At 43.0% G+C, this 121,896-nt stretch overlaps 8 protein-coding genes and 1 long non-coding RNA gene across 10 annotated transcripts in view; 7 read left to right on the forward strand and 2 right to left on the reverse strand.

Moving 5' to 3' along the window:
- Positions 1-879, reverse strand: part of panx2 (pannexin 2) — a 13,759-nt gene extending 12,880 nt beyond the window's left edge. Inside the window, exon 1 of the mRNA XM_036520439.1 lies at positions 231-879. The gene's annotated coding sequence lies outside the window, so the exon portion shown is untranslated. The remainder of the gene's footprint in view (positions 1-230) is intronic.
- Positions 880-33,791: 32,912 nt separating this feature from the next.
- On the forward strand, positions 33,792-34,888 carry LOC118771692 (tetraspanin-7-like). The gene has a single exon (XM_036519700.1). It carries the CDS (start codon positions 33,836-33,838, stop codon positions 34,886-34,888), a length of 1,053 nt encoding a protein of 350 aa, XP_036375593.1. The 5' UTR covers positions 33,792-33,835.
- Positions 34,889-36,920: 2,032 nt separating this feature from the next.
- trabd (TraB domain containing) lies at positions 36,921-46,688 on the forward strand. Its single transcript, XM_036520264.1, has 10 exons — positions 36,921-36,937; positions 38,889-38,957; positions 39,378-39,435; positions 40,645-40,811; positions 42,080-42,220; positions 42,689-42,799; positions 43,080-43,219; positions 43,772-43,944; positions 44,561-44,657; positions 45,223-46,688. The coding sequence occupies exons 2-10, from the start codon at positions 38,934-38,936 to the stop codon at positions 45,395-45,397; spliced, it is 1,086 nt and encodes a 361-aa protein (XP_036376157.1). The 5' UTR covers positions 36,921-36,937; positions 38,889-38,933; the 3' UTR covers positions 45,398-46,688.
- A 17,231-nt stretch (positions 46,689-63,919) lies between these two features.
- On the reverse strand, positions 63,920-67,775 carry LOC118771998. The gene is made up of 3 exons (XR_005004633.1): positions 67,710-67,775; positions 64,717-64,764; positions 63,920-64,018 (listed from the first exon to the last, which is right to left on the reverse strand). It is a non-coding gene; the product is annotated as an uncharacterized LOC118771998 (long non-coding RNA).
- Positions 67,461-76,993, forward strand: LOC118771997 (protein adenylyltransferase SelO-1, mitochondrial-like). Of its 2 annotated transcripts, none has more exons than XM_036520214.1 (9): positions 67,461-68,145; positions 68,964-69,167; positions 70,161-70,338; positions 71,933-72,063; positions 72,309-72,586; positions 73,203-73,365; positions 73,786-73,971; positions 74,284-74,440; positions 74,915-76,993. In XM_036520214.1, the coding sequence occupies exons 1-9, from the start codon at positions 67,592-67,594 to the stop codon at positions 75,137-75,139; spliced, it is 2,076 nt and encodes a 691-aa protein (XP_036376107.1). In that variant the 5' UTR covers positions 67,461-67,591; the 3' UTR covers positions 75,140-76,993. The 2 variants fall into 2 exon arrangements, with proteins under 2 accessions (XP_036376107.1, XP_036376108.1); XM_036520215.1 differs by having other exon boundaries at positions 74,915-75,130.
- A 1,560-nt stretch (positions 76,994-78,553) lies between these two features.
- LOC118772216 (angiopoietin-4-like) lies at positions 78,554-84,520 on the forward strand. Its single transcript, XM_036520520.1, has 7 exons — positions 78,554-78,820; positions 79,632-79,703; positions 80,202-80,226; positions 80,596-80,687; positions 81,034-81,151; positions 82,013-82,198; positions 82,418-84,520. Exons 2-7 carry the CDS (start codon positions 79,635-79,637, stop codon positions 82,717-82,719), a joined length of 792 nt encoding a protein of 263 aa, XP_036376413.1. The 5' UTR covers positions 78,554-78,820; positions 79,632-79,634; the 3' UTR covers positions 82,720-84,520.
- A 554-nt stretch (positions 84,521-85,074) lies between these two features.
- On the forward strand, positions 85,075-98,844 carry mapk11 (mitogen-activated protein kinase 11). Its single transcript, XM_036520519.1, has 12 exons — positions 85,075-85,303; positions 90,754-90,883; positions 91,224-91,282; positions 91,554-91,665; positions 92,120-92,149; positions 92,527-92,574; positions 92,706-92,820; positions 93,266-93,337; positions 94,610-94,689; positions 94,987-95,065; positions 95,490-95,663; positions 97,568-98,844. Exons 1-12 carry the CDS (start codon positions 85,191-85,193, stop codon positions 97,639-97,641), a joined length of 1,086 nt encoding a protein of 361 aa, XP_036376412.1. The 5' UTR covers positions 85,075-85,190; the 3' UTR covers positions 97,642-98,844.
- Positions 98,845-99,550: 706 nt separating this feature from the next.
- mapk12b (mitogen-activated protein kinase 12b) lies at positions 99,551-109,847 on the forward strand. The gene is made up of 12 exons (XM_036519968.1): positions 99,551-99,835; positions 102,069-102,198; positions 102,877-102,935; positions 103,277-103,388; positions 103,654-103,683; positions 103,825-103,872; positions 105,767-105,881; positions 106,082-106,153; positions 106,769-106,848; positions 107,876-107,954; positions 109,262-109,435; positions 109,662-109,847. Exons 1-12 carry the CDS (start codon positions 99,717-99,719, stop codon positions 109,727-109,729), a joined length of 1,086 nt encoding a protein of 361 aa, XP_036375861.1. The 5' UTR covers positions 99,551-99,716; the 3' UTR covers positions 109,730-109,847.
- A 3,127-nt stretch (positions 109,848-112,974) lies between these two features.
- On the forward strand, positions 112,975-115,168 carry LOC118772141 (hemagglutinin/amebocyte aggregation factor-like). The gene is made up of 5 exons (XM_036520412.1): positions 112,975-113,075; positions 113,263-113,335; positions 113,455-113,643; positions 114,346-114,498; positions 114,686-115,168. The coding sequence occupies exons 1-5, from the start codon at positions 113,018-113,020 to the stop codon at positions 114,729-114,731; spliced, it is 519 nt and encodes a 172-aa protein (XP_036376305.1). The 5' UTR covers positions 112,975-113,017; the 3' UTR covers positions 114,732-115,168.
- Positions 115,169-121,896: the final 6,728 nt, after the last annotated feature.

Here is a 121,896-nt window from a genome sequence, read left to right on the forward strand (position 1 = left end):
ACATTGAAACTGTGAAATGTTCGGAAGGAGGGCAGAGTGTCCCGGCTGCCTCTCACCTCTCCGGTGTTTCATACCTGCGTTCGCTGCCATTGCACCTGCCGATGTTGGTTATGACAGGCTTAACTTTCACTGCAGGCATTCAGAAACTAAGCCTGGCCGTCTCACTGTGCAAACACTCACATTAATATACACCAGTGGATGGACAGACAGAGGAAATTTTATGAACTCACCCGCTAGCCTGGATCCTCGGCGCCTCAAGAGTTAATCTGCAGTGCGGGCGAGCAGCTACAGCGTGTATCCGGCACCGGTTTGTTCCGCCTTTACCCCACCTCCTCCTCCCCCAGCCTCCTTGTCTCGGCTGCTTTCTCCTCAGAATCGGCGATGAGATGATGGATACGGGTATCCTTTTGAGCTTGACGTTGTGCGCCCTGTTACATAAAGTGAAACAGTCCCCCCCACATTCCCTGTTTTACCACTTCATTTATGCAGACGATCGGCGATTATAGCGATTGTTTCATTAAATAGCAGGAATGACGAGGAGACTGTACAACCCTAAGAAGCTGGGTTGTTTGTAAGCGAACGGTCGCATCCCTTTTCGTCTTTGTCATGCCTTAGGCCACGACACACTCGCAGGCAAACCCCGGTGCAGAATTTCGTTTGCATCCGTGACGGAAGCTGTCCAGCATTTCAGCAGGTGTGGGGCTGCGAACCCACGCGCGCACAAAGGGCATCGAGTCTTTGTTTCCGATTCATTATGCCTTCCGCCCCAAAGTCACTTAGTTAAGGGGTTGGCGCTGGTTGAGCAGGCTCACGTCAGGAGGTCCCAGCGGGGGATAGAGCAGGAACACGAGCACACCTGCAAATATTCTCCATCTTTCACTGAACGCTCTGCCTCCCGGCGTCTCCAAATACCCTGTTGCTACTCCGATCTCCCTCTGCGCGCCAGCGTCCGTGTGCGTCTGGGGGCGCAGTGGGCATGGTTTCCTGCTGTATGTCTGTTCATGTTATAACAAACACTTATTTTTTGGAGAGCCGCTGCCGATGCGTGGAACAGACGGTTCCTGCTTGCCCGTCCCGCAGGCATAATGGTTGTTACGAGACAGGCAATGCTCACGACTTAAAATATCCTCCTGAGCACAGAGCAGCTATTCGATTGTGTTGTCTTAGGAGCGGTGATTGTAGAGAAACATAGTTAAGCAGGGGGCCAGAGCATAAATGGTTTATATTAGGTGGGGATTAGGAAATGCATTTAATAATATTTCATCCACTGATGAAACTGTTGGTATCGGGTTCTGTATATGTTACTGGTAATGCATGTCCCATGCCAGCACCTTCACTGAAATATATTGAACGCTTTAAAGTTGAGAAAACTTTCGCTATCACTCGTAGATGTCCGTTTATTTCCCTCTATCCTACCGTGACAAAAGCTCTTATCGTATCGCTCCAACCGAGAGGAGCACCATCTCGCAACCACGATGAGACGCCCCTCATCCCGGACTGAGAAAAGACAGCTCCCCACAACCGGTTCGCACCGGTTTGGGGGCCGCTCCTCGCGTCTGCTACCAAATATGGGTTATAAATTAATGCACAGCCGCAATGTTGCTCGGGTAGATGGATCTGTTGCTACATAAGTTGCAGCAGGCAGGAGAGATGACAAAATATCTTCCGACTTCAATGAGCACAAATCAAATCATTTGCCCTTGTAGACAGCAGTCCTGTTAACCGATTTTGAGAACAACATTGCGGCTTAAAAGATGCTAGAATACTGTGTTCTTTATTTTGAAATGTACGTTTTACCTGCTCTGCATTATCTTAAGTTCAGAAATGCGGATCACATCTATGTAGGTTTGAATTGATGCAAATTCCCCATATTCAATATCGTCTTGCAAACAAATAATTACAAGAAATGTCGCATTCGTTTGACACGATCTTAGTGAGTAATATTAAGGGGTTCACTTCTAAGCGCACACTTACGGACTCATACCACGTATAACGTGGCTTATCACCTTTATGAACTAAAAAGTTGACAATCATCCCAAGGACTGGCAACTAATTCTTATTTTCTGAGCTGTAGAAGTTACAGCGCTAGTATATTTCCATGTGACGGTCATCCAGCATTCGAACAGACATTGATCAATAGGGTGACTGCACAAGGACTTCCTCGCGCGACTCAAGGGGAACATATAAATAATTCAACACCTAATCGAACGGTCTACGGGCTCGGCTACTACGTTTCTCTCTGTCCTTGGTCCTGAAACTCCGAGTTACGACATCGGCGGGACAAGCCGCGATCACCCAGCCTCTGCAGCACCGAGCAGTTTGTCGGCACCCCGGCATTTCTTAATTCTCTCTGTTAGACAGTAGGGGGATTTTCTCGCTGTGAAAAGCCTCGAACACAATCAGCCTCAGAATTACATTTTATCTCCCTCCATATCTTTCGTGTTCTCGTTTACCCTTGCACCTGAGACCCACTGATTGATGGAATATCATTCACATCATTCATTTAGCGGATGGTTTACGCAATACATTTCAAACGTGCTACCCCAAGACAAGCCACTGGACTGCGCCCGCACATTGCATTAAAACACATGCAGAAAGAATAACACACTCACAGATCTACAGGCTGTCATACATGTAAGGCCAAACTGCTGTGAGTGTTCCACATTAAAAATAAAAGGGCAAGTACATGTGTCTGTCTTTGATAAGATTTTTTTACTGCATTTTGTGAGATGCGTTGTTTTTAGCACAATATAACACACATGAGTAACGTGATTGTTACACGTTCAGCTGTGAATATATTCGTATTTCTTGTGTGTGTATGTGATGAGAATAGGAAAGTGGTGGCAATGGATATGTATTTCCTTTTCCTAGGTTGTCATTCTAATAGCAATGTATTGTAATCTTCTTTGGGGGCTACTAGATAGCTGAATGCATCAGGGCTGTTCTGATAAGTTTTTATGTAAACATTAATTAGTTTGTTGATAATTGCATTTGTTTATGTGGGTTCTTTGTATAAGTAATATGGGTGAGGAGCTAGTACAAGATAAAAGCTAAAAGGCCACGCCTTTTTCCTATCCAGCTGCTATAATGATGATTATAAGTTTTATAATCTCCATTCATTTGTGACAGGACAGAAATTTACCACCACAAGTCTCTTTTCCCCTTTCCCAACAACTTTTTAAAAATTCCTAATGGAACAAGCTTACAGACTGTGAATAAAATTAATAATCAGGAAAATAATCCATTACGTGTTTTAAAAGCTCTGTGGAAATGTGATTTCAAGATGTCCATGACTTAATGGTGAACTGAGCATGACAAATGTATTGAGGCCTATACACCTGATAACATCTGAACTGCAGCAATTCAAAAACTCAGGAATCTACATTAGCTTGTCCTTTTGGTAACTTTGATACCTCTGCTCTTTATTCAGACTGGTGTGTTATTGTGATCGCCCCAACAGTAAGAATTCCTTCCAACCTAGTTCATCCTGATTGCATATGTTACTCATCATGATCTGAGAGAACAAAGCTTGGAGACCTCATCCGGTTGCCAGATATGGATACTAAAGCCAAAGTGCCATAAAATCAAGACAGTTGTCACATATATTATCTTCCAGTAGTTTTCCCCAATGCTGCATGGAGAAAACTTCATGATGACATATTCTGACTTTATGAAAAATCTCGAGCCAATTGTTGCTATGCAATTACCTTCACTGACTACATTAATAGATGGTCAGAAATAACCTTTACTTCCCAGGTAACTTCAGCCACAGCAATGTAGTGTAGACTGTTATCAGCAAATACTAAATACTAAAATTACTGTCATATAATGGCTCACAATTTATTTCTTCCCAGTTAGAAAAATTCTTGTTTGACTAGAATATTAATGTTGCATGATGCAATACAGATCCACGCAGCCAAAGGGATAAAGTGGATCAAACTTTCCGGATACATCAATGTGTATCCATTGTTGCCAGATTTAGTACAGGTGGATCATGCCACAATGTGTGCATTGTAATGTGATTATAATTTGTCACCTCACAAAACATACACACAATGGTGCTTGTCCTGAGCACAGGCTGAGCCCTATGAACACGTACGTTTATCAAATTAACCTGAATACCACTTTAAGCAAGTAAATTATGTCTTTAATGGTGCCAACAGAAATGTGTCCTTTTTTTCTACTGCTGTGTAAATCAGAGGCTTCCTGTATAATCCTGATTTATCTTTTGGGTTAGGTGTTAAACCATGGTCCTGATTCACTGTGGCTGTTAAAAATCCCTGGGCACGTATTGCAAAGAGGCCAAATACCCAGTCTCAGTCTGGCCATGTAATCATCCTACAGTTTCAGTGGTTTCAATGGCGGGGTGGCAGTGCAGCATAGTAGTCAGGAGCAGGGCTCGTAACTGAAAGGTTGCCGGTTCAAGTCCCTACTGGGGTACTGTTGCTGTACCTTTGATCAAGGTACTTAACCCAGAATTGCCTCAGTAAACATCCAGCTGTATAAATGGATAACATGTATAAATTGTTGCACATTCATTCATTTGTTAGTTTAACCTCCCATCCAAATTGTCAGCCTAGTCTTTATCAATATTTTTAGAAATGGTGAAGCAGTGACTAAAAACCAAGGCATATTCAAGTATGCATAACATGGTCATATGAGCACTCAGCACAGAAGTGTGAAACACTTTGACAGGGATCTCTGTTTCCTGGGATGGATGGAATTACTGCTTTGCATAAAGCCATTGGCCATGGTCCAGGGTACCAGAAAACACAGAGTGATTTGTAACGAGAGAGACCAAAATAAACTGTCACAGGAACGTTGGATTTGTGCTACAGAGACAGTGTGTGTCTGTCAAGTTCATTATTGGTTATCAGTCATATAAGCACCGGACTACTAAATGTCCCTCTGTGATGCAATGCTCATTGTGATTTACATACATTTTTGCATTACATTTTATTCTCAAAAATAGCAGACACATTCATTATAATACTCGTTATTGTAGATAATTCCTTGTAATACAGGCCCCTTGTAAAGGCATACACTGTGCAAATGGTTTTAGTTATTTGCAAGGCACAGCCATTATATGAATCATTATGTGTCTGTTTCAGCTTGATTCTTAGTAGTGCTTGACTATTGCAGCAGGAACATTTTGACTTAGGACTGTACTGGTTCACCCCAGAGGTTTTGACCACCTAAGTAAACAATCATATTATTAGGGATTTTATAGCTGAAATACACTAAAATCATGCTTTCATTCACCCTACAGCTTTAATTTAGTTTCATCAAGTTTAATTTTTCTGAATTTTACAACCTTGTCTTGAATATTGAATGGGATGGGGTGAGGATGGGGCTGTAGTTTATAGGCCAAGGGACTTTTAAAGCAGAACTGATGTAATCTAGCAATTGGCACTTTATGAGAGAGTGTCCATGCGCCAGTGTTCCCGTAGAGAGGGGTTAACATGGTTAGCCATATTTCCTGGGCGTGTTCTGTCATCTACGCCCAGGTGGCTGAGAAAAGTAGCTTTATAAGCACAACCTCCACGCCAACACTTATTTCTTTGTCTTTCTGGTTGAGTGGAACAAACCCTGGACAGAAAGAGGAAGATCCTGGCTGGTAAGAATACTTCCTGTTCCCTCACTCATCTTTTAAATAAAACATGATTGTATTCAAGCGCTTGTACCTGACACATTCTTTAAAGGTGCTTGTAGTCATGGTAGCCTGTAACAGAAATAATTGAAAAGGTGGTATTTGCATTCCTGGTATACCTGCTTACAGGTGTTGTTTACAGGGAATGGATCAGAATTACTTTACCATGGTCTTTGTGAGGCAAAGTGAACTCTAGCCTGGGGTCCCGATAAGCTTCAAGTCTTAGTTTTACCACTCTTTAGTTGATAATTTGTTGCACTCATTTCAATTCTTCGTTAATTTAGAGGATTTTAGACAAATCCTGCAAACTTTGTGTTGAAAAGGTCCTGAACTGTATTTGACTGTATAGTCCGTGAGTAACAGCAATCATCATCTCAATTTCTCATCACTGGTATTGTAAAGTTGTGTATCTCACAGCAGCATGTCCCTCAAAGCCCCCTTCACTCAGACTTGAGGGATAAAAATACACTTCATTTTTTGTTTCTTTCTCAGTTTGGCACCCTATAGTCAAACAGTCACTCATTGTTAACTTCTATCAGCAAAGATGTTATATTGCTCACTGTAATGCCATAACTTGAATCGCTGGTTTTTGTATTCATGGTCAGGTAAGTACATTGTGTGAAAGTGTTCAGCACCTACCTTTACAGTTTGGAAATGGAAGTTTCAATGTTGGTCTGTAATGTTTCCAAAGTTTAGATTTTTTTCACTCCATGATATTTTTATCCATGATCCACTCTTTGGAAGACTAAGGTGCAAAATATGTTTTGACAGAGGAAGATTGATGATGCTGAGAAGTGTTTAAGATATAAAGTTGCCACAGAACAGGAAGTGGCACAAAAGCCTTGTTAGAATAGGATCCAAACACATGGATGATGTTACACGTATTGTGAGATCAGACTGGTCAATGAAAGAAAATGATTTTGGTCATGACCTGGCCCAGACAGTGCAGTTCTTAGTGCTCTGCCTAATACCTTAATTTTTCAAGTAATAATTTTACAAAATGACTGGTTGCGGAGTGTAAGGAATGTACAATGAGATATTTTTTGTTCCGTTTGGTGAATGTGGCAGACAAATTTAAGATTGCCTTTACTGGATGCAATGAGGTCAGAAAAAAAAGGTTAACCTTGTTGTTGAGAGAAATGACTCATTTTCTGTCCATCCTCACAATCCATAGAAATACTGAAGTTAAGTAAGTTTTCATTTGCTTTTAATGGCATGCCTTGTTCAATTTTTGTGTTTACATTGTATCATAGAGTATACTTCATATGGGCAGACTTTTTTTACTTTCAAGGGTGCTGCAGAATCAAGAATATTTTTCAGTTCAATTATTCACCAGTAAATGTAATGATCATCCAAGTGTCTATGATCAGTGCCTACCCAGCTAAACAAGGAGGAAATGAAATGTTTCCTACCTGAGTTTTTCTGAGTTGAGGTATAAATTATTCTGTTTAGACACTGGTCAATGACTAATTTAGTATGGCTAGATGAAGGCAAATCAAATGTAATCAGAGGGGTCCGGATTCTAAATTTGGATGAAATATTTTGAATATCTAGGACATGCAAAATAACCAAGTCGAGAGTATGGTTATGGATGTGCATAGCCTTGGTTATGTTTTGGACAAAACCTATTCGCTGAAGTAGGAGAAACACGTCTTACACACATCAGTTCTTCAATCAGCAATGATTCTCAAATTTCAACAAACATTATCAATCAACAGTAAATTGGTCTAAAAACTAGTCAAGTGACAGATTTCATTATTTTGGATAATTATGCCTACAGTTTTATACTGTTGAAATCCATCTCATGTATAAATGAATATACAATACATATATTGAACAATATAATCACATATTATTTTACATTATTGTCTTGATAATACATTTATTTAGAAGGAATTCTTATATACAGTGTGTCCAAGCAACACTGAACAAAAAAGCATTGTGACCATAGAGAATAACAATGACAGTGATGTGCCAGCTCATCTTGGGATACCAGTTTTACAGAATGTTGTAACTAAAATGGAAAAGCAAATTACTTTTGTCATTTCTTCATGTGATGAATGTCTGCTCTCCTAAACAAATGTTAACTTATGTCCTCTGCAACTGTAGAAAGTGGTGAAATTCATACCAGGCAACAGAGTCAGAGAAACTACAGTGTTTTGATACAGTGAAGTTAGTACAATTGATTGGAATGTACAAGAAAAGTCAGTGGATGCAATGTCTGGGCATTACAGGATATAGCAAGAAGAAATAAGGCAAATATCTGAAAGATATTTTCATGCATATTTCATAACATTTCATAAATGTCCAAAAATACTTAAACCAAAGTTACCAACTTAAAATTTCCCCTAGCGTGCTGTTGTCCATGGAGACTCTAGCTTTGAAAAATGTCTATGAGGTGTTTTGTTTTGCATGTCTGCCGCAGTACACAGAAGCTAATTATAGCATGCATATAGCTTGCATGGAAATTTTGACACCTGTCCATCGCACAAACAAATGATGTCTGAAAATGGCTCTTTACAGACTTGGTCCAGTGTACTCATTACAAAAGAAGGTACATATATTTGTATGTACTTTTTGTTCATACAACACATTTTCATAAGTACTTTCGTTTGTATGATATTTTCATAATATTGTTTTCATATTTTCATGTGAAATCCAATCCTCCTCTGGCATGGACTACTATGACAACAGTTCCTGTAGTCTTTTATGATGTTCTCTTAATTCTGAGAAGGGATTTTTGACCACTGATCCCAGAAAAATTGTTAAAGTTTCGATAAATCTTTTTTTCTTTTGACCTGCTTTCTTCAGTTCAAACCATAATTTTTCGATCTGGATGAATGCTTTGGATCATTTCAGTTTATGACCCCCTCTATCTTAACCTGGTCACCAGTATCTATAGACCCCCAAACATATTTTACAGTGGGCATAGTTTATTTTTCTCAAGTGTCATGTCTTTTTTATGCTAGACACTAATGAGCATGTCCAAAAAGCTCAAGTTTCATTTTATCTGAAGATAAGACAGGTTTCTAACTGCTGTTCAGAATTTCCACTCAGTAATTTGTCAAATTCAAGGTGCGTTTTTTGAAGTTTTCCTTCAGCCTCTTTCCCACAGCCCAGTCATGAATGCCACATTCACACAGACAGCTTTCATAGGGATTTTTTGACACTTTGTTTGTTTTGGAAACCTTCATCTGTTGCTGTTTATAATTTCATGGTATCCTCTTCCTGGTTGCGCTGCTACTGTGACCATCATTACATTTCTTAATAATGGACACCATTCTTCAACCCCCAGGGTTCAGTCCAATGTTTACAAAGATTTGAATAGACAGTAGCATTTGCATATCGTGATACACACCACACACTTCCTGGTCCTCTCTTTTTTCATTGTGTAATTTGTGTGGAGATTAGGAGAAAAGACAATATATATTTGTGCACATGTTGGATATTTTGTAAATGTGGCATGAGAAGGCAAATCAAGCAGAAGTCAGGCTTGTTCTCAAAAATTATGAGTAGGTACCTGATTATGCACCTGAACCTAAAAATGACCTAATGATAATCACATGCTGTGTTGTCCTCCGGGTCACCAGTGTATGCTGCACTGACTACTCTTTTCTTTATTTTGCAGTGGCCATGTGGCATTGGGTGCTGCTTGCTCTGGTCATAGGTAAGAAGGTTCAGTGGCCGAGGCCATTCTTTAATAGCTTAAGTCCCTTAGGTTTCCAAAACCCAAAGCAGGAATTTGATCTATTTGAAAACAGGGTATTCCACATTATCACCAATCAATGACTCTAGTGAGGAGATTCAGACCTGAGGTGGAATGAGAGCAAGAAACCCCCTTTTTTATTTTTTTGCCATCACAGCTCCTTTCTTTTCATTTTCTGAAACTTTGAATACAGCTGCAAATTCAAATTAAAGTTCAAATTCAGCATTACATCATGTAACTGCCTGAATGCCACTGCATCTCTCTGATACATTTTATTGTCATTTGAAATGCTATTCTATCCTGTGATTTTGGATTCCAGAAATTTCCTCATTTTAACAGACACCCTCTCAGCCAAGTGGTATACTCTGGTGAAGAACAAGATGAACTGGACAGAGGCACAAACGTACTGTAGAAAACACCGCGCAGATCTTGCCACTATCAACACCACAGAAGATTGGGAGGCGGCATTAAGTGCCGTCCAGAATTTTTCATGTAGTGTGTGGATTGGACTTTACAGAAACAACTCAAATGAAAAGTGGCAGTGGTCCAGTGGTGGTGACTTCATGTACTTCAACTGGGAACAGCGCTATGAGAATGACAACACATCTCACCACTGTGTAATATCAAACTCATCCAAATGGCAAAAGGTGGATTGCGAATCTCGTCTTTCTTACATGTGTGAAAAGGGTAAGACCTTCGAATCCCTTCAGCTCTCTTAGGCCACTCTGTTCCCAGCTGTGTTAACACTTCTTTTGTCAGAAGTTCTGCCTCCGTGCAGGACTTTCAAACCATCATCAAAGGTCACCTGCTATGTCGTCTGAAATCTTTCCATTCATATACTCTGTAAATGTAATTTACTCACACATCTGTAATCTTCTCTACACAGTGCCTCTGCTGAACAGCACAAGGAGGAAGATAAAGACATATGAATGGCATGGGCCCATGAAGTGGGATGATGCCCAGAGCACCTGCAAAAAGCAGGGAGGAGATCTTGCCAGTATCCACAACCCCAAGGAACAGAAGACCTTTGATGAAATGAATGGAGCTGGTCATGCTACCTGGATTGGACTGAGATTGAACAAAACTGTGGGAAAGTGGCGCTGGTCTAGTGGAGACATATTTGAGAGTATGAGGAATACTTCACATCGAAAAAAACACTGTGGAAAGCTGTATAATGACCTCTTTTGGGGACAAGGAAGCTGCAACAAAAAAAAATATTTTCTTTGTTATAATGGTAAGTGCACAAAGAAGAGATTATTGTTCATTTTTGTTTTAGTACTGGAGTACTCATAAAAAGTTTATTTGAACATTTATGCAAGGTTAAAACTTTATTTCCTCTGGTGCGTAACTAAAAACTGAGTACCTGTCTTGAGAAAACAATAAATTGTCTGTATCAACTGCAAAAAAAATATCAAAGATTTTTCAAAATATTGTAAAAGTATTTATGTTCTACCTTGACAGGATTCTTAGGCTAAGAGTCAAAGGTAATGAGTAAAAGTCTGGACAATGCTGGAGTATGTTAGTGAATAACTTAGTTTGCATTTGCGTTTTAAGTTACATTTTGGACAAGGCCAACAGTGTCAAGAAGAGTGATGACGGCTGTTTTAAGAGTCATTAGTGCTATCTACATAGACGTTAAAATCCCCTGCAATGCAACTTTTATCTGCCAAAGCTGCTAACTTGGAAAAGCCAATGTACTTGAAATTCTAGCATTCGAGCCAAATGGTTTTCAGATAGTAACAAGCAGGGTATATTGTGGTCTTGCAGAACAGTACATCTTGTTTATATATTTCTGATAATGATTTATTAATTAATTAATTTAACAGGAACATTGTACAAATTCCTGTCTAACCACAATTAGCTAAAATAAAAAACAAAAATTTCAGCTTTGGTCCCTGGGAAGGGATCACAAAAACATGTTTACATCACACAAACTGGAAGCACATTAGACTATGCACATAACTCACAGTACACATTTAAATAATGCTCTGAGTTAGAGTAAAGATAAATGATGTGCTGTGTTTTAAGATAAAGTCGGTCACCTATTTAACTGGTCATTTAGCCATGCTACCGTCTAATTTAAAAGAAATGTCCATAAAGAGCTTCAGAGGAGGACAACGTGTGTGTGGGTATTGGTGCAAGGGAGAGGGGTGCAGAGATTTCAGCATGTCTGACTACAGGTTCAGGCTGCACTTTAGTTACTGTCATGTGAACTAATTAGTTGTGATATAGTATCAATATGAGCTGTCGGGTGTGCAGTTCTTCTCGAATTCAAGTGTGTGTAGTGTAAGGGTACAGATTTACTAAATGAATTAAGATGAAGAGACTTTATCCAGGACAGAACAGCTGGACCTGACACCCTACTGGAATAGTTCCAGTTTTGTAGCCATTGCGCCTCACTGATACTCTTCGCACGTGTAATTTGAAACGTACCCAATAATTTTGGATTCTATAAATGTTGTCATTTTAACAGACACCCTCTCAGCCAAGTGGTATACTCTGGTGAAGAACAAGATGAGCTGGACAGAGGCACAAACGTACTGTAGAAAACACCGCGCAGATCTTGCCACTATCAACACCACAGAAGATTGGGAGGCAGCATTAAGTGCCGTCCAGAATTTTTCATGTAGTGTGTGGATTGGACTTTACAGAAACAACTCAAATGAAAAGTGGCAGTGGTCCAGTGGTGGTGACTTCATGTACTTCAACTGGGAACAGCGCTATGAGAATGACAACACATCTCACCACTGTGTAATATCAAACTCATCCAAATGGCAAAAGGTGGATTGCGAATCTCGTCTTTCTTACATGTGTGAAAAGGGTAAGACCTTCGAATCCCTTCAGCTCTCTTAGGCCACTCTGTTCCCAGCTGTGTTACCACTTCTTTTGTCAGAAGTTCTGCCTCCGTGCAGGACTTTCAAACCATCATCAAAGGTCACCTGCTATGTCGTCTGAAATCTTTCCATTCATATACTCTGTAAATGTAATTTACTCACACATCTGTAATCTTCTCTACACAGTGCCTCTGCTGAACAGCACAAGGAGGAAGATAAAGACATATGAATGGCATGGGCCCATGAAGTGGGATGATGCCCAGAGCACCTGCAAAAAGCAGGGAGGAGATCTCGCCAGTATCCACAACCCCAAGGAACAGGAGACCTTTGATGAAATGAATGGAGCTGGTCATATTACCTGGATTGGACTGAGATTGAACAAAACTGTGGGAAAGTGGTTCTGGTCCAGTGGGGATATATTTGAGAGCATGGTGAATGACACTTCTCCAAATACACATGACAACTGTGTAGAGCTGTATGGAAGATACTTTTGGGGACAAGGAAACTGCTCCCGAGAAAAAGCTTTTCTTTGCTACACTGGTAAGTCTGCATGAATTTAATGACATTCATATCCCTCATTTTTACCTTAGCACTGGAGAATTCATAAAAATATTATTTGAACATTTCAACAAAAAACTCAAACATTGTTAAAAGCAAGAAACAGCATGTAGGCTTATATATGCTTGTGCGTCCTCTAGTAAACTCTGGAAGACAAATGTAAAATCTACATGCATACTGCCGTCTGTGAAAGGAACATTGATTTCAGATAACAAAGTTAAAAGTTTCACATTTTATGTGTGTGCATCCTGTAGCACCCTCTAGTGACGATCGGGTTCCTCTGTTAGATCTGCAACACATTCAATAAATCTATCACTGGGCCACTGAATTCTCAGTTTTCTGCCAGGCAGTGGACACATGTCATTCTGTTTTAAAACTGCAGAATCACAGACTTGCCATTCAGGAAGTAAAACCTACATTTCTTCTCCCAACTCAAAAAGACTTTCCAGCAAATCTTGATCCTGCTGCAACTACTATAATTTCTACCACAACACCAACTGATCCCATATCATCAACATCTTCTGCCTGGAGCTCTTCTTTGGAAAGTGGAAACCCCTCCACAACAGTCTCTGACAGAACAACAACTACTACTGCCCAACAAGGTGAGTCCTGTTCAAGTAAGCTTCAGCATTTCTCCCAGAGTAGTCAGTCTTATAATAGGAGACAATACAATAATAACCTCAAGAACCTCAACCACTGACAGAGACATTGGCACAAAATTACTTCCCTCGCCATCCTTGCAGCGCACTCTGGCACCACGTAGACACACATCAAGATCTACTCGAACAAGATCTACTCAAACATTGGAGAAGTGAATGACAATCAATTTCATTACAATGCATTTCATGGGTTAGCAGTGAATAGTTGTCATGTGACCTGTTTTCTGTGCATCTGTTGGTTGATCTGATGTGCCACGTTATGTTTTAACCTCTTTGTTGCCTGATGCTGAGAATGTAATGTGGCTTTAAGATGAAAATGCATTGGTTGAACAACAAAGCTTTCATTTTTACTCCTCCACTTCCGTTTTTATCTTTACCTTATCTTTAGCCATATGCCTAAACACAGGCAATCATTCTGAGACAGAAAACACCAACACTATTGTTGCAAATGAGACTTCCACAGAACATGCAGCCACAAGCATATTAAATAAAAACTAATATAACAAAGCCCATAATTCCAAATTATGGTGCTCTGGTTAAAATTATACAGATACACCTACAAATACAGCTTTATCAACAAATATAATAAAGAAAACCACTATTGAAGCAAATCTAAATGAAGAATAGAAAACTGAAACATTCATAATTCGCAATGGTGACAGGTGTAAATATGCAAACGCAATGGCCGCTAAACCCATTACAGCTTCTACTGCCACATTAGAGAAAATTAGCATAAGCAATTGATATAGGTAAAATTAATTATAGGACAAGCACCTAAAAATTACCAAGGAAAAGGTTAACTTCTTCAGAAATAACAAACTGTAATTTAAATTCACCTATCAGTTCGACCTCTAACACAGGGCCAGTGAGGTCAGATATCACAAAACTATGACCGCTGACGCAACCACCCCGGGTGGAAAACACCACAACCTCCGCTGCTGATTCAATCAACCAAAAAGAGACACGGTAGACCACATCCACTGTCTCCACTGTGGAATTTTGAAGTATGACTACGGACACTCACCTGTACTCAGTTGAAGCAAGAGAGAAAGTTGAGATGTTGGTCAACTGGATGGAAGCTATGTCAACAGTAGTAGCAGATATTTTGGCAGTGGATACAGCAGAAGATTGTTTTGAAGTGATGTCAGTTTAAAGAACAGCTGTAGAATGAATGGGAGGTGCCACCCAAATTTCCATCAAGACAGTTGGGTCAGTGGTCAAAATTGAAATCTCACCGGTGGTGATAGCAGAAGTGTGATTTGAAATGATCAGTGATGATTCACTTGGAAAAACAATTGAGGTAATGACGTATGAATTCATGCAGACTTCTCTTTCAGGTGAAAGTTTGACCAAAACCCCAACTCTCTGCTGTTTCAACAGTTAACCAATTTGAGACACCGCTGCCCACTTCAAAGCAACCTCCAGCTGTGACGATGGACATGACCACATTTCTGACAACATATAAGCAAACAATTGATTTCACAACTGGTGAAGGTTCAACTGTGACCCCTCAGATGACTTCCAGTCAAGGTGGAAATTCTGCATACAGAGCAACTCCCACTCATGTTTCAGCTGATGTTCTAATGGAGGTGTCTCCTGTATCAGCAACGGAAACACCTGCTCTATCCACTGCCAAAACTTCTACTGATAATTTGGAGAAACCGCCCCAAACAGGTGAAAATTTTACCAGCACCTCAATTCTCTATAGTGCTTCAACAGTTAATAGGACTGACATGTCGATGACCACCTCAAAACACAATTCTACTGTCCCCCCTGGTGCGAATTCAATTATGACCATAAACACAACTGCCAATACAGGTCAAAATTTGACTGAGTCCTTGACTGCAATTCATACTTCAGCTGCTTTTCAATCTGGAACATCGCTGACGACATCAAACCATACTTTTATTGTTACCTCTGGTGAAGGTTCAAATATGACTACGGACACAGCTTCAAATCGAGGTGGAAATGATGCCATCACGTCCACTCCTTCTGCTGCTTCAATTGTTAATCAAGATGAAACCACATCCAAGTCCACTTCTGAGGTTAGCAATGGTGAAGGTTCAACAATGACCACTCAGAAGACTTCCACTACAAGTGAAATTTTAACTTACACTTCGACTACAATTCATACTTCTGCTGCGTTTCAATCAGAAACAGTGCTGACAACATCAAACCACACTTCCACTGTCACCTCTGCTGAAGGTGCAATCATGACAACTGACACAGCTTTGGGTCCCAGTCTAAATTTTGCCAACACCCCAACTCCTTCTCCTGTTTCAACTGCTAATAAAGATGAAACATCCCTGACCACATCTAAGCATACTCTGGATGTTACAACTGGTGCAGGTTCAACTATGACCACTCAGATGACTTCCAGTCAAGGTGGAAATTCTGCATACACCTCAACTCCCATTCATACTTCAGTTGATGTTGTAACGGAGATGTCATCTGTATCAGCAACAGAAACACCTGCTCTCTCCACTGCCAAAACCTCTACTGATAATTCGGAGAAACCATCCCAACCAGTTGAAAATTTTACCAGCACCTCAATTCTGTATACTGCTTCAACATCTAATAGCACTGATATGTCGCTGACCACCTCAAAACACAATTCTACTGGCACCCCTGCCGCGAATTCAAATATGAGCATTCACACAACTGCCAATAGAGGTCAAAATTTGACAGACACCTTGGCTGCAATTCATACTTCTGCTGCTTTTCAATCTGAAACATCACTGACAACATTAAACCACACTTCTATTGTCACCTCTGGACAAGGTTCGAGTTTGACCACTGACACAGCTTCAAATCAAGGTGTAAATGTTACCAGCACCTCAACCCCCTCTACTACTTCAACTGGTAATCAAGGTGAAACATCACTGACCCCATCCAAGTACGCTTCTGATGTGTCCAGTGGTGAAGGTTCAACTATGACCACCCAGAAGACTTCCAGTCAAGGTGGAAATTCTGCATACACCTCAATTCCCACTCATGTTTCAGCTGATGCTCTAACGGAGACATCATTGATTACATCAAAGGAAACTCCTGCTGTCTCTGTTGGGAAAATGTCTACTGATAATTTGGAGAAACCGTCACAACCAGGAGAAAATTTTACCAGCACCTCAATTCTCTATACTGCTTCAACAATTAATAGGACTGACATGTCGCTGACCACCTCAAAACACAATTCTACTTTCACCCCTGCTGCGAGTTCAAATATGAGCATTCATACAACTGCCAATACAGGTCAAAATTTGACTGAGTCCTTGACTGCAATTCATACTTCATCTGCTTTTCAGTCCGAAACATCGCTGACAACATCAAACCATACATCTATTGTTACCTCTGGTGAAGGTTCAAATATGACTACGGACACAGCTTCAAATCAAGGTGGAAATGATGCCATCACGTCCACTCCTTCTGCTGCTTCAATTGTTAATCAAGACAAAACATCACTGACCCCATCCAAGTACACTTCTGATGTCAGCAGTGGTGAACGTTCAACTATGACCACTCAGAAGACTTCCACTACAAGTGAAATTTTGACTGACATCTTGACTACAACTCATACTTCTGCTGCGTTTCAAAAAGAAACAGTGCTGACAACATCAAACCACACTTCTACTGTCACCTCTGCTGAAGGTGCAATCATGACAACTGATACAGCTTTGAGTCCCAATCTAAATTTTGCCAACACCCCAACTCCTTCTCCTGTTTCAACTGCTAATAAAGATGAAACATCCCTGACCACATCTAAGCATACTCTGGATGTTACAACTGGTGCAGGTTCAACTATGACCACTCAGATGACTTCCAGTCAAGGTGGAAATTCTGCATACACCTCAACTCCCATTCATACTTCAGCTGATGTTCTAACGGAGATGTCGTCTGTATCAGCAACAGAAACACCTGCTCTCTCCACTGCCAAAACCTCTACTGATAATTCGGAGAAACCGTCCCAACCAGTTGAAAATTTTACCAGCACTTCAACTCCTTCTCCTGCTTCAACTGGTAATCAAGATGAATCATTTCTGACCACATCAAAGCATACTCTTAATCTCACAACTGGTGCAGGTTCAACTATGACCACTCAGATGACTTCCAGTCGGGGTGGAGATTCTGCATACACCTCAATTCCCACTCATGTTTCAGCTGATGTTGTAAAGGAGGTGTCTTCTGTATCAGCAACAGAAACACTTGCTCTCTCCAATGCCAAACCCTCTACTGATAATTTGGAGAAACTGTTCCAACCAGTTGAAAATTTTACCAGCACCTCAACTCCTACTGCTTCCACAGATAATAGGACTGAGATGTCGCTGACCACGTCAAATCACAATTCTACTGTCACCCCTGGTGCCAGTTCAAATATGAGCATTCGCACAACTGCCAATACAGGTCAAAATTTGACTGAGTCCTTGACTGCAATTCATACTTCAGCTGCTTTTCAATCCGAAACATCGCTGACAACATCAAACCATACATCTATTGTTACCTCTGGTGAAGGTTCAAATATGACTACGGACACAGCTTCAAATCAAGGTGGAAATGATGCCATCACGTCCACTCCTTCTGCTGCTTCAATTGTTAATCAAGACAAAACATCACTGACCCCATCCAAGTACACTTCTGATGTCAGCAGTGGTGAACGTTCAACTATGACCACTCAGAAGACTTCCACTACAAGTGAAATTTTGACTGACATCTTGACTACAACTCATACTTCTGCTGCGTTTCAATCAGAAACAGTGCTGACAACATCAAACCACACTTCCACTGTCACCTCTGCTGAAGGTGCAATCATGACAACTGATACAGCTTTGAGTCCCAATCTAAATTTTGCCAACACCCCAACTCCTTCTCCTGTTTCAACTGCTAATAAAGATGAAACATCCCTGACCACATCTAAGCATACTCTGGATGTTACAACTGGTGCAGGTTCAACTATGACCACTCAGATGACTTCCAGTCAAGGTGGAAATTCTGCATACACCTCAACTCCCATTCATACTTCAGCTGATGTTCTAACGGAGATGTCGTCTGTATCAGCAACAGAAACACCTGCTCTCTCCACTGCCAAAACCTCTACTGATAATTCGGAGAAACCGTCCCAACCAGTTGAAAATTTTACCAGCACTTCAACTCCTTCTCCTGCTTCAACTGGTAATCAAGATGAATCATTTCTGACCACATCAAAGCATACTCTTAATCTCACAACTGGTGCAGGTTCAACTATGACCACTCAGATGACTTCCAGTCGGGGTGGAGATTCTGCATACACCTCAATTCCCACTCATGTTTCAGCTGATGTTGTAAAGGAGGTGTCTTCTGTATCAGCAACAGAAACACTTGCTCTCTCCAATGCCAAACCCTCTACTGATAATTTGGAGAAACTGTTCCAACCAGTTGAAAATTTTACCAGCACCTCAACTCCTACTGCTTCCACAGATAATAGGACTGAGATGTCGCTGACCACGTCAAATCACAATTCTACTGTCACCCCTGGTGCCAGTTCAAATATGAGCATTCGCACAACTGCCAATACAGGTCAAAATTTGACTGAGTCCTTGACTGCAATTCATACTTCAGCTGCTTTTCAATCCGAAACATCGCTGACAACATCAAACCATACATCTATTGTTACCTCTGGTGAAGGTTCAAATATGACTACGGACACAGCTTCAAATCAAGGTGGAAATGATGCCATCACGTCCACTCCTTCTGCTGCTTCAATTGTTAATCAAGACAAAACATCACTGACCCCATCCAAGTACACTTCTGATGTCAGCAGTGGTGAACGTTCAACTATGACCACTCAGAAGACTTCCACTACAAGTGAAATTTTGACTGACATCTTGACTACAACTCATACTTCTGCTGCGTTTCAATCAGAAACAGTGCTGACAACATCAAACCACACTTCCACTGTCACCTCTGCTGAAGGTGCAATCATGACTACTCACACAGCTTTGAGTCCCAATCTAAATTTTGCCAGCACCCCAACTCCTTCTCCTGTTTCAACTGCTAATAAAGATGAAACATCCCTGACCACATCTAAGCATACTCTGGATGTTACAACTGGTGCAGGTTCAACTATGACCACTCAGATGACTTCCAGTCGGGGTGGAAATTCTGCATACACCTCAATTCCCACTCATGTTTCAGCTGATGTTGTAAAGGAGGTGTCTTCTGTATCAGCAACAGAAACACTTGCTCTCTCCAATGCCAAACCCTCTACTGATAATTTGGAGAAACTGTTCCAACCAGTTGAAAATTTTACCAGCACCTCAACTCCTACTGCTTCCACAGATAATAGGACTGACATGTCGCTGACCACGTCAAATCACAATTCTACTGTCACCCCTGGTGCCAGTTCAAATATGAGCATTCGCACAACTGCCAATACAGGTCAAAATTTGACTGAGTCCTTGACTGCAATTCATACTTCAGCTGCTTTTCGATCCGAAACATCGCTGACAACATCAAACCATACATCTATTGTTACCTCTGGTGAAGGTTCAAATATGACTACGGACACAGCTTCAAATCAAGGTGGAAATGATGCCATCACGTCCACTCCTTCTGCTGCTTCAATTGTTAATCAAGACAAAACATCACTGACCCCATCCAAGTACACTTCTGATGTCAGCAGTGGTGAACGTTCAACTATGACCACTCAGAAGACTTCCACTACAAGTGAAATTTTGACTGACATCTTGACTACAACTCATACTTCTGCTGCGTTTCAATCAGAAACAGTGCTGACAACATCAAACCACACTTCCACTGTCACCTCTGCTGAAGGTGCAATCATGACTACTCACACAGCTTTGAGTCCCAATCTAAATTTTGCCAGCACCCCAACTCCTTCTCCTGTTTCAACTGCTAATAAAGATGAAACATCCCTGACCACATCTAAGCATACTCTGGATGTTACAACTGGTGCAGGTTCAACTATGACCACTCAGATGACTTCCAGTCGGGGTGGAAATTCTGCATACACCTCAATTCCCACTCATGTTTCAGCTGATGTTGTAAAGGAAGTGTCTTCTGTATCAGCAACAGAAACACCTGCTCTCTCCACTGCCAGAACCTCTACTGATAACTCGGAGAAACCGTTCCAACCAGGTGAAAATTTTACCAGCACCTCAACTCCTACTGCTTCAATAGATAATAGGACTGAGATGTCGCTGACAACATCAAACCACACTTGTATTGTCACCTCTGGAGAAGGTTCGAATTTGACCACAGACTTAATTTCGAATGAAGGTGTAAATGTTTCCAGCACCTCAACCCCTTCTACTGCTTCAACTGGTAATCAAGGCGAAACATCACTGACCCCATTCAAGTATGCTTCTGATGTGTACAGTGGTGAAGGTTCAACTATGACCACCCAAAAGACTTCCAGTCAAGGTGGAAATTCTGCATACACCTCAATTCCCACTCATGTTTCAGCTGATGTTGTAAAGGAGGTGTCTTCTGTATCAGCAACAGAAACACCTGCTCTCTCCACTGCCAAAACCTCTACTGATAATTCGGAGAAACCGTTCCAACCAGTTGAAAATTTTACCAGCACTTCAACTCTTTCTCCTGTTTCAACTGGTAATCAAGATGAATCATTTCTGACCATATCAAAGCATACTCTTAATCTCACAACTGGTGCAGGTTCAACTATGACCACTCAGATGACTTCCAGACGGGGTGGAAATTCTGCATACACCTCAATTCCCACTCATGTTTCAGCTGATGTTGTAAAGGAGGTGTCTTCTGTATCAGCAACAGAAACACCTGCTCTATCCACTGCCAAAACCTCCACTGATAACTCGGAGAAACCGTTCCAACCAGGTGAAAATTTTACCAGCACCTCAACTCCTACTGCTTCAATAGATAATAGGACTGAGATGTCGCTGACAACATCAAACCACACTTGTATTGTCACCTCTGGAGAAGGTTCGAATTTGACCACAGACTCATCTTCGAATGAAGGTGTAAATGTTTCCAGCACCTCAACTCCTTCTCCTGTTTCAACTGCTAATAAAGATGAAACATCCCTGACCACATCTAAGCATACTCTGGATGTTACAACTGGTGCAGGTTCAACTATGACCACTCAGATGACTTCCAGTCGGGGTGGAAATTCTGCATACACCTCAATTCCCACTCATGTTTCAGCTGATGTTGTAAAGGAGGTGTCTTCTGTATCAGCAACAGAAACACTTGCTCTCTCCAATGCCAAAACCTCTACTGATAATTTGGAGAAACCGTTCCAACCAGTTGAAAATTTTACCAGCACCTCAACTCCTACTGCTTCCACAGATAATAGGACTGACATGTCGCTGACCACGTCAAATCACAATTCTACTGTCACCCCTGGTGCGAGTTCAACTATGAGCATTCCCACAACTGCCAATACAGGTCAAAATTTGACTGAGTCCTTGACTGCACTTCATACTTCATCTGCTTTTCAATCTGAAACATCGCTGACAACATCAAACCATACATCTATTGTTACCTCTGGTGAAGGTTCAAATATGACTACGGACACAGCTTCAAATCAAGGTGGCAATGATGCCATCATGTCCACTCCTTCTGCTGCTTCAATTGTTAATCAAGACAAAACATCACTGACCCCATCCAAGTACACTTCTGATGTCAGCAGTGGTGAACGTTCAACTATGACCACTCAGAAGACTTCCACTACAAGTGAAATTTTGACTGACATCTTGACTACAACTCATACTTCTGCTGCGTTTCAATCAGAAACAGTGCTGACAACATCAAACCACACTTCCACTGTCACCTCTGCTGAAGGTGCAATCATGACTACTCACACAGCTTTGAGTCCCAATCTAAATTTTGCCAGCACCCCAACTCCTTCTCCTGTTTCAACTGCTAATAAAGATGAAACATCCCTGACCACATCTAAGCATACTCTGGATGTTACAACTGGTGCAGGTTCAACTATGACCACTCAGATGACTTCCAGTCGGGGTGGAAATTCTGCATACACCTCAATTCCCACTCATGTTTCAGCTGATGTTGTAAAGGAGGTGTCTTCTGTATCAGCAACAGAAACACTTGCTCTCTCCAATGCCAAACCCTCTACTGATAATTTGGAGAAACTGTTCCAACCAGTTGAAAATTTTACCAGCACCTCAACTCCTACTGCTTCCACAGATAATAGGACTGAGATGTCGCTGACCACGTCAAATCACAATTCTACTGTCACCCCTGGTGCCAGTTCAAATATGAGCATTCGCACAACTGCCAATACAGGTCAAAATTTGACTGAGTCCTTGACTGCAATTCATACTTCAGCTGCTTTTCAATCCGAAACATCGCTGACAACATCAAACCATACATCTATTGTTACCTCTGGTGAAGGTTCAAATATGACTACGGACACAGCTTCAAATCAAGGTGGAAATGATGCCATCACGTCCACTCCTTCTGCTGCTTCAATTGTTAATCAAGACAAAACATCACTGACCCCATCCAAGTACACTTCTGATGTCAGCAGTGGTGAACGTTCAACTATGACCACTCAGAAGACTTCCACTACAAGTGAAATTTTGACTGACATCTTGACTACAACTCATACTTCTGCTGCGTTTCAATCAGAAACAGTGCTGACAACATCAAACCACACTTCCACTGTCACCTCTGCTGAAGGTGCAATCATGACTACTCACACAGCTTTGAGTCCCAATCTAAATTTTGCCAGCACCCCAACTCCTTCTCCTGTTTCAACTGCTAATAAAGATGAAACATCCCTGACCACATCTAAGCATACTCTGGATGTTACAACTGGTGCAGGTTCAACTATGACCACTCAGATGACTTCCAGTCGGGGTGGAAATTCTGCATACACCTCAATTCCCACTCATGTTTCAGCTGATGTTGTAAAGGAGGTGTCTTCTGTATCAGCAACAGAAACACTTGCTCTCTCCAATGCCAAACCCTCTACTGATAATTTGGAGAAACTGTTCCAACCAGTTGAAAATTTTACCAGCACCTCAACTCCTACTGCTTCCACAGATAATAGGACTGACATGTCGCTGACCACGTCAAATCACAATTCTACTGTCACCCCTGGTGCCAGTTCAAATATGAGCATTCGCACAACTGCCAATACAGGTCAAAATTTGACTGAGTCCTTGACTGCAATTCATACTTCAGCTGCTTTTCGATCCGAAACATCGCTGACAACATCAAACCATACATCTATTGTTACCTCTGGTGAAGGTTCAAATATGACTACGGACACAGCTTCAAATCAAGGTGGAAATGATGCCATCACGTCCACTCCTTCTGCTGCTTCAATTGTTAATCAAGACAAAACATCACTGACCCCATCCAAGTACACTTCTGATGTCAGCAGTGGTGAACGTTCAACTATGACCACTCAGAAGACTTCCACTACAAGTGAAATTTTGACTGACATCTTGACTACAACTCATACTTCTGCTGCGTTTCAATCAGAAACAGTGCTGACAACATCAAACCACACTTCCACTGTCACCTCTGCTGAAGGTGCAATCATGACTACTCACACAGCTTTGAGTCCCAATCTAAATTTTGCCAGCACCCCAACTCCTTCTCCTGTTTCAACTGCTAATAAAGATGAAACATCCCTGACCACATCTAAGCATACTCTGGATGTTACAACTGGTGCAGGTTCAACTATGACCACTCAGATGACTTCCAGTCGGGGTGGAAATTCTGCATACACCTCAATTCCCACTCATGTTTCAGCTGATGTTGTAAAGGAAGTGTCTTCTGTATCAGCAACAGAAACACCTGCTCTCTCCACTGCCAGAACCTCTACTGATAACTCGGAGAAACCGTTCCAACCAGGTGAAAATTTTACCAGCACCTCAACTCCTACTGCTTCAATAGATAATAGGACTGAGATGTCGCTGACAACATCAAACCACACTTGTATTGTCACCTCTGGAGAAGGTTCGAATTTGACCACAGACTTAATTTCGAATGAAGGTGTAAATGTTTCCAGCACCTCAACCCCTTCTACTGCTTCAACTGGTAATCAAGGCGAAACATCACTGACCCCATTCAAGTATGCTTCTGATGTGTACAGTGGTGAAGGTTCAACTATGACCACCCAAAAGACTTCCAGTCAAGGTGGAAATTCTGCATACACCTCAATTCCCACTCATGTTTCAGCTGATGTTGTAAAGGAGGTGTCTTCTGTATCAGCAACAGAAACACCTGCTCTCTCCACTGCCAAAACCTCTACTGATAATTCGGAGAAACCGTTCCAACCAGTTGAAAATTTTACCAGCACTTCAACTCTTTCTCCTGTTTCAACTGGTAATCAAGATGAATCATTTCTGACCATATCAAAGCATACTCTTAATCTCACAACTGGTGCAGGTTCAACTATGACCACTCAGATGACTTCCAGACGGGGTGGAAATTCTGCATACACCTCAATTCCCACTCATGTTTCAGCTGATGTTGTAAAGGAGGTGTCTTCTGTATCAGCAACAGAAACACCTGCTCTATCCACTGCCAAAACCTCCACTGATAACTCGGAGAAACCGTTCCAACCAGGTGAAAATTTTACCAGCACCTCAACTCCTACTGCTTCAATAGATAATAGGACTGAGATGTCGCTGACAACATCAAACCACACTTGTATTGTCACCTCTGGAGAAGGTTCGAATTTGACCACAGACTCATCTTCGAATGAAGGTGTAAATGTTTCCAGCACCTCAACTCCTTCTCCTGTTTCAACTGCTAATAAAGATGAAACATCCCTGACCACATCTAAGCATACTCTGGATGTTACAACTGGTGCAGGTTCAACTATGACCACTCAGATGACTTCCAGTCGGGGTGGAAATTCTGCATACACCTCAATTCCCACTCATGTTTCAGCTGATGTTGTAAAGGAGGTGTCTTCTGTATCAGCAACAGAAACACTTGCTCTCTCCAATGCCAAAACCTCTACTGATAATTTGGAGAAACCGTTCCAACCAGTTGAAAATTTTACCAGCACCTCAACTCCTACTGCTTCCACAGATAATAGGACTGACATGTCGCTGACCACGTCAAATCACAATTCTACTGTCACCCCTGGTGCGAGTTCAACTATGAGCATTCCCACAACTGCCAATACAGGTCAAAATTTGACTGAGTCCTTGACTGCACTTCATACTTCATCTGCTTTTCAATCTGAAACATCGCTGACAACATCAAACCATACATCTATTGTTACCTCTGGTGAAGGTTCAAATATGACTACGGACACAGCTTCAAATCAAGGTGGAAATGATGCCATCACGTCCACTCCTTCTGCTGCTTCAATTGTTAATCAAGACAAAACATCACTGACCCCATCCAAGTACACTTCTGATGTCAGCAGTGGTGAACGTTCAACTATGACCACTCAGAAGACTTCCACTACAAGTGAAATTTTGACTGACATCTTGACTACAACTCATACTTCTGCTGCGTTTCAATCAGAAACAGTGCTGACAACATCAAACCACACTTCCACTGTCACCTCTGCTGAAGGTGCAATCATGACTACTCACACAGCTTTGAGTCCCAATCTAAATTTTGCCAGCACCCCAACTCCTTCTCCTGTTTCAACTGCTAATAAAGATGAAACATCCCTGACCACATCTAAGCATACTCTGGATGTTACAACTGGTGCAGGTTCAACTATGACCACTCAGATGACTTCCAGTCGGGGTGGAAATTCTGCATACACCTCAATTCCCACTCATGTTTCAGCTGATGTTGTAAAGGAAGTGTCTTCTGTATCAGCAACAGAAACACCTGCTCTCTCCACTGCCAGAACCTCTACTGATAACTCGGAGAAACCGTTCCAACCAGGTGAAAATTTTACCAGCACCTCAACTCCTACTGCTTCAATAGATAATAGGACTGAGATGTCGCTGACAACATCAAACCACACTTGTATTGTCACCTCTGGAGAAGGTTCGAATTTGACCACAGACTTAATTTCGAATGAAGGTGTAAATGTTTCCAGCACCTCAACCCCTTCTACTGCTTCAACTGGTAATCAAGGCGAAACATCACTGACCCCATTCAAGTATGCTTCTGATGTGTACAGTGGTGAAGGTTCAACTATGACCACCCAAAAGACTTCCAGTCAAGGTGGAAATTCTGCATACACCTCAATTCCCACTCATGTTTCAGCTGATGTTGTAAAGGAGGTGTCTTCTGTATCAGCAACAGAAACACCTGCTCTCTCCACTGCCAAAACCTCTACTGATAATTCGGAGAAACCGTTCCAACCAGTTGAAAATTTTACCAGCACTTCAACTCTTTCTCCTGTTTCAACTGGTAATCAAGATGAATCATTTCTGACCATATCAAAGCATACTCTTAATCTCACAACTGGTGCAGGTTCAACTATGACCACTCAGATGACTTCCAGACGGGGTGGAAATTCTGCATACACCTCAATTCCCACTCATGTTTCAGCTGATGTTGTAAAGGAGGTGTCTTCTGTATCAGCAACAGAAACACCTGCTCTATCCACTGCCAAAACCTCCACTGATAACTCGGAGAAACCGTTCCAACCAGGTGAAAATTTTACCAGCACCTCAACTCCTACTGCTTCAATAGATAATAGGACTGAGATGTCGCTGACAACATCAAACCACACTTGTATTGTCACCTCTGGAGAAGGTTCGAATTTGACCACAGACTCATCTTCGAATGAAGGTGTAAATGTTTCCAGCACCTCAACTCCTTCTCCTGTTTCAACTGCTAATAAAGATGAAACATCCCTGACCACATCTAAGCATACTCTGGATGTTACAACTGGTGCAGGTTCAACTATGACCACTCAGATGACTTCCAGTCGGGGTGGAAATTCTGCATACACCTCAATTCCCACTCATGTTTCAGCTGATGTTGTAAAGGAGGTGTCTTCTGTATCAGCAACAGAAACACTTGCTCTCTCCAATGCCAAAACCTCTACTGATAATTTGGAGAAACCGTTCCAACCAGTTGAAAATTTTACCAGCACCTCAACTCCTACTGCTTCCACAGATAATAGGACTGACATGTCGCTGACCACGTCAAATCACAATTCTACTGTCACCCCTGGTGCGAGTTCAACTATGAGCATTCCCACAACTGCCAATACAGGTCAAAATTTGACTGAGTCCTTGACTGCACTTCATACTTCATCTGCTTTTCAATCTGAAACATCGCTGACAACATCAAACCATACATCTATTGTTACCTCTGGTGAAGGTTCAAATATGACTACGGACACAGCTTCAAATCAAGGTGGCAATGATGCCATCATGTCCACTCCTTCTGCTGCTTCAATTGTTAATCAAGACAAAACATCACTGACCCCATCCAAGTACACTTCTGATGTCAGCAGTGGTGAACGTTCAACTATGACCACTCAGAAGACTTCCACTACAAGTGAAATTTTGACTGACATCTTGACTACAACTCATACTTCTGCTGCGTTTCAAAAAGAAACAGTGCTGACAGTGCTGGTGTCTTCTGTATCAGCAACAGAAACACCTGCTCTCGCCACTGCCAAAACCTCTACTGATAACTCGGAGAAACCGTTCCAACCAGGTGAAAATTTTACCAGCACCTCAACTCCTACTGCTTCAATAGATAATAGGACTGAGATGTCGCTGACAACATCAAACCACACTTGTATTGTCACCTCTGGAGAACGTTCGAATTTGACCACAGACTCATCTTTGAATGAAGGTGTAAATGTTTCCAGCACCTCAACCCCTTCTACTGCTTCAACTGGTAATCAAGGTGAAACATCACTGACCCCATTCAAGTACGCTTCTGATGTCACCACTGGTGAAGGTACAACTATGACCACCCAGAAGACTTCCAGTCAAGGTGGAAATTCTGCATACACCTCAACTCCTACTCATGTTTCAGCTGATGTTCCAATGGAGGTGTCTTCTGTATCAGCAACGGAAAGACCTGCTCTCTCCACTGCCAAAACCTCTACTGATAATTCAGAGACACTGTCCCAAGCAGGTGAAAATTTTACCAGCACCTCAACTCCTACTGCTTCAACAGAGAATAGGACTGAGATGTCGCTGACCACATCAAATCACAATTCTACTGTCACCTCTGCTGAAGGTGCAATCATGACTACTCACACAGCTTTGAGTCCCAATCTAAATTTTGCCAACACCCCAACTCCTTCTCCTGTTTCAACTGCTAATAAAGGTGAAACATCCCTGACCACATCTAAGCATACTCTGGATGTTACAGCTGGTGCAGGTTCAACTATGACCACTCAGATGACTTCCAGTCAAGGTGGAAATTCTGCATACACCTCAATTCCCACTCATGTTTCAGCTGATGTTGTAAAGGAGGTGTCGTCTGTATCAGCAACAGAAACACCTGCTCTCTCCACTGCCAAAACCTCTACTGATAATTCGGAGAAACCGTCCCAACCAGGTGAAAATTTTACCAGCACTTCAACTCCTACTGCTTCAATAGATAATAGGACTGAGATGTCGCTGACAACATCAAACCACGCTTGTATTGTCACCTCTGGAGAAGGTTCGAATTTGACCACAGACTCATCTTCGAATGAAGGTGTAAATGTTTCCAGCACCTCAACCCCTTCTACTGCTTCAACTGGTAATCAAGGCGAAACATCACTGACCCCATTCAAGTATGCTTCTGATGTGTCCAGTGGTGAAGGTTCAACTATGACCACCCAGAAGACTTCCAGTCAAGGTGGAAATTCTGCATACACCCCAACTCCCACTCATGTTTCAGTTGCTGTTCCAATGGAGGTGTCTTCTGTATCAGCAACAGAAAGACCTGCTCTCTCCACTGCCAAAACCTCTACTGATAATTCGGAGACACTGTCCCAAGCAGGTGAAAATTTTACCAGCACCTCAACTCCTACTGCTTCAACAGAGAATAGGACTGAGATGTCGCTGACCACATCAAATCACAATTCTACTGTCACCCCTAGTGCGAGTTCAACTATGAGCATTCCCACAACTGCTAACACAGGTCAAAATTTGACTGAGTCCTTGACTGCACTTCATACTTCATCTGCTTTTCAATCTGGAACATCGCTGATGACATCAAACCATACTTCTATTGTCACCTCTGGACAAGGTTCAAATTTGACCACTGACACAGCTTCGCATCAAGGTGGAAATGATATCATCACCCCCACTCCTCCTCCCGCTTCAATTGTTAATCAAGACAAAACATCACTGACCCCATCCATAAAAACCACATCCAAGTACACTTCTGATGTCACCACTGGTGAAGGTTCATCTCTGAATGAAAATTTTAAGAACACCTTGTTTCCTTCTCCTGCTGCAAATGATCTTCAAACTGTGACATCGCTGACCATTTCAAAGCAATCTTCAAGTGTGTCCTTGGATATAACTTCCAATATAGGTGAAACCTCAACTCCTTCTTCTGGTTCATCCTCCGCCCCAACTGCAACATCATTTACCACCTCAAACAAAACTTCTGGTGTTCCCACTGGCAACAATGCAACTCTGACCTTCGATACAACTTCCCTTACAGGTGAAAATTTGTTCAATACCTCAGTTCCCCTATATAAATCACATTTGTTGTTATTAAATCAGATATTGCAGATCACCTCAAATCACTCACTTCTGCTGTCCACACTGATAAAACCTCAACTATCACTCTGGACACAGCTTTCCTTCCATGTGAGGATTTGACCAGAACACCTCAACTTCCTCTTCTGCTTCAGTTAGTTTTAAAAAATTTGAGTTCTGAAATATAATATTGAATTTATATTTGTTTTGAAAGCTGCATTCGTTGGTTTTTATAGCACAGATACCAGTACAGGATCATTCATCAAAATATCTAATGAATCATAGAATCTCCTCGTTAAACATGTTTTGCTATGAGAATATGATCTCTGTAAGCACCACCTAGTAATTCAGTAGTCTTACGTCTGATATTATGAAATCTATGTTTTTATGGCTTATTCAAGGTTTCCTGCGCTACATAGATGAGAAAAAGACCTGGTTTGGTGCTCTGGAGCATTGCAACAACAGCAACTCGCATTTAGTACACATCACCAGCAATGCAATGCAAGGTCACGTCGATCAGTTGCTGTCTGGGAAGGAAATTGAGGGTGTGTGGATGGGGCTGGAGCGCTCTGTCCTGCCCAGCAGTGAATCCTGGTTCTGGACAGGTGGTCCTGTCTTGGAGTCCGGTCACTGGCACTCCTGTTTCCCCATCGCCCCATACAGTCACCACTGTGGCAAGCTGGTTCGCAACACATCCAATGGCATCCAATGGCTGGATGGTTTCTGTTTTGAAGAGCTCCCCTTCATCTGCCAGGCAAGCTTGCCCTTTATCCCCTTATACAAATGTAGTCCTGCTCTCTTGAGTCATTGCCTAGCAACATACAAACACTAAGGTATTAACGTGTTACTTGGTCACTTTTACACTAACTTTTGTATGGTGTAAATATGATGCTCTTAATCATAACTGTCTGTTAGTTTTGTACTGTTTTTCAGTTTGTTGCCCATTAACGGAAATTCTTGCTTTGTTGCTATGGTGTTTTTGTTCATGTTGCCCTGGTGAGCAAGACCTTACAGACCTTACTGGCATTTTTAGAGCATGTAACTAATGACGTTGACTCATATCTGTATTGTTTGTGTCCTTGCAGGATGTATAGTAATGTGATCTGGTGATCCCAATTCTGTGGGAACCCTCTCCAACCTCACCACCAGTCCACCAACCAAAACCGATAGCAGCTGTTGCTCTCTGATCCATTGAATTCTCCGCACTGACAGGCTCTGAAAGCCCAGTCCCGGAAAATAATGTTTTTCAATGAACTGACTGCTTCTTCAGACACACACAATGAAAGTCAGTGGCTGAGTCAGTGATTGATCATTAATTAAAATTCTGTTATACTGTCAGGATTTTAGCTCACATTTTATATCACACCATTAGATAGTTTTAAATGTAAAAAGGAAGATCCCTTTTGTACAAGCACTATATTGTCATTATATTAATAATTATTTCCTTGTATCCTTTTCACTTTCAGCTTTACTTGTGATAATAATAGTATATGCTTTGAACAAATTTATCTAGCTGATAGTACTAGCACATGTACATGTATTTTCATACACAAAGTTAGTCAAATCTGTTTTTGAAAAGTTGTAATCTAAATATGCTTTGTCACTTTTAAGTAAACAATGGCATGAATGTGAACAGAGAGGGATTCAAACCACATTCCTTTACAGCTTTTGACATTTTTGGTACAAAAATGTCATGCACTCATGACCTTTCCAGGCATTTACATAACAATCAATTCCCAATCAGAGATCAAACATCCCAGTCTAGTGTATCCACTGAAAAACTTTCAAATAAAAAAAAATAGATTCAACATTTGTTTTTAGGTACTTTGATTAGTCACACTTCAAGATTGAGATTTTATGAAGTGCCATTGTAACCTTTTTAAGAATGGGGTTTGGTCTGGGTTTAAATGAGGTATCCAGCTCCAGCAGATGAGAGGATTGATAATTTCCACAAGCTGTTCGTCACATCATTTTCAGAGGGACGTTATCCAAGAGAAAGAAATCACTGTGGTGAATCACCATTAAAGTGACGACAGTTATGTGGCGTGAAGATTTGTGAGCTCATCATCATTACATAGTCAGCATTGCGCCAGGGTTCAGTGTTTCTGTGTACTAGGAACTGCCATTGTGGCTTCCACGGTTAGCTACATTGTGATTGACGGCAAATACAGAATTAAGTTTGTTCCACTGCTATTTTTGATTTGTGTTATTTTATTCTCTTCAATAAAGCACTCTGAAAGAACGGAAAGAAACAGGTGTGTGTGTATGTGTGTGTGTTTGTGTGTGTGTAAGTGTGTTTATGTGTGTGTATGTCTGTGTGTGTCTGTGTGTGTATGTTTTTAACTGAAGACTGATGTGATGAATGTTGCCTGAATCAGGGGATGGCTATTTATGGGCTCTTTCTAATTACAGACACCATAAACTCCCCCCTGGATATTCCTCTAGAGGGACAGACCCAGATTCTGATAATCATTTTCTGGCAGAGTGACTTTTACTGCAAACACCACACGCTTATCACCTCACTGCTGTGTGCAAATGTGCCTTGGTTCCACCCTCTTTCAATGGTGACTGTTGGCTCTAACCACTGTCTTCTGTCAAACTTTGCAATTCAACTTCCATCCTCAAAGTTTCAGTCACACAATTTATCTCCAAATCTTGATACTGCAGCATTCGGTCATCTTGTAAAAAAAAAATAAAAAAAAATGCTGAACTAAATCACAGTTGGCAGTCATATTATTTTTCATTTTTATTTGCAACTAAAAGTATAAGGACAGCACATCTACCGTGAGCTTCACAAACCAAAAATGTTAAAAAATCCAAAACTTGACATAGATTTATTAATTATGAATTAGCCATATGCATACTGAAGACCAGCAGAGCACACAATTTTACATCTTTAGGAAGCTATGACCAATCCTTCCCCACCAACACAAGCGCACACACACACACACACACACCTTTTAAATGAAAACTGTGTGACTATATTTAGTAATATTATGGCTCATGGATTCCCTGTCCTCTTTCATATAATGCACCATTAATGGACAGTGGCCCCCAACCCACCATGTATTATTAACTGCTATTGATTCACAAAATCCTTGTCGCTGCTGTATTTGACATTCTGTGTGTGAATGTGTTCATCTTTGTGTATCGCTGGAGGGACCTGTAATGAATTTGTTCCAAAAACTGCAAACATGCAATGTCCATATATAAATTCACGCATCCATTCATTTTAATGAGGTCTGCATAATCTGCAGCTGCATTAAAATACTTAAACACTTAAGGGAACACTTGAAATGATGTGGCAGAGCTGGTAAATTTTGGCTGGTGTGGACATGAGAACCTCTCTCAACATAAAACACAGGAGGCAAAGCAAAGCCATAAAAAACAGAGTGTCTGGATTCCCCTTGCTGTCAAAGGGGCTGTGGGCGGCGTTAATGTCAGGGAACCGTGTCCCCGTTCTTCTGAAAAAGAACGAGTGAAAGAGAGAGAGAGGGAGGGAGAGAGAGAGAGAGCGAGAGCGGACGCAGTAATTATTGTGACGGGGAGAAAGGGAGACCAGGTGGATGGAGGGAATGCTTGAAATGAAGAGATAAACAAGAGGAGAAATGAGAAATAAGGGGGCGGGTGGGGCTGCGGGGCTGTAGATGCAGATAACGGAGCAAACCCTCAATAACGCCTCGGAGATTTATGGGCCGAAAGGAGAGAGAGGGGGATTAACTGCCAGCCATAAAGAACAGGAGAGAGGAGCGAGAGCCGAAAGGGAGGGAGGGGGTGCAGAGAGGAGCGGAATAGAGGGAGCAGGGGAAGATAAAGCCGGAGCTAGTGTCATGAACAGCGCACTGCCGTACGATTCCCTTGCCGGACGGCCCAGCCCAAGGATCGCTGAGTGGGACCGAGAGTGTGCGGTGCGGAGGCTGTCCTCTCCCAGGGGGCTGGGCCTCCTCACCTCTCCCGCGGTGCCTCGCCGCCCCTCGGCCCCCCCCGGCTTGCTGCTGCCCACCTGCCAGCAGCAGCAGCAGCAGCTGCAGCAGCATCAGCGCCTCTCCCTGTCGTTGTGCTCGGAGGCCTCGCTGGCACCCCCGGCGCCCCCCGCCAACGCCTCCTGCTGCCGGGCAGTGGACGCCATGCCCCTCCTGCGGCTGGGGCTGCTGGTCTTCAGCTGTCTCTTCTGGGCAGCAGGCCTGGCCATTTTCACCCTGGGCGTGTGGACACAGGTGTCCCTGGCCGACTACATGCTGCTGTCCGCTAACAGCTACCCGAACGCCCCGCTCACTCTGCTGGCCACAGGGGGCGCCATCACTGCCTGGGGCTTCCTGGGCTGCCTGGGCGTGGCCGCTAAGCTCCCCTGCCTGCTGCGGGCCTATGGCGTCTTCCAACTCGTCGCCCTGGTAGCGGGGCTGGCGGCCGGACTCTCTGGGCTCTTCTACCGCGAGGACATCGCGGAGGGCTTCCGCAGCGGGCTTCAGCAAGCCGTGTCAGCCTACAGCGAGGACGAAGGCAGAGCGAACGCGCTGGACAGCCTGCAGAGGGCGCTGGAGTGCTGTGGGGCTGAGGGCTGGCAGGACTGGCTGGCGTCCGACTGGGCTTTGGACGTGCGCCCGGGGAACAGCTCGTCAGTCTCGGTGCCGGACAGCTGCTGCGTGCGGCGCAAGGGCTGCAGGAACCGGCCCGTTCCTGATGAAGGCGCCGGAGGGGTGGCCGCCGCCGGCATTCACCGCCACGGCTGCTTCCGCAAGGTCTTCAGCATCGTCAACGACAACGTCTTCCACATCGCGGCCACCGTGCTGGGGCTGGCGTTCACACAGGCTGCAGGTATTGCCCTCGCCTGCCTGTTGGCTAACCGCTTGGCACCCCGGCCACAGCATGGAGGGGGACACTGAGGGAGACACTGAGGAGTGGGGTGGGTGGGCATATGGGGGTAACACCATTCAGACTGAACAGTGCCTCAAAAGCATGAATCATGCTCTGAAGGTAATCTACATGCCTAACCAGCAAAGAATGGATTTGGCCAGTTGGATTCTGGTCAACGAAGTCTAGAATACAGAATGAAGAGGACTACGGAGTCAGTCTTAACAATACAGATGTCTTGCAGCTTAAAGTAAAGATTTGGTCATTCAAAATCCAGACAGAGCCAGCAGGGATGATGGAGGGCACGCCTTCATACCTTCCACAGCCTGGTTATCTGTGTGGTCACCTCGGCACTCACCAGAACCAGGACTGTGGTGGGAGATAAAGGATCATGTAGTTCTTATAGCTTTTAACCATGTGTTTGTGTGTAATATGCTCCCACTTTTGCTGTGAGATCAGAGGGCTGTGCTTCCCATCGCTCTGTCTGCTTTGTCTGGATTAACCTGATAAAGAATCTAAATCTGACTGATAGAATGAAAACTGCTTCCAGTTGTGTTGTTTTGACCTATGCAACCATTAAGCTAGTGTGGTGCTGCAAATGAACAACATATGTGATCTTGTATTATAAAGCAGTTCTTGTGTTTGCATCTTTATCTCTGAATTGAAACCATTGATGTAAATAGTATTTCAAGGGAGAGGACATTAATCTTCTATTTATGGCATATTAAGTCTGGGCACACTGCTGATTTCCTGATAATATTGATAATATTTGCATGTACCACTGCTATTCAGCTGGTTGAAGACAATACCTCGGATATTTTATTCAGATTCCTCCTGAAATGCATGTACATTGAAAACACACGAATGCACACCAATGGGTCAAAATAACTCTGTTTTATATTCAGCACTCTTTGCAGGAACACAATTTTTTATACTTCTGTGTAGAACATGGCTTTTAAAGCTTAAAACTCAAAGAGGTGTAGGAGGTATATGGTACATATTTGTGCTTGTTTGGCAGCTGGCATTCTTTTATTACCTTCCTGTGCGCATTTGTGCAGTGGTCAAAGGTGGTTGTGTGGATTTTTTGTATTGATCAAAGTGTTCAAACTGGTTGTGTATTCTGTAAGTACTGTGTGGGTCAGACACAGCGAGGCACTGACACAAGCTACGATGACACAAAAACCTGCCGAATGTTAGAATCCACTAACACTTGACAAGTTACTGTGTGAGAACTACACATTCCATATTTATCTGATGCCTTAGGATGGTTAAGATTACAGCCTGTACAGAATCTGACTGCTGTGTCTGATGTCAGCCATGTTAAGGGATCGAGAGAATACATATTTACCGACCCTGTGCCCTAAAAATAATGTGTATACATGCAATTTTGAAGCAGTGAAGGGTTGGATTGTAATTTGTATATTGGCAAACTTGTTATATATGTTTTTCCAGCTAATGATTGTCCTTTAATAGATAGACACTGAAACACGTATATAAGAAAACAAGACACTACTTGATGGATCACATTAATGTCCCTTAAGAAAAGGGGGAAAGGCAGAGATAACTGAGGTGGATTGTCTTGCCTTACCTTTCCTGACTACTTGTGTGACAAAATAAAGATTGCCTTCATATTACAAAAGGAAGTTGTGTTTAGTTATCCCTGTGCTTTAAAGTAAAATAATTTCATCTGGATATGCTATACATTGTTAATATCAGGTGTGTATATCCGTGTGTGTGTGTGTGTGAGAGAGAGAGAGAGAGAGAGAGAGAGAGAGAGATAGATAGATAGATAGATAGATAGATAGATAGATAGATAGATAGAGATAGAGATAGATACCATCTGGCACTAAACAGACAAAATACCATGGCAGAATTCGTGGACTCGAGATGCAAACACACTCAAAACGATTGCAGTCCTGTTTTTCTTAACGCTTGTGAACAAAACTCCATTACCCATCAGCAAACGGCCCTTATCAGGACTACACTACCCACAAGACCGTTCGGCCGGAGGGGTGTCGTGTCAGACGGGTGGCGAAGTACGAAGTGAAAGCAAGCAAGCAAGCGAGCGAGCGAGCGAGCAGGTAAGCTGGACATATTCGTGAGTTTTCAGCATTCGAACACCTAACACAAATGACGGCCCTATATTTGGGCTTTGAGTTTATTTTGATGAGAAACGTTTTTACAAATTATATCAACTGACTATCGACAAATATCTTGTCCTGTTGGTTACTCGGAAAGCTTTAAAGCTGCTAGTTAACGTTAGCCATCTACTGCAAATCAATGTCTTTTCTATTAATGAACAGAAACACCGTCCTCGTATCTTTTCTGTTCACAGTAGTGAGTGCAGTTCATCTGACACTCTTTGAGAGACAAAATGCCAAGTGCAGCAGCTTTTCCGCAAGTGGTCTATCATTGTGCTGTTGACTCATACTCGGCTGTGTCTGATTAGTTAAATTGCTAATTTAGCTAGCTAGTTACTTAACGTTTGCAAGTTATAATGTGACGATAGCTCATGCTAGCCACAGAAGCCGAGTTCCCACACGGAAAATGTTAGCCCAAATAACGTTGCAGTGTCGTGTCGGGTTTGTCAGAGGTTCTTCGCTAACTTTGAGCTCGCTAGAATGTTAGTTCATTTGCAAGCTAACAAGTTAGCTAGCCAGCATCTGTCATGCTGGCATTCGCTGTCGGTGGCCAGCTGGAGGGCTTGTTGAACAGCCTCCGGATCACGACAGCACATGTGAATGTTGTCAGCGAGCTTACTTATTCAAATGGACTGAAAGTAACAACAGCTAGGATACGTAGCATGATCAGAAGTAAGGAAAAGTAAAAAAATCTACCCGGACTTTGCCGCAGTTTTATTTTAGCAGACTGGAAGTGCCCCCGAGGGAAATAAAATGACTGGCAGCTAGGCCCGTGTCTGAGTAGCTGGCTAGTTAGCTAGCTGGTTAGCAACCTGTGCACTGTTGTACTCCGGTCATCTGGCTTTCTCGCTAGCTAGCCGGCTTGCTACTTTATTATTAATTTGACAGAGGTGTTTTTTTAAACTAAATAACTAAAACAGCTAAAGTCTGTTTTTAAAGAAAAATTCTTGTCTGACTGTTATTTTGAGTGAATGAAGTTATAAGTCCGCTGCATATTATGTTGTTGGCTACTAGCTAGCTGGCTACCTGGCTATCTACCATTTGCTATGTTCCGTAACCGGCTGGCTACCGCATTTTAACATTGCAATAAGCTTAGTTTGAGAGGCGCAGTTACTGTATGGTGGCGGCTGCTTTTCACGGTGACTCAGGACTGGCGCAATTAGTCGTGTTGGTGTTGTAATCGCTTCAGTGGGAGAGCAGTAATGTCAGGAAGTTAGCAAATACTGCTAAATGCATAGGAACAAAAACGGCACAGACGCAAATAATCCAGTTTGGGAATATGATTGAGAAAGTAACCTTAATGTCATCTTAAAGAAACAGCAGAGCTTGTTTATATGTTTAGCATTCATCATGGCAATACAAATCGTATACTTCTGCACCTTTAACTTTGTCTTAGATTATACAGTTGGAGTCTTAAAATAGAAATTGTGGTGGAGTATCTCAGTCAGGCTGTGTCAGATTGGTTTCTTTTTGCATTTGAATAACCACCCCCTCAGGTTCAGAGTCAAGGGCACAAAGTAGCGTTTTGAGTGTTTTATATTACAATATATTTACATTTATTCATTTGGCAGACACTCTTAACAAACACAGCTTACAAGTGAGGCAGAGTACATCACAAGTAAAAGCCATACAAGGAGTCACAATAGTAGAAGTGCTGAATGACCAAGTTTCAATAGTTGGTCAGATAAGGTAAAAGCTTATCTGGTAGAGACACAAGTGCATTAAACCAACTGCTTTGCAGATTTGGTGTGGTTTTGAACACTAACAGTTAAAAAACTTGATGTGGTAAATACTGATGTTGGTTTGAGCATCTGATCAGCTTGTTACACCTGTATGTGGATAAAGGGGAACTTCATGCTGGGTTTGTTTCCCCGGGGGACTCTCTTTACAGTTGCAAAAGAGGGAGCAAAGTTGCAGCTGAACCACACACGGGACCATGGAGCAGAGTAACAATTCAGAGGTAGGAGAAATGGAGGTGGTGACCGTGGGCAGAGTTTGGACAGCTAGTCTTCTTACTCCGTACATGTCAGTCCATTCCATATGTTCTGAAATGGCCACATTCGATCAGATATTCACTTTATTACCAAAAAAGCAATTGTGTGAAGTTTAGGAATGGTGGACCCAAAAATCTGTCGCTTTATAAGACTTCTTTCCAGGTTCCAATTCGTGAAACAGTGCACTAAGGTGAATTGAGAAGAAAACAGTTGGACAATGACAGTACAACAGAGCCTAACTGCCTGAGTATCCGTTGGCCATGCCACTGAGACAGGCAGGCCACATGGCTGAACTCCTGTATGCTGTGTTTCTATTTTCGTTTGCCTCAGTGGATGCCTCTCGATATCCGTATCGCTCTCTCTCTCTCTCTCTCTGTTAAACTCAGGAGGAGGCAGTGGGTCCCTCTGAAGATGATGCACTGCCCAGTCTTCCTCCTGGCCTCTGTGAGTCCTTCATCCACTTGACTGTCTGTCAAGGATTTTGCACTGCAGTTATGATGCCGCTTTCTCTACTCGGTACATCCGATGATCCTGCCTGCTAGGCGATAACTTTCCTGAGCAGCAGTCGCACCATGAGTGCAGGACAGGATGCGCAGGATTGCTAATGTTTTGTTTCTGTGTGAACTTTAGCAATTGTTCCATGCATGGAGATGCCTCATTTGATCAGGTCCCTTATTTTCTGTGGAATTGTTTGAATTGAAAGGTTTCATTATATCACATCACATGCATTTAATAGACGCTCTTATCCAGAATGGCTTCCAGCATAATAGAACATAAGTATATCCATTCAAGTTAAATGAGCAACAGTGTCATTGGTGGCTATCAAGCATTACACCAAGGCTTTTGACAGTGCTATTGGTGATAAGGCTTGTCGAGTCTCGGCTGAGGGAGAGGTCTTGAAATGGGGAGGACTTTGATGGGTTGAAAAGCGTCTCACCTTTAGCCAGGTTCAGATTTAGGTGGTGGTCCACCATCCACTGTGGAATGTCTTTCAGGCAAGCTGAGATGCGTGTAGAAAGGTGGTGGAACCGACAGGAAGAGTTGGGTGTTGTCAGCATAGAAGTGGTACGAAAAACCGCAGGGGGAGATGAGAGAGATTGCATGTAGAGGGAGGCAAGGAGGGAGCCGAGCACAGAGCTTTGAGGGACACCTGTAGACAGCCTGTGGGGTCTAGACAACCCACTGTCCCTGGACACCCTGAAAGAGCGTCCAGAGAGGTAGGATTCATTGGTTTCCCTTCCAGACGTTTCAGCTATGGGCACTTGCTCAGCACAGATAAATCAGCCACTGCTCCGTTTAAAGATTTTACCCTCGTGGAGGTGCTCTCGTATTTTTTACTGCTGAAGTACAGCTGAAAGGCCAGGCTACCTCATGAATGTTTAACTGGTAGCTGTATCAGTTGCTCACTTTTGTACAGAAGGATAAATCTGGTAAAATAAAATAAGGTTTTATGTTGGATTTTTTTTATACTTTAGAAGAAAGTGTACAGTACATCAGAGGTACTGCAGAGTATATCCAGTGCAGTGATTAGCAGGTACAGCAGGCAGTTTTTACTGAAACTTCGGGGAGGGTTAAGGGGGTAGATTGCTGCACTGGTCTCTGGCTGCGTTTGTGAGCTCTCTGTCTCTCCCTGCTGTCCACCCGCGTCTCCAGCGGACTCCCAGGCGGTGGAGCTGCTGTGGCAGGTGCGGGCCCAGCGGCGGCAGCCCTCGCCGACCCTCCCGGACACAGTCACCCGCCTGACGGCGCCCGACGGAAGCCTGGTGTACCTGGTGGGCACGGCGCACTTCAGCGACAGCAGCAAGAGGGACGTCGCCACGGTGAGGCAGCCAGACGACGTAGCCACGCCGACAGGGCAGATGAGTTCCCAGGACTCTGACAGCTAGGTCCTGCTGGCCTTCAAACAGCATGTCGGAGTCCCTGACAGACTTCAATGCTGCCCAGTAGTCTGGCTCAAACACGATCTCACTTTAATCTTTCACTCAGTCTTTCTAGATGTATTTGGTCAGACGGCTGTCCAGAACAGGGATGCTTTGACACAGTGCCAGAATGCCTTTTTCCAGCAGGCTCACAGCCTTTACTTGAATTCGGACTCATTGACAGTTTCAGACATGTTTCTACATGAAAGAAGTGTACACCCTGAGCAGTCGATTGGAAACTCATTCTAGGTGTCAGCAGGGGCTCACCATCTAATAGCAGAAGGACAAGAAACTCAAGAAACATCGAGATGTTAGGCCCATAAAGGCAATCAAAAGTAAACCTACTCAGTAAATTAAGGTTTAATGTTACTTTGACTCATTGAAGTATGGCCCTGGGGGGTGACTCCAGACCAGGGGTATTATTCATCAGAATTCTTAGCACTGGAAATAGCACATACATGTGAGAAATTACTCAAGTGATCAGCAGCTTCACTTTAGATTATCTGTTTAGAAGTGATTCTTTTTACCTTTTAGGTCCTAAGTGTACTGTTAAAACAGCTATAAGGTCTACTTAAGAATACATTTTGGACATGACTTGAAATAGATAATGTTAAGGTTGTGAAATGTCAGAGCAGAACAATCTCAGGGAGCTATTGTGAAGGTCTGGCAGGTATTGTATTTTAACAGAGTTTAGAAAATTCTGACATCGCCTACCTAAAAGCCATCACTCCTAGCTTTGACAGTAAGATGACCCTGCACAGTTTCGCAGCGGGGAAGAATAGAGCAGTGGTAAATTTGGACCTGGTGCATGAATTACTTAATCATGGAAGGTTTATACAATAAAATGAATCATAAACTGTAGTTATTAATGCAGTATTACAACAGCATTAAGAACAGTGACCCCACTTTATCAAACAGTTAGAGAAGATTAAGTTTTAAAATATTTATCGCTGTGAATGATTTTTTTTTTTACTTTTGTAAGGTTAAATTCCATGGGAAATTAACAGATGATGTTGAGTGTAAGTAACCCTGTGCCGGAGGTGCTGCGTGTTTACAGAGTTAGCATGCAGTAGAATGTTGACAGGTGCACGTGCCCCTAGTATCTGGACACCAACGCAGCTCCCCTGACACAGGGGCACAGAGTGACTGTCTCTCTCTCTCCCTGTCAGACGATCCGGGCCGTGCAGCCGGACGTGGTGGTGGTGGAGCTGTGCCAGTACAGGGTGTCCATGCTGAAGATGGACGAGAAGACGCTGCTGAAGGAAGCCAAGGACATCAACCTGGAGAAGGTCCAGCAGGCCATCCGACAGGTGAGGCTTTGAGCAAAGCTGAGTGCAGCCTCTGTGACATCCGCATTCTCACCACCAGCGGAGATCTGATTTCAGCTTCACTGTGATATCTGCAGTCAGTACTAATGAAGACCTGATTTCAAACGCACTGTGATATCTGCACTCAATGCTAATGAATGTAGAACTAAGGGTGGAGATCCTTGTGGTCTGGCTAGCATTTCTCTGTAAACAGCTGGCTAAACCTTGTCCCGTGAGAATACTTGCTAGAGCTGAGTGAACAGATCTTTCTAGCAGATTTGACCACTGCATGAAGATTTAATGCTGACACCCTGCTGTGGAGGTATTATTGTGAAAGGCATGCATTTGCTCTTTGCACAGTAACCTCAGAGAGGAATGCAGCATAACCCGCCCTCTCTCCCTCTTCCCCTCTCATTCTGTCTCCCCTTCTCTCTCCTCCTGCTCTCCCCGTCTCTCTCTCTTTTTCTTCAGAATGGAGTGATGTCAGGCCTGATGCAGATTCTGCTGCTGAAGGTGTCAGCCCACATCACAGAACAGTTGGGCATGGCCCCTGGGGGCGAGTTCAGGGAGGCCTTCAGGGAGGTGAGTGTGTGTGTGTGTGTGAGAGAGTGTGTGAGTGTGAGAGTGTGTGTGAGAGTGTGTGTGAGAGTGTGTGTGAGAGTGTGTGTGAGAGTGTGTGTGAGAGTGTGTGTGAGAGTGAGTGAGAGAGAATGTGAGAGAGAGCGAGTGCATGTGTGGCAGGGTGTGTGTGAACATGTAGATGAGTCTGTGTGTGTCTGTGCCAGTGTGTGTGTATGTATGAGCACGTGTGAGTGTGGGTGTGCACATCGGGGTTACAGCGAGCCTTTCTGTCCGTTCCCAGGCCGGGCGCGTGCCCTTCTGCAAGTTCCACCTGGGCGACCGGCCAATCGCAGTGACCTTCAAGCGCGCCATCGCGGCGCTTAGCCTGTGGCAGAAGGTGCGGCTTGCGTGGGGCCTGTGCTTCCTGTCTGACCCAATCAGGTACCCTCCCCGTCAAACATGCGCTACCCGGGTGTATTAGTGCTATGATGGACTGTTTAACACTTTCAGGCACATCTTTCAGCTCCCTATGGTCTCTCTAACCTGGAAGTCCCAGACGCTCTGTTTTAGAGGAGTGGTTCCCACAAAAACAATCAGAGGGATTGTTGATTGTGGAGGTTGTGATCTTCCTTTAGTGGACAGCTGATCTTGAAATGATGCAATTTACAGCATCATTATTTGGAATAATTATTAACTTGGCACACAGTTTTTTTTTTTTTCCCTTCATCAGACATGAAGTGAATTTTAGGTGCTATCTAGGTGAAATTGAACATAATCACATTCTTGAGAAGAGCTTCTGGCATTTTGGGGAGGTAATGTGGCCTGTCTGTGTGTCTGGGTGTCTGGGTGTCTGGGTGTCTGGGTGTCTGGGTGTCTGGGTGTCTGGGTGTCTGGGTGTCTGGTTGTGTGTGTGTGTGTGTGTGTGTGTGTGTGTGTGTGTGTGTGTGTGTGTGTGTGTGTGTGTGTGTGTGTGTATGTGTGTGTGTGTGTCAGCAAGGAGGACGTGGAGAAGTGCAAGCAGAAGGACTTGCTGGAGCAGACCATGTCGGAGATGATCGGCGAGTTCCCCGCGCTGCACCGCACCATCGTGGCCGAGCGCGACATCTACCTCACGCACACGCTGCGGCAGGCCGCCCGCTGCGTGGAGGCGCCCCCTAATGCAGAGAGTAAGCATTGCGCCCTCTCCAGTGGAGTGTCATACGTAATGTTACAGGCTGGTCAGGAGCGCTCCGATCAGAGTTTGCGGTCGTGGTTTGAAGCCTTCTTTTAGTTTGCGTAGGAGTTTTGTGACGCAGATCACTTGAATAGCAGTTCTTTGGAAATATGTTGCAACTGTCTGGAAGTGTTTTCATCCATTTTTATATTACTTAAGCTCAGTATCACAAATACATATAGAAATATGTTAACAGATAATCCAAGTCGTCAACAACCTATCTAAACAAGTGAAAATGCATAGTTATTTTGAATGGCTAATTTTACATTTATAATCCGTAAAACATGCGTCCTAACATTGATGGTTAGCTGATATTAGCATTGTCTTTATCTTGTATCTCTTCACCCAGCATTCTTTTCCTCTGAGAAGTCTACCCAGAATTTTCCAAATATGTATTTTTTCTTTTTTTTTTTTTTTAAACCAGACCCATGGTGTTTTTTTGTTATTTTTTTTTTGTTTTCTCGTTCGTTCGTGTTGTTGCTAATCCAGATTAGCAGGAGGCTGTGAGAGCGCGGATGTTCCAGCTGTAAAAGCTTCTCTAAATCTCCCCCTGTCTGTGTCTCTGGCAGAAGTGCCTGCGGTGGTGGTCGGGGTTGTGGGAATGGGTCACGTTCCCGGCATAGAGAGGAACTGGGACAAGCAGCTCAACATCCAGGAGATCATGAGGTGCGTTAGCTGGAAATGCTAGTGGGGGGAGAAAAAAAAACCCATTTTGTCCAAAAAGGAAGAGAACAGCAGCTGGTGCCTCTTAAGAGAAGTTAGTGGGGATGTGGGCAGAAGGGATTATTTTGCCGTGTTAGTGTGTTTGGAAGGAACTCTTAAGTGTCTTAAATGCTCTTTTGCTAGTTGTTTTGTGCCCCTTTACTAGTATTATTGAGAGCCCTGTACAGTTACATTACATGTTCTTATCCAGAGCGACTTCCAGCACAACAGAACATAAGTATATCCATTCAATTTGAATGAGCAACAGACCAGTGAGTGTGAGCATAACACTATTCAAGCCCAACCACAAGTTAACGTGGGCAGTCTGACAGAAGCCAAATATACTACGATACAACAGTCCCTAGAACACAGAAACCAAAATACAGCGCAATACTACACTTAAATAATAAGTGTGAAATACTAGAGGTGTGGGGTGTTAGGGGGCGGGGATTGGGTTGTATTGAAGCCTCAGAGCTGTATTACAGATTTGGTTTTAACTCCTGCTTCTCTCTCTCTCTCCTCCTTACAGTGTGGCCCCGCCCTCTCGTTTTGGCTGGGTGTTACGGACAGCCCTAAAGGGGGCGGTGCTGGGGGTGCTGGGCTACGCCTGCTACCGGGCGGGAGGGGGCGTGGGCAGGGCCCTCCTCTCCGTCCCCGCTGTCCAGTCACTGCTCAATAGCCTGCGACCGCCCCCTGCCCCCTGACTGCGGGCGCCACGCCCCCCTCCCAGCGCCCCCCCTGACAGAGACTGCGTATGACACCGATGGCCTTAAACACAAGGGGTGGGGGTTCACCCCAGGGTTTCTGGGAATCCATGCTGAATTCAGAGGGCCAGGGCTTAGGCCCGCCCTCTCTCCCCCAGCCCCGCCCACCCCATGGTTTCCTCTGCGTGTGGAATCAGAACAGTGCTGCTGAAACCCGGACAGAGTTCATTTTCCCAGACTATTGCAAACAAAACCAGGATTTTGTAGGTTTTACATGTGCCGCCTCAACTGGCTTTTTACCCCCACGTTCACGATTGGCCGCTTCCGACGGAGGAGGACTGATATCCACCAATAGGACAGCTGCACAGACCTGCATTCCTCTTTCAGACACGGCAGACTAAATCCCAGCTGTGTGTGTGTGAGTATCGAGTATAACTGCTGCTGCACCTCATTTCGGACTGATCCCATATCAACGATCATGGAGGTGGCTGAGCCGGGTGACTTGCCAAGTGCTGATCAGAGATCAGTCGGGATCGTGGGATTATAGAGGAGGCCTCTGTATGCATAGATGGGGGAACAGCAGTTAGATGCAGCTCCGTAAGAGAGTAAAAGTGCTCCAGCAACCACCTTATTTAAAACCAGTCCTGAATCATATTTACCAAAAGGAGTTCTTGGTTCTGATCATGCCTGGGCCTGATGGAGACTCTAGTGCCTCCTGGTGGTTCTGGCACACCTGAGCTTCTCCCTTGGTCATTGCAGACTACAAACCCAAGTATCTTTTTTAGTATAAGCATACTTTAAATTCAAATTAGCAATTACTTTGTTCCTTCTGATATATTACCTCTATAAAAATGGCTTCTCCATTAGTGTTACAGACTCAGTATAGTTCGGTGCCAATGTAACCAGTGCACTTTGTCACACTGATTGTAGGCAGGGTAATGGTCAGCACCCCATGAGGGAACTGGTGTTCACAGAACAACCAGGATGGTCACTATGAGTGTAGTAACGTGATACAAATGTGTCATAAAAGCATAATGGGTGCTGCAGTAAAATCACTAGCCATAATCACACGCCAGAGGAAAAATGCCCAGTTTAAATCTGTTCTAGGCTGATCATGGTTTTACCGTGTTTGGCGGTAAACCTGGCAGCGGTTGCTGTAGCACTTTTCTCTCTCATGGCTGACCCTGCAGACTACCCCCGGCTGCTGCAGCTGTTCTTCCTCAGGCGGCAAGAACGTGGGCGGGGCTGACATATCGTATGCACATGCGACCGGACAGTGCCTCCCCCCCCCCCCCCCCCCCCGAGATGGAGGGTGAAGAGGGTGACGAGAGAGAGAGAGAGAACTGGGCCATCTAGGGTACTCCGAAGTGAGGAAGCCCTGCAAAAATATGCACCGAGCTTTTACCAATCTGGCTCCCCAGAGCTGATCCAGGAACAGCTAAGCCAAGCCGAAATCCAACCCCAACCATTTTTTCCCCACAAGGAGAACAAAAGCAGAAAAGTGCTTGGTCTTGACCAGCACTCGGGTCACCTTCCATTGACAGTTATGAGTCAAGCCCCAGGTATTTTCTGCCATCTGGGACTGATCCTGGGTCAGCTTTCCCAACCTTATCCCTGTCCTTGCACCCTGTTCTGCAAAAAGCTTGAACTGGTCCAGGATCAGTGTATGGCCATTATCGAGCCACACCTGATCAGTGTCTTTTAATTGAATTGAGCTTGGAACATGGAGCCACTGTCTCTGGGTTTAATTTTCAAATAATTACTGACTTTTCCATAGAAAAATCAAATTATATACTTAAGTTGAATTACAATATTAAGGTGTTGATTATTTTTTTCTGACCTGATGTGCCCTTGTGTTTGGTGAATGGTCTGTAGCATCTCATAGCATGTAGTGAGGTTTATTATCTTCTCTGCTGTCCCTGATCACCATCACTAATTACAGTGTATTAAAACCATTATTAAGTATTACAGTGCAATAGTAACTGCAGGCAGCCGTGTGTGCAGCCCCACTAGGACAAAGGGTTCAAGCCGGATAACCCAGGAACCAGAGTGAGGGAGTTGTTTTGGAGGGAGATGTGGAGGGATCGTGCCTCGCTGGTTAATAACTCAGAGCCCCAAGGACATTTTTACCCTGAACAGATGAATTAATATTCCACAAGTAATATTCCACACCTGCTTCCCATTCAGTATTTCATGTCTGTCCTCTACACCGGCGCTGCTTCAGGGCTGAGGTCAGGTCTAAAATTCCTGATAGGTTGATGGAGAAGGGAGGTGGGGTTTTCTTGACTCCCATTTAAGTGCAGCGCGTGTGTGGCATTTGCAGGGGTAAAAAAAAAAAGTCCTTGGAGCTTAGTGCTAAAAGTAGGGATTGTATCATGAGATGCCAATCTTCTAGAAACAGGTGACACACTGAAAACTAGGATTCTGTAATTGTGTGACCCTAAGCCAAAGCCAGTCATTGTCTGACAAAAAAGTATTCAGTTTTGTCTTGCTTTCAACATTGTGTTATCCAAAGACACCTCTCTAAAGACCTCTCCACCAGTTAGATGTGCACATTGGGTGACAGCCCTTTCTCTTTTAAATAGGAGATTAATATCTTGTGGCAGAGTATCTTTTTAATGCCACTTTGAGCACAGGCTGAAACAGTGGTTCTTAACCTACTTTCGGAGCAGCACAGAGGGGCAGCCCATGTGAAATACTTCCGACAGGAAAAATGACAGCCCGGTGCAGTAGGCTGGATGAATTATCCTACATTTTTATTGTGTTAGAGGTGTAGACGTAGCACCACATGTGCAGCTGAGGGCCCAATGTGTTGCCTGCAGTGGTAAGTTGGGTTGATAATCACTGGTCTGAAGTCAGTGTTCAGGGGAATTAATATGATGTAGCGCAAAAAATAGGTGACCAGAGTGCGGATTGATGTCTGTCTTTTTTTTTTGGGAATGGGAGTCATTCGTTCATCTCGGTGTGCAGTCTCCAAATGCTCCATACACAGAGCCTGGCTTGCCCAATACTGTGTGGATGGACTTTAACTGTCAAAGATTATTATTGTTAATATTGGGCATATTTTTCTAGAAGATCCCCCTTAATGCATGCAATTAGCCCTGTCAGCTTTCCTCAAATCCCCTGAAGTGGTTGCCATGCCCTGGGGGGAATTTTTCTGTTCACTCTGCAGGGGGGGGTTAGTGCGGAAATCCATCACTGACCTTATCACTCATGTCTTCTGCAGTTGAAACGGGTCTTAAATGTATATTGTGATTTATAGGAAACCAAAAAGTACTGGAATGTTCAACCTTAAGAGCTATATATTCTGGGCAAGGCGACAGACTTAACCCGGCCTAATGTCTCCGGGTCTTTATTTTGGAGATGGCAAAAGCAGCTCTTTGGGTGACACAGAAGACCTGCTTTTGAAAACGGCTGAAAAGGTTGGGATTTTTTCCGCTTATGTCAAAGAGGGCCAGGGTCTGAAACACATGCATTTGAGATACACGTCAAAATGTGTTTGGCGTCCATGTAGCATATGTATGTAGCATTTATATAGAAAGCAGGAGGAGTCAATTCAATTCAAGTTCACTATGCAAAAAAAGAGAGAAATCTATGACAATTTGTTAGAACCTGCATCGAAAAATGTATTAGTTTTTATAATAACAAATAATGGACATTATTCATATTGCGTAAATAATATACGCCTTACCTGTGGTCAGGTAATAGATGTGCTAACTGCTAACTAAAGCAGTTTAGGAAACTTACTTTCAGTCTTGTCTTTCAAATGAAAGCTTGTACTTTTTGTCATCTGATTGCTCTGTTGTGACTTAGTCTAAAAGGTTTTTACCTTTACTTTCCATTAACAAATGAATAACATTTTTCCTATTTCCTGAACACCAGGGAAAATGTTGAAATGTTAAAACTAAAATTTAATAGCACACACACTAACACAAACTTGCATTAAATATGCATTAAATATTCACTGTATGCTGAATTTGCCTCAGATGCTGCAAGGGTGTGTTGAAACATATTGAATGTCTGGTACAAGTGGGAGTTAAAACAATGGTCTCAAATGCATGTGTTCAAGCATGACCCCTTCCCTGAATGTAGTCTGTACTATAGGGGAAGTCCTGCTGACTTCACTGTTTGGGTTGGGGGGGGGGCACAGTAAGATGGGGTTAGGGGGGTATTTTTTGGAAGCCTTATTCTGTTTTCACTGCTGCCTTCTACCTGTATCTCGCCTCTGCTACAACCTATGTCCTGTCAGGCCATCCCTGTCCGTCCGTCCCTCCGTCCCTCTGTCTGTCTGTCTGTGTCACAGAGTCTCCTCTGCCTTCAGCCCCACAGCAGCCTGGCTTACAGTCAGCGAAAGGCCCCATCACACATCAGCCTGCTACAGGAGGTTTCCTAACCTTCTTTCAAAGAAATCTGCAGTTGAAGCAGCCCAAATAACACACAGACGCAGAGGGTCGAAGATCCAGGATACTGAGGGCTTTTATTGGCTTTTGCTGCGGTCTCTGTTTTCAGTCGCCTGTACTGAAAACCCCGGAATCTGGGGTTTAGCATTCCATGCTAACATTTTTGCCACAAACTTGAGTCACCTGTTTTAAATGCATTTAAAATCTTAAAATCTCCTTTTCAGCTGATTTGAGACATTTGGGTTTGGACATCAAAAAAAAAAACTGTGTGAAACCTGTCTTTATGACCCATGCTCCAGGTCATTCTTGAAACTTTCACATCTGCAAAAGCAGTTGTGTGAAACCTATGGTAGTTTACAGTTAACGTGAGTTTTAACACCTGGCTAGACTGAGTACTGTGTGATGGGACTCTTTAATTCTGTGATCCATGTCTCTGTGACACGCCAAACACAGATACCCATGCTATACCATTGGGAAGGTGGTGCAAGTGCATACACAGTCCATGTCTGTGACTTCATAAGCATTAAGTATGTGCATAGTGGTAAGTCTGAATTAGCAGCACCGCCTTACGTGTGTGTGTGTGTGTGTGTCTGGGAGTATGTGTATGTACTGTGGGGAAATCGTGGGTAATGTAGCTGCTATAATTGTCAGCCTTGCCCTCAAACATTGTCACTGTAAACTAGCCAAATACTGAAGCCTAGACTCTGTACTGAACTGTACAGATTTTAAATTAAAAGGATACTACATGCAGATTGCTATATTTAAACCTGGTCCAGACTTTCTTTGCAGGATTGGAGACCTTGACCACTTAGAGTGGTTTTCGTGTCAGGTTGTTCTGTTTTCTCAGAGAGGGAATGGGGATATAAAGTGACAAAAGTATTGTCCAACCCAAGATTCACCTTGGCCCAATAAAACAGTTCCTTCACAGGACGACTCTACCCAAAGACTTTTGTTCATGTGCTTGGCTTGGATATTTGATTTTACCCATTGGTTAACCTGTAAAGACGTTTATACAGGACCTAGCTACTAGCTATGACAGTCTGTCTCCATGGTGATTTACATAGCTAAAACTGTACGGCCTGTCCATTTATAACACTTAGCATTCAGTCAATTATGGGGAAGGTACGCACTGGAGAATGAAACGGAAGTCCCTTGTTTCGGACTGAAGATCCCCTCCTTTGGTCACATTCACTGCTGATGTCGTTGAAGCCCCATGCAGTATATTTTAATTTAATATATTTTATATTTTAGTGCTGCACTTTTGTGTTTCTAAAGGTTGATTGTTGTCCTGGAGGTTGACCACTACTATGGAAATGAATGCTGTGGACCAAGTCTTATGTCACATTTTGTGGAATAATTCAGAAAAACATGAATATTTTACTCTTTATTAGAGTATTTTAATAGTAGGAAAAATGCCTATTTGTCATTTGTCTGTTCATCAGTGTCACGTCTTGAATTTCCATGCAACCATAAAATGAAAAAAGAAGCATTGAGACATTAGGTAAAACAAAACTGAGTTGTTTAAAGTGCAGTATTTTCTTACTTTCACCGTTTCAGCAGATAGCCTTTTGGGAGCACAGTGTTGATGCCATTTGTGGTGTCCATCTGTGTTGTCTGCTATCTGTAAGCCTCACTTATACATAAAGATACAGTGTAGTTAGCAGTGCTGGCAGGCATGCACTGCTGAGTTCACTCAGTGTCATAATCCACTTTCCTTTGGCTGTGCAATAGCAAGCTGATTTTGGAAATTATTTTTCTATTCTGTCAGAAGCTTATTGCAAAGCAGTAACCGATGAATGAAAGTTGCTTATTACACATTTGTTACACATTTCTAAGATCAATGCCTCTAAAGTGTTTTCAGTCAGATATTGGCTGTGCATTTGTGGTTTGGACGCTAGAAACCAAAGATGAAGCTTGGGGTTTCATCTGACATTTGAGTTAAGGTTAGAAAAAAAGGGTTAAGGTTTTGAGCTATATCTTTTCATGTAGCTATGAAAACAGTGTTGGTGTTTTAACAGCTGTTTTGACAATATAGCACAGGGATGGCACCAATTAGGAACAGTCTGGACTGGACACACACAGAACAAGAGAACTGTGAAAAGTGCATCTATACATGTCATGTTTTTCTTTCTGGTCTGAGAACACACTAGAGAACATTCCAGCCAAGAGGGGATTCAACACAGGCAAGAACAGTACCAGTCAAATGTTTGGACACACTTTTGTCTCTTTATTTTTTACCATTTTTCACATTTTAGAATAATAGTAAAGACCTCAAAACTATGAAATAACACAAATGGAATTATGCAGTGCCCAACAAGTGCTACAAACAGATCAAAACTACCTTATATTTTAGATTCTTCAAAATGGCCAAAAATATTTTTTGAAAGTCTTTACATGGAAATGTCTTTGAATGCATGTTTTCCATTATCTTAATCAGGTGTGTCCATACTTTTGCCTGGTACTGTGGAGGGGCAGAATCTTCATCAAAATGGCACCATATTTCCTGCATACTGTACTGTGTGAGTCCTATATGGTCAAAAATACTTTAAAAGCACAATGGGAGGGTCTTCTCAATAGTCATATATGAAGTAAAAAGGAGGACCAGCGACCATGTCTGAGTCTCTACACCCTGCTGCATTCCGTGGTCCTTGCTCAATGCTCAGATTCCACTTGAGTCTACCCCACTCTGAGTGAGGTGCTGAACAGTCACCCAGCACAAAAGCCGCTGAATACATTACTTTAGGAACTTGTGGAAGAAATTATAAATTGCTTACATTGCAAGTAAGAGAAGAGAACAAGTGCTACAAGTGCTTGTTTTCTTTCAACATGGTTTTGGAAGGTATAGAGCAAATTTTCTTACACAAATAACCTTTTGACTGATGAGCACGGGGAGACTTAGCTACAGCGTGTGTGGGAACCAAACCCGCCATGTTCTGCTGGGGTATAACGCCAGTATTACCCCGTGAGCTACACCTGAGCTCCAGCTGCAACAACTCGTCTTTCATAGTCAATTCTCCTGGTTGCTTTCAGAAAACTGTCTTGGGTATGATGGGATAGATCTGCTACGCTGGTCACTAATGCCAGTGTGGTCATCGCACAGCAGCGAGCCAAACGGTAAAGGGCTTTTGCTCCATCGATACGATGAGGAAAAGGACAAGCGTTCACTGCTGCCCTCTGGTGGCACAGTTGGAAAAAAGACCACTTTTTGGTCACTGTCTTTACTATTATTCTAAAATATGAAAAACTGTAAAAATAAAGAAAACCCCTTCTATGACTCGGTGTTTCCAAACTCTTTAGAGGTACTGTACATGATGTTTCCTTGGTACGTAATGCACACAGATGCGACAAAACTTACTTTCACCAAAAAAGACAGTTCAGGTGTAGAAAAAATGTTATATTGACTCTTGAGTGAAAACATTATATACCTGCATATACTGTGATCATATAGCACTACATATTACATATTAAACTGACCAACTGACAGCTGTCAATCAGCTGTCAAAGCTGGCTGTTAAGTTGGCGAGCGAGCGAGCTACAGTGTAGCCAAAAGACTAACTAGCAAAGCATGTTTCACTTTCGTCGTGATCAAGAGATGGCCACTGAAAATATTGAGATATCAACAAAGATTTATATAGTAAGCAACCATATGTTTCATAAAGTGTCATTTAGGGAAAATATGCAACGAATACGATATGCTACGGACTCAACAGTGAGTAGGATATGTTTTATGAAAATAATTTTCGTGATTTCTTGGTCTGTCCAGCTACGATTTCATGATTAATTTATTTTATCCCTATATGTGGCGTTCCTGGAGTCGTTCGCCATCGTTACATTAGAAATGGCTTCGTAATTTGCGTCTGCTAAATGACGAAAATGTAAATGTAAACACTATCTCTGATCAAAACGGACTGTGTGTAACTGCGTCAAACTGGTCACTTGGTGACGAGGCCACGTCACAGAAACACGCACCATATGTCACAGTGAGAAGTCAGGCAATATAAAGCCGTGAAAGGTAGAGTTTGGTGTCAGTTGAACTTGGAAGAAACAGAGGAAATGCTAACGGAGCTCATACGAACGAAATCGTTTTTGTTGGGTATGTTCAATGCTACTTTTAATCAGGTCTGCTGAACAAGCCCCTACTTTCCATAATCAATGCAGAAACATATTAATCCAACAGGTCCCAGGATCAAGACAATGGGGGGAGGACCAGACCCTGTGGAATCCACAGGATCATCCAAACGCAACATCTTTTTGGATTTACGTGGATATACGTGTGGCCTCAGGATTTAGGTATTGTCATATATTGTGGCTATGCATGTGCTGTTCTTTCAGGCCTGCGCGACCTGGGACGCTGGAGGGGACATGGGATTATCTATGAGCGCCCTGCCGGTGTGATCCACTGGAACCCTGCCCTGTGGAGCCGCTGCGGACTCATATCCAGCCCAACAAACAACAGGTCCCCACACCACTCCGCATGGGTCACATAGTAACACAGGAAAACACCCACCTGCAAGGGGCACCCACCATTAAGCAACCTGATATGGTGCATTACCCACACAGCTATGTCCTGCGTGGGTAATGGACCAAATTAAATGTATATAAACTATTGTTAATATACTAATAATAATAATAATAATAATAATAAAATAAGGAAACAAGCAAATAAGCAAATTAACTTAATTTAGTTGTAATATTAAGTCATTTTTTCAAAATGCCCACAGGATGAAAAAGTAAAAGTAACAGAAAATGAAACAGGAAAATAAGAAAAGGATCGTAATTAAATGTAAATAAACAGTTAAGTGATTTGACATAATAATAATAATAATAATAATAGAAATAATAGAAAAAGAAAAGGAAAATAAGAAAATGAACATTATTAAATAACTTATTAAAATATCAATATAATGTTTAACTTTATTTATTAGATAAGCATATTATAAGCACTTAATATATAAATAAGCAATTAGCTAAATCAGCAGTTCCCCAGACAGATGGCAGTTGTTAGCATCGACTCTGAGATGGCAAGTGTCAAGTCTAGGTCAGTAGATACTAGTTTCACAAGAGGCAGTGCCAACGCAACTGTCCTTTGTGATACAGCTGTGGTTTGTGTGGACCCTCCTAAATATTCTCAGTTTGCCAGGAGGGGGCTTGTAGTTGTAGATCTCCCATTTCTGTGCATTGTTGGGGCCTAGTTGTGTGTTGCCGGTGCTGTCATCAGTCTTTCCATGTAGTTGAAAGAGGTGCTTAATTTGGATTGACTAATTATGAAAGTAAATTATTCTTTCATCCATCAATGATATATAACTGCATGCAACTAGCGGCGAGTCTCATGTTCCTGTCTGTTGCTAAGTTACTGGTGCTAGATGAGTAGTCGGTAATGGAAATAAATAATTTGTTTTCAGTCCTAATCTTCTATTCCTCATGGGCCTACACAAAGGTTTTTATATAGGCAGGCTAGTGGTAGTTTGCAAATAATAAGAAAAAAGGTATATACTGTAGATGTGTGCCTTGAGCTGAAGTATGTCCTTAAATTTGCATCATTAGTCATGAAAGATAATAATTTATCATATCTAGCATCTGGGTATCCTTTTCCTGTTTTTTGTGTCTTGATATGAGCTGGATAGCTGTAACAGGTCCTTCATTTTATTTGTTGTCAGTATGCTTTTCTGTTTTTTACGGGCCTATCTAATGTTGATAGTAGCAAGGATGTTGGGGTTCTAGTCTCCGCAGGCTAGTGATAGGGGTCTCCTAGTTTATTGCATAGGAGTACAAAAGAGGTATATAGAGGTATGTATTGAGCTATCTTGCTTTAATACGCCCTTAATTTTGAGTCAGTGTTGATAAACGATCATTTATCATCATTACCGGTTTATAGTTAGCAAGTGGGTCTCCTTGTCGTGTTTTTAGTGTCTTCGTTTGAGCTGGCTCGACCAGCTCAGTTTTATCTGACAGGCCCGCAGCAACCAAACCCTGCGTGCGACGCCAGGTCCGTTCCATCCTGAGCAGGTTGTACAGCTGCGCAAACTAGTTGGGATGTTTGGTACCAGGTGTGGGATCGGAGTGACCCCAGCTTTTACTAAAGGCCGCATGAGTTAGACGCTCTGCTATTTTTTTTTTTTTTGAGGCTCTACTTATATGAATGTTTATAATCCATGAGTAATGTTGCCAGACTGTTAATAAATAATGAACACTTAATAAATATTTAATACTTAATAAATAAGAATAATTTATAATAATAAAAAAAATAAATAAAATCAGTTAATGTAAAAACTGATAATACATTAATTTTGACAATAATTTTAACTTTCAAAATTTATTTTAAACTTAACAATGTTGACTCCTGTGGAGAGATATACAACTGTGGGTGCTTTATCTGTCAGCAAATGAGCAAAAATGACATTTATGTGTACCTGATAAATAATTAAAAATAATCACTATTCAAAGTATTTAATACAAAAACGTATATTTTGTGCCCCTTGTTTATCAGTAGGTTACAACTTAATAGAGAGACAGACCATGTGATTTTACTGTTGTTCCTCCATCTAGAGCAGGCATACTTGTATTGAACATCAGCTGTTTTCCAGGAATCTCTCGACTGCCTTTTTCTGGGGTCAGGGAATAATTTTCCAGCTTTTCCCCCTAATTGGCCCTGGGTTTTCTGGTTTTTTGATTCCCTCTGGAAAACGCTTTCTTTGGGACAGTCTTTTCTGAGAAACACCCTCAGGTGTAGCAGTTTATCTTAGGAATGCCTTGCTGTCTTTGGAATTGTTAAATAATTACTTCAGTAAAGATTTTAAAAATCAAGATCTAGTCCTCTCCTTTTTATCTCTTTAATATGTATTAAAATTGTTTATCTGCTGACATTTCAGCACATATGCTCAATATATTTCTCTCATTGGTGTCATATTTTTGTGAACATTTTTAAACAAACATTCGAGTTACTCCCTTTATTGCTGTTGTTGTGGTAGATGCAGAACATGACATGGATTTACATATATGCATTAATATAACTATAGCAGCACTTCCTTTGGAAACCACTTGAAAAAATTCATCAAGTCACTGATATCACATTCTACATGAAATACATGAAGTTATACAGTGAGATGCAGGCTAAGGAATTTAAGACAGAGAACTGAATTTGTCTATTCCAGTGTAGTTCACTGTAGTTCCATTACAACTAATTTAGTGTCAGCACTTATAAATGTACTGATATATGGAAAATATACAACTTGTACCTGTAATTTTGTTTTTACCCTTAGTCGAGATGATTTCAATAATAAAATAACCCAGGCTGCGGTAATACTTTACCTGACACATCATTGCCCTCTTGTGGCCAATATAGGCATTTAGTGACAGTTAGTGAAATTTATTTACGAAAAAGAAGAAAATGAAAATAACAATGAAGACGTAACATGGTGTACATTTGTGTCAAGAACATCGAATTATATTTAAAAGAATATTTAAGTCTTATATTTTATGGTCTTTGCGACCAAGTTAAAAGAATAGTATTCATTTGAATAATTTGAACGTAAAGTCAATGCCAGTATACAACCACCAGAGGGCAGGGTTTTACAAAATCCAGCTTTTTCCTTATTTTCTACAGCAAGTCAATACCAGTATTTAACCACTAGAGGGCAGGGTTTTACAAAATCCTCCTTAAGGTTTTTAAGCGCTTATATCAAGTCCATTGTGTCCATGTCCACGACCATGTAATATACCACAACAAGACTGCTATGCTCATCCATGATACACAAAGCCTGGCTTTCCAATACCAACAGAGGAAAAAGATCTGCTGTGTCCATCTCATGAGCTGGATTTGATCGAGGATGTTTGTGACATTTGCAGGCAGCAGACAGTCTTTTCCATCTGAAACACACTGACATCATAAGAGTAAGTGTTCAATGATGACAGTTAGGCCTATTTTTGTGCATTTCATGTTTAATTGATGTAATTGGCTGCGTGAAAATGTAGGCCTCAGAGTATTGTGAGCTGTTTCAGGTATTAAAAACCATAACAAAAAAAACTGATTGCATAAAGTACATATTGCATCTGACTATTGGTCATTTTGGCACAATAAACTCATTTATATAAAGGCTGAATTTGGTGACTTGATGAAGTGATTTTCCCAGATTATCTCAGTACAGTGCTCACAGCATGGTGTTCATATCCAAGTATATCCAGGTTTTTGCATGTATTAGTAGTGTAATGTTGGTGTAATGATGTATGAGCTTTGCCCTTTTCAAGCCATACTGCGTCCCTTCCTGCCGCAGTGACAGTTCTATGTGGACTGAGAAACTGCAGTTTGACAGTTCATTCAAACAACCATTTTAAAACATTTTCAATTTTAACAGTTAATTGAGTTCATTTTTTGGCATGGGCTTCCCTTAAAAAACACCTCAATTTAACCTTGCTATTGCAAAGGTTGCTAGTTCAATCCTTCTGTTTAATTTGCTTTCATCTTCTGGGAGGTGCATGAGCTTTAATTTCTTGAAACATTTTTCAAGGAGTGTGGGGGGTGGGGTGGGGGGGGGGGGGGGGGGTTGTATTAAACATCATTCAGTGACCTAGTGAATAATATCCATCTTTGTTGCTGAGGATATTGATATTGTTTAATACCCCCCCCCCCGCACCCCCTGCACCCCCCCCCCCCCCACCCCCTGCACCCCCTGCACCCCCTGCACCCCCTGCACTCTGTCTCTGATTCACTATCTGAGAATCAGATAGGGAGTGCAGGGGGGGGAGGTGTATTAAACAGCATCCAGTGTCCAAGTGCATGGAGAGTACCTGGAGAGTACGAGGTCGTGAACTTATTATTATGCACAGGCCCAGAGAGGATTGTGATGTAAGTGAGCCTCATAAGCTGTCGGTCTCTGCTATTAGTAGACCAGGGAGAGCATTATGCACCAGGAGACGGACAGACAGTCACAGACAGACAAAGCACTAGATCCAGTTCCTTATCCTGCTACCAGGACAGCTCTCTGTAGGTGGAGAGTCTGGATCTGACCGTAAATTCAAACAACCATCTTCATTGTCACTTTAGCTGTGATGTAACACTTAAATCTTTCCTTTTAATCAGTTACTTCAGCTCGTTTGTCACAGGTTTCCCTTAACATATTCCACATTTCAATGGATGCCTGTATGCAAATAAATACCCAAGAGCATTATGGGTATTTTATCACTAAAACATCACCCATGATGATCCAGGTAACAGTTTCAGAGCGAGTTTTTTTTTAATTATTATTTTAAAACAGAACTTTAACTCATAAAACAATTATCATGATGACTATGATGCAAAGAAATTTTCTAACCATGACTAAAATGAAATTTAATTAAAAGGTTATGTTAATTCATATAGAGTACATGTTTTAGAAGACATTATTTAGATAAATGTCAAAAATGGAAAGGGAATTAATTTCTTGAAACGAAAATAATTGATTTTTTACAGAAGATGCCATTGTTTTGGCTAATGATGTAGTACAGGAACAGCACACATAAGGCTTCAGACCTCTTGTGGTGCACAGACTAACTTTTAGCTTACAACCTCAATGGTTCTTGGTTCAAATCTTCCTTTTACTTTTTCATATTCTGCTATGTTGTGACGTCTCTGACCATTAAGTAGCAGAAGAATCAAGGTCCTGGTCTGCTCATGTTTGAGTGGCACAGTGATAAGGAGGTCGTGGGCAGTAGAGAGCTGAGGAAACAGCAGGAGATAGAGGGCAGTAGATAGTTACTTTACCTTAAACATACTAGATGTAGACATGTATAAGAAGGCTAGCAGAAGGCTGCACTCCATGCGTCTCTCAGGTGGTGCAGAGACAGAATGCCAGACTACAAAGCAACAGGTCCTGGGTTCAAGCCCCGTAAGAGCTTGTGCAGTATTTTTGATAGCCAAAGGAGGCTCCCAAACAGGCAGCAGAGGGTAGCAGAGGGCTCAGGTTGTAACAGAAGATAGAGCGCAATAGAGCACTGAGGACATAGCAGGAGCTAGAGAGCAGTAAAGCGCCTGAGGCTGTAACAGGGGGCAGAGGGCAGCAGAGAGCTGAGGCCAGCGCAGGACTTAGAGGGTGGCAGAGAGTTGAGGGTGTAGCAAGACCACGTAAGAGGAAGCGGATGGATGGGATGACAGATGGGATGAAGACAGGGAAGGGTCTGACCCGGCCCAGTGAGGTGTCCAGAACGGGAGGCAGAGCAGAAGCGGTGTGGCATGGAGCAGGGTGAGGGTGAGGAAGGAGGAGATGGGGAGGGGGGAAGAGGCGAGGGCGAGGGTGAGGATGAGGAAGGAGAGAAATGACGAAGATGCAAAAAGCCACGCCCACTTTTTCGCTAGTTAGTTCCTCGTATTCAACTGTCTTAATAAGTTCCTCGTGCGTCGCAACGCGACGCTGCTGCAGCGCGCAGCAAAATTTCAGCCGGCTCTCGCGCCCGGCTGCATAACCCCCAGTTTCCATCGTCCGAAACCTCGGGGGGGTATGAGTTCCCCCCCTTTCCTCTTGCCCCGGGCCGCTGGTTGGATTCGAACCCACAACCTCACTAGTGCGAGGAGCAGATCTTCCTCCGACGCCACAGACACCTTGGCACTTTTCTCCTTTTTTTTTTGCGCACTTGACAAGCGACTTGGTGAGCGCACAGGGAAAACGGAGAACAACGGGGGCTTGAACCGCAAACCTTCTGCACTGCCCCCTGCTGCCCTTCTGGAGACCTCCTTTGGCCTTTAAAAGGTCAAAGACGGTCGGTTTTGAACCTGGGCCCTCTCGCTTCATAGTCCCGAGTTATACCTCTGCACCGCCAGAGAGTAACGCTGCCTGCTCCCCAGGCCGATTCTTTCTACCGCAGCACCTACCATGACCGACAGAAAAGAAGCGCATAGCCTGGTGTCGGGATTAAACTGGGAATCTCCAGGTTACAAGGGAGTTGATTTACCACCACACCACCCAAACATGAATGGGTTGTGAGTGAGATTCTTCTGCTACTTTATTTAATTGCTTAGGGTTTTCCATGGTTAGAAAATGCATTTGCAGCGATCATCATACAAATTGTTTCATAAGTTAATTGTTTCATTTAATAAAAAAAAAAAAAAAAATTAAAAATTTGCCGTGAAACTGTTACCTGGATCGCTATGACGGTTTGATGTGCTGTGATAAATTACCCACAGTCCTCTCTGGGCCTGTGCATAATAATAAGTTCACCACCTCGTACTCTCCAGGTACTCTCCATGCACTTGGACACTGGATGCTGTTTAATACACCTCCCCCCCCCCCCCCTGCACTCCCTATCTGATTCTCAGATAGTGAATCAGAGACAGAGTGCAGGGGGTGCAGGGGGTGCAGGGGGTGGGGGGGGTGCAGGGGGTGCGGGGGGGGGGGTATTAAACAATATCAATATCCTCAGCAACAAAGATGGATATTATTCACTAGGTCACTGAATGATGTTTAATACAAACCCCCCCCCCCACCCCACCCCACCCCCCACACTCCAACACCCCCACACTCTGTATGATTCTCAGATAATGAATCAGAGTGCAGGGGGTGGGGGAGGGGGGTGCAGGGGGTGCGGGGGGGGGGGGGGGGGTGGATTAGGAGGTGTATTAAACAGCATCCAGTGTCCAAGTGCATGGAGAGTACCTGGAGAGTACGAGGTGGTGAACTTATTATTATGCACAGGCCCAGAGAGGACTGTGGGTAATTTATCACAGCACATCAAACCGTCATAGTGATCCAGGTAACAGTTCCACGGCAAATTTTTTTATTATTTTATTTATTTTTTTTTTTAAATGAAACAATTAACTTATGAAACAATTTGTATGATGATCGCTGCAAATGCATTTTCTAACCATGGAAAACCATAAGCAATTAAGTAAAGTAGCAGAAGAATCTCACTCACAAACCATTCATGTTTGGGTAGTGTGGTGGTAAATCAACTCCCTTGTAACCTGGAGATTCCCAGTTTAATCCCGACACCAGGCACCATGTTGCTTTTGTCTTGGTTGTGGTAGATGCTGAGTTAGAAGGAGGAGAAAAGATAAAGGGCACCCATGGCTCTCAGGTGGTGCAGAGACAGAACGCCAGACTGCAAAACAACAGGTCCTGGGTTCAAGCCCCGTAAGAGCCTTCTCGTTACTTTTGATAGCCAAAGGAGGCTCCCAAACAGGCAGCAGAGGGCAGCAGAGGGCTCAGGTTGTAACAGGAGCTCGAGGCCAATAGAGAGCAGTAGAGTGCTGAGGTTGTAAGAGGGGGTAGAGGGCAGTAGAGAGCTGAAGCCACAGCAGGAGGTAGAGCGCAGTAAAGCGCTGAGGCTGTAACAGGGGGCAGAGGGCAGCAGAGAGCTGAGGCCAGCGCAGGACTTAGAGGGTGGCAGAGAGTTGAGGGTGTAGCAAGACCACGTAAGAGGAAGCGGATGGATGGGATGACAGATGGGATGAAGACAGGGAAGGGTCTGACCCGGCCCAGTGAGGTGTCCAGAACGGGAGGCAGAGCAGAAGCGGTGTGGCATGGAGCAGGGTGAGGGTGAGGAAGGAGGAGATGGGGAGAGGGGAAGAGGCGAGGGTGAGGATGAGGAAGGAGAGAAATGACGAAGATGCAAAAAGCCACGCCCACTTTTTCGCTAGTTAGTTCCTCGTATTCAACTGTCTTAATAAGTTCCTCGTGTGTCGCAACGCGACGCTGCTGCAGTGCGCAGCAAAATTTCAGCCGGCTCTCGCGCCCGGCTGCATAACCCCCAGTTTCCATCGTCCGAAACCTCGGGGGGGTATGAGTTCCCCCCCTTTCCTCTTGCCCCGGGCCGCTGGTCGGATTCGAACCCACAACCTCACTAGTGTGAGGAGCAGATCTTCCTCCGACGCCACAGACACCTTGGCACTTTTCTCCTTTTTTTTTTGCGCGCTTGACAAGCGACTTGGTGAGCGCACAGGGAAAACGGACAACAACGGGGGCTTGAACCGCAAACCTTCTGCACTGCCCCCTGCTGCCCTTCTGGAGACCTCCTTTGGCCTTTAAAAGGTCAAAGACGGTCGGTTTTGAACCTGGGCCCTCTCGCTTCATAGTCCAGAGTTATACCTCTGCCACACAGCTTAGCTCTCTACCCCAATACTCTGATAGCAATGTGGTCACCTTCAACATGTTATACCAAATTGACAAAATACTGATTACTTCTCTAATTACCTGTAATTAGAGCTCCAAATGCTGACACCTCGACGTCTTGTAACTTGGATATTTGCTCATGTCTTTGCTTAATTTCTTGTGATTAAAGCTGTTGAAAGTACCTCAACAAAGTGTCCAGCCTGTACTGATTGGTGCCTGGAACAGCCTGCCTGGAACAGATGATCTGAGTTCCCATAAAACCAAGTCATTAATACCAGAGCTGCAGCAGTAGAAAACTGCTGCTCTGAGCTGATTAAGTCCCCAGTTGCGGCTTTGGATACTAAGATTGTTTGAATTTGGAAAAATTGGTGAAACTTCACTGTTTGCCAATGTCTGTTTCTCTCCCAAGAACAAAGGCTGAAAAAATGTTTAATCCACAGTACCATTAGAGACAAAGGTAAATTTATATGAAATGCCCTGAAGAGGCACAAACTTTGTTAGGTAGTTGAAATGTTTGAATTTGATTAACACCTGATTAATACTTCAGACAAGTTTGAACTTTAGTCACCAAGTCAATTTTAAGGGTAAGAAAAACTGATTCCTCAGTCTGTCTTGCATCTGACTTACATGAATTTAATAAACCAGCATTTGTGAAGTGATTACCACTGATCCCAATTACTTTAGATTGTTTGCTATAATCTATTGGTGAACTTATGCCACCTGCTCCCTACTACCAATATGGCCATGTTGTAATGATTAGGTTCCATTCTGACCATTTCCCTTTGTAAGATCTTCAGTTAAACTTGTGTGCTGTATTGATTGCCCTCTCATCTTTGAAGGCTATCTGGAAAGGGGCTCTTCAGATAGGTAGATATCAGTAATCTGAAAAAAAAAACCCTCCAGAAAATCAATGTGGAAAATTGAACAGACAGTTTCTCAACAGAGCAGGAGACAGCTGATAACAGATAGGCTGGAACTCATTGATCTTTTCATTGAGCAGAATTTAATATGCAAAGATTAAGAAAAAAATACTATTTTCAGGGGAGCAGACCAAGCTACTGACACTACAGCTTTAAACACACGGAGGCAAAAATCAGGTGGTGGGGGGGTGATACGGTCTCCAGCCAAAGGGTTGACTTCTGAACCTATAGAGAGAAATGCCACATTTAGATCATTTTGTTCTGATTCTCCACTTACAGTCTAAATAAATCTGCATGCTGTCAGTACATGTCAAAAAACACTTTCATGATGAAACATATACATTAGATAAACCAAACAACAAACCAACCATTTTACTCTGTCGCAAATGTTCAAAGATCTCTCCAGCCCATTATATCTATTTTAACTTCAGCTCTTGGTCTGGCTACAAAATTAATTGGTTCAAATTAGCCCTCATGCCTATTGACTCAGCTGTGACTAATGTACAACTACCACCAACAATTCCAGTCAGGAAACAAATGACATATTCCACTATTAATACACCTCTAGCCACATTATCTGCAAGAAAACCTACTATGAAATGTTTCTAAAAGTTCAAAAAGACAGAGATGGTCATCCATATCTTCCTTACTTGAATTTCAGTTCAAGTAAATGTGCTCCTTTGTATAAATTTAGTCAGTCCTCCTGTAGTTTACTGGTCAAAACATTTCACTGCTATAAAAACAGTATATAGGAAAATAGGAAAAGAAATTTATTTATTCATTTCATATCACTCATATTGCTATTGACCCTGCACAGTTTTATACAAATGTATATGTACCAACATATGAGAAATATATGATTTGTGCCTGTAACTTTGCATGCTTATATATTGCATATAGCATTACGTGAGAAAATACTTTACCCGGTACATCAGCGCCATCTGGTGGTCAGTGTAGGACATTGACGTTCACTGAATTTTTGGGCAAGAAAAAGAAGAAAATTAAAAAAAAAATAACCAGGGTATAACCTGATGTCAACTTATGTAAGAATTCAGGAAGATATTGAAACGACATTTAGGATAACTCTGAAACCTATTTCAAATTTATTTACCACGCTACCAAGGAAATATACAAACTTTCATTTGTATAATTCGAACAGAAGTTCAATTCCATCATATAACCACTAGAGGGCAGGATTTCCCCCCCCCCCCCAAAATCCACCTTTTTCTTTGTTTTCGACGGCAACTCAGTAACATTACACAACCAGCAGAGGGCAGTGTTTTACCAAATCGTGGTCTGGAGTTTCTGGAATACCAGTTCAAATATTAAAAGGTTTTACAGGGTAAAACCTCATCCACAAAGACAAATAATATGCTCTTTCTCAGTACCACTACCTTCAGTTTTATTTTCCATTAGTTTATGAAGTCATAGTAGTCTATGAGAGCATCTGTCAGACATATGAACCAACTTCATCATCACATCCCTTCTGTATTTCTCGTGTTTATACAATGATCATGCTACCATGATAGGTTTAGGGGATGTGTTTAACCTTATATTTAGTTTTCTTGTGTAATGTGGTGGGATTAGGGGTGCTATTATACACTGATACTTTAATTATACATAATAATTGTAATGTATACATATGTCAATCAAAATGTACTTGGAAAAAAGATGATGTGTGAAGCCACAAATGTATATACCCAAAACTATACACCATTGTGTCTTGTATCTCATACGGTAATGCAGGAAAGTTCAGTCAGTCCGTCTACCAACCACAATATGTTCAAGGCACATTTAAATAGTTGAGGGACGCTCATACTTTTGCACACAGACAACAATTTCACATGGAATGCAAACACAAATGTGATCTACAAAAAAGGACTCATGTGCAGACTCTGACAATTCAATGCAGACAAAAACCTCATGGAATTCTCCTACAGGTCCTCCATCAGGAGTATCCTAACCTTCTGTTTCAAAGCTTACTGTAAGCAGCAAGCAGTGGAGTCCAGTTCAACACCATCTCATGCATCCATGACATCTGTGTTTCCTTCCTCAAGGACCCAACAAATCCCCCTCTCACTCAATATGAATTCCTACCGTGTTGCCACAGGTACAGAGCACCTGTCACTGACACCGATCATACCCACCAACTGTTCCATATAACATCACTTTACTCAACAAAATACATCACAGACTGAGGTTTCTAGGGCTCCATGTTCCCATGGGATTCTGCACTTGATGTAAATGATGGTCATGTATTTATGTATTTATGCTTCATATGCTTTACAACTGTATGTTTATGTACTGCCTCACTGCCCTATCTACAGTATGTACTGTCTGAAACAAAAATTTAAATGCTGACCCGCACCTCTGTTGACGCACAAGTATTTGGATACAATTTAATTCAATTCACTGCAACTCTGGTTTGTGTACATTATAGGATGAAATAATGATCTTGCTCTCTCACACATGAAACCAACCTTCAGCTGTCTTTGGCTTGACTATATCAGTAATTTAGCTAACCTATTACCTATGACAGCACAGCTACTGTAGTTCCATGTCATAATGTATGCTTCATTCCACAACAATGTCCTCTCTCACAGATGGACCCAAGTTTTAGCCGTCTTTGGCTGCTGCCAGACTTCAGCTGTGTTTGGACTAGTTTTGCTAAATGGGGTTTCCTACTTATAATAATATGGCTGCTGAGCAAATTCTCTATCTGAAAGCTTGCTTCCTACCACAGGGATGTCAACTGGAAATTGTCTTTGGCCTCTTGTGCTCAAACCGCAAACATACAGCCAATATCTGACCAAAATTCAGACTATAAACATTCCACTGACATTAATCGTTAACATTATGGCAAAAAAATTGTCATCCACACAGACATATTTGTTCAATCTGTCTTTTTTTAAGTCACTGGCAGATGTGTCTTTTGGAAGACGGCACTACATGAGATGCCATGTTTGTCAGTCTTCGCTTCACCAAGGAGGCCGAAGGGGGAGAGCAGAGGGGTGTTATAGCCCAAGACCCAAGACATGGTGTCATCAGCCTGTTTCCTGAGGGAGCTTACAGGGGACAGAGCCAGAAAGCTACTATCTGATGCTTAACAGTGTTGACAATCTGATGTGTTGGAGAGTCCCATGAGAAATAGCTGCCTCTAGGTGTAGTGTAACCGAGGAAGGGTTTTATACTGGACAAGAGTCTGTACTTGACAGTGAAAGGGCGTGTGTTGCATATCCAATCAAAGGAGTCTTTGCTGATCTTAAAGTCTTCTATCCACTTTTTGGTGAAAAGGAAAAGATTGACCCACTGAATTAATCTTATGGCATATCTTTAAAGTTGGCCGGTTTTTGCCTGATGTTTGAATGAATTACAGCTGTCAAGTTTACCAACACGAGAACACATCATACGATCCATGATAGCTTAACAGATAAAACAGATGATACTCGATGTATACTGATGGCTGTTAGCAACCGAGCTACTAACATTTGTGCAAAGATTGCTCACCACTGCTCAGATTTTCAGCCAGTTTTTCCAACACAAACGCGACGGCTCACAATACTTTGACAAAATCGATAATTTGCTCAAAATGTAATACAACGCGCGCGTCAGTCAGTCAAATACTCTTTGGATGGTATAGTTCCTAGCAACATGCTGTTGCCGTGGGGATCAATAATAGAACCGTACCGCGTTCGCTGGGTGTGCACCCTAGTCGTGTTATGAAACAGCGGGACATTTGCCAAAAATCCGGCCCTGCCAGCTAATTTAGCTAGCAAGCTACGCAGCAGCCACAGTTGAATGGCTGCTTTCTGTTTGCGTCGCACCCGATCTCATATTTTTCGCTCCTGTGTGATCCTGCTGAGGCCCGTTGTCACAGCCGGAATGGAACCCATGGGTTCCGCATTTAGTCGCTCACCCTTGGAGAACCTTCAATTCGACAATGTCGCTCTGAAAAAACTTCCACTGGACCCATCGGAAGAACCCGGTGTGAGGATCGTGAAAGGGGCTTGTTTCTCTCGTGTGCAGCCACAACCGCTGGTCAATCCCAAATTTGTGGCAGTGTCCGAACCGGCGCTAGCCTTGCTTGGGCTCAATGCTCAGGAAGTACTGCAAGATCCACTCGGTCCCGAATACCTGAGTGGGTCGAAGGTGATGCCAGGTTCCGAGCCAGCTGCCCACTGCTACTGCGGTCACCAGTTTGGACAGTTCGCCGGACAGCTCGGTGATGGAGCGGCGTGTTATCTGGGCGAAATAAAGGCCCCAGCAGATCAAAGCGCAGAACTGCTACGTGAAAATTCATGTGGTCGGTGGGAGATCCAGGTTAAGGGAGCTGGACTGACGCCCTACTCAAGGTAGCTAGCTAGTTAACATTAGCAGAAGCGAGATTAAAATTCACGCACTTGCTTTTGTGTCGTCTGTGATTGAACGGACTTCTGAAACTCCAAGAACTCAACCCAAATGTGTTGAAGTTAAAATAGATTATAAAACAGCTCTCTTTTGAGTAGCAATACAAGCTCTATGGCAGTTTATTAAAGTTGGTTTTCATAACCATCATGACATTGTAGAGTTCATGATATCCGGTTGTTTAACTGCCTGTGTTGCTTAACAGTATCGATTACTGTCGTAAGCAACCTCATGACGTTCATGGTTTTGTCATTAAAAGCTTTTATGTCTTATGTGTCTCAGTGAGGGTGCTTAGATATTTAACGATGGCCCTCAGCGAACGTGGTTCTTTTCTGACGAATGTTTTAGGTCGCCACACATTGAACACACCGCGATGCTTCCGTCATCATTAAGCTTTCACACTGGTGAATGTATTGTATTTGCATAAGCACGTGCCAGATTAAAGGATCAACTAACAGTCACATTTAATTCCCTGTGTATGAAACTCAGTGTTAATCAAATTCCTCCTCCCTGTTTGAAAGGAAATTTGCTGTGCCACTCCAGTTTAAAAAGAGAAAAAAAAAATTCTTTGACCCAAGTACGTGACCCTAAGTACGTTTTGTTCTGCAGAACCAAATTTGAAGACTGGCACTATTAAGCATTGAAGCAGCATGTCCAGGAGAAGCATTTGACCAAAAGTGTATGTGATTAGTGCATACAGATTTCCCTGTGTGACTCACTGTGTTGTAAAATGGTAAATCGCTCCCCCTTTCCCTGTGTACTGCAGGCAGGCAGACGGCCGGAAGGTCCTGCGTTCCAGCATACGGGAGTTCCTGTGCAGTGAGGCCATGTTTGCGCTGGGCGTGCCCACCACCCGGGCCGGCTCGCTGGTGACCTCTGATCTCTCTGTTCTGCGTGACGTATTCTACAGTGGGGACCCTCGCCCCGAGAAGTGCTCGGTGGTCTTGCGCATCGCCCCCACCTTCATCCGGTCAGCATCCTGCTCTCCCTCTCTGCCTCCGCACCATTTCCCTACCCTGGGCTGACATTAGGACCCATGTGCATTGTGGAATACTTGCTTATGCATACCTGACATCACCAAGCCCTGGTACTGGGACCTGACTTAACCAAATTGCTCTTGTTGGAAAGCCCATATCTGTGCCTTCTCCTTGGTGACCTTTGCATGACCCTGCATTGACATAACAAGCCCTTTTCCACTGATGCTATTCTTGCTGTGCCAAAGTGTGCCCTGCTGAATGTGGCTGGAGCCAAACTGGCACTGCTTTGATGCTTTCTTCAACTGTACTAGCCAGGCTGTATTACGTCAAAATCACTTGAGCTGCTGAGATGCATTTTGTCAGGGACACGTGGGCAGAGAAAGAATGATGAGGGCAGAAAACGCTACATTACTTTTAAACATTTCTCTGCATATAAGCCGAGTGCACTGCATTCGGGCTCTATACTCTGCCCTTACCTGCTTGTGACCAAGTCTGTGGCAGGCTTTAGGGCCAAGGGACATTCACAGCTCATTCTCACTGTGAGCAATAAAAACGTCCAGCGGGAAGCGGGGTGGAGCTGTTCCTGGGCCAGCGAGCCAGTTTCCTGTATGGCAGGCAGAAAAGAAAAGAAAGGGCGCAGGGGAAATGGGTGGCTTTCAGTCTGAATTGAGTGCTTTTGAATGTTACATATTGAACACATATTGGACACAGTCAGCACTGCAGAAATTGAAATATCATTATCTATATCCATATCCATCCATCACCTCATCCAGGCCAGCCTATTGGGCATCCATTTATAAAGCTAAATATTTACTGAAGCAATTCATGTTTAATTGCATTCGTTTAATTATATTGTTTAATTACAATGCAAACATATAACCGCAATTGAACTGGCAACTGTTTTTCAGTTACACGCTCTGCTCCTTATCACTGCACCACGCTGCCAACTCTTCTTCACAGCTGCAGTTGTGTGCATGTGTTTACAGCTTCGGCTCCTTCGAGATCTTCAAGCCGATGGACGAGTTCACCGGCCGGCAGGGCCCCAGCGTCGGCAGGAATGACATCAGAGCTCAGCTGCTGGATTACGTCATCGAGACCTTCTACCCCGAGATCCAGGAGGCCCACGCGGACCGGGCCGAGAGGAACGCCGCCTTCTTTAGAGAGGTGCAGGAGTAAAGTGCGTTTGGCTGAGTGCTTGAGGTGCCGTCTGCGGGCTGCTCAGACATAAATCCATTCCTAACTCCATTCTCACTATCTTCCAGTTGACATCAAGCATCATTTTGTCTCCTCCTTTTTCCCCCCACTTTTCACGAGAATCTGCACATGCAGATTGTATTTCAGTGTTTGTACAGGTGCAGTGTAGTTTGGGTCAAATAGCAGGGAAAGTCGTATAAAGAAACCCACACGGTTTATCAGTGTGAAAGGCAGTGCTGCATAGATTTTATTTAACACCAAGTAACCACACTATCACTTGAGTCCATTTTCACCATCTTCTAGCAGACATCATATAGTTTGTCCCCTCATTATTCATTTTTCATAAGAAGGATTTAAGTAGAAGACTGCACATTCCCACTATACTGTACCATTGTACAGGTATGCTGTAGTTTGAATCAAATGGCAGGAAAACTGGCAACAAACCCACACAGCTGTTGGTTTATCACTACAAATGCCATTTGATAAATGACGTTTTAATACAAAATGTGGTGTTGCATAGGTTTCTTTTAAACATCATTTGCATACATATGCAAATTGATATAATATATAAATTATATATAAATATATACCAAATAATACTTTCAGGCACTTTGATTTTAGGAACTCTACATGTCTACACAGGGATTGTTCTATTCAAAACATCTTTGATGTATACTGTTGAGTCACATTCACTGTTCTTTATTTTTCCTCTGGGAGAGAGGGTTGCATTTATGATATGATGAATTCATTAAGTCTTTCCCTGAAAATGGAAAATGCTCTCAGCCTGCATTCTTTGGTAGGTGCCTAGAATGGCTCCAGCCACCCATTAGGAAGAGCCATCATGCATTTATGCTTTGAGACAGGTGCAGTGTAAGTTATGTAATGTAGGCCCAGAGTGCCGTACAGGCCTCTGTACCCGACCTTGTAAATCTGCGTGTCTGTTCCTGTCCCGTAAGCTGGCAGGGTGAGGATGGGGCAGTGTTGCCTTCAGCCAGCACTGGCTGGAACCTGCTGCACTAATTCCTTCTTATCTTTTAAATCTGAGGGGACTGGATTTCCCTCTCAGGCAGTGGCTGCAGTAACTCTAATGCACCCATCCATTCAGGGAAGGCAGGATAGTGAAGGCAAAGCAGCATTTGCAGTAAAGTTGCATTATTATACTTATTACAGTGTACATTTTACAGAACCTCTTATTTATATTTTTAAAAGCATTGTTCATGATGTTAACTTGGGTGTTAAAATGCAATTATCTTTAAAATATGTTAAAATATATTAATTAATAAATAATTTTAATTAATTCACAGTATATTATTTGATTTTCTGAGTTTCAAACTTAGCGCCATCTAGTGGCTCAGTGGGCCCTGAGCCCTTGAGGTCCTGCTCATGCTGGTAGTGTGTCTATCTCAGCTCTTTATATAAGTCAGCTCACCTGTCCTTTCAGGTGAGAATGGGCCATGGCTTGAAAAATAACCATAAAACATGTAGGACTTTTGCTTTTGGGGAGTAGAGCTTGTGAAGGGTGAGGTGCAGAGGTCAACCTGGCTCGGTGACGCCTGTGTTGCAGGTGACGGTGCGGACGGCCAGGATGGTGGCCCAGTGGCAGTGCGTGGGCTTCTGTCATGGCGTCCTCAACACGGACAACATGAGCATCGTGGGGCTGACGCTGGACTACGGCCCCTTCGGCTTCATGGACAGGTGGGGACCTGCCTGTCACCGCACCCCAAACGCCCCTTTCAACCCCTCTAACCTCACCAAAATGTCAACAATATTCTCCTCTGTATGCAGTTCTTGCTTCTGTCTATTTTTGCACTATTAAATGGCATTGCCTGTTTTGACTTCCTGGTGCATTTGCACCACTGAGTGTTTAGACTGTTTAAGATAATTATTCAAATATAATTCGAGCAGGATTTTTTTAGTGTTTCTCTCTGTCCTGGGTGCAGGTTTGACCCAGACTTTGTGTGCAATGCCTCGGACAACATGGGCCGCTACTCCTACCAGGCCCAGCCAGCCGTGTGCCGCTGGAACCTGGCGAGGCTGGCCGAAGCCCTGGGCCCCGAGCTGCAGGCCGCTCGCGCAGAGGCCATCTTGGACGAGTACCTGCCCCTCTACAACTCCTTCTACCTGGCCAACATGAGGAGGAAGCTGGGGCTGCTGAGGAAGGAGGAGCCGGAGGACGAGGCCCTCACCACGGACCTGCTGCAGACCATGCACAACACGGGTACGGAGGGAGAGCAGGGACAAACCACATACACACAGGCCAGCTACAGGCAGGGAACAGAGACCAAGCGCACGCCGCTGCAGGGAGAGACACGAATGACCAGCTACACGCAGGTATGAGGACGAAGCAGGGACAAAACATACACAAAAGACACAGAAGAGATACAGAAAGAGAGGAGGAGCAGCAAACCATACACATTTACATTTTACATTTATTCATTTAGCAGACGCTTTTATCCAAAGCGACTTACATAGGTTACAGTTCTTTACAATGTTATCCATTTATACAGCTGGATATTTACTGAGGAAATTGTGGGTTAAGTACCTTGCCCAAGGGCACAGCAGCAGTGTCCCAGCGGGGATTGAACCGGCAACCTTTCGGTTACGAGTCCTGCTCCTTAACCACTATGCTACACTGCCGTCCCACAGCACACATATGGAAAGGGAGGAGGTACAAACAGAGCACTTCATAGTCTGTTTGGAGTGAGACAAACCCAGAATGAATTAATTAATATGAACCTGTCCCTTTCGCTTTCTCTGTCCCTTCTACCCCTCCCTTTCTCCTCTCCTGTCACTCCCTCTTTCTATCCATCCACACCCCCCCCCCCCAAACCCAGGTGCGGACTTCACCAACACCTTCCGCTGTTTGAGCCAGGTACATTGCCCCAAGGAGGGGGAGGGGGAAAAGGAGGAGGTGGAACGTGCGGTGGACCTCCTCATGGAGCAGTGCTCCTCCCTGGAGGAGCTCAGAGAGGCCAATAAGCCCAACATGGACCATCGGTGAGGAGGTAGCCAGGCATGGGACCGAGGGTACAGAGTGTGTTACTTTAAAAATACCCCCCCCCCCCGTGAAAGTATTTATTTGGCCTTCCCTATCATTTATCAGCCTTGGAAGTCAAGCAGAACGGCACTGTGCGTAAGCATGGTGTGTCCAACATATCATTTCTTTCCCTCTATTTATTGTGTTTTAACTGTTGACCTTTCCTTAAGAACGTGCAGTACATTCCAAATCCCAAAGAGGTCTGTGTTAATGATAGCAAGGTAAAACATGAATTATCACACAGTGTCAGCAACCTTGACTGGTTCAGCATAGCAAGACTGGCAAGAGGTTACAGGCTTGAATCCTGAATACAGCTCACTTGAAGGAGGCCAAGCCTGCATTGATGACTTGTGATGACCCCTCTTCCTCTTCGGTCTCAGGGAGCTGATGATGATCCTCTCACTGGCCCAGTCCAGCCCAGCGCTCTTCCAGATGGTGGTAGGCAGGAAGGCTGTGTCCAGGGAGCTTGAGCATCTGGGCAGGCTGAAGGAGCTGATGGAAACCAACCAGGAGGACCTGACGGCCAAGCAGAGAGAGGACTGGACCCGCTGGGTGAAGCAGTACAGGTACTGAGAGAGAGGACTGGACCCACTGGGTAAAGAAGTATAGACACTGAGAGTGAGACCTGGTGCTACTGAGTCAAGTAGTAACTGCTGGACCTGACAGATAAACAAGACCTGAGAAAGAGCTGGACCGACCTGCTGGATAAACCAGCGTAGGTACTGAGAGAGAACTTGTTCTGCGGGGTCAGTCATTACAGGTACTGGGAGTACAGAGACTTGTTCTGCTGGGTCATTAACAGCCTGCAAAACTCACCGGGGCACAGGAAGTGTGATCTACTTAGCGAATGCCCGTTTTCTTCTCTCCCATTTCTCCAGGAGGCGTCTGGCGCGAGAGTGCGATGGAGAGGGCGACGCCCAGCAGGTGGAGGAGGAGAGGGTGCGGGTGATGGACAGCACCAACCCCCGTGTGGTCCTCAGGAACTACATTGCCCAGAATGCCATTGAGGCCGCCGAGAATGGAGACTTCTCCGAGGTCAGGACCCGTCTTTGAAAACATATTTGGAAATGGATTTTCAAATACGCTACTCACAGGCCCCTATGATATTTAACCTCTCACCTGCAGTGACCCTTTATATACAGTCCTTAATGTCACTTTATTTGATGCACTTTGTCCTTTTTTTTTTTTTAAGTCACTCTGCATAAAAGCATCTGCTGAAACAAAGGTGTAAACTTAAATTATGCAAGTCATGCAAGTCATTCCTCCAGCAGATACTAACTCATCATGTCGGTTGAGCAATCATTCAGTTCAGTTTTTTTTTTTTGAAGAAATGGATAAAACGGTCGAATCCCTTGCATCAGCGCTGTTGTGCCGTCGCCCATGTATTCCTGTTTTTTTCAGAACATTTCTTAAAATCTCGTTAAACTCTCTTGATGTGCTCTGAATGATTGACTGCACAGCTGCTTTGCAGGGCCAAACTCACTGAGATGGGCCGTCTCTCTGTCTCAGGTCCAGCGTGTTCTGAAGGTCCTGGAGAAGCCCTTCTCTGCCCAGCCAGGATTGGAGCAGCCAGGCTGGGTGCACCGGGCCGGAGTCAGGGAGCAGGGAGAGAGGGATGAAGGGGGGGTGGGGCAGGAGGAGGAAGCGGCGGGGCCAGCATCTCGACCCTGCGTCCCCTACGACAGCAAGCCCCCGCTCTGGGCCATCGAGCTCTGTGTGACCTGATCCTCGTAATACCTCCCAAGCACTGAACCCACCTGCTAGCAGTGCAAGGGCTGTTGGGTAGACAGCACCCCACAGGCACTGACACAGGTCACTTCGCCCCAGTCCTGCCATTTGCCTTTTTCTTCCAAATGCTTAAGCTGACCTGGGATCAGTGCTTGTGAACACTATATGTCTACTCAAGAGCAGAGAGAGAATCAATGAAATCTATCCACTACTTCCCTCCTTCTGTCTTCATTATAGTTCCCTTTTAAATCTCCCCTCTCACTATGTGATATCCCTCACTCCCTTGTTACCCTTTCTCTTTTTCTCTCTCAGGTTAAATGTCAGGTGGGTTAGATGTTTTGGGAGGTAAATGTAGGGGAAGGTGCTCCTGTCAACCAATCAGAACGTTTCACATGGAGAGAGACAGGCAGATACAGTGCAGTGTGACATACTCAAAGATTTACATGCACCAAATGCCTCACCAACTTCAGAATAGGAGTTGTAACATTTGCGCTATATATAACATCTCTCATCCTTGCAGCTCCACACAGAGTATGGTACACTGTTGGCTACTGGTTAAAAATTATGCCTGGCTTCAGATGATTGGAGGATGAGTGCTTCGTCTCATTGCCGAGGAGCTCCATGAGTTTCTCCGCTAGAATTCAACTCTAATCACTTTGAGTCTCTGCTGCACAAATCCAGAAAATATTAGAGCAGTTTTCACCTTTCTAAGTGAGAAACAGATTGCTAAAACAGGTGTACCAGACCACACTGTGTGGAGCAGTTCTGGTTGCAGGCTTGGGTAGCTGTGTGCCATACAATGCCAAGCTCTCCCTTTCCCTCTCCGTGTCTCGATCGGACTGGTTGTTAATGAAAACTCAGATGTCCAGTCCTGTAGTGACCCGTCTTGAGTTTGAGAACAGGAGCTCTCTGATCCCTCTTTGTACACATGCACATATGCGCGCACACACACACACAGATATATGCACACAAGACAGTAGAATGTTTGAAAAGGATGTCATGGTTGGGTTGTGTGTACATGGAGAAAAAGGAAGTAGTGTTCCTGTGATGGTTATTGCTAGTTAGTCAGGAACTTTCAAAAATAATATATGATCACAAATTTTTCTGCTGTGTTTTAAAAATTGTATTTGGGCTGATAATAGTGAGGTTTCTAAGGGAGTGAGTGAGTGAGACTGAATGAGTGAAATTCCCTTGCATTTGTTTGATAAATACTGAGTGGGAAGTCAGGACTGAAACGCACAAGCATACTTAATCTGTATGACGATTCTGTCAGTAAAGTCAATACGTACATACAGGCTTATCAACACAAGGCAGATGTAGCTCCTCTACCACACTACCCTGTGAATACTTAATCTGTAAGTCTTCTTTACAGCTGCAATTACCTCAAACCACACTGTTAACCTGTCAGTTGATCTGTTGAATATATTACATTTGAGTACATTTTCATTCTAAATTAAGATCTGTCATCAAAATCATCTTAATTATTAATTTCGGTGGAGTTTTTTTTTTTTTTTTATCCTTCCTCCAGTGTGCTCTGAGAACACAGCTGAAAATGTACCAAAGTAAAAAACAAAAAAAAAAAACACGCACAAGCTTGCTCGAATTTTAAACGCATCCTAAAGCCAACTATTTCTTTAACTTGTGTGGGTCTTTACGGAGAGCCATAAACTGAGGTCCTTATTGATGTTTTATGAGATTGTTTTAGTTATCTTTATTCATCTATGTATAGGATATGAATTATGTAACAAGCCACTGTCTATAAACTGGTCAGTAGCTGCCAATCAGCTTTTAATAAAGACATAATCTGCCACATTTCTTGTGCATTTATTTACGAATTGAAATTGAGTGTCAAAGAAAGGGGTTGTGGGAATATTGTGAATATTAAAAAAAATATTCTGATTGTGATTATGAATTGCATTTAAATAGCTCCTTCCAAAGACCTGAGAGTACTTTGCAGAGAAGGAGAATAAGTAACAATACCACCATGGTCTAGCAGCCCCTCTGGGTGATGGGCGGCAGCCATCTTGAACAGTCTGAGTGGGAGGCAGGGACTCGCTTGGCCTTTTCAACTCGACAACGATAAAAAGGCCTGACCAAAAAAATTAGAGGCAGCAATGTGGCACAGTGGTAAGGAGCAGGGCTGGTAACCAAAAGATTGCAGGTTTGATTCCCAGCTGGGGCACTGGGGCCGTACCCTTGGACAAGGTACTTAACCCAGAATTACCTTAATAAACATCCAGCTGTATAAATGGGTAAAAACTGTACACTATGTAAGTCACTCTGGATAAGAGTGTCTGCTAAAAAAAAATGCAAAGGAATTTGGCCTGGACACTGGGAGATACGCTGTCCTACCATCAGTATCAATCAAGCCTGTCATCTAACATCTGTGACAGATAGGACCTCCTACCACACAGTGTTCCCATCAGCACACTGAGATATCGGTTTTCTGCTTAGTACAGACTGAAGACTGCCCCCTACTGGCCTGTCAACACCTGTTCCAACAGCAATCTGGCTTCCCTGGGAGGCTGCACATCCAAGCACCAACCAATCCCACCCCCGCACAGCGTCAGCAGTTTGACGTCACAGGCTTTTGCAGCTGACAAAAAGTATGCCAAAATGGTCCAAACCCATGAACCACGCTGTATATGCTCAGATATGAAATTCCCACTAGTGATTACTCACTGGTGACTCACTTGCAGTTGGCAACAGGAGCTGCAGATGCAGGTATGTGGCTGCTTTCCTCTCCTGGCAGCTGATCCAGGATCAGTGTATCCATTCCCTGCCCTTGGTCAGACCGCTGAAAAAGACTGAAACTGATCCAAAGTTTGCTTAAGGAGCACGGTCTGCGGCCAGATACAATGCCTCAAGTGTCCTCACTATTATGAGGCAGACAAGGGCAGAGTGTCAGAGCGGTTCACAGGCAGATTCGGGAAGGGGGAACTCTCACACAGGGCCGCTATGTTTGCATTTTTGTCATTTCCAGGCAGTCCAACCTTAGGATTTAATAAGCTGCTCTGAAAACAGGGAAAGTAAAGTGTGGGTAATTTACTGGAAGACTTGGACTCTACTGGCTGGCATATTGTGACGCTGCTGACCAACAGACTACACATCCTTACTTTTATTGTATCTGACAACACTGTTGTTTTTAACACTGTTGGTACAGCCCATTATGACTCAGGCTTTCGCAAGACCTGTTTTTCTATTATTGGACCTTTTTATTATTGACGCCCGTGCGTCACTAAAAGAGCCATGTAATGCAACCTGCGATCAAAAAATCGAATTAGGTTGATAATTATATAGTCAATTTTAAGCATGTATCATAATATGCATAATATCATTTCTTGACTTAACATAATTATTTTCTCACAATTTTCTTTACCAGATACTTAGCAATACCTGACTAGCGCTGCAATGCACGCGCAATGTTGGGCCCACCGTGCGTCAGAAAGCTACCTGTTGTCGTTCCAGCAGAAACAGAGACGGAATGTACAGGCGAGGAATGAACATGTTATGAAGCACAGTTTTAGGATTTCTAATATTTTCATGGTGTTGCTAAATGAAAGCTGGAAAAGTGATGTTTATTATTGTTGTAATACAGCACGGATCCTGTGGGTGGTTCCTGCGCAATCCATATAAGTACCACGGCGCAGTGTGCGTCGGAGAGACAAGCTGCGCGGAATAACATTGGTAAGTTCTCCATTTAATTTTTTTCGCATTGTCTTAAATTTCGGAAATCTTTCTATTTATACATTTTGATAGTTAGAGATGCACACACTGAAAACAATTCGAAAGCAAACGATCGCGTGAGTGCCACTTTGGGATGGTGACAAGCTGGACTCGATTAAATGTTGTATTAAGAAGTTTCTGTGAATCAGGCTAAACAGAGGTCTACTGGCGTTAAACCCCCAACAGCTGTACTACCTTAAAGTATTTCGAGTTACAGAGTGGAAAATAGTATCTGAAACACAGTGTTAGCGTCTCACGAACAACTGTATAGATATTTGATCAATTCACATTTTTGCACCTGATGGTACTTTTAATGAAATACAAACGATGGACACTGATGCTTAAGCCCAGGAAAACGTGCGCAAAGAACTTTAGTGTTCAATACAAAAAATTTAAATTACTTTATAAATTTTCAAAGTAATGACCTAAAGCAGATCCAACTAATGCTTTTGATAAAAGTTGATTAACTCAATATCAAGAAAAAATGACGTCGAGTATAACAACAACAACGAGGGTATGCGCCTTACAGTTTATACTTCTTGATAAAGTCCTTTCCTGTTTTGGTCGGTTTGCCCTGTTCTGATTCAGTATGTAGTCAGTACATTTCTTGATCTTTATCCTCCAGCAATCAGGCTTACAATTTCAGCCGAATATTGTGTGGCTTCGACAAAAAAAGTAGTGAGATTTTATGACCGTACGCAATACGACCTGAGGATGCAGGTATGGTTTATGGTGAAAGAGAATGATATATGTTGTCTGTCCTCCCTTCTAGACAATGGGTCGAACTGGCTATGGTTGGTTTGTCCTGCTGCTCTATCCTTGCATTCTCACTGGCCAGGCTGAGGTGAGGCCACACCTACAAAGGGGAGGGGAGGGGGGGGGGGGTGTACAATGTAGCAGGCATTTTAGTAACAACAAGCTGGGGAGGAGGCTGGGGGCACCAATGGATGAGCGATGTCCATAGACCTAGAAATGATACCAAAAAATAGTAATGAAAAAGATTGTGGCTTTAAAATTGGGGAGACTGACAGATTAATTAAAAACTGATAATTGTCCTGGAACTGTTGTTGATAGTCTTACATCATTGATAAGTGGGATCCATTAAAGTATAGCTTTTTCTTCCCCTTCACGCTGTGGTCAAGGCACAATGATTATTTGGCAGTTCCATATTATTAAAAATTAATATCCTAAACTGAAATTACTTTACTGAATTGCACTCAATAAAAAGTGTGCACCTTGCAGAAATTTGCGGGGGGGGGGGGGGGCTTTAAGTACTGACTTGCTTACCTGTGACTGTGGGTACCCCGGGAATGACCATTGTGCTGTTGTGTTTTTGTTACAGAGTCGGAAAACTACTGCTCCTCATGGTAGGTTTTTCCCCTCAAGATCTGGCATCACTTCCTTTTTTTCCATGATGCAAGAGAGGTTTAAGATGCAGAATGGGTGGAGGCAGCATCTGTTACTCGCCAAACTAATAGTGATGTTTTTTTTCCTCATGCTTTGCAAAGTCATTCGAGTCATGCAAGTCAGTTACTGCCAGTATGTGTCTCCACCCACGACAGGACTCGTACCTCACTCTCCCATCACTACAATGGTGTAACCCAGTTCCACACTAATGTGGCTTCCGATCCTCTCTAAAAGTTCAGTGCCCATTCTGCTTTCCCTCAAAGCTGCAGCATAAGCAGGGTTTGATTGATCATGGCCTGCTCCCTGACTCTAGTTTGTGTTTGGTTCAGGGACAGACTGCACGCAGATCAAAGCCCTCTCCCCTGGAGCTCGTAGTGGCCTGTACACCATAAAGCCCATGGGAGTCAGAAGACCTTTCAAGGTATTGTCCTTACCCTCACTGTTCGTTTGTATGGCTGGCCCTCGTGTGTGTGTGTGTGTGTGTGTGTGTACATGAGTAGGTATTTCAGCCCAAGAGTGTAGAATTTAGGATACATTAAGTGAGCCTGAATTACTGGTGGCAGTCAAGACCAACCGAGTGAGTCTACAGTCAAAAACAGGAGGGTTGTGATGGTTTCTTCAGCTGGGGCTTAGTTAAGGCGGTCAGTAACTTCATTCACCTATGCTTGGTCCATCTTACCTTTCCAGTGTATTGCTGGATGAAAGCATGCGTGGATGTGAGTGCATTGGTATCTGCATTGATTCCCCTGCGTTTACCTGTTTTTTAGGTGTACTGTGAGATGCTGGCAGATGGGGGCTGGACCGTGTTCCAGAGGCGGACAGGGGGTGAGGTGTCCTTCAGAAGGAACTGGGCAGCATACAAGCATGGCTTTGGTAAACCTCGAGGTAGGGGCCTTATGGACACCCTGTGAACAGCTGCGTGCAAACAGAGCACAATTTCAACAGTCAGTTCACATAACGTGCACAGTACAGAAGAACTCTTACAGATTAATTTTCATCTGCCACATCATCAGTTAACAACAAAATTTACATTAACATCAACATCTAAATTAACAGTCACTGTATTATGCTGTTATTGTGTGATGGTAGTATACAAAATGTGTTTGAATGGATTCTAAATATTTCATTGGTTACTCCTGTGGTTCCATTTACTGGCTTCTTTAAAGAAGTCTTGGATACCTGCAAGAAGTTGTATACATCAAGCTTTACAGTGCTCTGGCTCCCTGATCTGAGGCATACAAACATGCACAATACACTTCTGTTTATGGCTTGTTTAAACTCACTGTTAAATATCAATGGGGTAGTAACACTTGCCTTTCAATACTTGAAAACAAATAACGGAAACCTTATACATTGGCACCATTGAATCAATATTCTGTGCACCTTGCTGTAGGGAAGGGCACTGCTGTTATGTGCTGTTTTAAAGTTTGCGTGTGAACTTGGCCACTGCCCCAGTACTGTAAACACATGTGCTTGCCAAAAGCACACAGGGCTAATTACAGTGTGCTGTATGCTTTTCATACACACACTGGGTTCAGTTCAGCTCAGTTTAATATCCTGGATTTTATTAAATTGGGCTGTCCTGGACTTCCTTGTCCATGTTTATGACCAGGTCTTGGTCATAAACATTTTTGCCTTTTTCCTCCTTTGCTTTTAAGTTACAGTCACCCTTAGCTAAACTGACAGGTTAGGAGGCAGGAGGCAGTATTTTAATGTTTGTCTCCTTTCTCCACCACTCTATGGTAGGCGACCACTGGCTGGGGCTGGAGCGGGTGTGGGCGCTCACCCAAGCTAGGGGGCGCCGGTGGACTCTGCGGGTAGACCTGTGGGACTTCGAGGGGGGCACTGCCTTTGCAGAGTATGAAGACTTCAAGTTGGGCAATGAGACGGAGGCCTACAGGCTGAGTGTCGGGACCTACCGTGGCACGGCAGGTAAACGCTAGTATGGTTTCAGCTCGATTGCTGCTGTAGAACCGCTAGCAGATAGTCGCAATATCACTGTCATTTTGAAAAATCTCCAGAAGGAGCTTGTTTTTAATATGGGGAGCATCACTCATATGACATCACTTCCTCCCCTGTTCTTTCCCTCTCTCCAACTTCACCCTTCATGCCCCTCCGTCCTCCCCTCCTCACCTGTCTGTCTTCCCGAAGGTGATGCCATCCGCGGGGCCTACCCGGGCATCGACCAGAACGGCCACGGCTTCAGCACCGAGGACAGGGACAACGATGGCTGCTCGCCCTGTATTTTCGGGGACATCGCGGAGAATGAGTGCAGCTGGAGCGAGGGCGGCGGGGGCTGGTGGTACAGCCGCTGCGGCTCCGCCAGCCTGCACGGGGACTGGCACCCCGCCGGCGACAACCTGGGCTGGGCGTCTGGCCTCCACTGGCTCACCTGGAAGGGGCCCGCCCCTTACTCCGCCCAGGCCACGCGCATGATGGTGAAAGCAGTGTGAGAGACATACCCTGAGCGCTGATTGGCATGGCCGTTCATTAAATATTCCTGCACACTGCTGTTATTGACACAACATCACCAGCATCTATGCTGATGTGCATCAGGATCATCTTGGCTGAGGGAGATATGCACCTGGCACTCCTGCCATCAGTAGTGTAACTCTCTGCCTTTCACCATTTCACACTTGCATCTTAACAAATCAAAGCACTCTCTGCCACAGCCTAAATGATGCCACCTGCACAGCACAACTGTAATAAAATCTGTTCAAAATAAGGCTCTTAATTTTTTTCCCCCCAAACATTAATAAAGGATTTGCCTTCTTTCTGTAAGCGTTAATTTGTAACTTCTGGTTTTATGCAAGATCACAACTGAGTTGTTGGTCCCAGCGCAGACCCTGAAAGTGCCTGCTATAGCTTAAGCAGGTGTTGCTCTTCTGCAGAGTGTGATAAGTTTGGCAGATCGCTCAGTTTAATGAAATCTGCCGTAGCTTGAGGAAAATTGGTTTCTTGACTGTCGCACACTTTTTCATTAAATCTGGGGATCTGCCAGACTCGTAATGCTTTAGAGGTGACAGCAGGCCAGATTTGCTTGAATGCACTACTCTGAGTGCATAAGCGGATGTGTTGAGTAGAAGCTTTATATTGCTTGGATTAGTGTTTTTAGGCTTTTTGTCTTATTCCGTTGTTTATCAAATGTCTACAGACAATCCCTTTGCACACATGCATGCATACCCTCAGCTGCAGCCCTTCCATCTTTTCTGAAAAAAAAAGTCTAGATTAAGATTAGTCTAATGATGACTATATTAAACATATTTGGAGCATTAGGGCATAAACAGTTCTTCCGTGAAGCAGCACTGGCTGAAACGTTTATACCATGTCTCTTTGTTTTCTCCCATTTCAGTGGCTGCCTTCTATTTTCCTTTTGTGCAAGTACAAAATTATGTATGCATGCTGTTGCTATGAATCACCTGAAGTCAATGCTTTCATTTCATTGTGTTCAGAGCATAGTGGGACGTGGATATGAAATTGCACCCTCTGGTGGTGGGACATGTGCATTGTGAGACAAAAACACTCCATACATTGCAAAAAAAAAGCACACCTGCTAGATGCTATTAATAGAGGTTTGTATGAGAAAACCAAAATATTTGGTGGAAAAGGGCAGTATTAAGAAATGATAGGCTTACAGTAATAGATGAGTGTTGTTTTGACTACAGGCACTATAACTGATAGTCAACAAATCCATATCTTTTTTTGTTTTACAAAGGATATTTAAACTGACCTAATATGAATCCTTGCTCTTTCCACCATTATTCTCTTAAGAACCAAGACTCAAGATATTGCAACAGCAACTTAAATCTTCACCATTGCAGATCAGGGACAAAGGCTATTTCGTGATCATGTAACATGAAATATTAATTAATGCTAGAAAATATGGCAAGAAGCAGTATGCATATATAAAATTGTGGACAGTATCTCATGAACGTTTTCCAGTAATGTCTGTTGAGTTGCTTTAGTCCTTTAGGTTTTCTGTGATACAGCTGATTTTGAACGTTGTCAGAACCTGTGACATTCCCTTGTTTAGGCTGCACCACAAGTAGTATTAAATGGCGCAAAACTTCTGTCAGTAGAACCAATGTGGTCAACTCACCTAAATCACAGATGTGTGTAATACATATTACATATGTTGTACATATGGATTGATTATTGGTTGATCTTTTAATCAAGTATTTCCTGAGCAGTGCTTGATATCTAGTTAAAAAATTTTCTTGCTTTTGTTCTTTCATAAATAAACAAATCAAATATACAAATCTGCTCCATTGTGTAAATGAATAAAATGTGTAACTAATCTGATTTACTACATTAAGCCTTTGGAATGTTTTTTTTAATGTTATTAATCCAGATTTCCCACAATGTACGGTGATAACACCTAATCATAGTTGGGTTTTTACAATATAACCGTGGACAACTGCCTCGCCGACTGCTTAATTTCAACACTATGCATCACGATTTTTGACAGACTATATTCTGGAGAATATCGATACAGAGTAAATGATATTCATATTCATCCCGTCATCGTCGTCTATAATCAATATCTGAGAAACTACAACAAGGCCAAAAAAAGGTTTCAAAAGGTATCTTACAAGATAATGCTCCCGGAGTCACATATTTATATTCTCGCAAACTGGAATCGCACCCCATCCCCCAATCCCCCCCCCCCCCCCCCCGGGGTCCTCCGTGCTGAGAATGAGAAATGAGCTCCCCCCTTCACCGACCATACGGACCAGCCTTCTTGCGAGGAAGAGATAGAGAGAGAGAGAGAGAGAGAGAGAGAGAGAGAGAAAGAGATAGAACGCGAGAAAGCCGGCCGGCGCCCGATACCCAGGGACGATTCCTGCGCTCTGACGGAGTGCAGTCTCTCCAGTCTGACTGTGCGGTGCTGTGGCCGGCCCTGGCAGGGCTCTGACAGAAAGAAATGTCCGCCAGACCGGGTTACTATCGGCAGGAGCTGAACAAGACGGTCTGGGAGGTTCCAGAAAGATACCAGAACCTGACTCCCGTTGGCTCGGGGGCCTACGGTTCTGTGTGGTGAGTTTGGGAACGAAAAAGGGGCGAGGCAGCAAGGAATCTAACACAAGCTTCTCGTGATTCAATCCAGCACAATAGCTTTAATTTTTGCAACATGCATATTATTGTAATGTACGTGTGCTTGAAACATAGCTATGAAATATAATTTTAGGATGATGCAATTCCGTGCATTTCACACATTGTAGTTTATTATTATTATTATATATGATATTTGTGTGATTATAATATTGGTTTTCATAACAAATTTCTTTTTCTGTTTTTTGCTTACCACTTTTGTAGGTGTATGTTTTTGTATATATTATTATGATTGAGTGATCGTTATGCTTTACTGATGAGAAATCTAGAGAGGAGGAGTAGTGTTTGCAGCTATAGAACTGATGCTTTTTAAACGTCTTACATCGCGTTCGGCTGATTCCGCCTGCTCTCCGTCTCGCACCCCGCTGACGAGGGGAGAGGCGCCCGTGACTCATACGTCCGGATCTGCGAGACCCGCACCTTGTGGGGCCTCTTGTGTCGTGACTGTGCCAAGCCATCCGACGTCCCGCACTCGGGCTGCGCTGCAGTAGGGCTTTCTCTGGGACACGGTGGAGGCAGAAAGAAGCGAGGTGTCGGGAAGGCTCGGAGGGCTGGTTGATATCATTTCATTCCTTTCGGTTTCCATCTCTACCAGCGTCATGCAAGTGTGGAGCTATTGCGGCAGATGGATGTTCAATACAACTGCCTTTACGCGTTGTCGTCAACAAATATACATATTTTGCTTAAAACAACATGCAAATATTTTTTGTTAATTTTATGAAGGGGCGAGCTCGTGGTGATGTTTGTACATAAAAAAAGTTGCTTTCATCTCTACTTGTTCTCAGTTAAGGATATACCCGTTACTGTGTATGTACACCGTGGTGGTTTGATTGAATGCACCCAAAGACAGATTGCGACGTTATCTCTCGGAAGCTACTGTTTATCTGGGTGCATCTGCGTATGTGAAGCATTTAGGATCCCCCTGTCCATTAAAGCCATTACCCTACAGCGAATAGCTCGACTACGAGCGTTGCCAGCTTTATCCTAATGTTCATTAAACACATTAAGTGCATACATCGAGATGGTATTACTCCATGCAGACTGTCATATGCAATATGTTATCAGATTTATTTTGTGATCCTTTGCATTTTTGTATCATATTTAGTACCCACTGATATGGTTTTATCTGTACGCATGAAATACGAATGCAAAGAGTGAGCCAGATTAATTCTTTCCTGTTATGATTCATTTTCATTGTACAGATTCACACGCTCCAGTGAGAGGCTGCAAAAGGTCTATATTGCCATTTAAAAGCTATGTTGATGCTGTTCAAGTGTTCTGGGATGAATGGAGATATCTCCTAGGATCCTTGTGCTAAAGAAACGGAGGTCCTTTGTCAGTAGGGATAAAAGGCTTCTCTGGCTTGTTAACACCTGAATAGGCTAACACAGTATCAAAAGACACAAACATTCACATTGAGAGCTTAAATAAGATCTGCTGCAAAGAAGAGTTGGTAAATCAGTTCATGCCTGATGCAGTTATGGTCACATTGGCAGTGTGGAATGGCAGATGAGTGCATGACCATCAGGCCAGAGGGTTTTGGGATTTAATCCCAAATGGGCTACTGCTAATTTTGAAGCTGTGAGCAAGGCGCCTACACAGAAAATATGTGAAATGTTTGCTGGATTATTAAATGAACAATCAATATTTATTATTTTCGGTTGCATTGAAGAGCTGCTGGTGTAAGTTAAAAATGCTTGCCTTGAATAGAAAAGTAGCGTGATTATCCTGGCTGCAAGGGACCCCATAGAGAATCCCAAATCCTACACAGAAAGAATAGGACTGGCCTGTCTTGATCTACAGACACACTGATTATTTGCTCTGTGCTCTTTGCTCATTTGGTCCGCTTTCCATGGTCAGGGCAGATGCTAACTTGCTATCTGTGGTCCTTGTCTGACTCATGTAGGTGCATGGTTGACTCTGTTTCCTTCAGCGTAATTTGAACAGCCGACAAGACACAGTGGCAGCTGAATGGTTAAGTCATTGGCCTTACAATTGTGTGAAGCAATGGTTAAAATCCTATTATTGGATCTCCAAAGCAAAAGCTGTGTTCAAATGTGAAATGTGCTAATTATATGTGGCACATGTTTAATTTTTAATATACTGTACATTTTGGGTAAGGATCTAGGATTGCTACAATATGGTTGCTGGTTCAGTTCCAAATTGGACATTGCATTTATACTTGAGCAAGGTATTTTACATTAATTAATTTTGGCTTCAAATGGATAACATGTAAAACACAAACTGTGTATACTACCCTGAATGAGGGTGCCAGGTAAACCAGTAAATAACAATTATGATAAATATCATATCTACCTTTGGGTTACATTGGTGGTGGAGGAAAGGAAAAAGCAGGTTGTGTTGGCGGGTGCTTTACCAGACATACTGCTTTGATTCAAAGCATTGAGAGACTGACTGTGTTGCACATTAATATTTTGCCACACACACACACACACACACACACACACACACACACACACACACACACACACACACACACACAAACACACACACACACACACACACACACACACACACACACACACACACACACACACAAACACACACACACAGAGCCCTGTCTTGTCTGTGTGGTTCCTCCCCCTTCTGCAGGGCTGCGTGACTAAGATTGATTGAGAGTCGGGTGGATGTGTGGGGGGAGGGGGGTGGCGAGCTGTAGGGGGTTGGGGTGTTGCTGCTGAGGAGAGGGAATGGGGGCTCAGCCTCAATCTTCCACACCCCTCTCCATCCCCCTGGGACTGTTTGCCTGAGGTCAAAGATTATTGTATCACAGAGAGGAAACAATCTGAAAGACTCAGGTGCAAGCACTGTGCATGAATACATCACTCGCATGCACACAAACACACACACACACACACAATGTACAAGCAGGTGCACACACACATACACACACATACACACACGCACACACACACACACACACAGACACACACCATCCACCATAACACATAACTGCAACACACACATTATAATCCATATACTCAAGCACTATCATGCTTTTCACAGAAGTCCTTTCTCCTAGGGAAACAGATAACACTCCAAATCCAGTCACAAGGCCGGTAATTAATTATAATCATCAGCACTGAGTGACAGGAATTACAGCTATAACACAACCCAAAAAACCACATAACAGTTAGACCTAATAAAATAATAAAGTTCCTCATGTTATCAACCCTCTATCAGATTGTGGTTTTATCTGAGTTAAATTAAATTACTAACTTGTCATTTATGTGAATAAATATGAGTGAGCAGGCTTAAAATGGATTAATGCTTTTGAGTTTTAGCATAGGGATCAGCTTGATCAAGCTTCCTTTCTTTACATGCAAGCTGGCAGCAAATATAGCTTTCACTCCCTGTTGCAGGCTATATCCTAATACAATCAGACGGGGTGTTTCTCCTGCTTTTGTCTCCAAGAATTGAGTTTAAGTGCCCAAGCCAATAATGGCTTCAGAACCATCCAGACGTGGTCGCTCGGTTGATCAGAGACATGCCTGCCTTCCAGAATTTGATTTGACAGGTCCTAAATCTGATTGATGCCTGAAATTGCATCAAAGGTTGATGTTCATCAAAATCCAACAATTCCAGTATCTGTTTGCACGCTGTTCTCAAATCACGTTAAGAAGGAACTGCCTGAACAAGGTGTACTACAAGTCGTTTAGAAGGCAAGTGCTATAACTGCAATGTGAGACAATTCCTATAAAATGATATTACTTTTTGAATAAGCAGAGGCCCTTCTCCAAGGAGCATCACATACATTTTTTTTAAAAACCTGGATATCAGCTGGAGTCAGCTGTCCATCCAGGATTCAATCCCAAAACCAGCTGGCTATGACTCCGGATGCCAAAACCGAACAATGACAAACAAAGCCTAGAATGCGCAACATCCCCCCTACTGTGTGCAACATAAAACATTAATGCAGTAGATATCTGAAGATAAAAGAAGCACAGACTCGGGCCAACAGCAGGATGGGGAACAGTAGCTGTAACCTGATCACGTAAAACCCTTGTGTTTGCCCTGAAACCCCACTCCCCGGGCCCAGAGCCTGTCACTGTGCAGCCGCCATATAGGGCCTGTGCTTGGAGAACCTGAGAACAGGGGAAAGAGGAGCGCGTTCCTCAGATCGATGCGCCTGGCGCGGTGTTATCCATCCGCCGGAGAAACCCGAGGCCGTGTAAGGAAGTCTGGCAGGCAGAACGCAGGAATGCGCGCGGGGGACGGAGACCTGCGTTGTGTCGGAGAGAAGTGGAAACTTCATCACTGTTCACTGCTGGGCCGAGGGGGCAGCTGTGAGCAGGTGCTCGCAGTGGCACGGGTCCAGGAGACGTGTCGGCCTCTCAGAGCGCTGGCTCCGCTGTGGGAATGAGTCTGTTCCATGTCCATGTCTTTTTCTCTCCGTTTCATCATGCAGAGCTCTTTCTCCACAATGTTAACAACACGCAATGACAGCAATGGAGATAATTACTTTCTGTGCACTGATATTATCTGCAGGTGTCATAAACGAAACTCCCATTGTTTGACAGCGAAGAGAGCCGTGCCGCTTGAGCAGTGTCATCTTTAAGTTGTGGAGTTGGTCATTTTCTTGGTGTCCGCAGATGTCTTTACACTGGTACCATTGGGTGCAAGAAGAAATGCACCTCTGTCTGTACTGCTCCATTCCCATAGTGATCACATCTGTGTCCTTATGGGATCCAGGCTTGCCTGTGTCTCTGCCTTGCTGAGAGCTCTGAGTTGCTTATATCTGCTTTGTTTCTCCCATGTCAAACAGGACAGTGATTCCCAGTGCTGCTCCTGGGGGTTCACTGTGTGCTCTAGTTTTCCTTCCAATTCAGCCCAATTAATTAAGTTTGATGGAGCTTTTAATTGAATATTGATCTTGATTTAATATCACTTGACAGTTGCCTGCTTCCATCCATTGTGGAAGAAAGCTGTGTAGCTGTGTAGTCTAAGCTGGGTGTAAGATTAGGGTGATGGAATTTTCCTAGTTACTGACTTCCATGACCAGCTGACTTACAGGACTGTAATTGGAACTTCTCTCTTCAAACAGGAGGGCCTTATTCTAAAGATGTGTGTAATTTCGTTGTCCTGAACGGTATAAAGGTCTCTTACCTTGTATTAAAGACAAATTGATTTTCTGCATATTCCTACATATTCCTGCTTTTTATGCTTTTGCTAATAAGTAATTGGAATCAGCCTAGTTTCGCCCAGCACATCTGCATTTTTTGTTAGCTTCTGTACCCCGAAGTAGAACTTTATAGAATTTTCATCTCAGTATTTCTATGCAGTGTGGTCTAAAACGGCAAATTCTTACCTATTGCTCTCTCTCTCATGGCCCCTCCGCCTGTCTCGCCCCTCAGCTCAGCATATGATGTGCGCCTGCGTCAGAAGGTGGCCGTGAAGAAGCTGTCCCGGCCATTCCAGTCCCTCATCCACAGCCGGCGCTCCTACAGAGAGCTGCGCCTGCTCAAACACATGAAACATGAGAATGTGAGAGCATTCGAGCACACCACTACCCTGTTACACTGCAACACTGAAATAATGTAACACTACTACCCTGTTTCACTCCCACACTGAAATAATGTAACACCACTACCCTGGTACACTGCAACGCTGCAATAATGTAACATCACTACCTTGTAACACTGCAGGCATCCTTCAGTCTGTGGACTTCTGGTTAGTGAGAAGTAGATTACAAAAACACTTAATCTGCAACTCTTTGTTTCCATAAGCAAATGGCATTTACAGTGATACAATTGGCTGTATGTATTTTATCCTAATGAAACACTGAGATGATGCAAGCTGAATAATGATTCCAATAACTCCACAGGTTATAGGGCTGCTAGATGTCTTCTCACCAGCTGTGTCTCTGGAGGACTTCAATGAAGTGTGAGTGTCTGAGGGTCTTATAGGGGTGAAGGTAGTGACACAGTGATTAGTGATGTGAGACTAAGCCCGCTTCAGCGACATTATGGGTGGAGCTGCCACTTCCTGTCTGTCACTGGCTTGTAACAACTAGTCAAAAGACCCTGTTTTCATAGCTATACAATGATTGGTTCAATGAATCAGTGGAAACATATGGCACCTCTTCGGGCTCATGAAACCTCACTGTCACATCACTAAAAGCGATGACCTCCCAATGTGCTGCCCCCTCACTCAGCTACCTGGTGACCAATCTGATGGGGGCGGACCTCAACAACATTGTGAAGTTCCAGCGCCTCTCTGACGAGCACGTGCAGTTTCTCATTTACCAGCTTCTCCGAGGCCTCAAGGTGATTCACCACAATCTACACCCCAGACAGTGGAATGGACAGAGACAGGGGCCTGATAGAGCATTCACAAAGCCTTTAGAGGCTGTGCACTGTGCAAACCTAATTGAAAACTAATTCATGTTATACCAAAATGGCATCACTGCTTTTGAAGGTCATACTAATAAATCAGGAAATTGATTGATGCTAGGTCTCCAATTACATTCTGTCTGTGTGTTATGCCTGTAGCTGTGTCTGGTTTGTACGTTATGCCAGTAATGGTCTCTGGTCCATACATTAGGTCTATATGGCTGTTACCATCAGCACAGTCTACTGTGAATGTTAAGCTGAAAAGATGGTTTTAAAATTCACTTGTGACAAATGATAAAGACAGAGGGCCCTTTTAAATGAGGCCCAGCAACAGGGTGCAGCGCTGACCTCTCTCCCACTCCCTCTCTCACCTCACTTGCCGCAACAGTACATTCATTCAGCGGGACTGATCCACAGAGTAAGTTCCTCCTTTTTCTTCTGCTGGTTTCAAACTAGCATTTCAGAGTCTGAGTCTGAGTGTGTATGGGTGTGGGTGGGTTGGGGGGGGGGGGGGTGGGACTTACAGTTCTTTATCTCACAGTCTGGTGGTTTCCTTCGTAGTGTACTTTTCATTTTTGTGGGTAACTGACTGCGTGTGACAGTATTTGTAGAGAGTGTGCGTCTTATACCACAGCGCAGTGTAGGTGCCGTTCTGTTTCCTGTTGTGTTTTGAACTCGTATGCCTCCGATTCATTGTCCGTGTGCATGCATAAGTGTGCGCATGCTCTGTTAAGTGGCTCACTTGCAATGCATTCATGGCTAAACCCTTCCTGTCTGTCTGTCGGCTTCCATCAGGACCTGAAGCCAAGCAACGTGGCCGTGAATGAGGACTGTGAGCTGAGGGTAGGACGGACAGACTGCCTTGAAGGCTGATGTACTAGGGAACATTTGCCCACCACTCTGTGCATGCTCTCTCTCTCAATGCTAGTAATGGAGTGCCTGGCACCTGGGCTAACTGTCAGTCTGTCCTGCAGATTCTGGACTTTGGGCTAGCCAGACAGACAGATGACGAGATGACGGGGTACGTGGCGACTCGCTGGTACCGAGCGCCAGAGATCATGCTCAACTGGATGCACTACAACCAGACAGGTGACCACAAACTGACATTACAACCAGACAGGTGACCACAAACTGACATTACAACCAGACAGGTGTCTGCACACAATAATATTACGACCAGGTGCACATACACTAATAGAAAAGCAAGATGATTATAATCATTATAACCAGAAAGTGGATGGCACACATGATGACATTACAAATGGAAAGGGACTGCACACACCCATACAAAAATAATATAGCATTATTTTTATATATCTCGGTTATATATCTCAATATAACATTATATTGGACATAACATAGCTGTGACACAGTGGTGTAACTGTTCAGTGGACAGTGAGTGGCAGATCAATTAATGTCTGTATTGCAATAGATATTAGACCATTGAGCTATGGATTTAAGACATATGTGTTGCAGTGAGTAAAAGAATAATGCATTGTTAACTGATAAAAGATTAACAATGTCTGTGTTGCAGTGGATATCTGGTCAGTGGGATGCATCATGGGAGAGCTACTGAAGGGGAAGGCCCTGTTTCCGGGCACAGACTGTATCCTTCATTAATCGATTGTGAGTGAATTAAAGTGGTTGTGATGCACGAGTATGTGCTTGACTGAGCGGTTGTTTGGAGCTGTATTTCTAACAGCTAACTCTCAAGAGGTCCCAAACCATTTGTGGTTCATACTTGGAAAAAAAAAAGAGCTCGTACAGTCATATGTAGATATTGATTTTGTTTAAAAAGGTAGAGCTGTTTTGAATCAGAATCAGAATCAGAATAGACTTTATTGTCATTGCACGGTGGGGGTGCAACGAAATTGTTGGTGGTCTGCAACAGCAGCGCACTGAGGAACATTTATGTACACACAGTACAAATAAGGCACGCGACATAGGAGAAAAAATATACAAAATATACAATACAATAAATACAGTAAAATACAAATTTACAAATTAAAAAAAAAGAAGACACATTGTAAATGAAAAGAAGTATAAAGAAAAACTTGTGCGTTAATATGGCCTTTTTTTTAAAAACTACTTAAAGTGCACAGTGGAATTGCACAGTTGTATTGAGGTAGAGGGTTGGGGGGGGTGGGGGTGTCAGTGTTTGTTTGCAGTCCGTATGGCCCAGGGGAAGAAGCTATTTGTTAGTCTGGTGGTGTGGGACTTGACTGACCTGAAGCGCCGTCCGGAGGGCAACAGGTCAAACAGGTGATAGGCGGGATGTGAGGAGTCTCCTGTGATGGCCTTAATTTTACTGAGGCAGCAGGATCGGGATATGTCGTCCAGGGTGGGCAGAGGGCAGCCAATAATTTTTTGGGCGGTTGAATAACCCTCCGCACAGCCTTCCTGTCCTCAGCTGTGGAGCCTGCGTACCACACCCCCAGAGAGTATGTTAATATGCTCTCCACAGAGGAGTGATAGAAGGCCAGCAGCAGCTTCTTGTCCAGGTTGTTCTTCCTGAGGACACGCAGGAAGTGCAGCCGCTGCTGAGCCTTCTTCACTAAAGGCCTTGGTGTTGGGTGTCCAGGAGAGACCTGCACCACTTTTTGTGTTTGCGACAATTAAATTCTTTATCTTGTTTATGCCATTCTGGGGTTGACAAAATGTTTTTATTGTGGCCACTCTGGGGAGAAGGCTGGAAGAGGTCACATTAAAAATGACAAAGGAGAACGAGAGGGCAAGAGAGTACGTAAGAGTACGAGACTGAGAGAATGTGTGTTATTGAGAGAGTGTGTTGAAGAGAGACAGTGTGTGAGAGAGAGAGAGACAGCGTGTCTCAGAGAGTAATGAGAAGATGTGCTGTTGGTCCTTTACTCTGCCTCAGATATCGACCAGCTGAAGAGGATCATGGAGGTGGTGGGCACCCCCAGCCCAGAACTGCTGAAGAAAATCTCCTCTGAACACGTGAGAGAGAGAGAGAGAGAGAGAGAGGGGGGGGGGGGGGGGGGAAGAAAGAGGAAGAGAGGGAGTGGAGAGGAGAGCTGGAGAGACAGACAGACACAAGGGATGGTTTGAAGGCTCCAGACTAATACTGGCAGAGATATATAGAATCTCAGGGATGTATTAGCGTTAGCATTGCACTGCATTGTGTCAGTTATTCAGCGAGTTCGGAGAAAGTTGCGATACCGATGGCACGTCATGACAGACAGCTGCAGAACAGGAGGAAGTGCTGGGCTTTGCATCGAGTTTTTCCTCTTTCAGGCACAGAAATACATCCAGTCACTACCCTACATGCCCCAGCAGGACCTGGAGAAGATCTTCAGAGGAGCCAATCCATTGGGTGAGAGGGGGTCACATGACATTGCTGGGACGCTTGGTTCATGGGAGGAAATGGCTAACTGAGCCGTCATGCTAACTGAGTACTATAAATATACTTGGTTTAATACATTTACTGCTTTTAATATAAGACAATAAATTACGTGATTGTAAACTTGGCTTGAAATTCATTACCTTCCACCTCAGAGCTGATTTAACAAATCACCAGCAGGGGGAGCTTTGAGTTGATTATCAACAGAATTTACTGTTGCAAGTAGCTAAAAAACTGCCATGACTTGGCAATAAGAAAATTCTGGCAAACCACCTTTGTGTATTTTTTGTGCAAAGAAAATGCAGTTATTCATACACAATAATCAATTTTAAATGTATAGCAATTGGATATCAGTTGGATATTCTGTCTTTCTCCTGAACCCCTTCCCCCATCGCAGCTGTGGACTTGCTGAAGAGGATGCTAGTGCTGGACTGTGATGGCCGTGTGACAGCCACCGAGGCTCTCGCACACCCGTACTTCTCCCAGTACCACGACCCCGACGACGAGCCCGAGGCCCCGCCCTATGACCAGACCCTTGAGAGCAAGGACCGCACCCTGGAGGAGTGGAAGGGTGAGGCGGGGGGGGGGTGGTTAGGGGGCAGCAGCGATCATTGGGGAAGGGTTCTGTCACACAAATCCCCTGAGCAGTGGCCACCTTCCCTTCACTGTACATTGGCTGGTTGCCATTTATTCCTCCTCTGGGACTAACACAATTATGTACCAGTCTGCTTCACATCGGCGTGTGTATGATAGATAATTATATAGCTCAGCTTCACATTAGAGCGTGTAAGACAGAGGGTGCTGTCTCTCCTTATTCCCTGTACTTGAGAGTACAGGCTCTCAATTAGGACAAGCATAAACACGTTTGGCACGTGCTCTGAAACATGCATACCATACCAACTCACAAATCCCATGGAGCTCCTCTCTCTGGTCTTTAAAGTTTAAACCCAGTCAGGGAGGAAGCAGCCCAGTTCTGTGCAGTGATTATATTTTATATTTTATTTATATATATATATATATATATATATATATATATATATATATATATATATATATATATATATATATATATATATATATATATATATACACACACACACACACACACACACACACAGCACTCCAAGCAGGCTGCATAAATCTTCTGCCCTTCAGCCTGTGGCTGGCAGATACACTCCAGACACAAGATTTCCTCTCACTCTCCGACCCCAAAAACAGAAGCAGGAATGTCTAAAACCTCTGGGGCTCCACGCACAGGCTCTGACAGGCCCTTAACAGCGGCGACTCCCCAGAGTTAAACGCAGAACAGTTCAGCACTGAGGCACGCTGCTGTAGACGAGTGGCTCAGTTTCCGTGCGTGTTCCCTCGCCTGGAGTGCTGATGAATCAAAGGTGCTGTGAACACGCCCTGGCTGTTAACACCTTGAGTACACATTACACTTTTTCAGAATCGTGTGCCAGCGCACTGCAAGTGCATGTGTGTGTGCTATGCTGTTCGAGTTGGATAAATCACAATGCCAGTGCGTCCTGAAATTGGACAGTTGTAATGTATGTCACCACCTAGTGTAGCTGCAAGTGTCACAAGATTGCCGTTCTAATGCTAGTTTCCTCAGAGGCTTTAAAATGCAATACTGGTGGGCATAGACATAAAAAAATCACTTCCTGTTTCAACCAAATGCCACCTGGCTCTATTTTCACTGCTTGTACTTCTGCTATTTGTCATGCTCTGTAGGTCTCTGTGGATGGACCAAATAAATGGTCTTCTTCCTATAGTCCTCTCTCATAGCTTCTTGCAGGAAGCTGGCTGTCTCATTCAGCCAGTCTCAAGACACTCACTGAATGCAAACCACTGAATCACTGAATTTGACTCTGGTGAAAACGTTTCTGATTGGTCAGAAATCTCCTAGGTGCTTGCAAGAGCAGCTGCAGCCGGTATGCACCTGATCCATGGCAAGATCTCTGCTAGTAAGCAGATGGGCAATTTTAATAATTGCAGCATAGTCATAACAGCTCTTATCAGGGTTAAACTGGATAAAAAAATGGCACTGTGTGTTCTAGGCTTAAGACAGGGTAACAAAGGCAGATGAAAGTGCCACAGTTCAAGGCTGTTCAATCTACAAGAGGTTGGAACAATGCTGCACATCATTATACAATGTGAAAAATGCAGGGAGATCCTGACATCTCTGAAACAAAACAAAATTTTAAAAACTTGGCCATCATCCTGGGAGAGAGAGGAGGACCTACCAGCCTAAGCCTGGGTGACAATAAGTCACACAAGCTTCACTCACATCTCAAAACTTTTCAGTTTGTTAAAAGTTCACAGACAGGATATGTCTTTTTAAGGAAATATCAAATTGATCTTTGTTCCTCAGCAACACGTTCATGCCAATGAAGCTTAAAATAATTTAAAAAAAAGAAATTCTCACACATTAAAGATGGTGCCTCATCCTGATAAGCTCTTGTCCTGTCTCCACAGAGTTGGTGTTTGAAGAAGTGAACAGTTTCAAGCCCCCCAGCAGCAAGAAGGACAGCCTTCAGGTGGAACAATGAGGCAAAACCCCACCCCCTTTTGCTCATGCCCACCCACTCCTGGGGGGACCACCCCCTGTGTCTGTCTGTCAGTCAGTGTTTGTGGGGGGGGGGGGGGGGGGGCGTCTTGAGAGAGACTGCCAGCCAAATGGAGAAGACTCCTTGTTCCCTTGGCATGACCCCCCCTCCTTTGTTTGTATGTCTGTCCAACCATCCAGCGAGAGAGGGTAAAAGGGGGGGGGCCCGTGTTTGACTGTGCAAGACCTTCAGCTGTTCTTTGAGGATGTACGTTATCAGGGGGATATGTTTTAAAGTAGAACTGTTTCGGTCTGTCGTCTTCGTCAGCCAGAGGGTGAAGAAGTGGTAGCAGCAAGTTTTCCCCCCGACTCAACAATGTAAGTTCTGCCTCAATACGGATAAACTGATGCATTATTTCTGTTGTTGGTTTTCCTTTCACCCTGCAGGGCAGTGCTCTAGCAACACCTCTTGACTCAAGATGGGCTGCTAAGGTGCGCTAGCCACTTGGAGCCTTCTCTTACCACACAGTAATGCGGGTTCAATAAAGGGGGTGTGGGGAGGTGTGACAGAAAGATACTAGGGGGCAGGGCTTGGGAGCTAAAGGTGGGATCAGTCTGTTTTTTTTTTTTTCAAATGGAGTCAAGTGTCCAGCATCAGATATTTGCAGGAGGTCAAAACTCACAGAGTATTGACAGGAAACATCAATCAGAGATATGCTTGTCGAGCAGGTTAGAGTGCTCCAGCATGGTAGACTAATCTCTTCCCTTGGGCTGAAGAGTTGTCAAGGCCTGCGGTGTCTCAGGCCTGAACGTGCTCTGTATCCCTCTCTCCCTCTTCGGTCCCTCACCGTGTTTTTTGCATGTCTTTGATAAAACGCACTCTCTCCTCCCTCTAAAACACTGCGGTGGTCGAGTCAGTTCGCATGTTCCCTCTTCTTCTTCCAAAGTCAATAAAACCAAACTTCCACACCACTGAAATAATTGTCTTTGTGCTGGTTTAATTCTTTTTGCAGTTTATCATATCTTTTATATCTGCGTGTGTTGTTGTTTTTTTTTTTTATGAAGCCTTACGGTTGTGTCACTGTGTCTGAAATTAGGATATCATAATGCTGAGGTCATAGTTTATGAAAACAATAGAGCAAATTAGTACTAGTCTGTACATGAAAATATATTCATATTTCATTGATAGCTTTGGAAGTGAATATTATTAAAGGAATCATATTATCATCATTGTTATAGGTTATGGCACCATATTATATTTAATTGTATTTTTTAGATGATTGGAACATGTTCCACAACAACGGTTTTATTGATGTTTGCTGATCATAAAAGCAACTGCAATGGCTTCTCCGCAAAATGAATGATTACGTGTCACACTACGAATGTGTGACTAACCCCTCAATGGTATGCCAGTCACATCAACAAGCTGACGAGATACCGAATTGATACATCTGTGGTCTGTCTTTTTTGGGTCAGGAAAGCGTTGCGTTCAGCCCACCCTGAGGGGGAATAACGGAACTTTCCGTTTTAAGTCGAAGCAAACCACAGCAGGAAGTTGAGCAGAAACTAAAACGACTTTAAAAAAATATCTTCATAAATTCGAGCTGTTCAGTATTGTATAAATCTCCATAATCGTATTTTATATTACGATATTAGAAACTTTGCAAAAGCTTTTGGCAGAATAAATAAGGCTCTTTATTGTCAGTTGCCTAAAGATCAGCTCTATTTTTCTCACGCACACACGCACGCAAGCACTCAAGCGTACAGTCCAAGATATAACCAAGACAGCTGTGCGTTCATATATTCCCAGGGAAACTTCTGAATTTATCAGTGCATGCTACTAAGTGAAAATGCGCCACTGGATAACGGCAAAAAAAGGGTTGTCCACCGCCTCTCAGTAATACGTAGGGGTGGAGTAGAAGTGGAAACGATAGGGAAAGGGTACGCGCAGCGCATTCACCGAGGGAGTGCGAGTGAGCGAGAGAGAAAGAGAGGAGGGGAATGAGTGCATGAGATAGGAACAGCTCTATCCACGAAGAAGGAAAAGTCGGATAGCCTATCTGGCAAATCATATTCGATATGTCGAGTCGGACAAGAACGGGCTTTTATTGTCAGGATGTAAACAAAACTACCTGGGAGGTTCCGGAACGGTACCGTGACTTGAAGCAGGTGGGCACGGGGGCGTACGGCACAGTATGGTGAGTTGTTTCCATTCGAAATTTTCAGTGTCACTGCTGCTTTATAAGGCACGTCTTGGGATCGGGCAGCTTTTTAAATCACAGAATAGATCAAAATTATTGGTTAAAAACAATACGAAGGCTAGTACGTCTATACAAGTAGAAATGTTTTCTGGGATTACTAAATTGAACAGATCTATTGTTCAAATGTCGGAAGGTAACAAACGAGGTGCGCCGAGTTTAGAAGCTGAGAGGTTATATGCAGACACTTCCGTCAACACGCCAGTGGGCGCTCAGTTGGCATTAACGGACACAAAATGTAGAAGGGAAATTTGAGGGGGTATTCTCAGACGGTATTTCTATAAAACACGCTCAATGCACTTTCTCTCACCCTCCTTCCCCACTCTCCCTTACTCCGTTCAATACGATCCGTTTCCCTTTGTAAAGTAGAGCGCCGCGTAACAAAGAGCCCCCGCCGGCTTCATTGTGTAGGGAAGGCAACGCATTTTCCGTGTGAGGACGCACATTCAGCTTGCGATTCTCAATGGCACCGACCGGCCGCTCAGCGTTTAAACAAGAAGTTCTAAGAACAGGAAACCACAGAGTGTGAACTTGTTTTCCAGGTTGACAGGCAGGGCTTTTTGTATCAATGCTGCACCTGCAAATATTGTCTTTTACAGTGTGTAGATCAGATATGGTGGGTTAAGTGAATACGATTTACCATCCTCATGGTATAAAGGTCAATGAATCTATGCGCCACCTGCATAACACGGAGTAAAAAAGAGACGATCCTATTAACACTGTCCCATGTGTTTCTCACCCTCCGCACAGAGGGTGTGTGTCACACTAGTGGTGATAGGTCGATCTCCCATGTCTCTGCATGTCAGAACTAGTCTTATCCAGATGTGATGAGGCTGTTAGTGGTATGGCGGCCAGATTTATCATACAGCTTTTTTTTTTGGTTTTGTAGGTAGTAGGGGATCCCATCAAAGTAGCTGCAGCCCCTCAACAGTCTCTGCTCTTTCTTTTGTTCTACTGACAAAACATGAAATTATATCACCCTGTGGCAAGATAGCAGATACTAGATATCAAAGGAAATTTTAAGTTATGTTCTATGTAATAAAGATTTGAATTTCCTGAATTGTTTATAAAAAGTTTAATTATTACAGGCTGAACTGCCATGTAAACTTCACAGACTCCATTTAAAAAAATGCCGTGGCAGTACCCTGACAGAGTAGAGCGCTTTGTACTTCTACCACTTTGAAAAAAATCAATTTTTTAAGCACAACCCAACGTCTGGCTATATTTTCTCCGCTGACTACTAAACTGTGATCAGGCAGTACTGTTGCAAAGAACATTTCAAGTCACATACACATGCACCTGAAAGAAGTATCTAATGCATTCTGCCAGCCCCAGGCTTTCAAAGTACCTCTAGGGAGGAATTTCTAGCAAAGGAGGCCTAAGATACAGGAAAATTCAGTTTTTGTCAGTAAAGATACAGACACATTCAGTTTGTGTCAGTAGAAATGATATATACACATCAATGCACAGCTGTTGCTGCCCTCCTTGTGTTACAAGGTGATTTACTTCGGTCTGTGGTGTTGTGGTGTTCATCCAAATTGCGTGAATAAAAGTACAATTTTAAAACAAGACCTCTTAAAATTACAATAACTAAGTTATCAGGGGATCATTTGGAGTACATCAGTTCTGCAATACTAAGAAGTAGATGACTTAGCGCTGCCAACTATTCTGGTAAGCACCAGCGTAAACTTATGCACCCATGTACAGGGATCTGGTCACACAAAAATGAGTTGAGGAAGCAAGCACAAGTATTAACACCACAGGTTAGGTGTAACGTGAATGATTATGGCTTTTTTGTGCACTCTACTGACTGCACAAATTGTTTTATATTTGCTGGGGCATTCACTCCACAAATTAGTTTCTGGAATTGAGAGGTATAATGAGGAAAACGAAAGCAGCTTGATACCTGAAGCACGATTAAAGGGAGTTTTCTAAATCTCCAGCGTGACTCACAATCACTGTAGTGCAATTACTCAGCGCTGGACTTTGTAACATTGTAACCCTTTGTTAACATTCTAAATATACCAGTGAACTGGTCAAAATGCTTAGCTGCTACTTTCCTAGGAGATCCATGTGATTATTAAAGGTTTTGCGGTTTGTCCTTAGTGGGAGAGTTTAGTGTGGCTTTACTCTGCTCTGAGTGAATGATTGGTGGGTGTCACTGTGCTTCCAGTTCGGCAGTGGACCGCAGGACAGGAACGCGAGTGGCCATCAAGAAGCTCCACCGGCCGTTCCAGTCTGAGCTCTTTGCCAAGCGCGCATACCGGGAGCTCCGCCTACTGAAGCACATGAAGCACGACAATGTGAGGGGCGCAGATCAGATGCGCACTCTGATACGGTCATTGTGTGCTACAGCACATTACTGCACATGCCAGTGCGTCACCATCATCACTGTGTGCTCTGACACAGTCACTCTGGACTCCAACACAGTCGCCGTGTGCTACAACACATTACTGCACACTCCAGCCCATCACTGTGTGCTCTGACGCAGTCACTCTGCTCACTGACACAGTCGTTGTATACTACAAGACATTTGTACGCACTCCAACATATTACAGTGTACACAGAAAAAAAAAAAATCACTCTGATACAATTACTAACAAGACACAGCCCTGCGCACTCAAGCACTGACACCAGACACTCAGGAAGTGTGACCAGACACTCACATTTCACTGTCACCAAAAGTGCAGATGTCAGTCCCCATATGATGTGTACTGACAGAGCCCTGCTTTCCAGGTTTCCAGTGAAAAGCATTTTCCTCTGTACACATTGTAATACTGCGCCACATTAATGGCCTGCATGAGGTGGTGACACAGGAGCAATGATTTGTAGAAATGCTATCAGCATCTGCTGATACCGCTCCACTGCGTCCAGGGCTTTTATGTACATAAACACACTGTGCACACACACCTCTCTGCTCAGCTGGGCGTGACTACTCTCTCCCTCTCCCTCTGTCCCGATATCCCATTGGCTGGGAGCAGGTCATCGGACTGCTGGACGTGTTCACCTCTGCAATTTCACTGGACAGGTTTCAGGACTTGTGAGTATCCATGCGCATGTTCCTGCAGTCAGTGTTAGTATTTAAATTAGTGGCCAAAAGAGAAATATACCCAAACTCTAGTGAGAATACCCATCATAACTCTCAGTAACTGTGAACTATGTTGTGATTTGTGAATAGAGTACGTTACTATGCAAAGTCTCTGGTATTGCTTTGAATGTCCTGTGAATCTGGTGTTAATGGACCTTATGAAGGTATTCCTATTGCCAAAACTCACACACAGTCTTGTCTAGATTCAAGTACAGACATCCTGTCTCTCTCTCAGTTACTAAGTAACACCCTGCTTGGGCACACATCTGATTGGCTCTCTGTCTCTTTGCCAGTTACCTGGTAATGCCTTACATGGGCACAGATCTGGGGAAACTTATGAAGATGGAGCGTCTTTCTGAAGACAGAGTGCAGTTCCTGGTCTATCAGATACTGAAGGGACTCAAGGTCAGACATTCATGTGTATACATATATACACACATACGTATACATACAGATGTTTATGTTTGCAGAAACAGACACCCAGACAGACTCTCATACTAGGAATTAATTCACATACACGCAGAATTCATATAGAGGCTTTCCAACATTGTCACTCAGGCCATCAGCTCACTTGTCAATCATACTTCTTGTAGACAAGAAGAAAAATATTGCTAAGTAATGACTAAAGGAATGTGTCCATAGCCAATAAAGTCCCTCTTTCTACTTTCAGTATATCCATTCAGCCGGAATCATCCACAGGGTGAGTGAACTTTGACCTTTAACCTCTGTGGAATGGGGGCGGGGCCATTCCCATACAGCACGTCTGTCGCATTAGCAGTTAACATGTTTGGGTTTGAGTGAGTCTGTAAAACCTGCTTTGTGTCCCAATCTAAATCCACAGGACCTCAAACCAGGGAATCTGGCAGTCAATCAAGACTGTGAGCTCAAGGTAGGACCACACCGCACACACTTCCCTGCCCAGCCCTCTTTGTCCAGCTCCACTCAATGGCCCACTGTCAAAGCCACTGACTTACACAGAGTGAAATGCAGCAAACTCTGTTACTCACCATTAATGCGTGGGCATACCAATACAATAAGCAATGCAAGAGTTTCATGACAAATGTCATGGCAACAGTGTGATGCGCTGTTTGAGGCATACTTTGACAGAAAAGTTGCATGTGGCCTTTTGCTGTACTAATGATGATGGAAGTGAAGGCAGTTTGTCAACCTTCCTCTTCAAACATGGGCTGTCTCAGTGAATTAATCTTAATTGGTGCTTCAGGCAATTTTTCTATCTACTTCCTAAGAAGGGAGCTAGGAGGCATATGAATGACATCATCTGTGACGTCTGGACATTCTCATTTACCAGAGCTGAGCCTATTCTTGTCTGACTAGGTGGCAGTTTATTCCTTCATGCTACTGTAATTGCATTTAGAAAAGGAAAGCAGCCTTGGCCCTTGCATATATATAAGAACATTCTTTGTTGCCAGGCTGCTGCTGTGTTGTGATTAATACAGAAGTCATCTGCGTGGAATCAGAGACACAGGCCTCCTTACTTTGGGCTGGGCCAGCTTGTAGCCTGTGTGTCAGGAATGTCTGTATCCCCTCTAAAATATAAAAACAATTTTAGAGTGGTCTGATGAATACCTTGGAATTGAATGAATTATGGTCGTCGTCTTCTCTCATGCTTCGAGTTGACTGCAGTGAGACCTTTGTTGTTCTGTGATTCTGCTAACACCTGAGAACTGATGTCTGATACTCTCTCTTAAATGGTGCCGAGTCGCTTACCACCCACGTAGCCATCACTGGTGCAGCTATGAATGACCTCACTACCTCACTAACAATCCCAGTACTTTTACAACAGCCTCTCAGACAGTTGAGAAAATTTCTACAATGTATTAGTGTTTTGAGCGATTCTTCATTTCCTACACTGGGAAACAGGCATCAGAAAATGGAAGAGCTTTTATTTCCAGCCAGCATTACTGACAGTTGTTCCTTTTATATACTTTGATGTCAGAGGTCCCCCATGTCGCTGAAGTTTTATGTCTCAGAGAGATGAGTACATAATGCATGCAGGACTAAACGGCCCTTAATTCCAAATAATTATACATGCAATACTATAGCCCTTCTACCAACTACAGCTGTGGTTTTGTGAGTAAATGGAAATAGAGCAAAGAAGGGAAAATACATGTAGAATTTGCACACTTATCTGTGATGCTGCTGATAAGGATCCTATATAAACGTATGGTATGGTTAAGTCTTATAAAAGCAGTTTCGTATTAAAATCATCCATGAAGCTGGGGACTCAATCCGTATTAAAAGGAACGCTGTGAATTCAGCTGTGTTTGCAGATATCTGATTTCAGTTTTGAGATGTGAGAACGGACCTGTTTTGCAGAGCTGCTGACGACATGCCATTAATGTTACGTGCCTGCAATGCAGATAGGCAGGCATGGAGCAGGGCGGTTCTCTCTTATGTAATCGTGGGTTTTGGCACGTTACTACAACTGATCTGGCTTCTTGGGCCAGTCTATGTCAAGCTTGCTTGCTGTTCTGGTTTAGATGCATGTAGACAAGTACCAATGCATATATGTATTTTTATACTTTCTGTTGAAATGGGATTGGGTTTGGATTTGGCCTGCTCCCTCAATAATGAAGGAAGCTAAACTGATTCAGTGATGACAATAAGCAGTTGAATCAAGTGAATCAGTATGTGATTGGATCAAAAGCCTGCCAGGACCAGTGTCTTGTGTGTGTTATGCCCTGTTATAGATTGAATCAAAACTGTTTTCCTTGGGATTATCCCATTGTTTTAGCCAGTACTTAATGGTGGTTCTTTCTCAGATCCTGGACTTTGGGCTGGCACGGCAAGCAGACAGCGAGATGACGGGGTATGTGGTGACCCGCTGGTACCGCGCACCTGAGGTCATCCTAAACTGGATGCACTACACTCAGACTGGTGAGTCACACGGGCACGACCCTGTCACTTACACAGCCTGGCCACAGGGTGGCACTCTCACAACAGCTAGCTGCAACTGAGTCCTGCTCAATCTCAAGCTTCAGTCATACATAGGGTCTAATGCTTTAGTCACTTTCAAATGTGACCCTCCCTCTCTCATTCTCCTTCTCCCTGTCTAATTCAGCTTTCTCTCTCCTCAGTGGACATCTGGTCGGTTGGCTGTATCATGGCAGAGATGCTTACAGGAAAACCACTCTTCAAAGGAAACGACCGTATCCTGACCACCAGCCCATCATCACTAACGCACTCAGAGCCAGCATCGCCAACACCTTCACACGCTGGCAGAACGGTGTTCTCACATGCTGGTTAGACTAGCTAGATAACTGTCCAGTAATATTGCCAATAATACATTTACAGCATACTAAATAATAAAAATTAACTTGAAGATACTGAAGTCTATCTTCAAAGCAAACAGGTAACACATAAAATGACGTGATGTACTAAAAGCATACTCTTACAAAACTTATGTATTTAGAATACATTTTAGAGAACATGTTTTTAGACCATTCAATATATTTCAAATATGTAAATTATTGCCATTTTGGTATATTACCATATATTTCTGATCTCAAGTCATATATTTTTATTTTTGTTTGTACTATATTCTTGGCAAGAACAACATATTTCTAAATATATTACAATGAAATATATATATTTCATTTCCAGATGGGTATTCTAAGGCAGGATAGAAGAATATGTGCAGTTTTGAATCAGTCTTCACCAAAGTAAACACACACCCACAGGCCTAGACTTCAGCTGCCATTAAACATGCGTGCCTTGTGCTGAGTGAGTTTTGACCCTTGACCCCTGACCCCTTGGGGGTAAAGACCTGGATCAGCTGACCGAGATCATGAAGATCACAGGGACTCCCACTCAGGAATTTATCACCAAGCTTCAGTCTCAGGATGTGAGTCACAAACACACGATAACACACACACACACACACACACACACACACACACATACACACACACACACACACACACACGCAGTAACAGGCATTTGTATGGCGAGTTGTCAGCGCTGTCATAGATAAATTTGAAATTTCAAAGGACTTACATGAGCCATTCATGTGTAGCTAGCTCTGGAAGAGTGAGGCCGCCTGCAATGGGTGATACTTCTGCCTGCTGTCAGCCACAGATTGCTATGGAGCATGTTATGGTTCTGCCCAACACACCATTCATAAAATGGCATGAAGGAGTAAAATTTACAAAAAATAAATGTATTCATTTTAAACCAGAACTCACAGCCACAAACAAAACCAACTAGCCACCTTCTAGCAACAACACACCTGTGTTCAATCACAATCCAATCAGGCATAAACAGGTGTTGTTAACCAATGGCTGGGCTCCTCCTGGACACTGGCAGTTATTCAGAGACAATTCACCAGAGACAGTGATGGAGTGGATTGGCTGTTGGTAAATTGCAAGATGGTAAATAGTTTATGCAGGAGCCTGTAAATATACATATTTATATAAACATTTAAATAAGTACACAATGTAAACACATTACCATTTAAGCCGTTAGAAGCGGTGAGTTTTTATGCAACTATTTTATATGCCAGTTTTATGCTAATTTTATGCCACTATAAGTTTCATACCTGTTAAAGCTACTCTTTCACCAAACAATTTAAAGATGTTGCCCACCAGAAGAAAATACTGTTCAAATTAGCGACTCAGTACTGGCATAAGATAGTGTCATCCATTTTAGGATTCCTTAGGCCTCTTTTCCATCAATGTGTCAAGTGCTGAATAACATTCCACCTTTGCATTTGAAATTTTGATTTTCCTGTGCATTTTTGCAGGTGGGCAGCGTTAACCGTGCAACAAAAAAAGATGAAGCTTTGCCTGCTAATGGTCAGCCAGACCAGATGGACTGTTTAGGGGTATAACACCATTTTTGTGTCCTGAACCTGGTTCTCTTTCTCCTATTAGGCCAAAAATTACATTAAGAGCCTACCCAAAGTTCAAAAGAAAGACCTGCAAGATCTCTTCTCCAAAGCCAACCCAGAGGGTAAGGGAACGACAGTGTGAATCTTACAGCTAATCTGTCATTATGTCTCAACCAGTATACATTTTTTTCCTTCTATCTTGTCTCACTTCTCTGTTCCAATCAGGGGCACAGTAACATCTTTTAACCAGTAGAGGGCAATGTTGATTCACAGCCTTGAGGATCTGTAAGCCTCTGATGGGCACCAGGTTTGCGTGTGGTTACAGCTACCAATTCCAGCTGTGCGAGGCAAAGCAACCCATTGTACGCTTCCATTTCCTTTGTGGTATAAATTCAATCTCACCGCAGATTCAATCTCACTTTGCAGCAGCACTTCTGCGGTTAGATTTAATCTCAAACTTTGAATGTAAAACTTTTGAGTGTAAAAATCAAACAAACGTTTCTGTTACTTACACAAGAATATGAGTGTGTTGACTCATATTAACAACTAACATTGGGTAATTCATGAAAATGGTAATATGCCTTAATTTGTAATTAAAAATGAATAGCCAATCCCACAGCCCTTAGATTCAAGACTAATTTTTAAACAAGGGAATTTTTGGGTCACTCAAGAACTAAGATTTGGTCCTGCTCCTTTGTAACTTTCTTTCCATCAAGCTGATGGTATATAAATAGTACAGGTCCTCTCCATGCTAGGTATACCCCGCTCATGTTTGCTGTGCCATTGAATTGGTGTCCAACTAGCCATCAAGGAAGTTCAGCTAATCTGAAGTTTACACTATGCGTCATGTACTCAGCATAGATACAGCCAACAGCAACGCAGCTTGCCTTGAACTTTGAACATCTTAAATAAGAAGGGGTTCCTTTTCTCCTTATACATCACTTGGCTTCATATTGTGGATACATGAAATTGCCTGTTTTTTTTTTTTTTTTTTTTGAGATGGATACAGGCAAAGCAACGTAGCCTTTGACCACAAAAACTCATTCTGATCACTGGACTGTGTGTCAGCATTGTTGAGCAACATGACTGCTGCTCTATATGTTGCACTCTTTTCTGCTTTTCACTTTCCCAGAAGTATTTGTAATTCCTTCTCAGAAGTCTCTCAGGAGCTATTCTGTATCTCTCTCCCAACAGTCACTTTCTCCCAGGAGCCATTCTGTATCTCCCTCCCAACAGTCACTTTGAACCTCTTTCTCCCAGGACTCATTCTCTTTCTGTTCTCTAAGTCTCCCAGCAGTTACTCTGTGTTCTCTCTGTCTCTCTCCCTCTCCCTCTCCCTCTCTCTCCCTCTCTCTCCCTCTCTCTCTCTATCTCTCTCTATCTCTCTGTGTCCCCCCCTTTGGTCACTCTGTTCTCTCTGTCCCCCCAGCGGTTAGCGCGCTGGAGCGCATGCTCGTTCTGGACCCTGAGAAGAGGGCGAGCGCGGCAGAGGCGCTCTGCCTACCGTTTTTCGCAGAGTTCCGGGAGCCGGATGAGGAGACGGAGGCACAGCCCTACGACCACTCGCTGGACAACACCGACCTGCCCCTGGAGCAGTGGAAACGTGAGGTGTGGGGGGGGGGGGCAGAGAGGAAGCCTGGGTGGGAGAGAGGGGGAGAAAGTAAGCGTGATGGAAACAGAGAGTATGTCACATATGTAAATATGGTAATAAGATAAGACAAGAGTTTGTAGCTGTGGCATGTGGATGCAGAGCCTATAAGGTAGCAGGATTTGACAGGCAGTAGGAATTTATGTTTCGAATTAATGTTTCCCTCCCTCTGCGACTGCAGGCCACACCTTCACAGAGATCCTGACCTTCCAGCCCGCGGTGGTGGAGTCCCGGGAGACGTCACTCTGAGGGGCGGGAGTCATGCGCTGTCCCCTCCCTCTGCGACGTCACGTTCCGTTACGCTCCCGCGGTCACTCCCGCTGGTGACCCTCTCCGTGTCACTGTTCACACGCACATGGCCTGATCAAAGGTCAAAAGATCAGAGTGGTCTCCAGAGTGCCTGGTCACTGGACAAACACCCCTCCATGATTACTGTACATTCCTGTATGCATGTGTGTGAGTGTACGTGTATGTGTGGCTTCTGCCTCTTCACCCCCCACTCTGTCTGTGCTTGTGACTGTCTCTCTGTCAGAGTGCTACACTACTGATGGGCTGTGTATGGTTGCCATGGTTTACTTTTCCTCATGGTCTTTCTCACTCACAAAAACTGACACCAAAACTCCCAATGACACTCACTCAAAGCCTCATTCATGAAACAACAACACATTCACTGTCACAAACAAGCACACTCACACCAAATGGCCCTGGGCTCCACTGGAAATGTCTACTTTTGTATTTTATAAAGACTTCTTTTATGAGTAAACCAGACTTTGGTGTCTTTATTTTTTAAAACCGCATTGTCTGCATCTTTGATTTGCTTATGATATCATATAAATGCAGCTGACGACTTCTAAATTCTTTGACTGTTTACAGTAAGTCTCCCTCAATGTTACGCCTCGCCCAGAACACCCAGCGTTTCTTCTATAGATGTTAAGTTGCCTGGTCTGAGAAATGGACATCCCATGTTGTGCTGAAATACTCTACACAGAAATGCAAGTGTGTAAAACCACATGCTTAAAAATCCTAGTTACATCCTACGTAAAATACAGAATGTTTTAAAGCTATAAACCAAAATCCCTGATGCTGGCCTTGATAACCAGCACTGTGTGCATGTATTAATACACCGTCCATAAAAAAGCCCTGAAAGACTAACGTTTAAGGAAGGAGTAAATGTCTGTTAACCAGAAACCAGCCTGGACAGCCACAAATAAAACCAAATAACCACCTCCCAGCAGGCAGTATTTAATGTTGTATTAGGGAGGGGTGGCTTGTTAGCCATTATCTGACCTTCATATATACACATATACTTTTCTCACAGAGACATTTACATAGGTAACTGTACTCAAGCAATTTCAATTAAAGTTGATTGAGTGAGCTCTGTTATTGATAAAGATGCAAATAGAGAAAGCTAGGGCCATCACGATCACAAACATTCTATACAGCAAGCCGCAAATAAAAATGTTTAAATGTAGTAATATTTCTTAAAGTAAGAACAGGGAAGGTGAAGATTAATTCTTTCCACAGACACCCACACACACATAATTCTTGAGCATTATATTCCACTTAAAAATGTACTTCAAATGATATCTTGTCACAAGTTCCTTTCCCACTTACTTTCATATTTTCTAGAAAACTGGTAACTGGAAAATTATGCAGGTATGATGAACTATGACCTACGCAGTAGCCAATAGCAAAGTGCAAAAACGAACCAAGGAATTCATCTGATAGACAAGGAACAATAATTAATGGCCTGAAATTAATTTCAAATGGAGGCTTCGTTCTGCTTGTAAATTTCTCATTTATGTACCTGTGTTGTTAACCAGTGAGCCAAATAGTTTAAATGCATGGATGCCACTGAATAGCACTACAGTTCAACAGTCCCTTCTGCCACACTCACAGCACTCCTATTCAGCTGCAGGGAGCGGTTCAGATCATGCTCACTATCAATAACGGCAAGCAGCCCTTGATATTAAAGTGAGATTAGAGAGACGCCGTAAACATTCTCCGTTAATCGGTAAACCATCTCCATGAAATAATTCTACACACGTTTAGCAAGCATTTGTACGTGAGCCTGTGAGCCTGCTCATAACCTCAAGTTCATTTAAAAAAAAAGTCATAAATACCTCAGCAATTACCAAATCACCAGTTCAACGTAGGTAATATTATTGTACTTCTGGGGTTTTTATCTGTATCGATTGTGCATACTGTCTGTGAAGTAGTGATAATTGTGGGGTTGCACCACATGAAAAAAAAATGACTTTCAGGAATAACAAACCTGAGTCCACTGCAGTTTTCTAAGCAGTGATGAAGATCCAGGCTATACAATTATACACTAAAGAGATGTGATGCATAGAAAGAAAGTAGATGCAAGAAAGAGTAGATCTTAATGTCCATTGGAAGAAAAAGGCTTTCTCGGGACTCAAAGAAAAGAACCATGTACAGTTAATTATTTACCATGTAGCTGTGATGTCATTTGAACCATTACCAAACATTTGTTTTGGCCCAAAATTTAAAAGCTTCAGTTGTTTCTGTTCTCTCCCTTCTACATTTGTCAAGACCTATGTAAACATCTCCTATTGTGAAATCATGGGATTTCCAACAATGCTACAACGTTTTGCTAGATTTCTGGTAAGTAATTGCCCAAAAACAGAAATCTGAGGACTTTGGCTACTTCAAAAGTAATGCCCAGGGACAAAGTGAAACATTAAAGGATTGTTGGTCAGTTTTCAGAAGCCTGAGGAAAAATGAGATATGATTCCATTTGGACTTCCATGTCAAATTTGTTCATGATAATCCCATTTTGTTACACTGTGAGCCCATACAAGGAGCATGTTGCTCAAGCAGCTTTGATGAATATTGTGAATGGATTTATACCCTTTTAGGATAGGAGCTGCCAAGCAATGCGACATAAATCGAATTGATCCAGGGAAGTGCAGCAGGGGAAAAGCTGCAGCAGAACAGTTACATTGCCCAGACACCTACTCTGACTATAAAAGATATGCATTTTTACATATTTATTTTCATTAAACTGCCCCTGCTCCATGATCTGAGATTGTCTGTGACTGTATGAGGCACCGCAGTAGAAACACATCAGTTGCCTGTAACAAATGGCGTCCTTAAAAAATTTTGCCACAACTGTCAGAATACTGACAGGCAGGTTAAGGCTACCTTGGACCATCTCACTGACAGTCTTGCCCATCTGATCACAGGGGGGCTTTCAAAATTGTCACAAACCATCATTGTAATCATCAACCTCCTGGGCTATGTCCTCTTAATGATGGCTGCCGTTCTGGGCACGGAGGCTTTTTGGGGAAAAATTGCACAACCGCAAATATGTGGTAATTGTTATGGCGGACTGCCTTTGTGCTTCCAGTAAAGGTGAAATACATCCAGGAATATATTTCAACTCTTGGCATTTCCCTGACCCCAGTGATGGCCCTCCCACAAGAGGCAGGCAAGAAGAAAATCATATATAAAGAGGCAAAGGTGATGAGAGCACTATGTCAGCTTGTGTTGCGCTTACCTCTCTAAACAGCCATGCATAAACTCGGTGCCCTTATCTTCCTGTTCGCAGGACTACTCGTGGACGCTCAGAGTGAGTGATTTCATATTATATTTATGTTATCTTAGTCATTCTATAGCGGTTTCATATTTATTAATAATATAACAATGAAATTTGTAAGATTTAAAGAAATACAATCTGCATGTGAACAGACACATTAGGGTGATCATGTACTGCATTTTTGTGCTAAAATAATTTTGTTTTTTTGTTCTTTTTTCAGCATGGCAAAATAGATATGATCAACCCCTACATTTTACATGTGGTAGTCGTGATTCAATTTCTATGATAACTAGGTGAGATATACGTCATAATTATTTTATGACCTAAAAAAATGTCACTTGCATTTTGTTAGGCGAGTTTGATCTTTTTGAAGCATGTATTTAACAGCTTTTCTTTTTCCCCTAAACTCCAGCAAGCATTCAAATGATGCTGAAGATCGTGTGTGGGGTTTCTCTTGTCAGAAAACATTTGACACTCAATCAGAATGTTTTTGGACCAATTATGTTAACTACTTTGATGAACAGTTTACATTCAACTGTCCGCCCAACCATGTCATCAGTGGAATGGACAGCTTCCATAACAACGATGCAGAGGACCGGAGGTTTGTGCTTCCTTGTACTCTAATATGTAATATAGATCTCAATACAGATGCCCATTGAGACACAGCATGCATGCATTATAAACAGTCGTTACCTTACGTAGACACCTGCTGGTATGTGAATGACAGACAGAGAAGGTTTAACTGTCCTCAGTCTGGCTCTGTTTGGCAAATGCATTTATGGAATGCTCATCAGGTGCCGTGTCCTTCTTATTCAAACAATAGTACCTTTGTGCACTTGAAAGAATGAGAGAGATTTTTTAAAAGTAAATTATTCTGATTATAACGAAAAGATTGGAGATTAATTACAGTAAAAGGGATTTTATATGAGAAGTGATGTGAGATAAAAGTGATGTTATTACAGGTAAAATTAAGTAAAAAGGAACAAACAATAATGGCTGATGCTCATTTAAGTTGGCTTGCTTGTTTATATCACAAAGCTGTCTTGGTGTGTGCAACATCTTCAATAATCCAAGTCACTGCTGTCTTTCCAACTTTGTGCTTTTATCCGATATTCAGTATTATAGTTTCAGAATTCAGTAAACTTCTGCCTCAGGAGATCTGGGGTTGTGTCTGTGTGTATTCAAACATAATACTCTCCTATAATAATGAATAATTTAACTGCCACTGGTTTGCTGGGTATCAGTACCAGCTAATTACCTGTACCACATGAATAGATTCTCATTTTATTTTATCGTATTTTAGATGGAAGTTCTATTGCTGCCGAGTGAATAACTACTGCAATTCTCATTGCCAATGGACTACTTATGTCAACAACTTTGATGAGTACTTCACGTGGTATGTCCCTGGGATGAACTATCTTGTGGGAGCCCAGAGTTACCATGACAATGGCGCAGAGTAAGTTTTTTATTATCCCTGTTTGAGTTTAACCTTACTACCAAATTGATACATGGAACTTAGAAGTAATATATAGGACTATAGTAATATCTAGGACATACTGTATATTGAAAGCAATATTCCGGCCTACTGGTTAAATCTCTGATATTGTCATCATGTTAACCCTTTTCTCTCCTTACATCTTCAGAGATCGGCGCTGGAAGTACCTCTACTGCATCAGGAAAAACTGCTAATATATTAGTGCTAAATTAGAGTACTGCATTATGGGATCAAGATCCCTGCTGATTATGACGATCAGTATGTCAGCTTTATTTTCTCATCAGATCCATCAGCATATTTATTTATTGATAAAAAATTCCAATTGTGATGCTTTAACGTATTGACCTTTGTCATTGAAATGAGTGAAGGGCCAGAGAGGGCTTACATTCAGTCTATCATTGAACCTGTTCAGCACTCATAAGCCACCTGTGAACTACAGCAAGTTCCGCGGCTTGTTTTTACCAGTCCTTGGCTGATGAAACATGCACCAAGAATGATATGTAGATATCCGTCTTCTGACAAAATATTCTTTGTCTACAGAACATGCTCTTATCAAACTGTGTTCAGTTCTATTTTTAAAGATCTGCTAATGCATTGTACAAATTTAAATAAAGAATGGAGTGGAAAGCAATGGGCTTTGTATGAATTCTATAAATTATAAATTGTCAAGTTCTCTTATTTTTCTGTATCCTATAAAGAAATAAGTATAAAATGAATAAGCCAAAATAAATAGGGCAATGTAATAAATAATCACTACAGTCTGTTTTGATATATCAAACATACATAAAGATGTATGTCTCAAGCATAACTTTGCAGCTTTGTGGAAAACATGTAGCGCATGTTTACGGCTTGCAAGGTCAGTCGTTTCCCAGCAGTTATAACCAAAGGTTTGCCGGTTCGATTCCCCACTGGAGCACTGCTGTTGTACCCTTGGGCAAGGTACTTAAGCCACAATTGCCTCAGTTAATATGCAGCTCTATAAATGTATAACATTGTCATCTTTTTAAATCACTCTGGATAAGAACATCTGCTAACTGACAATGAAATGTAACAGGAAGAAAATGTCCACAGTGCATGCTACATACTGCTTATGCACTTACATTTAAATAGTGCTTTAAATATCCTACACATCCAAAATTTCTGTCTGCTTGTCAGATAACTTATAGCATTCATCTAGCTAGAATTACATAAACAATGTTAAAGCATCTACAATGCCAAATGTAATTCGGTCCTGTAAACTGGCAGACAATAAGGTGTGCTTTGCACCAGTACATTATCAGTAAGTTGTACTGGTATAGGAGTATATGAAATATAGGTCCACTTCATCCAATTTTGGTCTGTGAAATCCACATTTGCTGGAAATGAAAATAGAAGCTGTTATCAAACTGACTAATTATATTTAGACTCTCGGAATGAATGACACCTGTTCAAACATAAACATTACCCTGATGAGGCCCTGAATGGTTTGGAGGGTTCCACTACTACATAGAGACATTGCGAGTGCAGCTAGCTGCTCTCTTTCACACAAACCATGGAAAGACTGTCTCTCCTTATGCTGTTACTCTCTGACCCTCTGGTCAGCATGACAGGTGAGATCCATCTAATTTCATTTCATCTGATGTTTGATTCTTTCTTGACACTTTTTCAGCTGCATGCTGAATGGAATTTAAAACCATTTTGTTCCACTGCAAGGGAACTGCAAAGACACAAACTCCACTGGTGTCCGAAAAAGGTCACATAGTGTAGAGACAATACATGATGATGTCATGTACTGTACCTGATATCTCTAAATACTCTGTAGCGAAGGGGGAAACACACTACCCTCACATACTCTAATCAGTGTTATGAAATGAAAAGATGACTCTAACTGAATTATTTCCTGACATTTTTAAAAAAATATGTATACAGAAACTTCATATATTAATGCAGAAATATTGGAAACTTCTGCTACATTTGAATTTGAGAGTAGAGTGTGTACTATGAGTTGTCCTTAATTTAAACAAATATGAAGTTAATATTACTTTGTTGCCTTTATAAAAATATTTGGCAGTCTCTGGAATTAATGTTGTGAAAGTAAAGGGGAAGCAATACATATCACATGGATTCAATTAACTTCTATCATCCTTTTTTTCAATAATTTCTTTAATTTTGGTTGGTGTTTACCTAACTTATTGAACTGATAATATTGATAATATGTTGATTGAATCCTGGGGATAGTTCTCTTTGTTACAGAGTCAAGGGTGAACTGCAATGCAGTATTATTACATCACGGCTTTTGGCACAGGTGAGCTCAGGTTCATTGGGAATGCAATCAATTCAAACTTTTTTCTGTTTGCAGAGATCGGCGTTGGAAGTACCGATACTGCACAAGAAACCGTTGTTGACTCCATATAGATGATGGAAAACAAGATCCGTGAAGGGAATTCAATAAAGCAATGAAATGGCAAACAAAAATGACTGAAGTCATCTATCCCTTGACTGTTGGTTTTGACTCCAGCGTGATATGGTTGCTATTCTATGCTATCAGTGTGATAGGATAATCACACATTCGACACTGCTGAAGGATAGGTAGGCAGGTTGGCCCAACAGCCAATCAGCTTCACCATCTGAACTCATGATGACCTCCACTGCAAAGCACATGTCAGAGTTTTAGAGCTACTCCTCAATTAGAAACTGAGTTAGGACTGGTAAACTAGGTGAAGCACCTGTCACTGTAAATAAAGCTTTTACCTCCAAGATGAACAGATAACATAGCGCACCTTAAAGACCAAACGCAGGACGTTCAGTTCACTAGGTAACCTTAGTGCACAGCCTGCACATCCCTGATATGTATTACAACCAACATACACTGAACAACAACTGTAATGGTGTGATAGTTATCTTCTCTAAATCACGCCCTTTGTGTAACTTAAATCAGCATAAAAATTAAATGTTCTGTCAAAATTCTGTTGCATAACTTACCAGGTGTCCATTGACAGTGGTGTTACACCTATCTGTCAATGAGTCTCTAGCACACACAAATAAATGCACTTATTTCTTACTTTCTTCCGTGCATGTGCAGAAACCTGTGATCATACAACCAAACACAAAGCAAATGTGCAGTGGTTTTAGTTTAGAGAACATCACCATGTCAGGTGTTACTACCACAAAAAAAGCCAAACTACTTTTCTTTTTCTTGTGAGTACTTTGAAAGTCTAAGAGCAATCAGTATAAGGTACTACACCAAGGCAATGGCTGCATAATAATGTTTGACAGCAACAAAAATTATGTGAGCGATAAATTACTATCTTTTATCAATGATGGATTATTGATGAATATTTATCTTGAATTTGACTTAGCAATGGTGCCCTCTGTCGGTATAACAGTGTACCTGACTAATCAGGTACCTCAGCTCAGACATTGCTGAAATACAGGTGCCCCTTTACTTAATATTTTAGTATTTTTGTATGAACATGTACACATGTACACCAGGTATACAGATGTGTAATTATTTCTTTAACCAAAAAATAATTGTCCTGCTTCTAATAGAACATTTGGAATTGGAACCACTTCATTCCCATGATTTTTCCTTGCTCACTATGACTATTTGGACAAATAATTTATGTTGCACCATTTTTCATTTAATTTCAATTAAGCTGGAAATAGGAGATTTCTATATCACTGACTGGGTTATCTGTTCCTCTAGGAGTTCTTGGGTTGTCTCTGGTATCTCACAAATTTCATGACTTATTTCATTTTCCTATTCAATACATTTCCCCTCTACTTTTTTAGTGGATAATTACTATTACATTACATTATTGGCATTTAGCAGACACTCTTATCCAGAATGACTTACATCAGTTACAGTTTTTTTTTTTTACAATGTTATCCATATCCAACTGGGTATTTACAGAGGCAATTGTGGGTTAAGCATCTTGCCCAAGGGTAGAGCAGCATTGCCCCAGCAGGGAATCAAACTGGCAGTCCTGCTCCTTAACCACTGCGCTACGCTGCTGCCCTATTATCAAGGCTCACACTCGCGTTAACAGATAAATATTTCATCATCCAAAACATACATACTGCAGCGCCTTCCCAACACGGCTGTAGCCCTGTACGGATCCCCTGAGACCATGTTTAAGCATACCTGCAGTGTGCAAGGAGACAGTTCCGATACTGAATCATGTGTATTCCTCAAAAACAGAGCTGAGCTCAATGCACTTGCATGTGGGGAGAGAGCAGCATCAATGGGGTGTGTCTCAGGGGTGTTATTGGGTTCCATTATTAACACCATAAAGAAAAGCGAGGCTACCAGAAGAGCTAGTGCCGCTGGTGGCACATCAATATAACATTTATATTCTGCTATTGGAACATTTGGTGCTTCATGTAGATTCTTCTTTTAGTTCAGAAAACAAACAAGCAAATTAGGCTTTGATGACATTGATGCCACAATTCCCCTGACCCCATCTTTCCTATTAAATATGTATCATTGCCCGCTTCTGTATTACCAACAACAGGCATTCACAGAAATATAAGCATGGTGGGGTTTATTAATGTCAATGTTGTCCAACAGTCTATCTTACAATAAAGTGTGCTGGTAGTGCTAAGCAGAACATTTGTTCATCTAGATAGTGGTACCTAAAAAAAAAACATCCACTGTGCCACATAAGAGAATAACTGTCTCATTTCAGTCTAACCTCTTACCGCCATATGTTGCGTGTGTAAAATATAACACGTGCGAGGTCCTGTTTAACCACTGTTTGATATCCTTACCAGATTGTTCAGATTCTGGTAAGTGACGTTTTGCTGCATTGTGAATGTGTTTGTGCAGGCGGAGTACAGATATAAGTGGAGCAAGACCCACCTTCTATTTCAGTCTTTACCTGGAATCTCAATTGAACACAATGACATACATTTAATGACTAATGCAACATTATGCAATGTGAATAAAACACTTACATGAAGGAAAAGAAAATATACTGATAGTGTTAACAGGTTTTTATCCCTCAGATTCTTTTTGTGTACCCGTTGGGCATTACATTATCAGGGCACAATACCAGCTCACTGTTTGTTTCATGTTCAGGACAAATATTTCTCTCTGCGGATAATAAGATAATATTCCCTGAGAAAATTATGTCAAGGACTTCAACAGTAAAACAGCACTGTGCTTCAATGCAGCTTATTTTAGAAAGGGCTCACACTGAGGGCTTAGGGTGGGTGTGGTTTTATGAACACAGACTTGACTCCAAAACCTTAACTAAAAACCCCCATGATCTTCTGTCACACTTTAGCTCAAGTGAGAAACATGTACATGGCAAATAAACAACAATCATATTTAATACTGTGTTACTTTGACCTGTGTCCATACGTGTTTACATTTACATTTATTCATTCTGGCAGACGCTTTTATCCAAAGCGACTTACATAGATTACAGTTCTTTACAATGTTATCCATTTATACAGCTGGATATTTACTGAGGCAACTGTGGGTTAAGTACCTTGCCCAAGGGTACAGCAGCAGTGTCCCAGCGGGGATTGAACCGGCAACCTTTCAGTTAGAGTTCTGCTCCTTAACCACTATGCTACATGGTATGTTTGGTGTGAGCATTAGGGGATGCCTGTTTCACCTCTGTGCCTCAGACTGAATGATAGACTGCCATCAGGGCTGAGCATGAACAGTGTAGTAGGGATATCATTAAACTTCAGTTTTAAAAAAAATCACAAGCACTTTTGAGAACAAATTTAAAATGGTTACTAATATGCAATGTGTGCACTGTGACCCAATGATAGGTTTGCTACTGGGGAAAGGAGAGGTGTGCAGTAGTTGTAACACAACAGCAGACGTATTTCACACTATGAATTCACCATAACTTATTCTGATGAGGAAACTTAAGGGAATTCAACAACAGAACAGAACAACAGAAGACAGAAAAATTACAAATTACTTTATAGTATGTGACTATGCAAACACTCCTCTATATACCCAGCTAGGTAGCTAATCTGCTAGCCAACAGACCCAGTCAGAAAAACAGCAAACCAAAAAGCCTATCAAAGGTTGGTACACAGTTCAGGTACTCACACAAGTGAAGGGTTGAGTCAATATTCAGGCACTCAGACAAAAAAATGATCATACATGTATAAGAAATCAAAAAGTAGAGCAAAGGCAGCTCAAAAGACAGCAAGCTCTCCCTAACTCTCCATGCCACACAGACCTGCTGCCTTCTTTGGTGTAATGAGAAGGCAACCGCTGCCAGGTGTGCTTAACGAGGTACTGAAAGCCTGGAGGGATTGGAGCCATTGGTCAAGCCATTGCTGTGTTACAGCATACTAATAAATATAATGTACAATATGTGTGTCTCCACAGCACACTTCACAATATACGAACATATTGACAATATATTGAAATAATTGATGTATTTATTTAATTATATGCAGTGCCACTTAACACATTCAAATATACTAGTATTCCAGATATTTTGGATATTCTGTATTTTGCCATTTTTAACATGTTCCTTTTTTGTAAAAATTCACATTCTGACATGCTTACACAGGTGAGAGCCAGCTAAAGCGTACATTGACAGCAACAATAAATCAGCAGCAGGATCTCACTCTGTGCAGTGATTAGATTAACCTTTAAATATGGGGAACAACACATTGGGTAGAACAAAGGGCTCCGTCCTTACTGAGTCCTCCCATCACTTGGGAAAGGTCTGAAGCACTTTCAGTGTGTTGTATGATTACATACAGCGGTGTGCTCACAAGCACAAAAACACAATCTCTCCATTTGATAACTGCTATAAAAGCCTGACCTCTGGGTGCAGCTGAGAGAGATTTGTCTTTGTTGAGGGCCTGATAAGGTGTGTTTGCCATCTGGATTGGACGGAATATAAGAGCCGGAGTTCTCGTCCCAGAGGATCACAGCTGTTTCCTGATCTGCCGCATCACCATGGGGGACGCATTCCAACTCCTTCTGCTCATCGCTGCCCTGGCAGGTAACTCTGACTGCGTGACATCACTGACCGCGTGGTCTCACTGGCTGTGTATCATCGCTGTCTAGGGGTATCACCGACTGTGCAGGATCACTGACTGTGTGGTATCACTGACTTTGTGGTATCACTGACAGTGTATCATCACTGTCTTGAGTAACTTCAATGAAGCACTGCCTCCATTGGTACAGCTTCACTGGATAAAATGTGAATTGACCAGAATCTGTGTCCATTATTATATTTCCTTTCAGTCAGTTCAGCACATAAATTGAAATTCAATTTGTTAATTCATAAGTCTTCATTGAAAATTATGGTTGATTTTCACTTCATTCCCTGAATTTCATTTAAATCTCTGTGATCTAATCTTTGTGTGTTGCCCCACAGGATCCACCACCAG

This window comes from Megalops cyprinoides, chromosome 25 (assembly GCF_013368585.1).
Source record: "Megalops cyprinoides isolate fMegCyp1 chromosome 25, fMegCyp1.pri, whole genome shotgun sequence".
NCBI lineage: Eukaryota > Metazoa > Chordata > Actinopteri > Elopiformes > Megalopidae > Megalops > Megalops cyprinoides.

What these genes read in the sequence shown, in the direction of transcription:
- LOC118771692 (XM_036519700.1), top strand. Translation starts at nt 33,836, where the DNA reads ATGAACAGCGCACTGCCGTACGATTCCCTTGCCGGACGGCCCAGCCCA.
- trabd (XM_036520264.1), top strand. Translation starts at nt 38,934, where the DNA reads ATGGAGCAGAGTAACAATTCAGAG. An exon ending in GCAAGAGGGACGTCGCCACG is followed by an intron (nt 40,812 to 42,079) that starts GTGAGGCAGCCA and finishes TCTCCCTGTCAG; the next exon opens with ACGATCCGGGCCGTGCAGCC. An exon ending in GGCGCCCCCTAATGCAGAGA is followed by an intron (nt 43,945 to 44,560) that starts GTAAGCATTGCG and finishes TGTCTCTGGCAG; the next exon opens with AAGTGCCTGCGGTGGTGGTC.
- LOC118771997 (XM_036520215.1), top strand. Translation starts at nt 67,592, where the DNA reads ATGGCTGCTTTCTGTTTGCGTCGCACCCGATCTCATATTTTTCGCTCC. An exon ending in ACGCCGCCTTCTTTAGAGAG is followed by an intron (nt 70,339 to 71,932) that starts GTGCAGGAGTAA and finishes CCTGTGTTGCAG; the next exon opens with GTGACGGTGCGGACGGCCAG. An exon ending in AAGCCCAACATGGACCATCG is followed by an intron (nt 73,366 to 73,785) that starts GTGAGGAGGTAG and finishes CTTCGGTCTCAG; the next exon opens with GGAGCTGATGATGATCCTCT.
- LOC118772216 (XM_036520520.1), top strand. Translation starts at nt 79,635, where the DNA reads ATGGGTCGAACTGGCTATGGTTGGTTTGTCCTGCTGCTCTATCCTTGC. An exon ending in GAAAACTACTGCTCCTCATG is followed by an intron (nt 80,227 to 80,595) that starts GTAGGTTTTTCC and finishes TGTTTGGTTCAG; the next exon opens with GGACAGACTGCACGCAGATC. An exon ending in TGGCTTTGGTAAACCTCGAG is followed by an intron (nt 81,152 to 82,012) that starts GTAGGGGCCTTA and finishes ACTCTATGGTAG; the next exon opens with GCGACCACTGGCTGGGGCTG.
- mapk11 (XM_036520519.1), top strand. Translation starts at nt 85,191, where the DNA reads ATGTCCGCCAGACCGGGTTACTATCGGCAGGAGCTGAACAAGACGGTC. An exon ending in GATGCACTACAACCAGACAG is followed by an intron (nt 92,821 to 93,265) that starts GTGACCACAAAC and finishes TCTGTGTTGCAG; the next exon opens with TGGATATCTGGTCAGTGGGA. An exon ending in CACCCTGGAGGAGTGGAAGG is followed by an intron (nt 95,664 to 97,567) that starts GTGAGGCGGGGG and finishes CTGTCTCCACAG; the next exon opens with AGTTGGTGTTTGAAGAAGTG.
- mapk12b (XM_036519968.1), top strand. Translation starts at nt 99,717, where the DNA reads ATGTCGAGTCGGACAAGAACGGGCTTTTATTGTCAGGATGTAAACAAA. An exon ending in AGCACATGAAGCACGACAAT is followed by an intron (nt 102,199 to 102,876) that starts GTGAGGGGCGCA and finishes GGCTGGGAGCAG; the next exon opens with GTCATCGGACTGCTGGACGT. An exon ending in CCAAGCTTCAGTCTCAGGAT is followed by an intron (nt 106,849 to 107,875) that starts GTGAGTCACAAA and finishes TTCTCCTATTAG; the next exon opens with GCCAAAAATTACATTAAGAG.
- LOC118772141 (XM_036520412.1), top strand. Translation starts at nt 113,018, where the DNA reads ATGCATAAACTCGGTGCCCTTATCTTCCTGTTCGCAGGACTACTCGTG. An exon ending in ACTACTCGTGGACGCTCAGA is followed by an intron (nt 113,076 to 113,262) that starts GTGAGTGATTTC and finishes TTCTTTTTTCAG; the next exon opens with CATGGCAAAATAGATATGAT. An exon ending in TCAATTTCTATGATAACTAG is followed by an intron (nt 113,336 to 113,454) that starts GTGAGATATACG and finishes CCTAAACTCCAG; the next exon opens with CAAGCATTCAAATGATGCTG.